This window comes from Glycine max, chromosome 16 (genome assembly GCF_000004515.6).
Source record: "Glycine max cultivar Williams 82 chromosome 16, Glycine_max_v4.0, whole genome shotgun sequence".
In the NCBI taxonomy this organism is placed as follows: Eukaryota; Viridiplantae; Streptophyta; class Magnoliopsida; order Fabales; family Fabaceae; genus Glycine; species Glycine max.
In genome coordinates this window covers 29,049,447-29,193,625 of record NC_038252.2, presented here as the reverse complement: position 1 = coordinate 29,193,625, position 144,179 = coordinate 29,049,447, and the positions used below count along the sequence as shown (strand labels likewise).

The following is a 144,179-nucleotide window of genomic DNA, read 5'->3' as shown; positions in this document are numbered from 1 at the left end:
GTTTGGTATTAGGTACCATGGGAATCGAAACAGGCTTGTAGCCTAACAAGCCAACATCGATTATTAACTCCAAGGCATATTTGCATTGAGATAGAACAATTCCAGACTTGGATTGAGCCACCTCTAAGCCAAGAAAAAAAATTAAGTTCTCCTAGATCCTTGATCTTAAATTGTTGGTCCAGAAAAATCTTGACAAAATTAATTTCTTCAAGATGGTTACCAGTCAAAACCACATCATCAACATAAATTAGGAGAATGGTAATATGAGAATTCTGATTCTTCACAAATAGAGAATAATCAAAAGAAGATTGATGGAAACCCAAAGAAATGAGGGCAACGATAAGCTTAGCATTCCATTGCCTACTTGCTTGTTTTAATCCATATAAAGATTTTTGTAACTTGCAAACTAGTTCAGAATTAAGAGTGGTAAACCCAATAGGAACTTTTATGTAAACATCTTCTATCAAATCGCCATGTAAAAACGAATTATTAACATCTAATTGATGTAAATGCCAATGTTTTGCAGTGGCTAAGGCAAGCTACTTTCACTCACAACCTTCGTTTTTTGTAGCAGATTTCTGGCCAGAAGATGATTGGCACTGCTAGAGAGTTTAAGGAACTATATTACCTGGTACAATCTGGTTATGCTGATTCTAATTCTATTCCTAAAATTCATTTTACTAGTACCTACACACAGTCTTTCTTGAGAGATTCTCGTTAGGGTGAACATAATAGGGATTGAAGATGTCTTGAGGAAAAGAATTGGTTGAGGAGGAGGTGACTATAACAGAAGAGTCAGAGGTCTCGAGAGTAGAAGCCGTGAAAAAGGAAAGAAAGAGATCACCGATCAATACAAAGAAGGTAGAGAATGCAGAAGCAAGAGGAAAAGAATTCTCTAACAAACTGATACCATGTTAACAACAAATTATAGTGAATGAAATATATTATCAAACAAAGCATATTTTCAACTTTTAAAAATTAAATAATATAAGAAAAAAATTATATTTAATAACATCATTTTCTTAAACAAATAAAACTATTTTAATAAAAAATTACTTTTAAAATCAATTAAAAATATTTTTTATATAATATAATATTTAAAATAAAAAAGTACGGAAGTTTAAATTTAAAATATTTTTAATAATTTAAACTAAAACATAAGTTTAAAATTAAAAATAAAATTTAAATTAGAAAAAAAAACTAAAGCTCAATTTAGAAGTCGGATTGGCAAATCCCGACTTCTCAATCTCAATGTTACATACAGATGGTGGACTTTGGAAAATAAGAGTCAGTAGCATATATTGAGAATTTTTTGGAGAGAGAGTGTATATATTGGTAAAAATTCCGATAAAAGGCACTTTAACATCACCATACACGAGTCTCAATCATGAGGAAACAACAACTATATTCAACTATGCAAACAACAACCAAAAGAGAGAAAACACAAGTTAATGTTGGAAATCCTGGAGGTGAGTTGGTATCTTCACATTCCTTTTGAGCCTTCCTTCTTTATTGGGCTTCTGCTAAACTACGGACCTATCAGGTGAATAGTTAAATGTTGTATGTTTTGGGTGATAGTGTTTGAAGTACTACTTTCTTGAGAGTCTTATGTCAGTTATGTGGTTTGTTTTTAAGCTAATTTAATTTTCTTTGAAGAGTTATGTTATGCATAATTATTATGCCAACAACAACATATTTGTGTAATCAAGCATGTACTATGATACCTGCATGAATTGCTTGCTCAAGAGAAAGCACAAGAATCAAGTTCAATACATGAGGAGGTTGACCTTGACGAGTTAATGGATGTATGATTTATATGTATGTGGTTATCCCCTCATTCTTTATAACTAGTCTACACAATGTTGGTGTTAGGATCTTGAGTTGAAAAAACTGCATGCCGATAGGATTGCAACTCTTAAGGTGGCAATCTCCATATGTACTAAGATTCAAATGATATTCAATTTTTTGTTTTTACTTTTGTTATTTGTAAATTGTCTTGCTATTTGCAATTGGATTTGTCTTTAATAGAAAGTAGAGAAACGAGAGGAATGGAGAATTCAAGGAAGTGACTCGTTATCTTTCTCTGTCTCTTAATTTCTGACATGCACGATTACATGTGCATGTTGTTGTATCAATAAATGTTTCCAGGATAATGTATAAGCATTTAAAATCTTTTGCACCAAAGCATATTGATACCAAGTTCATCAAGCTTGATGCAAAGGACGACATGAACCATTCTATAGAGATGATTTTGGAGTTTGCTTAGGGATTGAGTCAATATAACTGTAACATTGGAAAAATTATCTTAATGCAACTATTTGTCTTGGTAAAGGAATTGAATGAAGTTCATTATTGAAAATGAAATACAGAATGCATCGTTCTTTGTTACAAAACTGGCTATCAAGACTTCGGCTTGTGTCATATTATTTAGGTGAGGCCTAAATCTGTACTTGGTAAATTAAGTGTATTAATGTTTCTGTTAGGTCTAAAAAAATGTAAATGTAATAACTACTCCTACATAAAAAAGGTGGATATAGGAGCTAACAAATGCTTGGTCGTAGAAGCTATCCTGGATGAAATAAAATTATGTTGTACTGAATTAAACTAACAAGGAGTTGCAGAAGATAGATTGGCTAAGGACAATAGATAAAATCTATCTACTAATCCTACCAATTTATTATATATATTGTCAGTTTATTAAAGATAGATTGGTAGAAGATAACTTAGCCAATCCATATACCAATTTATTGTATATGCTGTCCTTAGCAATATATTGAAATAAAATGTAGATAAAATTTATTTGTTATGTCAGTATATTGGATAAGGAGGATAACCTTGGTGATAAGGAGTTACTGAACTAAACTGGCAGTATATATAATAGTTATGTTGAAATAAAATGTGTATAAAATTTATTTGTATATCAGTATATTGGTTAAGGACAAGGTGTTTCTTTCTTCAAACAAGGAGTAGCAATAGACAGATTGGTAGGATTGCAAGAAGTGGGAGGTAAAAATGATTTTACCAAAAGAACGTTGAAGGCTCTGCTAATAAAGAAAGGTAATGCTTTTATTTGTCCCTTTCATATCTTAGTGGCCAAAAAGTTTTTTAACTATCATTTGATAGGTATAATTGATAAAGATGATGAATATCAAGACAGTACACGTAAAGTCGTTAGATCCTCCACAATTGTTGGTTCTGATTTTGAATAAAATTAATCAGCTGATGGCATCAAAAGAAGAATTTGTTGTTTATCATCTTCATATCCTTTTGGATTTCGGGCTTGTATAATCTTTGTCGCACTTTTGATTTGTTTGCTTTTAGGAAGTGTTTTGAATCCATAGCAATCATACAAAAGCTATATCGCGCTACAACTGTTGTATGAACCTGTCCCTATAGGATCCATCCAAGGGGGCCTTTTGACCAAAAAGAGGGTTATTTCATTTGAAATTTACAAAATATGGGTGATTTTTGAATTAATTCCCAAATGAGATAAGTGATAGGGACCCTTACAACAACTTGGGAGCAAGAAGTGTAAAAAAATTGTGACTTTTAGCTTTTTTTTCATTAAATACCTTTAAAGATTTTTTAAATTATTAATATTAAGTCTTAAATTTCTTACCACTTCAAAGTCGTGCAACATTTTTTTTTTAAATTTTCAACTAAATTTTGAACTACTCTAAAGTTGTTTTTAATTATACGACTTCTCTATTTTTTTAATAGTTTTTGTTTTAATGTTTCTTATATTTTTGTTACTCATATTAACAAAATTTATCAAATAATATTAAAGTTGTTTTTAATATTTTTTAAATTATTTTTTACATTTATCAATTAAGTAAACTAATAATTTTGTGTGATTTGATAGTATTATTAATTAATTTTATTTAATAAAATTATTTTAACATTAACAATAGAAAATAATTTAGTAATAAAAATAGTTGTTAAAATGAAATCAACATAATACATTAATATGAATTGAACAATACAAATTAAGCACAAACATAAAATTAAAAATTAGACACAATATTTGGTGTCAACTTACATGTATGCACAATTACTACGATTATGTCCTTCAGTTCTACACAATGAACATTTCTTAGGTTTATTTGGAATTAGTTCGTTCATCTCATTATGTATATGACCAGTGGTTGGCCTTCCCGATGTGTCTCGTCGATTCGAGGGACCAGACATAAAATATGGACCCAAATATTTAGGCCATTTTTCTTTGCTTCCAAAGGAATGAAACTGATGCTGATAAACTTTGTAAATGTTTTCCAACTTTTATATAGGCTCAACAAAATCATCACATTCTAAATTTCAAGAGGCACATGTTGCAATTGCATGCGAGCAAGAAATTCAAAGTGCCTAAAATTCCCCACGATCACATCGTCATTCGTTCAATTTGGCAGTGCATGCCATTGCTCATCACCCAAGTTGTGTATTTGTAATCTCTTGAACCTCAAACTCCTTTGCCTCCCAAATGTACATCTGATAGTAATACGTGCTAGCAATGCGTCGGTTCTCTTGGATCGTGACATATACCTCTTCGGAGTACCTATGTCTTGTCTTTATCATATTCATGATTTTCATCCCATTAGTAACAAACAAGTCATTTATTTTATTGAATGTTTGCTTGACTAAGGTAGTAATAGGCAATGCTCAAGCTTCTTTCAAAATAGAATTCATACACTCAGCAAGATTAGTAGTCATATGCCTATAGCATTTTCCTTCATCATTGGCCTGAGTCCATTTACTCTTGGGAATTTGATCCAACCAATCTGTTGCTCATCAAAACTCTAATTGCATTGCTAGCAACTTGGCCTCAAATCACGGTTTCCTCATCGCATATTCTATGATAAAAGACAAAGCATAATGAGTAATAAATATGTTGAACACGTAATAAATAAATTATTTAAGGCATGAAGTGCTTAGAAGTTTGTCCATATTGATGACTTGTTTTTTTTAGGTCAACATTTTTAAACTCTTTATTAAAATTTGATGCAATATGGCAAATCTAGTATGTAGAAGTTACACATGACCCAATCCACCTAACTCGTTCTGATCGCAAAGTTGCTAGCAAACTTGTTCCCCTATCTGATATAATGCACAAATTTGGTTGAGGTGTGGCATATCTCCTCAAATAATGCAAGAACAACGTCCAAAGTTCTTTGCTCCCACTCTTAACAATTGCAAAAGCGAGTGGAAAAATGTTTCGATTACCATCTTGTGCAATGGAAATCAATAAAGTATCACAATATTTTCCTGTTAAATATGTGTCATCTACTTGCACAATCGACTTGCAATATTGATAGTCTTTGATGCATGGCTTAAAAACCCACAACACACGATTAAGAATCACCTTAGAAGAGTCATCCTCACCATCCTCCATTGAATTGGATGTTTTGTATCTAACAATTATACCTAGTACAAAGTGTTGGAAAACTCTCATCCATATAGGTAGATAATTATATGATTCTTCCCAACCTCCAAATGCAATTTCAAGTGCTTTTTGTTTAGTTGTTCATGCCTTTTTGTATGTCATAGTATAACCAAAGTGTTGTAGCATGTTTGTAATCAAGGTTTTGATTAGGATACTAGGATTTACCTTTACTAAGTCAACAATATTATGATCAATTAAAGATAAGTCTAACCTAACATGATCTTGAGATATGAGTGAAGTTGTGCAAGTGTGAATACCATTTATTTTCTTTATCTATCACCTCCTGTGTATTTTGCTAAAGGATGCTATCACCCTCCAATGACATCCATTATCATATTGTATACACTTGAGAACATACTTGTCACTCTTGTTCTCTTCTGCATCATAATTAAATGAATGTAGAAAATCAAATTGCTTAATGTCATTGACAATTGCTTGTTTTGATTCAAACATCATGCCTTCATAAAAATCATAGGAGACATTCATATTATCATTCCCTTTATTCTAATAAGGATTTGAGAATTGTAGATCTTCTAAGAGTTGGATATTAATGGTTTCACAATGAAGATGATGTGAATTGACTTTGATTGCTTGGTTCTACACTTTCATAAATCTCGTGGTCCTGATCCTCATAACTAAATTCATTAACATTATCTCTTATTATGGGTTCTTCACCAGACATCTGTGAACAAATAAAAGTGTAATTTAGTAGACATCTATGAACAAATAAAAGTGTAATTTAGTAGTAAAAATATGAATAATTTATGGACATATAATGTTAAATAAAGAACCCTTGATGAATCTATAGATATCATATTTGGATGTCTTGCACCTTGATGAATCTTCCTTCATTCAATGGTGAAGTTTATGAAAAACTTACCATGTTAAACTTACAACCTTGAAGAACCTTAAACCTACACATTCAACAAAGACCAAACCTACACATTCAACTTACCATGTGACACGATATTCTTTATATGAAGTCCAATCAAGTGCAACACTAAAGGCATGAGATTCTTTCTCACATGAACAACAAAGGCATGAGAAGGCATGAGATTCCCTCTCATGAAATAACAAATGCATGAGATATTTGCCTTTATGTTAACAAATCACTTCACTAAAAAAAGGCTATGTATTTCACGTTGGACCTTCATTCTCACATTCCACCTCTTTCATCCTTCTTGCAATCTCTTGTGTTTAATTTGTGAAGTAATGACACATGCACAACCTAGACCTATTGATGGCTCGTTGTTGCACTTACAACACAATCATATTTCCAATAAAGTGTGGAAAGGCGAAAAGAGAATGATTCATCCAAGGTGTAATTTTGCCTGGGCTTTTACACATTTGGACTAGATAGATAATCACATGCAAAACCTAATAAATGAAGCTGGTTTTGGTCGTGTTATAATTGTTGGGAAAATTGATATTAACCAGAATTTGGTCGGTACATTGGTTGAATTTTGGAGGCCCGAAACACACACATAGCATTTTCCACATGGGGAGACAAACAATAACTTTAGAAGATTTGGCTTTATGGCTAGGACTCAAGATTGACGGGCTACTTGTAACTGCTGGCAGTACTAATGATGTACGTCTTGTTTGTCAAGCCTTATTGGTGGGCATTCCACATGATAAGTATATCAAAGGAAAAATTATTTATTTAAGGTGATCGTGGCAAAATTTTCAAGAACTTCCTGTTGATGTTGATGATGTTGTGATTACTTAATATGTTAAAGCTTATATCATGATGCTCATAAGCAGATGTTTGATGTTAGATACTTCAAGAACAAGAGTTTGTTTTATGTATTTCCTTTGTTAGAAAATTTTACAAAAGCAAGTCATTATAGTTGGGGTGCAGGAGTATTAGCTTCCTTTTTTTAAGCTCTAGATTGGACTATAAAGCCTTTACAAATTGATATCAGAGGATGTTTTTTGATACTACAATTATGGGCGTGAGTCCGCTTTAAATGCATTGCTCTGTGCATAGATAACTTATCTGACGAAAAAGTACAATAAGAACTTGGATTTCCTTTTGCACGAAAGTGATCTTGGTCGATGAGCCAAACAAACATTTCCACCTATGTAGTTAGACTTATATGCATCATATTTGATAGATTACATACGAATGAGGTCCATTTTTTTATTTTTTTAAGTATTTTTTTGTTTTTCTTGTTCATTAATAAATATGTCACAATAATAATATATATCTTGTAATTCTTGTGGATACCTTCTTCTGAGGCACATAAAATAAGGTGATTGATTAATAATGTCGAGGTATCTATGACATGCAGTAGATAGGATCATGAGATAATTTGGACTGCGACAAAATATTTGAGATAACCCCCCAAACCTAGATGAACTACATGACATAGATATGAGAAGGAGGAAAAATATTTTTTGAGCTTACCATCATCGCCATTGGATTGACAAATGAAATCATTGGAATGATTATATTATTTAAGGTGAAGTTCACCAAGGTATTTTGCATGAAAATTCAAAATACATGCAATGGTATATATGTCGAACTAGACGATATATATCTCATGAAGGGACACCATTAATGAGGTTGTAAGTTTACCTAATAATTTTCATAAATTATTGTTATTATTATTCATTATTATTTATAACTTGATAATTCTTAATTTTTAGTATTATCCTATCTATCACCACCATCAATCACATGTTAAACCTAGTGTATCTCTAGTGCATGTTTTTGGATATATGCCCCAACACCATCAATCACATGCATAACCTATTGATCAATCAATAGGCTTCTCTAGATATATGTCTCAAGGATGTGAACAAAGTTTTCAAACACCATGAGTCTTATTATATATGCTTCAATACTCATTTTAAGTTTCTTCTACCTCAAATGTTGTTGAAGGACACTCACAAATATTTGCTACCACTTTCAACACTTTGTGATCTACATACAACCCATCACCATCGAGCTCTTGTTATCGTTCATCATTACCTACTCAAATGCATGACATGAGTCATGAGGATGAAGAGGAAGAAGATAATAACAACAATAACGATAATAGTGTTGATGATCAGGGTGGTGATGATGTTCATCAACAATAACAAATTATTACATGTGATCAATGATCATCCTAGAACAAGAGGAGGAAGAAATCGTAGAATAAGAAAACAGCGACCATCAACAAATCAAGTGTAACAAGATGAAAAACCATGACACATATTTAAAAAAATTCGTTGTGGGACATTATCTCACTATTAATATTTTTCTTAAACAAACCTATGTGTAGTACTTTTTATTTAAATTGAAGTCTTTTATTTACATTATTTTTTCTAATTTACAAAAGAAATAATAATTATTAACATTAGTAACAAAAATATTGAAAATATTAAATAAAACAGTAATAGAGAAGTCATAGAAATTAAAATGGCTTTAGAGTCATTCAAAATTAATTTAAAAAGAAAAAAATGTAACACAACTTTGAGGTCGTGAAAAATTTATGACTTTACATAAATAACTTTAAAAAAAAAATCCTAAAGTCATTCCATTATTTAGGACTTCACTAAAAAAAGGTTGAAGTTATTAATTTTTTTACGACTTCATATCCCAAAATCGTGAGAATCCTACGACTTACCCCATTTGAAAATTAATTCAAAAAATACTCCCATTTAATAAATTCCAAATGAAACTACCCTTTTATTCAAAAGGCCATCCAAGGGTGTCAAAAGTTAGAACTTCATTCGTAAAAGAAGAAATTGATATTTATTATCTAAAATGTATTTAATTATGGTTCATTAATGTGAGTTCATTAGAACTTTAGAAGTCACTACAATTGGGCCAGGGCTTGAATAGTATGCATGGAATAGTAGCACCAAATTTCATTACCACTGATATACCAAGAACAAAATTGTGAGTACGACTATCATATTTCATTTCTACTTCAAAATATATGATTACACAATTTTAAATGAAGTGTCAATATATAAAAGATCTTCTCACGGTAAATTTTCACATGATATTGTTATGTGAAAATTGTGTATATTTCTCTCTTAATAGATATTTAAAAGGTGGGATTTTATATTATGTGAACATTGTGTTTATCTTTTTCTTCACAAGTATTAAATAGGATTTATTCGGAGTATGTTTGGCAAAAATAATTTGTAAGCTAGTTGAGAATAGTTAGTTAAAATTTGAAAAAATAAGTTTTAGCTGAAAATTACAAAGTTAATTTACTAAATTCAATTATTTGGTAAAACCAATTGTTGAATTAGCTAATAAATATAAAATAACATAAGATGATACACATTATTTTTAGGTAATTAATTTAATTTTTGAAATCTTGTATTTATTTATATTAAAAGTAAAATGTTTTATTAAAAAATAAATGTAGTGTAATAAGTAAATAAATAATGTAATATTAAAGGAAACAATAAATGAGAAATGAAGAACTAAAGAATAAAGTTAAAAAGTCTCTTTAGGCAGCATTTGAAAAAGAAAAAAAAAATCTACTAACAATATAAATTAATTTTACATTATCATTAATTATAAATCGTTATTATGGTCAGTTGGTTAACTTTTAGACTAAAATACATATGTGATATTTTACATATTAAAAGTTTCATTTTAATCTTTAATATTTTTAAATAGCTTCAAATTAATTATTATTGTTAATTGTTAAACGTGACGTAACGAAAATAAATACAAATTATGAACCCAATTAAAAACATCAAGAATTGAATTAAACTTTTCTAAAAAATATTAAGGACAAAATGATCCCTTTTAAAATCATCAAGAAAAATCTTATTTCATGAAGACAACAAAATCCAATTCATGTAACTGTAGGATTGAATAATTCATGGACAATAGCAAACATGTTTTTCTTTATCATTCAACTAGAATTTGTGAAATTAATTTGTAATTAGGCTAATTAACATCTAGTCATGGGTGGATATGCTAAGGCTTTAGATGACCTTAGGGAGACATTTTTTTAGGACCATAGAAAGACAACACTGCGACGACATTGCCTAGTCTCTTTAATCTGATTTTCATTTCTTTCCACTTTTGATGATTTTGTGTGAAACTTCCATGAAAGGCTAAACGCTTTGAATTAATTTATTGGTTTAAGGTTTCTTTTCCACTTTTGATGATTTTGTGTGAAGCCTTCATGAAAGGCTGAACGCTTTTAATTGATTTATTGGTTTAAGATTTCTTTAATGGATCTTGATATTTGTTTTAAATTGTTTTTTTCATTCTTGGTTTGCTTTTTTTTCTCTCTCTTCATTATCTCTTCTTGAATTCTTTTGAGTTGGTGCATAATTTGAATTTACATTAGTGATAAATTTAAAAATTTTGACATATTATAATTGGGGTTCATAACCAACAATTCATTGATCACAAAGTAGTATGTGACTCAATTCATTTAAGTAAGATCTCTCGATTAAAAGAAAAAATTTCATGACTAATTATATTTTTCAAAAAGAAATTAACCAACAATCCTTTATAAGTGTTTAAATTTTATAAATGAAAAAAACCTAGTAAATTAAAATTTAATTTGGATTAGTGTGTATAAATCAACATTAGAGGTGAGGCAAAACGGGAAGAGAGACATCAACATGGGAAAGAGATGGATGCAATATGTAACATGAATGGAACAGCCTTACGTTTCGCCAAACCCCTTCTTCAATATCTATCTTTCTCTACTATATCTATCTCTTCTCCAATTAGAGAACTGTGACTTGGTCAATGCCCCATCGTGAAACCCTCACTGTCTCTGAAACAAGAAAACCTATTTTCAGGGTTATCTCTCTCTTATAACTTCTCTCTCTCCTCCATTTCTCCTCGTCCCCTTCGCTTTCACGAGGTGATCATATTCTATTTTACCCCTTTTTTTATTTCTTCCTTTTTTCTTTTCTTTTTTTGCAAAAACCCATTTGATACTCGTACACCTCTTTAGAGTTTCAATTCTCGATCTCTCGGCGTTCAGTTCCGTTTCTTTTTTTTTTTTTTAACTTTAAAATCTCGTGTGTTTGCATGCATGCATGCCATGCACGTTGGTGTTGTTATTAATTTCATTATTTTGTGTTTAATGGAATATTGTTACTGATTGGTTATTTGTTTGCATGCATGCAGGGCATTTGGTAGTGCTATGTTTTTTTTCTGCTTTCGTATGACAAGTGTATAATTCTCCTGAATACCCAGCAGAAGCTATCAACAAAAGCCACACCATGTCTGGACCCCTGTCTCCAAAGACATGTCAGTTTCCATCTCTCTCTCTCTTTTTTTTTTCTTTCTTGCCAGAATTAATCTTAAATTGCTGGTTACATGTTTGGTTGAGATTATTTTTGGATAAAAACAACTTACATTTTAAAAAGTACAAAACTTAAGTGCAATTTCTTATTTACTTTTAGTGTTGTTCTCTGATTAGAATTGGAGATTCTACTCATTATTCGTGTAATAAAGGTTTAACATATGTTACTTAATTGAAATTCCAAATCTGATTAGAAAATAGCGTATGTTTCTCTTATCAAAATCATAGAAAGTTACTACTAGCTAGGATCTGCTCAGTAGTAGAGAGTTTGAGTACTATATTGAGGTTGTCGGTTCTAATCTCAGTGTGACCATTGGTAAAAATACCACAGAAATTTGGTAAAAAAAAAAAAAAAAAACTGAACCAACTGTGGTGATGGTTTGCAGCTCTTGAAAAGAGTGACCGTGTTGGTTCATTGAAGAAAATGCTGAGGAATTCTCTAACAAGGAGTAAGAGGCGAAGCAGCAGCAAGGTCATGTCGGTTGAAATCGAGGATATCCGCGATGCTGAAGAGTCCAAAGCTGTTGATGAGTTCCGTCAAGCTCTTGTCTTGGACGAGCTACTCCCTGAGAAGCACGATGACTATCACATGTTGCTTAGGTGATCACCTTAATTATCTTGCTTAACTCCTACTAATGAGGCACAAGATTTTGATATAATTTAGAATTCACCTAAAGATTGAACAAGGTTGGTCATCTATTTATCAGATTGGTTGAGGCTATTCATCTTTGTAAGAGTGAATAACAATGCTACCTAATTTTAAAATCTGCATTAATGAGTCCATTCTAACTATCTGTTGTTTTTCCATTCAAATTTGCATTCATGGGTTATTCCTACAAATAATTGTTATGGAGTAAATATATAATTTGGACCCCAATTATGTTACTTGTTATTTTGATCCTTGAATGTTTTTGTCTTTACAAGTTGGTGACTGGAGGGATGAATTTGTTAGCTCCTTGATAAATTTAGAAATCAATTCGTATTGGCAGAGATTTTTAGAGAGGAAAGCAATAGAAAAAACATTTTAAGGGACCAAATATTATATTGATTCAATTGGTTATGAGTAGGAACTTGACACATTTCCTGCATTACTTGCATTTTGTTGAACAGATTCTTGAAGGCCAGGAAATTTGACCTTGAGAAATCTAAGCAAATGTGGTCTGACATGCTTCAATGGAGGAAGGAATTTGGTGCTGACACCATCACTGAGGTATTTTTGTTTTATATATAACAATGATATTTGTGAGAAATGAGGGGATTTATTACTAGTTTTATCATATACTTGACCCTTTTCCCCACTTGTTTATAGTATTGCTCCTCCTTCTGTTTACTAATTTTGTGCCTTTTATACTAGGATTTTGAATTCAAGGAACTCGATGAAGTCCTGCAATATTATCCTCAAGGACATCATGGAGTTGATAAAGATGGACGACCAATTTACATTGAGAGATTGGGCCAAGTAGATGCCACCAAGTTGATGCAAGTCACAACCATGGATCGCTATATCAAATACCATGTCAAGGAGTTCGAGAGGACATTTGATGTGAAATTCGCGGCTTGCACCATTGCTGCAAAGAAACACATCGATCAAAGCACAACCATCCTTGATGTGCAAGGAGTGGTACGTAACAGAAATAGTTTATCTATTAGCCATTCCAATATTGAAGTTAAAAAACCAGCATGACAAATTGAACTTACTATCTTTATTCAGTTCACACTTCAAAATGAACCTTGATATCTATGAGAATGAAAAAGAAATGTGTAAAATATGAAAAATATGATGAAAACTTGCTATGTTTTATCTCACAGGGGCTTAAGAACTTCAACAAGCATGCCAGGGAGCTCATCACCCGCCTTCAGAAGATTGACGGTGACAACTACCCTGAAGTATGTTTTTTCTTGTATTTTGCTTAAGGTTTACATAAAAGTTTAGTTGCAAATAAATATTGTGGATTGCTGAGTTGTAATATCATAAAATTGGTGGCTTCACTGCAGACCTTGAACCGCATGTTCATCATCAATGCAGGTTCTGGATTCAGAATGTTGTGGAACACCGTTAAATCCTTCCTTGACCCAAAGACCACATCAAAAATCCATGTGAGAACAAAGACCTTATCCTAAATATCTACATCTTTTTGTCAAGAAAATAGGATTTTATCTAATTGAGCTTATAATTCATCAGGTTCTTGGCAACAAGTATCAAAGCAAATTGCTTGAGATAATTGATGAGAGGTGAGTTCATGTTAACAAATACTGTAACATTGCAGTACCTGATTTTCCTTGTGTCACAAGTAATTCCAGTCCTGTTTCTGCCCCATAGTTGTCATTCTAGTATTCAAAATCTTTATCAACATTCATTGACTTAAGGTTTTGTTGACAATCTTCTTATCTATTGGTTTTTGCTTTGCCAGTGAGTTGCCAGAGTTTTTGGGAGGTGCTTGCACCTGTGCTGATCAAGGAGGCTGCATGCGCTCTGATAAGGGCCCTTGGAAGGATGCAGATATAATGAAGGTGGGGTTGCAATCCCTTTTTGTTTTCCTCTTTTATGTTTTCAGCGAATTAACGTTATGGATTTGCAAGTTTATGTACTTAATATATATCTATATGGACTAACAGATGGTTCAAAATGGTGAGCACAAATGTTCAAGGAAATGTGAGGTTCCTGTCATGGAAGAGAAGACAACTTCTGAGGTGAGATAATTTATTTGAATGTTTTTGTTGAACTTAGATAACTCGAAAAACAGCTTTCATTTGGCATTTCCATTTTATATAGTACATAAGTTTTCTCTATTCAAAATCCTTTGTTGTTTTTTAATTTTACCCTTGATTCCTTCTCTTATTGATTAACGTCCAAACTAATCAATAAGCATGTTTAGGAACACGAGACTCCCAAGTTGGAGGCAAATCTCGCCGCACAATTGTCTTCTGTCTTTGCCGAGGTATGTTATTAGTATCTTTCACATTATCCATGCTTGATATGGTTAACAGCAGAAACCTTTCATATTAGTGTTACTTCTTTATCACAGCGCATATAGTTTTAGCTGCAATCTTTCATATCACAAAATATAGCTAGTGAGGGTACTATAGAAGGAAAAATCAAACATGCTAGACTAGTTAATTCAACTATGATGTAGTGAAGTAAATTTTGGTTGTTTCATGTAGACATTGTTTTATACAGAAGATTGCATATTTTGGAAGTCTCATGTGACCTTTATTTTTTTATTAAAAGAATTAAATAAATAGTGCCCCCATTAGCTTTAAGTACTAAACCTTGAAAAAATATTACAGGTTCCTGCTTCTAAGGCTTACAACTACGAGGACTTTGTCCCCGAGGCTGATAAGACTGCTTGGAATAAAAAGATGGAAGAAAATGAGAAATTTGCAGTATCCAAAGGTAGAATGGTATTTCTTTTTCTAACTCTTTTATAATGCATATTCTTACCACCAAGTATGTAGATCAAATGACGTGAGATTGTTCCAGCTTAACCAGTGGTCTTGGTTTAAGTCCAAACTGAAAAAAATAATGCATATTCGATCCTAAATGACTAAAACTTTATAAAGTCACCTTGTGTGGTGTCTATAACAAATTAAAACACAGAAATGTCACTCCCTGAATCTAAATCCTTAACTCATGACAACATGTGAAGTGAAATGAATGATGTGTTTTTGTGCAACTCATGGCAGCTGGAGCAGTCGATGCATACGCCATGGTTGATTCGTTCAAGATTCATGAAAAAGTGAACTCTCAAATCTTCACTGGTGTGATGGCCTTTGTGATGGGCATAGTGACAATGGTGAGGATGACTAAGAACATGCCAAAGAAGCTCACAGACGCCAACTTCTACTCCAACTTTGGTGGCGAATATAAAGGGCAGGCTCCAAATACAGAGGAAATGACTACTATGCCTAACATCTCTGCTCAAGAGTTCATGACTGTGATGAAACGCATGGCTGAGTTGGAAGACAGAATGGTCAACATGAACAACCAGACCACCTGCATGCCACCTGAGAAGGAGGAAATGCTCAATGCTGCTATCAGCAGAGCAGATGCTTTGGAGCAAGAACTCTTGGCAACCAAGAAGGTAAAAAAACAAAGCTATGTTTGATCTTCTGTTGGGGGAGCTCCAAACTCAGTTTGGAGCATAAACTCATTTTGGTTACATGTTTGATACTTTGATTAATTATCCCCCCAAAGTACGTTTGTACTGTGCACATGAAAATTTTGCTTGAAAACTCAGTTTTATGACAAGAAGACTCGTGTTGCTTTTGCAAACTCAATTGTCAAACTACACCAATTTGAGTTGCAAATTTTAATCTAAAAATGCACTAAATATGATTTTAACTTAATTTGTACACTTTAAATATAAGATGAGTTGAATAGTTAAAAAAAAATAAGACAAAAAAGTTATGAATTTGATTCTTTTTGTTAATAAAAACTAATAATCTAACAAACTAGTATTTTTTTATGAAAAAAAAAACTTGATCTATAAACATTGCGAGCTTAAAACGTTTTTAGACAGAATATAATATTTGACTACTTTACAATGTCATTTATCTATCTACTATGGTAAATTAGATAGAAACTCTCAGATTTTATGAGATTACACAAATTTTCTGTTTAGTAGAAAATTACACAAGTTTAAATTTTTGTAGAAATAAGCCATGTGCATAATCTTAATTAGGGATATGATTTTGCATTTTTTTTTCTCACCATTTTTTATTGCTGCACAAATTTTTATAAAAAGTTTACACCAAAAAAATAATGGTTCGGCCTTTTTTAGGCTTTGGAGGATTCCCTTTCCAAGCAAGAGGAGCTTTCTGCTTACATTGAGAAGAAGAAAAAGAAGAAGAAGTTGGTAAGTACACTATGCCCAAACATATATATATATATATATAATAGAACTTTTTTTCTTGTGTTTAATATTTTGTTTTTATAATGCAGTTCGCTTGGTAATCTCTCAATTTATCTGGGGTTTAATTCTTCGTTCGGCTTTCCGAAGACTTCCCAAATGAATCTTATTACATTAAATGTTCACAATGTGAACTCTAATATACCACAAATGTCATCTTATAGCATTCTAGGATTGGACTTGCTCTCCATGTATATAAAAAATGTATGCAAAAGCCAGTCCTATTTTGGACGTACAGAGCCGGAATGAATATATTGAGGGGATTTCTAAATATATATGAAAATCGAACACTCACAAAATAACACTTCATAAAAAAAATTAATATGCTTGAAATAACATTTTCTTTACAATTAATAAAAAAAAAAGTATTTTCAATGAAATGTCAACATATTGCTTGCGGGTAACGAAGAATAAAACGAAATTGATTTATTTGTCAAAATATATATAGTGAGGTGAAAATCATTTTTTTTTAATCATCATTTTCACTCCTCTATACACTTTACATTACAACATTGTCATCGCTCACAAACTAAAACCAAGCACACCATAAAATTTTTTGATTCAATATTTGGGTTATCTCAGGCATCTGTTACTAATAACAATATAAGAAAATGTCTAAACACAACGATGAATGAATGATGCGTAAGAAAGGGGCACAAGACACAAGCCTCTGCTTCTAAGGTCGGGCTTGAATTCTCTTCTATCTACCTTATTTGAATCCTGCATGTAGCAAGAAAACAAAAAGTAATTTATATCACGTATCGAATGACTATATATGACGAGTTTCTAATTAATTAGCTAGTTTTTCGATGTCATAATCATTTTTTTATTTCTTTCTACTTATTTTTTCCTTTTCTTTTTACTGCTGTGCGTTTAAACTTCGCATGACTGAATGCATACTAGAGCAAAAATAGTCTCATGCATTAATTATTACGTACAATCTCAACTATTATAATTATCAAACAGAAATTATTACGTACAATCTCAACTATTATAATTATCAAATATGAATAATGATACGCAAATTACCTTCTATTTTAAATTAAATATCATCATCGATATTTCTTATTTTTTTAATTTTTTTATCACATTATAAATCTTATTATGTTTATATATTTTTTTCTTTTTTTTTTTCTTTAGGTGTTGGATAGCGTTTGTGTTGTCTTGTTTATCAAACATTTTCCATCTCTTAATTACCAAATATACTATAACTAAATATATTTTGGAAAAAATTTTATGGACAACCAAAAATCTATTCAACACCTATAGAGAAGCAAAAATATAGGTATAATAGGATGATTTGATAGAAAGAGATAGAGAAAAATGAAAAGTATTGATAGAGTATTTAAAATAAATAGTGATTCATGTATCATTTTTCATATTTTTTAAAGTATTTTTTTAGGTAATTTTAAAGTATATCTTCTTCACTTCAAAAAACTAAATTCTCTAATTAACGACTACACATCTACAGTATAATCTAAAAAACTATGCATTAAAAACTAAATTCTCTAATTAATGACTACCCATCTAATTAAAGACTCCAGTCTTCGCCTAGGAGTTAAATTCTGCACAGAAATATAGTTTATGCATTTCTTACCAGCTGCACCACTCTAGAGGGCTTGCTTTGCGCGGATTTCATGTAAGGAATGCTCAAAGTCTGCAATGAACAACGAGAATGATTTTTTTTTTATCAGTAAGAATTAAAGGCATGTATTAAAACTTTTATTTATTTCAACGTAATTTTTGTGAATTTATTTATTTTCATATTTCTATATAGTTTAACGGCCTTTAGTTAACTAGCCTTAGGTTTGTAAGTACACTTAAAATTTTGCAGCTTAATTACCAACTACTTCATATTAAAAACGATTGATCTAATAATGTCTAAATATCCACCTGGATTTGTTGGTGAAGGAAATGGATGTAGCCAATTGCTTCACTCAAGACAGAGGCGGTGCTGGTCTGCGAATTAAAGAACATAATTTAAAGTAACAAATTAATCAATAAAAGCAAAAAACAATAATAATAATAATAATAATAATAATAATAATAATAATAATAGGAAATCAATTATATAATATGACCGAAAACTATTGACATTATTTATTTTGAATATATATTCCCCCCGTTCCACTTTAAATATCACATTTTAGAGGGAAAAAATTATTCTAAATTAATTATCATTTTACAAAACCAATAATTCATTAGATATTTTGTTCAAAACTACCCTTTATCAATACTCCATGTATTAAAATTATTCTTTCAATGTTTATTAGGAGTAAATGAATAATTAAAGGATATATATTAAAAGGTTAAATAATATTTTCTATATGAAATTTAAAATATTAATTACATTTTTTTAATACTCATGTTAAAATCTTAAAATTTATATATATAAAGTGAAACAAACAAAATATAGACACACACAAATTAATAAGTGGCCTATGGCCAGAGATCAGATATGATGTACCTTTCCGAAAGGTGCCACTAGTCTCTGAAGAGTTTGGATCCTATCCCCTAATTTCTCCTTTCTTACCTGCTTTAAACTTAGTCCACATCGATCAGCCCTTTTTGATTAAACATGAAAGTGACCCAAAACTTCAATTTAAACAACTTTTTATCATAAAATATTACCTTCAGGGGCGGGCATGATGGCCTTGACTTCTTAGCTTTTGCTTCAGATTCTTTTGGTGGAGAGCAATTGCTTGGCCTTTTCGTCGTTGCAACTTCACTTACAAATGATGAAATCTATAATTTACTGGAAAAAGGTTAATTAATCCAATCAAATTGGACCGAAGAGACTTAATTATTTTCTTTATAAGAATGTAAAAACGAAATTCGTGTTTCAAATATTACTCAAATTTAGTTACTATATAACTAGTTTTAGCCCTTATGCTTACAAAAATGCCAAGTTCAAAAGGAAGAAGAACAATGAGAAGAGATCATGGATTTGAATTTTCTCACTATAAAAAACTAACACATGTTAATAATTAATATTTATTGATAAAAAATACACACAAAATATAAGACATCCTTATTGAGACGGTATGAAATACATACACACTCACACAGATCAATTATTACAATGAATGCATAAATATGTAAAAAAAATATAAAAAAAAATTGACAAACAGCCAAACATTCACAAGAAAAAGAAAATAACATGAGCTATAAAAAATTGCCTAAATTAAAATTAACATATAAAAATGTCAGATGAGAGTTTAAGAAAAAAAGTTATGTATATATATAAATTGATTTTAAAGTCATAAGAAAAGTTTAATTCATTATATTTTATGCATATGTATCTATTGCATATGAGAAAAGATGTAGAGAAAATATAGTACTCACTTTACTTGTGCTGTTTGATGGACTGTTTTCACGGCCATGCTCATAGCTGTGACTCAAAGATATGCTCTCGTTAATACCAAAAGTATCATAGCCAGGTTGGATTCCACAACTCCCACCATAACTTGTATGCAGATCAAACATTTTAGGGTTTAATCCCAAAGAACATGAAACTAAGGAAGAGGCCATATCTAGGGTTGGTAAATTTGAAATTAAGGCAACATCGCCAAAGCTATTATTATATCTCTTGCTTGGGGTCCCTCCATCTATAGGCTTGTCATTAGGATAAAACTCTTCACCAACAGTTACACCAATACTAGATAAGAAACTAGGAGAAGAATATCGTGGTTCATGATGAATTGGAACTAGTGATGATTCCTCCATAGCCTTCATGAAGGTGTTGTCGATCATTTCACCTTTGAATATTCTTGCAGGAAAGAGACTATTATTATCACCAACTGGATGCTGAGTTATGAGGCTTTTTCCATTGTTAAAACCAAAGGCTTGCCTTGTTGAAATTCTAAGTGAATCAGTCATGGCGTGCTTGTGTTGTAGTTCTCTTGAATTTGTGAAGCTCTGATCAGTTAGAAACCCACTGTTATAACCATTGCTGCAAACAAACTCACACACGTGTAAGTTATATGGCTGCTATCACTGTTTCAAAGATGAAACAACTAGAAAGCAATCAAAGTAAAGCATTGTAGAATATAATCATGAAATGGTCAAATGTGAAATCAAGATAAATATTATTATTTGAAGACATACTACTACTACAGCTAGCAGACTTTAATAATTAAAAGATTTGTAGTGGAGAGTTCTTGCAAACTGATGTACACTCTTTTTTCTACTATATATGTCCATATCTTGATATTTTCAAAAGAAAATGTTCATATCTTTTCCATAAGAAGTTATTTTTTGTTGAATAACATTCACAGGGAACCCCACAAGCCCGAGAAAATAGAGATATAAGAAGCTATCCTCTTTAATATTTAATTAAGGGGGGGTTCAAAGAATTCAAATATCATAACACCTGCTTCAAAGAATTCATTAGTTTCAGCTGAGACACAGATGATTGGTTACAATTCTAAGGGGATCATATTGTGGTATATGTGTTACAAATCAAGATTCAAGAGTTAAGTTCTGCTTAAAGGGGTGAAGTGAAGGCACTTACTACATGTTGCTTGGGATCCATGATTGATTAGTGATAGTAGTGGAAGGTTTAGAGTCAGGTGGTGGGGTTGTTGAAATTATACTAAACTGAGCAGATTCTTCTTGGAGCTGATGCTGCTGAAGATGGAAACTGGCAAACTCCATAATTTTTCCAACTTCAAGATCCCAAAACAAAAGATAATCGATCTAATTAGCTAGCTACCCTATATATCAACCTTGAGAGACCCTTTCACTTTTTACAATTAATGTAATAAGATTGGATATATATCCTTGATATTTGATACCATATGCATGTACAAGTTGCAGCCCTTTTTCTCCTTGTTGCTTGATCTCTTCCCTCGTTAATAAGTCTTTTTGAGTTCACTATGCTCACTCCAAAAGAAGTCTAGTAATTATACGGTGAAATTCCCAAAGCAAAACTGCATAGAGCTTTGAAAAAGGGTCCTGAAAGAACGGTTATGGTGCTAGACAGCAAGGTTATTATATATATACTGGTCCTCTCGGATCAACAAATTGATCACTGTGTTTATGCTTTTAGGATAGACATAGATATGACACCTTCGGGGAATATGCATGAATATAAGTAAATTCTTCCTAAAGTTGTGCTAGTGGTATGGACTTTTTTCCTCGGTAAAAGGGTAGTGGACCTTTTGTTTTGCCTACAATAATACTATATTTCAAAACAATATACTACTCTCTGTGAGTCATACGGCAAAGTGTGATTGAGTTAATTATTTGAGCCATCTCTTAATTTGTTGGGGAACTTGTATTTGTATTGTCAAACCAGATTTTTATTTTTTAGCCACCATCATTATTTAAAGTGAGTGGCGATTGTGTTTAATTAGAGCCATCTCTTAGTTAGGGAAATTGTAGTTGTATTAATTGCCAGACGTTTTTTCAGCCACCATCATCATTGATTGTTATTTTTGTGATGACTAGGGTTTAGGGGTTTAGGTTGTATACAGATTACGTGTGCATGGGTTAAGGTTGAGAGAAAAAAATTATTTAATTATGGGTTGAGTTAGGTTAATTTTAGTAATGTTTTTAATTAACATAATAACTTATAGAAATATTTTATGAAAATAAAAAAATATTAGTTTTAAAAATTTTAAAAGTGAATTTTCCATGTTAAAAATATCATTTAAATATTCTTTATTTTGAAAAATAATTCTTTTATACTTATAGGAACCTTTTAAGAGATTTGTTTGATACTTTTTAGGAGACTCTCTAAATTTTTTCCTACATTGTGAGAATCAGGAAAAAAAAATGACTAACAACAAATTAATAAGATAAAATGCACAATTATTATTCTATTGCTATATATTAATTAATTAAGTGGAAAAAGAGAATGATGAGTTCCAATACATTCAAGTGTAATTTTAGAAAATAATACAAATATAAATTGTTAATAAATATAATGTTACTAATCAATTTTCTAAATTATTGCAATTAGTTAAAGAGTACTATATATAGAATGAATATATATAGTATATTGATTAAAATTAAAATAAAATAATGAGAAAAATTAGAGTAGGTTTAATCCGTTTTAAAATATGCAAATCGATCTAATATTTGACCCGATTGAAAGTTTCTTTGATTAAAGACCTAGTTATGTCTTTTTTTAATATAAATATAAACTTATATTTAAGTATATATATAAATAATATATTATGTTGTTTTTGTAATTATTATTATTATTATTATTATTATTATTATTATTATTATTATATTATAAATGATCTTAACGTAGCAAATTTATTAGGTTATTTAAAAACTTAGACTTACTATATATAATAATAATATCTTTAGGAATTAATACATTACATATCTATCGATCTATTGGTATGTTAAAAAAAGTTGCTGATAAGATAAATAAGTAAAATCGAATCCTTAATTTTTTTAAAAAAGAAAAAAAGCGAGGCCAAACAAAAGAAAGGAGTTGGTGGAAAAAGGATCAATGAATTGGATATTAAAGATGAAGAAGGAGGATTGGAGGAAGAGGAAATAGAAAGGAGAAGGATTTTCTAGATTTTTGTAGGAACAAAAATTGAGGATCAAGTGGCTCAAAGAAGAGATGGCAATGCCAAGCTTTTTCATTCCATGCATGGCTAAATAGAGAAGAAAGCTAGCTTAGTGCACTGAAGGGGTTGGAGATAGGAGGTTCTTGGGAGCAAGATCCCACCTATACCTTGAAGTCAAAACCTTATACCACAAGCCCTCTTGATTTGTTTGTAACTGTCACCTTCCTTTTCCAAGGAAAACATAATTGAAACTCTTTGGTTTTTTTTATGCCAGCCCACCCTAGCTTGTCTTTTGCCATGCACACGTCCTCCCATTAATTTAACCCATGCAACCTTTCCTTTTCTCCTCATCACCTTCCCATAAGAAATTTCTTTGAGTTCAAATAATCTTCTTCGCCACAGAAGGAGAAATCTTATAAAAGGATGAAAAAAATAACAGTAAAGAGACTAAGACCGAGTTAATAAGTGTAACCTTCCCACCAAAAGAGAGTTTTTTGTTTTCACATAGCTAACTTTCCCTTCAATTTACGCATAACCAGATCCATGTGATTTCCCTCCTTGAATTTGCACCTATCGAAATGTCTAAATAAACAAAAGGAATGCTCGTCATGTTACAATTAAGGATCAAAGCATACCTAAAAAGAGAAGATTCATCTGCCTCGATTCCAATCAACTTGCTTTTGAAGAAGTTAACTTTTAACCCATAGGCAAGTTCAAAACACCTAAAAAAAGTCTTCAAACACAATATTGCAAGAAGATGCCTTAGCAAAGAAAAGTATATCATTCGCAAATTGTAAAAATTAAGTTTGGAAACTTCCACTTGATCTTTCCCCCACCACATAACAAGCTTGTTGACACCAAGAGGAACAAGAAAGGTAACCAAAACCAAGATCGATGAAGAGACTAGCCCACCTTTTGCCCAACTAATCCACATTTCACAAAATATCATCATCCTCATCATATAAAAGAGAAATTTTCAACACACAAGAGTCATAAGCCTTCTCAAAATCAACTTTAAAAATCAATCAATTCTTCCTCCTCATGTTTGTCCCATCACCACTTCATTAGCAACAAGTATACCATCCAACACACACCTTCTTCCCAAGAAGGCACATTGTCTTTCATCAATGATTTTATCCAAAGAAGAGTGCTAGTAATACACTCTTTAACACAATCTTCCATACGCACTCTCTCTTATTGGTTAAAATATATTAAAAACTATAAAATCAGGAGAGACAATCATTAAATAAGATGTGAAACACACTTAATTTTGTGATTTCTCATAAATTTTAACCAATAAGAGATAATATGTTCAAAAGAGTATTTTAGAGAGTATGATCCTAATTAACATTTCTTTTATCTAAAACACCCATCAACCTTTTTGTCAAGACTTTCGCAATAATTTTATACAAGTATCCAATGAGCAAAATAGATCTATAATCTCCCAACCCTTGGGGTTATATACCATTCTTGGAAATCAATATCAAGATGATAAGAGAAGGATTTTCACCCCTCGAAATGGGTCCATTTTCTAAAAGCTCTCTCATCATGCTTAAAAACTCACTACTCCTAAATTCCCAACACTTCTTAATAAAATGGAAATTCAAGTCATCCGGCTCGGAACTTTTATCCCCCCCTCCCCATCCCATACCTGTCTCCTTAACCTCCTCTCACTAAATGTTGTACATTAGGTCCAATATACATGAGTCATATATACATGTATTTATTACAATAATTTTCATAATACATATTAAGATGGATTTAGCTTGTTCGAAACTAGTATGATAATTTTGTTGAATGTTTTTTTAGTTTGGACCTGCCTGATTTTGAACCAATCAACGTTGACTTCTTTAAAATGAACAGCATTTATAAACTTAGACTTTAATGTATAGAGGTTAGAGTAGTTAATACTTTTATAAAGTAGAAAATTAAAATTAAAGAATGTTGTGCAATAAAAAATTTGAAACAAATTATATCAATACAAAAACAATATTCTTATGTTTGCATTAGCAATAGTTTAGATGTCTTATAATTTATTAGTTAATAATCTTCGATTAATATTTTTATGAATTATGTGCCGTTGAGTTAACGAGACAAATGCAACCACTTTATATATAATTTCTAGAATCCATAATTTAGCATAATTAACTACAAGTCAGAACAAATGGAAAAAGAGATAGTCTTAAACACCTTTTAACTTTCCACTGTGTGATTCATAAACACACTTTACTATCTTTTAGTATAAAACCCAATCCATAATTTATGCTACAGTACCTCACGTGTGTTTTGACTTGGCTTTATGGTTGGCCATTTAATCAAAAGCAAGCAATTAAGTAGCTTCAACGTACTTGATACATTGCTTATATGTATACTTGCTGATGTTCAAAAGCATAGAATTCCCTTTACTATGTCTTTCTCTCGTGTTAAGTTGTCATAAAGGTTACTCTCATTTTCCAGAAATTTTATTGTTCGGAAAAGCCTGTTATATTCCCTTTTTACAGTCACATTCTATGTATTTGCACGAGGTACAGAATATTGCTGCCAATAAGACAAAAATGGTCAGTCATGGGATCAAAATTATAATATTTTTTTGGTATAGTGGTGATATTTAATTAATATTAAGGGCAATATTTATAACACAGCGGTACGGAAAAAAGGGGCCTATATATATATGTTATATATTTTCAAATTAATATGAGGACTGGTGCTGTAGATTTAAAATAATATTTTGTATAGTGCAAACTCATTCCATAGAATATTGTGGGTTCGATATGAAGATGCCATTATTACCATGCTGTACGGTCACATTTAGGTATACTTTAATCCTAGGAGTCCCTAATCTCTGTCTATGCCAATTCATTTGTCGGCATCAAATGGAAATCCATGCTGGATGCTTAATAGATTAATATCAATGAAAATTATAAATAAATTATCTAATAGCTATTATCTAGAGTAATGTACGGTTTTCTTTTAAGTGTTAATGGTATATAATTACAATTTAAAGATTTAACGGTTTTCAATATATCATGATTTAAAAAAATGTTTATATATATATATATATAAACATTTTTTATTACAATTTGGACTTGAAAAAAGATGATCATAGTCTTTAATAACTATTAAGACATGAAACTTTTAATTAATTAATTAAAAAAAACATATTATATTTCTCTCTTGATAGTGTAATCAAACAATAAAGAATCATAAAATAAAAATTCTTCATAGCCTGAATTAATGGTATATATACATGTTTATATATTATTTGATGATCCGTGTTGTCTTTAATTTCCCGTCAAATTAAATTGATCAAAATAAAAAGTATTACATGCTTCTACTTGATGCAGCTCAATAGTTGAATAATGCATACTAGACACATGATAAGCAAGGGTGTTAGCGGGTTGTGTGGTGCCTAAGCAGAGTCTAATCTAACTTAATTTAATTATATTTTTTTGGGTTGAATTTTGTTTGATGCATTCAATTATAATTGGATTTTAAACTTGATCAAGTTCAACTCAAAAGGAAGAAGGTTACTCAAACAATCATATGATTTAACGAGATATTTATAAGAAAAATATAATTAGAAAGAAATTATATTCTTAAGAAATTAATAATACTTTTGTAAAAAAACTTAATAATACTTTTTTCACCTTTTTTTCTTAACACTTGACAAAATTTTACATAATTTTATTAGGAAAAGTTGATATTTGATTAGCCAATAAATAAGAAATATATAGCTAAATAAAAAAATTGAGAGGAAATTTGGTTAGGTAAATTAACAAACATTTGATTGAGTAAATAAATATGAAAAAAAAAATATTTTTCTTATTTTGTAATAATAAAAAGAAAAATAAATAGAACGAATTGAATTGATAGAAGTAAATAAAAATATAATTTATAAGGTTAAAAAAAGGCATGTAATTTTAAATGAAGGAGTTATAATCAATGAAAAGATAAAATGTGAAAAATTTATTTTATTTTCTAGAGTGAGAATATATGACAAGAATGAAACTATTTTTCACAATAAGTATGTATTAATAATTATTATTAAGTTAATTATTTCAAATTATCGACTGATTTTATTATAGTGACCAAATTATTAGTAAATTTAATTTTAATTAAAATCTCTAAAAGATAAAATATTATTCTTTTGGTTACAGATAAAATATTATATAATTCAACCCATGTTAAAGTTTCATATATTATATTATCAATCAATCAAGTAGAGACAAAAAAGAATTATATGGTTCATATTGCCTAAATGTGAATGATCCATATAACTTATGATTGCCTACTGCCTACTGCCTACTGATATATGGTGTTCAATTATTGTTCGCTAGTTAACTATAACTGTACTTATACTAATCTGTGGTGGTAGTTCTCTTTTTTTTTTCTGTAAAATACGTATGCAAATATTAAATTTATGGTTTAATTATTTTTTTTGTTATCCTTATAGTTGTACCAATTTTCTTTTTTAATTTTTAGAGTTTAAAACATTCATTCTAATTCATATATACTGCAATTTTTCAGCCTTTTTTTTTCTCGTGTAAAATTATTTGACATCATTACATTCATATGTTTTAGAACTATTATGAAGGTATCTTGGACCTGGCATGTGGCACATGGTCCACGATAGTTACATTCTTATATTCTTTCATTTTGACATCAGAGTGTTTGTGCAAGTGTGTACAGGTCTTATTGCTCACTGGAAATCACCAGTGCTGCCATGGAAGTCACATGCATCGTCCTAAGGGTTTGGAATCTTTCATACATTTATTGTTGTCGCCGGAGGCACCTAGATCGTCCACCCCATTTGGAGCCTTTCGAACAAAAACCATTACGAAATTGAAACTGTCCAATTTTATTTTCACAATTTTTCACTCTCAATTTCAATTTTGTAGTAATTTTGAAGGATTTGATGTAATGGCGCTAGGAAAGTTTAATTTAATTAGTAAAATCTCTAGTTTTAATCCTAAATATACAATTATATTAAATATTTAGACAAAAATTTATCACTCACGTTGATCTTTCTAAATTTGAACATGATTTTCTACCATAAAAAATATGTAAAATCTATACCAAAAAAATCATATATTTAAGTTAGACTTGAACCAAACTAACAATATCCTTGGTTCAGGAACATGTTGATGTCACTTACATCAATTTTTTAAAAAGAATAAAATATATTTTTTGTCTTTTAATTTTTTTTTAAATTAAGTTCTAGTAATATTCTAAAAGATTTTTGTTTTGTCTTTTTCTATTAAATTTAGAAACACTCCACTTTTAGTCCTCAGAGGTATTGTTATTAACATTTAATAAAGATGATAAAGAGTAAGAAAATACACTTATGAGGATCAAAAGTATAGTATAGAGAGATGAAAATATGATTTTTTTTAAAACTAAAACTGAATTCAAAAAAATTTAGGGATATGAAAATCATACTTTACTTTTTTTAAATTCTAAATATATTTTTAGTTTTTTATGTTTTCGATTATGTTAAGTTTTTTAAAGTAAGTCAAAATTATCCTTCCAAAATAATAATTATCTTTTATTTTAGAACATAATTTTGAACCTTTTTTATTATAGTTTGATATGTGAAACTTGTCCCATTAGATTATTAGATTTATTTATATACCAAACAAGTATTCGGCTAGGTCGAATATCCCAATACACCCCTCATATAATAACACCTTTAAAATATTGAAACATCTATAATAATAACAAACTCTTAGGTATTCGGCTAGGCTGAATACCCATATACCTTTAAACTCTTTTATGTGAAGACTCTTAGGTGTTTGTCTGGGTCAAATATTTGTCTGCTTCCAAATTCCTAAGGAAACTCTATCCTCGATTCCTAGGTATTCAAATAACTTAGTACTCTCCATCATCTGACACAAAAGAGTCATCCTACCATTGGTATTCGGCTAGGCCTAATACCCTCCACCACCTGACTTACAAGTTACAAGGATCATCCTAATGACAGTCACTAAAACCATATTAATTCTATTATGATGATTAAGGACACATTACCTCATAAGGTAATGAGATATAGGGGCCCATGGATCTAAGTTCCACTAAGGTATTTATAAATAGTCACTAGAAATTTGAGGTAAGGACATTGTTCATATTCATTTAATACTCCCATTTATTACTCTCTACCACAATCTTATTTGAGTATCAAAGTGTCTTTTGCAAATACTCTATCCTTCAGCTTGTCAAATAGTGGATTATGAAGAAGGAGGACAGTCAAAGTACAAGATACAAGAAGAAAAGTTACATATCCATTCTCATGCAGGTACAATTTACATGAAAATTATGAAACTCAACTAATGTTCAAACCAAAAAGAGTCATAAATATAATTAAGATCACGAAAAAATAAGTTTTATGAGCAACCAGAAAATGATATTTTTAGTCTAAAATAGTTTAGAGAGGTATTTTTTTGGTTAATTGCAAAAGTATTGTGTGAAAATGCATCTCTCAAAAGATTGTCAAAAATACCTAATTAAATGGGGGAGGGCTATGATGAGTCAAACTCCTACTCTTCATGTCAAAAAAGTATTGTGTGGATATCATTACTGATTTTTTTGAATTACTATACCAATTGAGAATAACACTATTTACGAACTCAATTTTAGCACTTATTTTATTTACTAAGATTATCATCTCATTAGAAGGGTTATTTTTTCACAAAACAATAAAAAAGTTGTTGAAATTGAAGAGGCTTCAAAACATAGTTTTCTTAATTACATTTACTTTATCTTGACTAATATTTCAGAATAAGATGTCAGGTATGACTACTTATGTTATATTTTAGCATTTTATAGTTTAGATGCTCATATTTAAGAATAATGTTTCTATTTATGTATAAACTCATTCATTTGGCTTTATTTTTTATATATACATGAGGTATTTTTGGACTACTATGATTTTGAGATTTTATAATTTTTTTTGGTATATTTTCTAACCGGACTTGTTTGATAAAAGTGTCTTTTAAAAGGATCACTTTTTTTTAATATGAAGCATCCATGGATACCCATGGCTATAAAAAGAATTTGCGGGTAATATTCAAACATATACCGACAGATAATGGACAAGTATTGAGCATGGGTTTTCCTGAGGTGAGTTAGCAGGATGCCATTACTCCATTACTCGTTACAAGTAACACCCTAAAGAATGTTAAAAATGTTACCTTTTGTCAGCATATATTATTGATTTTTGAAAACTTATAATATAACAATATTAGAGTTAATCTATATCTTGTATAGACTATATGTAAAAGAAACTTGAACTTTCTTGATCTGTTAAATTAAATTTCTAATTTATCAAGAATCATTGATTTGACATGTGTGTAAAGGAAGGTTCAACTTTTGTGAACCGACTAAATAAATATTTAATTTGTTGAGAATCATTAATTTGGTGTATGTGTGTGTGAATGAAAATTTGATGTAATATATATAAAGAAAGCTCGAAGCTTTGCTAGTTGTTGGATCAAAATCCTACTATATGTATGAACATATATAATAATTTATTATTTAATTTCTATCTAAAATATAAATTTTAAAAATTTATATAAAATAAAATATTACTACTTAATATTATTATGACTGGTTCCCCATGTGAACATATTTTTTTTATATTTCTTATAATTTACTTTAGATGTAATATTAATATAATCACAACAAAGAAAAATAATTTTAAATTATATACTAATTCATCGTTGGATAAGTGTAAAACTAAGAACATTTACATTATTAGTATACAATAATTAAATCCACATTTTATTTAAAGTTGTTTAAAGGGAAAAAATCTTATTATTTTTAACGAAAATGTTATTTATTTTATTTGATGAATTCGTTAGTTATTAAGTATTTTATTTCCACTTTTTGGACATAGTAAAATAAATAAATCATCAAATAAATATAATAATGAAAAAGTAATTTTATTTCTTTAAATCCAATCATCCGAGTTGTCATTACATAAAGTAACATTCCTAAAGATATTATTGGAGAAGAAGGTCTAACACTTAACATTGTCAACAACATATGCATTGGCTGGCTTTCTTTCCATATTTCCTAGGGCAATTAATGAAATAATCTGTTTCACAAAAGTAATAAAATTTTATGTCACAATTTTTACCTCCATATTTCATAGGACCTTCATTTTCTATGCCACACACATACGCACACAATATTCAATACTAAATCATATATTAATCTCTAGCTCATATTCTTATCAAAATAAAAAATTTAAAATATTTCTATTCCTAATTAAGTGACTAATTTACTTGAAACCAATTATTAGTAACATGAGTTGACTTTCCATGTTTGTTCCATTTTCTTTTCTTTTTTATTCATTTGTAGAGGAATAAAAAAATGCACCAAACCCTTTCCTCTTCTGTATAAATAAGAAATGCGCATTTAAGATTAAAAAAAATGTTATGGAATCTAAATAGAACGAATGATTGTGGTAAGTATTTTTGTTTTGAAACAGTCTTTAAATATAATTGATTTAAATGTCAACTAAAGAATTTTAAAAAGGAATTTGCCTTAACTTTATGACCGATTTACATCCTTTCCTTTCAAGACATTCAATTTCAATAAATTTGTTTCTAATTATTTTATTAGTTTTAATTTCTCTTGTTTTAACCTAATTTGTTATGATAATTTTTAAAATATTTTTATTTTATTTTTAAGTTTCCTTTACATGTAGAAATAGATATATAGATAGATTCTAAAACATTTTCTAAAATTAAAAAATTATTAAAAATATATTAATAATTTGTAATATAAAAATGTTTTGTATTATAAACTTAACTGAGTCATTACTCTCCGTTTAGATACAAGTAACATGATAATTAAAATTAAATGATTAATATCATAATACAAATTCAAATATAAGCTTAGAAAAACAATTTAAAAATGAAAAGTGTTATTTGTATAATAATTTTTCAATAATTTTTACAACAACATATTTGTATCTATCTTTTTCCAACACACCATTTATTACATGTAATAATAATACAGAAAAATAAACACATAAATAATATTATATAAATTATTATACCAATTGTCATATTTTTATCACAACTTTTTGAGTTTTGGATAGGCAATTTTATTAAATAAGTAGAAAAATAATTTTGTCACCCATAATGATTTTATCTTATTGAAATAAAATTATTTCTAATAAAAAATACATATGGTATAGACAATTTTTTTATATTTTAGAAAAGGTTGTTTTTTGTGTTATTATTATTATTACGATAAATAGTCATATTTATTCCTAAAAGTATGAGACACTCATAAATTGGTCCCTAAAAGATAAAAATATAAATTTAGTTCTTGAATATGTAAAAAATACAACAAATTAGTCTAGTAGACAATCTAATAATAAATTGACCCCTAAACTTTATAACTTAATGTCAAACTGGTCTTCAAAAAATTCAACTTATTATCAAATTAGTTCATAAATATTATAACTTAATGATAAAATGATCTCATAAATTAATGATAGAATTAATTTATCATACCTTTTACATATTTACAGACTAAAATTATATTTTTCATCTTTTAATTAAGAATTAATTTATTATCACATCACACTCGAAAGTAGTGTTATGAAACCCACTTTGGCCGGTTTTATTATTGGAATAATTACGCAATTAACTCGAAATGATCTAACCAAACTTGACTGATTATGTCACTGAATCTCCGTTGGATCGATTTGACCCGACTGGTTTTACAAAAAAAATGGATCACCTCTATGACGCCGATTTAATGTTTGATTATTATTAAGTGTTATTTTGAATTTTGAAATATGAATAAATTTTTCTTAATCAAATAATGTTAATTATATACTTATATATAATAAATACATATATAATTTAAAAATTTTAATATATATTGAATCAAATTAAACCAATTAATAACCCACTAATTAAATCAATCAACTAGTGACGTACTATCTTGACGAAATCAATTACTAAACTGGATTTGATAATAGTACTTGAAAGTGCTTTCAACTTTGAAGGACACAATTATTATTATTAGTATTATTAGCAGGCTCGTTACAATTCTAAACAAATGATGCCAATGGAAGTTAATAAAGCACAAGAAATAAAAAACAAGTTTGTACTAACAAATGTGGCTGTAGTTTAGTGGTAAGAATTCCACGTTGTGGCCGTGGAGACCTGGGCTCGAATCCCAGCAGCCACACTTCAACTAGTTTTAAACCAAACGATTTTTTCTTACGCTTTTATTCATGCCCAATGGCGCTTCCAAATTTTCACCGGACAAGCAGAAAAGAGCTCTTCCCCAACGACAAAACCCTAAACCCTTCTCTCCTATGCAACGACCTTGACGTCAACCTTCACTCCTCGCACTCCTCCCTCTCCCTTAGGGTTCCGCTCCCCGTCGACCACTCCGTCCTCTCCGCCCTCGACACCTCCCAAACCCCGCCGCCGGATCCTCTCGTTTCGCAACCTGGTATTGCTTCTAATTATTCTTTTTAGGACAAAACTTAGATTCAAGGTGCTGTTTTTGCTGTTTTCCAATCAAAATTTAGGTTTTACGTCGGTAATTGAAGTTATAAGATTGCCTTGGTGATTAAGAGAGAAGCAGGGGAGAGAGAGGTGGTGGGTTCAAATCCTTCTCACTAACAAATTAACCACCAACATTGGGTGGACTTTTAGAAAAAAAAAGTTTGTACTAAAAAAATTTGCGGATAACCATTGACATTTTAATCTTCTGCTGTCAGTTGTTTCACATACCCAAGCCTTCCTTTAATATTACAAATATGTTATGCTTGTTCTTTACAGCTTTCATACAGGGCAAACTCGGGTAGTCCTGTCTATGACTGCAGTTGCTTCACTTTCTTCCCTGGTTCAAAAGCCTAGTTCAAAGGTACATTTTTTATTGGTTTTGTCTCTGGGGAACTGTTTTTGGCTTTCCTTAAGATACTGGGGACTTGTCCATTGTTGACTGCTGCTAATTAGGTACTTCCAGATAAAGGCCTGGAAGTTGGATTGTCTGGGTCTGCTGGCGAAGGGAAGCTTCCTACAACGTTGTCACCATCAATGTTGATTGTTGATTGGAGATGTATGGTCCCACTTATATTACAATCATCAGTGTTCTGCTGAGTTTTCTTTGTTAAAGTTTAATGTTTCAACTCTTTTCCAGGTGAGGTGGCCCGTAATACCCCATATGAAGTTAATATCACAATCCCAGTTGAGGGGTATGAGCCAATTGAATTTGTGCTTACAAAGATATGTGGTGAATGATACCAACTCACCTAGAAAATTCAGATTCTACTATTATTCCTCTTGTTCTTTATATGTATTTAATTAATAGGAAGACTGAACAAGTATGGTGATTATGCCAATGGTATTATAACATTTTTCTTTTAACTACCATTTCTGTTGAATGAATGCCTAGCTCTGTTTATTTATTGTTGCAGACTATAAACAGGATCCAGGGGGAGGTCGTACAAGAGGATGGGCAATATTTGGAGTGCTGTCTTGCATGTATAGAAACTCTCTTATATTTAATTTGTATTTGATTATGCCAAGTAAAAGAATTACCTAGAGCTAGGGGCTGAATACTATATATAGTCATAAAATAAGACTTAAAACAATTTCTTGTTGTCATCATATACACATCTCAATGTTTTCTTATTTTTCCTATGCATGTTCAATATATGGGAACATGTTATTGGGCAGATTTTTTGTTTCTTCGACACTTTTTTGTTGTGGAGGGTTCATTTACAAGACAAAAGTGGAACGCCAGGTCAGGATTTTTCTCAGTCACTTGCAAGTTGCACGCATAAGATAGTCACTATGTCTGTTCTGTTATATCATATACATCTTAAATATCTGTATTTTTAACCTTTTACAGCGTGGAATTGATGCATTGCCTGGCATGACAATTCTTTCTGCGTGCTTAGAGACAGTGAGTTCCAAGCTCCTTACTAATTTTTATTGGAACTTTTGACTATTAATGGTTTAATTCTGAACCTCATAATAATATATAAGGTCTTTCTAATAGTCAACAAATTAGTCTTGATAGGTCTGAGCTTGATTTAACTAAATATTGGACATCACTTCTCTGTGGCTGAGTATACAAGCCAATCTTTATTAAAAAAAATATTAATTGGGCATCACTTTATTAAACATCTATACCATGAATTTGAGAAATTTTAAGCATATTCTTAACATGAGAAATTTTTTATTATAATTTTTATATTTATATTTATCCAACGGGCAAAGAGTTGGGGAGAAAATTGGATCAGACAAAAAAACTTGTGTAGAGAAATAAGAATATATGATAAGTGGAGCGTGAATATTGGTTTAGATTCTTAAATTAATTTTAATTTTTATATTTATATTTATTGGTCAAATTGAAAAGGCATATCAATAGAATAATACTCCCGTTTCTCTTCATTAATGGCAGAATTATGTTTAGTTAAATTTAGATTTATGTTTTGAAAATATTTAAATATGCAGAAGTGCAGTATTGCATGCATCACCAACGGCATTAAATATAAATAAAGAGTAATGCTAAAACCATAAGCTTTCACCACATTTTATTATTGGGTAAATTTCTTCTGGGCCACACCGTAAAACTTAGATTTACTGTTTTTAGTAGGACCCACATAAAATTCACCAAATTATAGAGAATGTGTAGTAAAGAGTGTGTTGTCAGCATTGCTATTGATATAATTTTAGATGCATCATGGGTTTGTTATTTTGTTCCTAAATTTTGTGCTCTCCTTTTTCCTTTTATCAAAATATTAAAAAAAATGAAATTTCTTGGGACTTTGCACAGAAAAATCAATATTGCTGTTTGTAAGTTTGTTTAGTAGGATTGCCTACACTTCATTTGCTATCTGGTTGGAAGCGCACTTCCGCGTTCTTTTATTTTATTATTTTTGAAAAATTAGTTATTTTGAATCTGATCCATTTTTCATCCACATTCAACCCATATCTTTGCAATATATTTGCAACCATCTTCAGTAACAAATTACGTATCCATCCTTTATCTCACATTCTGGTGATGGACAGTCTATAAATAGGATCGGGTGCTCTCAATTTTGTATCACCAAACCTACTTTTCTATTAAAAAAAAAATACACCATCTATTCCGAGTGAGTAAGGGTCTGGAAGAACAAAACTGTCTTTCAGGTTCGTGTGTGCCCCGTTTTGCGTTCAATTTGCAATGGCTGGAAGTACGCTCGTAATATTTTTAATTTCCGCTGTTTGATCTGAATATGTTGTTTAAATTGATTTGCATGTTTAGATCAGTATATGTATATTTTTACATTTGGTATCAGAGCCTATTTGTACCTCTGTCTTGCTTATTGGGTCGTTCCTATTATGTGGAGTTTATTTTCTGAGTACATGGGTGTTATGTTTTAAGCCTCCTTAATTCAAAATAACATCAAAATTAGAAATGATATGAGTTTTCTAATTTTTCTATGATTTAAAACGTATTTTTGGGTGTCTAAAATACATATAATGATGTGGTTTTTTCGAAATTAAGGTAATAATTTTTTATTTTTTTTTACCCACTGCTGGAGGTTGAAGACGAAGTTTTGCGGGTTTTGTTTACTGTCTTGGAATTGTTAATCTACATTTTAAACTAACAACATTAAACAAAGCACGACTTGGTCCAGTGGTAGATGTGATATATATTAGTTTTGTCGTTAAGCTACTACAATTTAATTGTTTATTAGTTGCAGTTCATGTGTATTTATAACTTCTGAAGGATAAATCATTTATGCACAAACTGTTTAAAATTGTGTGTCTCTTAAGTTATGCTGAACATGCAATATTATGTTAAATACTGGTATGCATTGGATTTAATCCTTTAAAGTTTATTACATGTTGAATAAATATACGTGTAATGTTATTTTGAATTGGTATACATGTAATTTTTATGATTCAATATTGAGCACATTTGCATTATTAAGTATGTTTATGCAAGGATTATTTTTGAATGTTAAGTGATTAATATAATTTTATTAAATTAGAGAATAGCCACAACATCTTTAATTGAGTAAAATTATATGCTAAATTTATAATCACATTAGAAATATTAATTGTGATTAATCATATGTAATGTGATGAAATCTATCCACAGGAATTTTGTTATATTTGTATGATTAATTAGGATAAAATATTAAATTATATTTCTTAATTTACCCACAGGAATTAAGGAAAAGAGCATGATTTAATAATTTTATCATAAAGTTGCATGATGAATCTAATTGAGTAGGACTTTAGTCCACAAGCAAGTTTTGTGTCACTAGATTCATATATTGAGACATGATTTGCATTGGCAAAACATGACATTTGTTTAGTCTCAAATTTTCTTAATGAGCATGTGTGTTTGTTTGCAGTTTCACAATCTATGAATATTTCTTATGACCTTCCCATTTTGAAAGGTGATAATTATAAGGTTTGGAAGGAAAGAGTTCTCCTTCATTTGGGTTGGATGGAAATTGACTATGCTATAAGGAAGGATGAGCCATCGGTTATTAATGAAACTAGTGAACCTGATATTGTTGATCTTTATGAAAAGTGGGAGAGATCTAATCGTCTCTCCGTTATGTTCATAAAAACCAACATATTAGCTAGTATCTGGGGTTCAGTTGACCAGCATGATAAGGTCAGAAATCTGTTGAAAGCCATTGATGAACAGTTTACGACCTCTGAGAAGTCGCTTGTTAGCACACTCATTATGCAATTCTCTTCCATTAAGCTTACTGAAACGAGAGGTGTGCGTGAACATATCATGCGCTTAAGGGACATAGTGGCTCAGTTGAAAACCCTGAAAGTTATCATGTCTGAATCCTTCCTGGTACATTTCATTTTGTGCACCCTACCTCAACAATATACACCCTTCAAAATCTCCTACAACACACATAAGGATAAATGATCTATTAATGAATTGATGATCATGTGTGTTCAAGAAGAGGAGAGATTGATAATGGAAGAGGGTGAGAAGGTAAATTTGACTACTTCTATTTCTGGAAAGGATAGGAAGAAGTCTGTAGGCACCAATAAAGGAAATATTCTGACTCAACCAACAATTAAAAAGGAGTCAAAGTGTTTCTTCTGTAAAAAGAAAGGACACATGAAGAAGGACTGCCCCAAATTTAAAAGTTGGTTTGAGAAGAAAAGTACACCATTCACTTTCGTTTGTTATGAATCTAATATGATTAATGTGAATCATAATACATGGTGGATTGACTCTGGTTCTACAATCCATGTTTCTAATGCCTTGCATGGTATGGAAAGCCTAAGGAAGCCAGTGGGAAGTGAACAGTGCATCTACTCAGGGAGTAGGATGAATTCGCATGTAGAGGCCATTGGAACGTGCGTCTTAGTTTTAAGTAGTGGCTTTAAATTACATTTGGAGAAAGCTTTTTATGTTCCTAGTTTCTGTAAAAACTTAATTTCTGTTTCTAAACTTGCACCTTTGGGATTTATTTTAATTTTACAGACTTTGGTTTTAATTTACTAAATAAATTTGAAATTATTGGTTGTGGTCAATTGGTTGATGGTCTTTATTCGATTGAATTGAAAAATGACGCTACTTCTATGCATGTTTCTGTTGGGTTAAAACGATGTATTGTGAATGAAAAATCCTCTATGTTGTGGCACCAGAGATTAGGACATATCTCTATTGAAAGAATCAAGCGATTAGTAAATGAAGGAGTACTTAGTATTTTGGATTTCGCTGATTTTGAGACTTGTGTAGATTGCATTAAGGGTAAGTAAACTAACAAGTCTAAAAAGGGTGCAAAGAGGAGTTCTAATTTATTAGAAATCATACATACAGACATATGTTGTCCAGACATGGATGCAAATAGTCCGAAATACTTCATAACCTTTATAGGTGATTATTCACGATATATGTATCTCTACTTACTTCATTCTAATAATGAAGCTTTAGATGCCTTTAAAGTTTTTAAGGCTGAAGTTGAGAAACAATGTGGAAAACAAATTAAGATCGTGAGATCAGATAGAGGTGGGGAGTACTATGGTAGATACACAGAGGATGGATAAGCACCAGTTTCATTTGCAAAATTTCTTCAAGAACATGAGATTGTTGCCTAATACACCATGTCTGGTTCTCCGGATCAGAATGGTGTGGCAGAATGAAGAAATCGAACCTTATTAGACGTGAGAAGCATGAGGAGTAATGTAAAGCTTCCTCAATTTTTGTGGATTGATGCTCTTAAGACGGCTGCGTATATATTAAATCGAGTTCCAACCAAGGCTGTCTCAAAGATACCTTTTGAGTTATTCAAGGGTTGGAAACCAAGTTTGCGACATATACGCGTTTGGGGATGCCCGTCTGAAGTAAGAATTTATAATCCACAAGAGAAGAAACTAGACCCTAAGACTATTACTGGGTATTTCATTGGATATGCTGAAAGGTCTAAAGGGTATAGGTTCTATTGTCCATCCCACAACACTAGGATTGTGGAATCAAGGAATGCAAAGTTTCTTGAAAATGACTTGATCAGTGGGAGTGATCAATTTCAGAACATTTCTTCTGAAAGAGATCACTATGAAGCTGAACCTTCTGGGACAAGTAATAGGTTGGTAGTTATTTTCACCCCTCAAGTTAAAATGGGTGTTAGACAACCAGTGATTGAAGTTTCACAAGCTGTTGAAAGTGATCATGTAGATCAAGTTGTTTGTGAGGAACAACATGATGATATTGAACAAACTGGTGAAGAACCAGTTGAACAAGTTCCTCAGCAAGATGACCAAACAACATTAAGAAGATCTACTAGAGTAAAAAAGACAGCAATTCCTAGTGATTATGTAGTGTACTTACAAGAATCAGACTACAACATTGGAGCCAAAAATGATCCTGAGACATTTTCACAAGCCATGAGTTCTAAGGAATCAGATTTGTGGTATAATGCTATGAGGGATGAGATGGATTCTATGGCATCTAACCAAGTTTGGGATCTCGTTGAGTTGCCTGTTGGTGTAAAAGCCATCGGATGTAGATGGGTCTTTAAAACAAAGAAAGACTCAGAAGGCAACATTGAGACACATAAGGCAAGACTTGTTGCTAAAGGATTCATTCAAAGAGAAGGAATCGATTACAGAGAGACCTTTTCCCCTGTATCTAAGAAAGACTCTCTTTGAGTAATTTTGGCATTAGTAGCTCATTTTGATCTTGAGTTGCATCAAATGGATGTGAAAACGGTGTTCCTGAATGGTGATTTAGAAGAAGAGGTTTACATGAAACAACCTGAGGGATTCTTATCTAGTGTTGGTGAGCACTTAGTCTGCAAGCTTAATAAGTCCATCTATGGATTGAAACAAGCTTCCCGCCAATGGTATTTAAAATTTCATGAGGTCATTTCTTCATTTAGCTTTGAAGAGAATGTCATGGATCACTGTATATACCAGAAGGCCAGTGGGAGTAAGATCTGTTTCCTTGTATTATACGTAGATGATATTCTGCTTGCGATTATTGATAAGGGTATGCTATATGAGGTGAAACAATTTCTCTCAAAGAACTTTGATATGAAGGATATGAGAGAGACATCTTATGTCATAGGCATAAAGATTCATAGAGAAAGATCTCGAGGCATTTTAGGCTTGTCTTAAGAAACCTATATCAACAAAGTTTAGAGAGATTTAATATGAAAGATTGTTCACCAAGTATAATTCCCATTGTGAAGGGTGACAAACTTGCTTTGAGTCAATGCCCCAAAAATGATTTTGAGCGGGAACACATGAAAAATATTCCATATGTTTCAGCAGTTGGAAGCCTTATGTATGCTCAGGTTTGCACTAGACCTGATATTGCATTCGCTGTTGGAGTCTTGGGAAGATATCAAAGTAATCCAGGTATTGACCACTAGAAAGCTGCAAAGAAAGTGATGAGATATCTTCAAGGAACAAAAGATTACATGCTCATGTACAGAAAAACTGATTGTCTGGAAGTGATTGGCTACTCCGACTCAGACTTTGTTGGTTGCGTTGATTCACGAAGATCAACATCTGGTTATATTTTTATGTTAGCCAGTGGAGGTGTATCTTGGAGAAGTGTCAAACAAACCTTGACTGCTACTTCCACTATGGAGGCTGAGTTCGTTTCTTGTTTTGAGGCTACCTCGCATGGTGTATGGTTGAAGAGTTTCATGTCTGGCCTGAGAGTTGTGGACTCTATTTCTAGGCCATTAAAGTTGTATTGTGACAACTTTGCTGCTATGTTTATGGCTAAAAACAACAAAAGTCGAAGTCGAAGTAAGCACATTGACATCAAGTACTTAGCCATAAGAGAACGTGTTAAAAAAAAGAAAGTGGTCATTGAACACGTCAACATTGAGTTAATGATTGTTGATCCTTTAACTAAAGGCATGCCACCAAAGAATTTTAAGGATCATGTAGTACGAATGAGACTTGGTTCCATGATGTAATTTCATTGTACGTACATTTGTTATTTTCAATGACACTCTTATTCAGTTAGATATTTTCTCATATGATTTTGTGCACATATTTATTTATTTTGAGAAAAATCATTCGGTTTAGATATAGAATAAACATATGGTTTATTCATTAAGTATCTCACGTTCTGATAACAAGTTGAGAGCTTTGTGGTGGACAGACTCTATAAATAGGATGAGGTGCTCTCAGTTTTGTATTACCAAACTCACTTCTCTATTCAGAAAAAAATACACCATCTATTCAGAGTGAGTAAGGGTCTGGAAGAACAAAACTGTCTTTCAGGTTCGTGTGTGTCCCGCTTCGCGTTCAATTTGCAATGGCTGGAGATACGCTCGTAATATTTTTAATTTCCGCTGTTTGATCTAAATATGCTATTTAAATTGATTTGCATGTTTAGATTAGTATATGTATATTTTTACATATCTAACATTTGTTGAGTGTGTCATGAAAATAGGTTAGTGGAGTTGAACAAGGCTACTCACGGCCAGAAGACATCAATAGTGCATTTGGCAGTTAAACCTCTATGGGAACGTCCTCCTGGTCCTTCTCAAGGTGCTGCCTAGTGAGAAGATTTTTTTTTTAATCCATTTGAATCGAATTCAAGGATTTATAATAATTCATGCCCGATACTTAATCAATTGAATTAGATATTTTGCTTAGTGGGATCATGTTTGATTGTGGTTAATGATTTTTGTTGATGTGTTAATCATGTTGCTCAAAGAAAAAGAAATGTGTTGCTTCAAATTAGTAGCAATGTTGATTTATCATCCAAATGTGCTTGATTATTGAACTTTGGATGTGGCTTTCAAGGCCGTAAGATTCAGAGATTCTTTCCTCAAGGTTCTGATGCTTTACCATCTAACTATGGTCTTTCAAGTCTTACTGTTATTAACATGAAATGATTTTATCAAGTGTATTGTACATGCCATATAGTGTGGTACATCATATAGTTCAAATCTTACTTTTTCAGTTGAGACAATACCCTTCTTCATTTTAGCACGAGTTAGCACACCCAGTGAGCAAGTCAACCTTACTTAACTGATGGGAAAGTTGGGTTATAAAACAAACTTTCTAGGTATCTTGGAGTTATTTTTACCTGATTTGCCTAACTCATAGTTAGGTTCGATCAATTTGAATTGAATGAGATTAGCTCACATGTTCATATATATTGTAAATTTTTAAGTATTTTTCTGATTTTTACAGTGTCACACATCAACTAGCCTTTTCTGTTCATTTTGAATCACAAAACTCAAACAGAACTCTTAGTACATCCTTGATTTGCCCTTATCACATTGTCATTGACCTGGTGACCAGTGTTGTTGAAGGTTTTGAAGTAAATAAGTATTCCCATCTTATTTGATAGGTAGAGTGGGGCAGTTGCCAAATATATCGTGTGGGGTTACGAATTTCTTTTTTTAGTAAGTATCATTGAATATTACTTACTAAGAAATTACTTACTAGAAGTTGAAATCTGATAAACTATATTATTGAATTGTATGTAAAACGAAAAAAATGAATATGTATATGATTTCTTTATATAAATTTTATTTTTATTTTGTTGATAAAAATATATTTTAAGATATTTTTAGTTTTTAGTTTTTTAATTAACTTTAAATTCCTGTAATTTTTATTTATATATCAATTATTTCAATTTTATTTTAAGTTCCATTTTTTTACATTGTGCATTCTAATATTAATCTTGTATTTATCTTAATATTATATATATATATATATATATATATATATATATATATATATATATATATATATATATATATAGGTGTTGTTGGTAATAATATTTTCACAAATAAAATTATTCACACCCACAAAGGATCGTGAGAATGCAATAAAGATTACACTGTAAGAAAAATAATAACAAATACAAAAATTTAACATAGTAGTTCAACATCTTTTGCCTACGTTCACGTCTCGAAAATATTTTATTATCACAAAAATGATTATAAGATTGTAACACTCCAAATAGTGTATTATCCTACAAATTTGATTATCTCAATCAATGGTTATAAGAAATGATCACACTTTCACACAAAAACATTTTTCTCTCAATAAAGTGACTTTGTTTCACAATCTCTTTTTTTACACACTCTTTCTTTATGTGTTGTTTTTCCACTGATCCTCTTATCTATTTATAGTGAATATTGTTACCAACTATAATAGATAAGTTCTCTAGAAAATTGAAATAAAATTAACTTTTAACACATCAATTCAAATAAATTTTATCTAGTAAAATATAATATTTCACTTTACATTTAAGTCACTTGATCCTTAGTGATAAAAAAATTTAATTCTCATTATACATTGCATCTTATCTTTTAGCTTTTGGCTTAAAACTTTATCCTTGTGTATCTTTCTCACATTGTAAGAAGGAAAAGTTAAAGGTACACCCTAATTTTTTAGTGTACAGGTAGAAAGGAGCAAGAGATGGAAAGAAAAAAAATAAAGAAAAAGGGAGAAATCAAGAAATATAATATATAATATAATAAAAAATTCAGATGGAAATAAGAATATAAAAAATTGAGTGTAGTAATATGATAACTCCGATAAGAAAAAAAACATGAAATAAACTAATGAGAAAGTAAAATGAGTTGGTGAGTCAACTTTTAACCTTTATATAAGTATATGGACTTCCTCTAATAAGATGCAGATCTTAGTAAAATGAGTACTTTCTAATTAAAAAAAAGTTAATTTAAAAAAATGTAATAAGGTTTGATGTTAGTTGTCTAATGTAAAATATTGAGTATATGAAATAAAAAAGAAATGCTTAATTGAAATTTTGGTAAATACCGATATAGAAAACCTTAAATCATCTTTTCTGTTATATAGTTTAAGACTCAATATGTTTTTATGGTTACTAATTAATATGTTTTTATGGTTAATAATTATTGTTGACTTTTAAGTATTTTGAGTTATAAAATAATATTGTATTTTATGAATTGTGAGTTGTTAAATAGGTGATGAGTTTTTTTATTTTATTATCATTATGAATGAGTTACTTAAATTGATTATATGTTTATGGTTTGTTTTTCTTTTCTATTCAAAGAATAATTACAAAACTGATTTTTAAAAATATTGCTTATTTGAGTTTGAGGATTTTTTTTATAGATATAAAGATGTGAATTTTTTTAGTGGTCCTTATGACTAACTCAATCCAATCCAGTTATTGGATTAAATTAAAATAAATAAATTCAATTCAATTTAATTTAATTTAATTAAAAAATAAATAAATCTCGATTCAATTTGAGTCGCTTATACCCCTATTGAAAACTGAACGATAGGATTGATTCTATGCCAAGTTAAGTTCAAGTAATTATTAAGCATGTCAACTGCAAGGGAAAAAAAATATCTTATTTACTTTTTACAATACTGCATTAATCTAATACGAACGTGTATACGCATCTAGCAGCACGTAATGATCCCCCAAGTTTCCATACACTGACCTATTTTCTATATGAGGAGTATTACGCACATACTTTCCAATATATTTTTTTAATGAATTAAAATTTATTAAAAATTATAAAAAAGAATAATTAAATATGATATGAGACTCATAAAATTATTTTTAATTAATAAGAGTGTGTTAAAAACATAATAAATTATGCTCTTATCATTCTTTTTATTTTAATATTTTATTTACTTAGATAAGCGGCCAAACTATTAATTTTCAACGCCTTAACTCCACCCTAGCTAATAGCCACATGCCATACTCTGCATACCCTCAGATTGAAGTTATAACTTTTAATATTATAAATTTTGACAATAGTTTGGATTTGAAAATTGGTCAGCTCTCAACTTTTTCTTTCGTTCCTTCCTCCCAGTTCTTTCTTTGTAATGCAATAGTTTTCTGCCATGTTCTTCCCTATAAATTAATACCATTCCCCACTACAGTACTCATGCAACCAAGTTTGGAAACTTCTCTTCAACCTTATTTTTTGTACTTTGAAGTGATACTGAAAGAAGCAACCATAATGGTCAATTCCATGAGCTTTCTCCTGCTTCTTTCTTTACTAGCCTTTGCTCCCTTGTGCCTCTGTAACCTCAACCCTCAGTTTTATGACAATTCATGCCCTCAAGCTCAGCAAATTGCCAAGTCCATTCTTACCTCGTATTTTGTAATTCAACCCGGATATGCGGCTCAAATTCTCAGGCTTCATTTCCATGATTGTTTTGTCATGGTCTCTCCCTATGACTTGCCAACAGAATTAGTGGTTTATTGCACAACAACATCACATTATTAACATTGTAGTATCATAAATAATTATATGATGTTAGTACTTAGTTTTATTGGTAACATAGTTGTATTATCATGTGATTGATCGATGTTAATACTTAGTACTTAGTCTTATTGGTAAACATATAATAGTTAATTATGTTATATCCAGTAGTTGTTTATTCAAATGCTTAATTCCAAGTTGATGTTGTAGGGATGTGATGGTTCATTGTTGTTAGATAGCAGTGAAAGCATCGTCAGTGAGAAGGAATCAGATCCCAACCGTGATTCAGCTAGAGGATTTATAGTCATTGATGCAATTAAACTGGCGATAGAGAGAGCATGCCCTTCTACAGTGTCTTGTGCTGACATCTTGACTATAGCTGCAAGAGATTCAGTTGTTCTTGTAAGTATCTTATTATGAGAGATTCAGTTAATTGGTTTGAAAAAATGTTTTATATTTTTTTTTTAATTACAAAAATACTATAAAAGTTTGTGCATCAAATAGTAAAATAAGTTTAATTTTTTTTTCCAGTTTTCCATACAAACATAAAATAAAGTAAAACAAAATGATATTTTTGTAATTAAAAGTGGAAATAAAAAATAAAAAAACAGAAAATGTTTTTTCAAATTAAACTGTTTCTAATTAACCTTTCATTATCAAGACTTTGTCATTTTTATCAAGCCTGAATCACTATATATCTCTTTTATGTATAGACTGGTGGACCAAGCTGGGAAGTACCCTTAGGCAGAAGGGACTCTCGAGATGCAAGCATAAGTGGCTCCAACAACAACATTCCAGCCCCAAATAGCATATTTCCGACCCTCCAAACAAAATTCGAGCAACAGGGGCTTAACCTTACTGATCTAGTTACTCTATCGGGTATTCTCCTAAAATTTGTCTGTTTCAAATTCTTTTTAGATAAATTTTTCTAAAAATACATATAAAAGAAAAAGAATGAGAAACAAATAAAAGAAAAAGTTCTCCCTAAGTTATAATTAACTCATGCAAAATCTAACTTCTAGAAGTTTTTTTTGTTTATTTATCCAAAAGTTGATTTTTAACCTTTAACATAAGCTAAAAAAAAAATTATCTCAAATTTTGTATTTTCTTTTTCTATAGGTGTTTCGTGAAAAGTTTACTCTAGTATGCCTCCTAGTTTTAGTGTTCAGATTGGTTTGTGGTGAATTTTGATTAGCATAATCCAATTACATACTAATATTATCCTCATGTTGCATGTCATGCATAAACTTGAGTCAAAATTATTTCAATGTCATTTTCTAAACAATTTTGGTACAAATGTTACATATAGGGGCCCATACTCTAGGAGTCGCCAGGTGCACCAACTTCAGGCAAAGACTCTACAACCAAAGTGGAAATGGCCAGCCAGATCCCACTCTTGACCAAAACTATGCTGCTTTTTTGCGTGTTACGTGTCCAAGGACGACTTTGGGTGACCAGAATCCGTTCTTCCTAGACTACGCCACACCACTTAAATTTGACAACAGCTACTTCAAGAACCTGATGGAAAACAAGGGTCTCTTAAATTCTGATCAAATTCTCTTCACAATGAACCAAGAATCAGCTGAGTTAGTGAGGTTGTATGCTGAAAGAAACGACCTTTTCTTTGAACAATTCTCCAAGTCCATGATCAAGATGGGAAACATTTCTCCTTTGACGAATTCAAGTGGAGAGATCAGACAGAACTGCCGGAGGGTTAACGCTTGAACAAGCAACATCGATCATTCGCATATATAATTAATATATTGTACAATAAATGATGTGATCACATCATAGAATAAACAATCTATGTTTCTTATGTTTACCCTCAAGCCATTGCCACTGCATGCATTGAAGGAGTTTAGGCTTTTGATAGCACTTTTTTTCTAGCGTGTTTCAGGAGGTTTTGTCTATTTTCTTATATTCATAACGTCTCATGCATAATAAATGCAGTATAAGAAAAGAATTAAGTCTTACAATATGTGTCAGTTTAACTTTTCGACCTAATATTAATTTTTATTTATATTTCTAGTAATATTAATATTAGCCAACAAAAATTATATATAAAATTCATCATAATAATAATATTTAACTTTATAAAATTGTTACACCCTTTCATTTATTTATCAACTGTGTTTGGTATGTGTAAAAAAAACTTAAGACAAAACCTATTATGGAACCAATGGAATAGATAAATAAATAGATACATGGGAGAGATCAAATTATATTAATATAACTTTAATAATTATTACATTATTTTTATAACTTGATATATAATATGATTTTTATTAGTTCAAACGTTAAATTATATCTACATATTGTCTGTGCCAAATTTTGTTAAAATTAAATAATAACAAAAAACAATCAAATAACTCATATTTTAATATATTTTGAAATGTTTATATTACGTCAATTTTAATTTATATGAATAAGGTAAAAAAATAATTTTAGATTAATATAAAATTTTGCATTTATAATCTATATGAAAAAAAATTAAATTAAAAAATAAGTTTTAAAAAAATATTATCCATTTGAAAGTTATAAAATAATATAATAATGATTAAAGCTAGAATAATCTAATATGATTCTTTCTCGTATATAAAAGTGATTATTTGTGTATACTTCACTTCGCTCTTTGAGAAGCAAACAAACCCGTGTGTAACTTTTGTATTTAAAATAGGTTGAGTTGATTATTATTAGATCAATACAATTTCATTATATTTTTATTGATGCAATGGGATACAAAGAGGAAACATCAACATAAAGTACGAAGGACGTTGAGGTATTAATAACACGAGAGCGAATAAAATTTTATGTATTGATGTAAATGGTGTTAACTATGTGAAGGATGAGTTATTGAGTACTTTTGGGTAATGCTACTGTTCTCGGCTCTAACCCACATATACATAGTCAACCCACTAACCCACAATCATTAGACCAGTTCAAGTCTATTACTCAATAGGTTTTATATTTGAACCGATGAAAATCAATCTAGCGATGTAATTTGATGATAAATGCCTGAAAAATAAAAATATATAATTTAATTTTTGAAAATATAAAAAATGCAATAAATATATTTAGTTGTCATCTTCCTGTCACTATTACTCTAATTACTCACATATGTCAACGAAAGGACATATTTCCATTTGATGATTATTTACCCTTAATATTGTTTTCTAAAAAAAAAGATTAATACCATGGAGGAAAAATAGAATGAAATTGATGTTGAGAGTGGTTTTCCAAGCCTGTTGGGACAAGAACCTTAATATGTCATCTTAGACCAACTCTGAAATCTCAATGTTGATGTTAGTTATGGCTTTCTTTTATCAATGCAATTTTTTTTTTCTTTTTCTATTGGAAAATCGATTTTAAATTATTATTGAAAATAGAGTAAGTCGTAACAATTGCTATCACTAATAAGTTAGGATTTGTAATATTTATTACAACTTATTCTTTTTTTATTTTTTAAATTGAGATCATAAAACTTTTTATGATTTTAGTTTAATTTTTTTTTATTTATGACTTCAATAATAAAAAATTTAAGACTTTCAGTAAAATTATTTTTTTTATCTTACGTATTTGAAGTAACAAGTTTATTTTTTGTATTTTACAACTTTGAAATCGTACTTTTTGATGTTTAAAGATTTTTGTTTTAGAATTTTTTTATAATGTTATAATTTTCTTTTGTTTTGCTTTCAATTCTTTAAATAATTTTATTTGTTTCACTATTAAATAAATATTTTAAATTTTATTAGTTTTATTTAATATCTTATATATATATTTTATATGATTTAATTTAATATGATATATATTTTTTAATATTATTTTATTTAACATATTTTGTGTATTTAAAATTTAGATAATTTTTTAAATTTTTTTAAATGAAATAAATAATATAAAATACTTAAATTTTAAGAAACTTAAATTTAATTTAAAAATACATGACATTTAAATGAAAAATACATAATTTTTTAACATAATATTAGCAACTGTCCATATAAATAAGTAGACAACTCATATAATTTCTATTTATTATATTTATATTTAATTTGTATTATTCATTTTATATTAATTTTATGTTTTTTTAATTTAACACCTATTTTTATTATTAAATTATTAGATGTTGTTAATAGTAAATTTCTTTATACAAAATAAATAATATTATTTCATAAATTAGTTAATATTAGAAAAAAAATATTTTCATATTTATTTTAAAATTTTAGTTTTTTAAATTTAAGTATTTAAAATAAAAAAATATTCACAAAAAATATATATTAAGGAACATTATGTTAGTTTTTTTTATTTCATTTGCAAAACACATCAAATTCAATAACATTATTAAAAAGTTATCTAAATTTTAAATATACAAAATATATTAAACAAAACAATATTCAAAAACTACATAAAATATTTTAAATAAAAAATATATAAAATGTTAAATAAAACCATATAAAAAATATATATAAGTTATTAAATAAAACTAATAATATGTAAAAATAAAAATATTTATTTAATAAATAAATAAAATTATTTACAATTTCTTAAAAAAATTGAAAGCAAAAAAAAAAAAATACAACTCCAAACTTCAAAGTCTTAGAATATAAAAAAGTATTAAACTTAAGACTTAAAAATGGTAAGATAAAAAAAAAACATGTACGACTTATAACTTACAAGTCGTAAACAAAAAAAATACTAAATTTGTAAAAAAAATTATGATTTCATTTAAAAAAAAGTAAAAAAATTCACTTCTAACCTAAAAGTTATAATATTTATTATGACTTATCCTAGTAATAATTTAAAATCGATCCTCATGGAAAATATAAATTTTTTTTGCCCCATTTGGTAAAAAAAAAAAGCCGTTTGTTACCCCTAATGGTTATATATTGTTTTCTACGAATTGATTATTATAAAATTCCATTTTATTTTTTGAGTTAAAAAAAATAGACATGGTTTTGATATTTTTATGTTATGTAAAGAACTGCTTTGATTGTTTGAATGATTAGGACGGAGAGTCATCTTGATAAATTTTGTTGTATATATATATATGAATTAATACAAAGAACTACTAAAAAAAACTCAATCACATATAGACTCCCTGACTTGGCTCAGTGCTTCAATTTGTTAATGAGAGTAATTTTAATTAGCTTATTTTAGAGTATTATTATGTGGTATTTTTTATTTGTATTGAAAGACATTTTTGTTGCACCGTCATTTAGATAGAATTTGGGTTCATTTTCTTATTTGGATAAATTGGGTTATTTGTGTTCATTTGGAATGTGAATTATAGCTTCCACCTCCATTGATTTCCACCTCCAACATATATCCTTCCTTTAGAATCAATTTGCTTCTAGTAGTTTAGGCAACCCTTTCTTTGCACGTCAAGCATAATATTTATACATGTCTTCTTTACATGTCCAAACTTACTGCAAAACAAATCGTTGTCACCTTGATTTTGTTTTTTTTTGTTTGTGTTGAACCCTTAGCAGCTTCAGTCTTAGGCTCCTCGGTATTTTTTCTTTTGCCCTTGTCTTTAGAGGTACTTACAACATGAGCACTTCTAGTCCTTTATTGCTTCTGCCTTTCCTCTTCCTACACACATAATGAAATGAGCTCATTAAGAGATCATTTCTCCTTTCTGACCGTTATAATAGATCTTAAACTAACTAAAATATGATGGTAGATAAATTAGAACTAAATGAATAAGCAAGTTTTTTGATAGCTCAAGTTTTAGTGTCCTTAATGTTGAAGCAATATTTGACATTCCCATAATATATTCCCTGTCATTTCCTTTGCCTTAATACTTCATGGATAATCTGTGGATAATTTGAAGAAGAGTACTTGTTTTTCAATCCTTAATGCAAGGTCTAAATACATGCGGCCAAGAACAATTTGCATGTTCTCTTTTCCTGTACTTAAAATATGTACCGTTAAGAATCGAAACCGAATTCAGATTAGCAAATATAGAAGCAACTTGAAAGATCAAAACAAATAATGCAATAAGCTCTCATCAATGCATTTAAAACATATAATGGTATAACCCATCTCAAGACATCTAATGCACCATTAATATCAAGTCTTTGGATAGTGGTATTAATTGCTATCGAAATCCTTGTTGTAATGTTCAAACATTGATAATAAAAGCATATCAAATAACAAATCCATATTTTGATGTGATTCACATGAAAAACCTCATAATTATCATATGTTTAACATCACATGTACATGTAAATGAGTTAAATGATAACTTTCATTTGGGTCAATCACCACTCATATATACATATATAATCACACATATTAACATTTTTATGAACAATCTACACAAGAGATGTCACTTTGGTGATATTTTGATTCAATTAGCTAATTTAAATGCTAAACAATTAAAATGATAGACCGTAGCTAAATTTTGAACATTCATGTATCAAATCCAAAAATAAAACATTTTTAGAGTAAATTATTTTAACTTTATTTATTTATTTTAAATTGCAGAAGCTCATGATTGTTATTTCAATGTACTGTAATAAAAGGTAAGATCAAGCAACACTATGTAAAATATCGAAATTCATTTAAAATTTAGAATATGTCAGTCGCGTGAATAAATAAAATTTCCAAAATCATACATGAACCAAACATGGGTGGCTCTGATACCAATTTGTAGATATTCAATCAATCTACCTAATTTGATTCTAACACTCGATCATCAATCTTAACCACATGCGTTTTATCACTTCTCTCTACAAATAGGGATCATAACCTTTGTAATGGTAATTATCATCGCTTTCCCCAAATTTGATACTTATAATTTGACCATTCATCAACTTATAATATCACTAATGATATCTACACAATCATTAAATCACTTTAATATTTTGCCTAATAAAACAATGTTTCTAACCCATTCAATTGAGATCCAAAATTACTAACAAATCTGAATTTAAGAGTAATTTTAACTAGTCTACTTTGATAATAATAATAATAATAATAATAATAATAATAAAACAACACGTGATTTAGCAGAAGAAGGAATCAGGTAATGCAGTTAAATAGGTTCTTGCACCACTACATAAAAAAAATGATGATAAAACAGAGTATTATTATATTATATTATATTCTATACTATCGGACGAACCTAAAGAAACAATGTTCAATCTCAATACATTTGAATATTATGAATAACAATGTTTAAGGGGGGAAGAGTAAGATAAAGATCAAATTTACAACAAGAGAAATAACTTGCAGATGCCATCATCACCGAGAGTATATTACTCCCATTTCATCTGCACACAAAGGGGCCCAAATGAACGGTGGAGGAAACTCAAAAAGTTCTACCCCACTAGACAATGACAATCCATGTTTGGCGAGACCATCAGCTGTCGAATTAGTTTCTCTGAAGACATGATTCCAAACTATATGATTGGCCTTGTTACCAATCTCAAGTATGGAAGAGACAAGATCATAAAAAATGTGACCTTGTGGAACTCCCATGTTAATGAGTTGGATACTTGCATACGAATCACTCTCCACAATCAAATTACCGTATACCCTGGATACTGCGGTTTCTACTCCAATCTTAATTGCCCATAACTCAGCCTCTAGCGCCGTGCAGCACTTACCCAATCTACTAGAGAAAGCATAGACAAAATTCGCTTTCCAATCCCTCACAATCCCTCCGGCAGCAGCTTTATTTCCACAGCGGGTAAAAGCCCCATCGCAATTTATCTTCACAAACATTATAGGAGGTGCTGTCCACCAAACCAACCTTTTGGGTCTTGGACTATCTTTCTTGATAACATTAACAAACGAATGTCTATTCCAGCACTGATCACCGTATGCACAGTTGCCATCTATCCAGTATTTGCATATTCTTGATGATTTCTTTGAAGCCTTCACAGCAACAACACTGGTGTCATACTCGTGGAGGCAACAAGGTAAGGGTGTTTCTATTCCCAAGAATCTCCAAGAACTCCCACCAATTTGTTGGGCAATGTTTAAATCCATCATGGTCATGATTTATGGAACTAGTCGATCGAACGCAAAGAAACTAGGAGACACAAAACACTGTTAGTTTTCCCTCCAGAAAGATTATACGATTATACATGTACACACGATGTTTTTAGTTTTTATAAGAAATTAAGAGTACATGAGGTAAACTAACTTGATAAACAACCCGTTATAATTCACAACGGCTTGATTTTTAGTTAAACAACGCTCTGTAGTTAATATAAAATATTTTAGTATAAAAGTGTGAAAGATTTTGACAGTTGAGATAGATTTTGACTCGGTCAAAAAATTTCAAAATTTTCCACTAAAATCTTTTTTGTTAAAATGCATGTTTATTAATTAAACTTTTTTTTATCCAAATGCCTTAAATATCTTAAAAGTATGTGTTTATTGTCTATAAAATATATTTACACTATTTTTATATCGTTATAACAATAAATTTATTATACATAATTTATTGCACAAAATCAGAATGAATGTTACAAATAAAATTAAGAACGGCAATTCAGTTGCAATCTATAGTTTGATATATAACTTTATCCTTTATTTGCAATTGAACAAATTGTAACTTTTATATAAGAGCGGCAACTATACTTTTTTAAAAATAAAAAAAGTATTTAGTTATTTTCTTGTGCTACACGTAAATAATTAAAGGACTAAAATCTTATGCAATGACATATTTTAACGGGTCAGCCTAGTCAAAGCCCAAGAAGAAATGAAATATCATGTGATGACATACATTAATAATGTAATATTAGGATAAATAGTAATTTTTGTCCAACAAAAAATTATTGACATTAACGTTCAAAAATTATATCTTAGTGATATTTTCATTCAATCTAGTCATCATAATCAAATTGATCATCATTTCAGTGACACATTCGTCTATATGCTATTTTATTAACAGTAAGAACAAACCTTTATATGTCATCTTACACCAACTCAGCAATCTCAATGCTCATGTTAATTATGACTTTTTTTTATCAATGCAATATTTTTAATTTTTCTATTGAAAAATTGATTTTAAATAATTATAAAAATAGACTTATGAGTTAGAAGTTGTAACATCTATTACGACTTTTTATTATTTTATTTAATTAAAATCCTAAAAAATTTTACAATTTTAGTTTTTTTTATTTATGACTTCAATAATAAAAAAAATTTAAGACTTGAGTAAAATTATTTTTTTATCTTATGAATTTGAAGTAATAAGTTTATTTTTTTTATATTTTACAACTTTGAAGTCATACTTTTTTATGTTTTAGAATTTTTTTATAATGTTATATTTTCTTTTGTTTTGCTTTCAATTTTTAAAACATTTTTTATTATTAAAAATATATTTTTAATTCTACTTTCTTCTATATATTTTTTATATGGTTTAATTTAATATGTTATATTTTTTAATATTTTTTATTTACAATATTGGGTATAATTTTTTAATATTGTTTTTTTAATATATTTGTGTATTTAAAATTTTGATAATTTTTTAATAATGTTTTTGAATTTGATTTTTTTTAATGAAATAAATAATATAAAAATTATAAATCCATCATGGTCATGATTTATGGAACTGATCGATCGATCACAGAGAAACTAGGAGACAAGACACTGATATTCTTTCCCTCGAGAGATATTATAAAGGTACACAGGATGTTTTTTGTTTTTGTTTTTATAAGAAATTAAGGGTACACGAGGTAAACTAATAAACACGCGTGAGACTTCACAACGGCTTGATCTTTTTAGTTAAACGACGCTCTGTAATATAAAAGAAACAAATCTATTATATATATATATATATATATATATATATATATATATATATATATATATATATATATATATATATATATAATAGATTAGTTAATATAAAAGATTTTAGTACAAAAGTTTGAAAGATTTTGACACTTGAGATAGATTTTGACTCGGTCAAAAAATTTCAAAATTTCCCCCTAAAATCCTTTATTGTTAAAATGCAAGTTTATTAATTAAACTTTTTTTATCCAAATACCTTAAATATGTTAAAGGTAATAATTATTTTGACATAATTAAGCTAAATAAACTTCTCAATCTACCCCTTCCTAGATAGGATAGATTTAGATTTAATTCATTCTAACCTATTTTGTTAATTATTTTTTATGCAAGTGACTTAAATATCTTAACAATGAATTTTTATTAGTTGAAAAAAATTAGTATATAAAAATAAAAGTCAAAATTCAGTCACCCAACTTGTTTAAAGTTTGGAGTCAATTTCATTTTGAATATGTGGACCTATGATATTGTATTTTAAGCTTCTCCGTTAAATGTGTCTGTTTATACTCAGAGTCCGTTTGGATGTGACCCAAAAGATATTTTATTGTCTTATCTACTAAAAAAAGATCTTTTTTTATTTTTTAAGAGTTTTTGATTATTATTATTTTTTTAGCTTTTACAAAAGCAAAAGCTCTCAGCAGATCTTTCTTTTAAGCTTAGATTCCCAACTTCTCAAATCTCCTTTTCAGGAATCTGATCCCAAAATAAGGCTTGGACAATAATGTCCTCAAGAAAATTTCAAAATGACAAGCATACCTTCCTCATTTTCTAAACCCTAAAATTTTCTCTCCTTCCTCACAACTTGTTATGTTGTGCCTTCCTCGGAATTTTTCTCCCATGCTTTCGATCTCCTTTGCCATCTCTTCCGATCATCCTTCGTCATTTTTTCTTCTTCCTTTGTTAGCATCACAAGTTAACCAATTCTTCATTAATTTCTTTTTCTTCTCAATATTGTTATGGATTAGGGTTATGCTTTTGTTTGTTTCATTAAGCTTGTGAAATGTCTCTCAATCAGGTTCCTGTGAAAAGAAAGAAAGCAGAATGGTGTGATAAAAATACTGAGATTATGTTGAAAGTGTGCATAGAAGAGGTGAATGCTAGAAATAAACCTCACAACCACTTCACTAAGCTTGGTTGGGCAAATATTGCAGAAAGGTTCAATAAGGCAACAAATTTGAGATATGAATATAAACAATTCAAAAATAGGTGGGATTCTTTGAAAAAGGAATGACAATTATGGGCTAAGCTTATTGGGAAGGACACAGGTCTTGGCTAGGATGGGGAGAAGAAAACCATTGCAGCTAGTGATGAATGGTGGAAAGCCAAAATTCAGGTATGTGTTATTTAACGAAAATAGAGTTTTTGTGCATGCAACTCTTTTGTTCTTTTGTTTTTTATGTGATTCTTGATTTTGGGGCCAAAATTGCAGTTGCAGACTATTTTTTATAAGCTTGCATTTGAAATTTTAGTTGATAATTTTAGTACCCTGAGACTGAAACAGTACCCCTTTATATACCTTCAAATCTATTGACATGTTCATCCGTGGAGGAAAGCATTTTTATTCTTTTGTAGTGAACAATTTGGTATATAAGTAAAAAAAACAGCAATGCTATTTAATACACTTTTCGTAAAAGAAAGTGTTAAGAACGACTTTATCAACCAAAAGAGGGGTATATATATGAATGGAGAGAGAAAAATATTGTTTAGAGAGAATGTTGTTTCAAAGAGTTTCATACCTTTTAGCATTTTCTGTAAAAGAAAATGTACCTATTGTGAATTGTGAAGGGCCATAATCAAATAATCAAACATCAAATTAACTTATGTAAAAGTAACTTTTTAGATAAGAGCTTCTTGGATAAGTTCTTTCTCTATAAGATCTTTTACAACAGGCCCTCAACACAAAATAACAACTTAAATGCTTTCATCTCTTCCAGAAATTGTTTATTTATCAGTTTTTATTTTATTTTAAAGATTTCAACTATCCAACCTCGATAAAATGATACTATACATTTATTGTCAACTATGCAATGCTTTACACTGAATAAAATACTTGGATTTGCAAGGTAGAGCGCTGATTTTTTTTTATAAGTTTAATAGGTATGTGTTTATTGTCTATAAAATATATTTATACTATTTTTATATTGTTATTATAACAATAAATTTATTATGCATAATTTATTGCACAAAATCAAAATGAATGTTATAAATAAAATTAAAAACAGCAATTCAGTTGCAATCTATATTTTCTAACATTCATTTTGATATATAACTTTATCCTTTATTTGCAATTGAACAAATTGCAACTTTTACATAAGAGCAGCAACTTTACTTTTTTTAAAATAAAAACAAGTATTTAGTTATTTTCTTGTGCTACACGTAAATAATTAAAAGAATCCTATGTAATGGCATATCTTAATGGGTCAGCCTAGCCAAAGCCCAAGAAGAAATTAAATGTGATGGCATATATCAATAATATATTATAATACATAGTTATTTTTATCTCTGAATATGTAATTAGTTGATAAATACATCCTTAAAAAATAAAAATATAAAATTTAATCCTGAAAATATAAAAAGTATGATAAATATATTTGACCGTCAACTTTTATTTGTCACTGTATATGGTTTAATTTAATGTTATATATATATATTTTTTATTTAGAATATTTGATATAATCTTTTAATATTGTTTTTTAATATATTTTTGTATTTAAGATTTAGTTAATTTTTTAATAATGTTTTTGAATTTGATTTTTTTAAATGAAATAAATAATATAAAATTTTTAAATTTTAAGAAACTAGAATTTTAAAACACCATATATATATATTAATGATGCACAATAACCTTTAAATGAGCGGTCCATTTAAATATTATTGGAAGTTACTCTTTAGTAAAAGGTAAGATCAAGCAACAATATGTAAAATATCTAAATTCATTTAAAATTCAGAATATACCAGCAGCATGAAAAAATGAAATTTCCAAAATCATACATGAATCAAGTATGGGTGACTCTGTTACCAATTTGTAGGAATTTAATTAATCAACCTAATTTGATTCTAATAGTCGATCATCAATTCAGTTGCAATATATCTATATTTTCTAACATTCATTTTGATATATAACTTTATCCTTTATTTGCAATTGAACAAACTGCAACTTTTACATAAGAACGACAACTTTACTTTTTTTAAAATAAAAATGAGTATTTAGTTATTTTCTTGTGCTAAACGTAAATAATTAAAGGACTAAAATCCTATGTGATGGCATATCCTAATGGGTCAACATAGCCAAAGCCCAAGAAAAAAGGAAATATCATGTGATGTCATATATCAATAATTTAATATTATGATAAATAGTCACTTTTGTAATTAGCTGACAAATGCGTCCTTGAAAGATGAAAATATAAAATTTAATTTCAAAAGTATAAAAAGTACGACAAATATATTCGGCCGTCAACTTTGATCCGTCACTGTATATGGTTTAATTTAATATGTTATATTTTTTAATTTTTTATTTACAATATTTGATATAATTTTTTAATATTGTTTTTAAATATATTTGTGTATTTAAAATTTAGTTAATTTTTTAATAATGTTTTTGAATTTGATTTTTTTAAATGAAATAAATAATATAAAATTTTTAAATTTTAAGAAACTAGATTTTTAAAACACTTTATATATATATATATATATATATATATATATAAATATATATATATATATATATATTAATGATGCAGAGTAACCTTTAAATGAGTGGTCCATTTAAATATTATTGGAAGTTACTCTTTAGTAAAAGGTAAGATCAAACAACAATATGTAAAATATCTAAATTCATTTGAAATTCAGAATATGCCAGCAGCCTGAAAAAATGAAATTTCCAAAATCATACTTGAATCAAGTATGGGTGACTCTGTTACCAATTTGTAAGAATTTAGTTAATCAATCTAATTTGATTCTAACAGTCGATCATCAATTCAGTTGCAATCTATCTATATATTCTAACATTCATTTTGATATATAACTTTATCCTTTATTTGCAATTGAACAAATTGCAACTTTTATATAAGAGCGGCAACTTTACTTTTTTAAAAATAAAAACAAGTATTTAGTTATTTTCTTGTGCTACACCGTAAATAATTAAAGGACTAAAATCCTATGTGATGGCATATCCTACCGGGTCAGCCTAGTCAAAGCCCAAGAAGAAATAAAATATCATGTGATGGCATATATCAATAATTAAATATTAGGATAAATAACTACTTTTGTCCTTGAATGTGTAGTTTGCTGAAAAATATGTCCTTAAAAGATGAAAATACAAAATTTAGTCTCAAAAGTATAAAAAGTACAACGAATATATTCGACCATTAACTTTCATCCGTCACCGTTAATAAAATAGTCTATGTGTGTGGCACAGAGGGACGAATTTATCACTAAACAGTCCATTCGGCCCGTGGGATGAGGGCGGACCAATATTTTAAATTCGTGTAAGAGTGTGAGGCGGGCTGACCTTGTCCGCTGCTAATGCGAGCTTACGCGAGAGGGCCTTACGTGGGATGAACCGACCCGCTAATCCACCCCTACTTGGGGCTATGAGAGTTCTAAGGGTCCATGATGACGACAACTTTGGATTTATTAAAGAATTCAGAGAGGATATTAAGGTCAACTTTATAGCATTTATATCAAAATTTCACGCTAATGGGAGATTAGTGAGAGGATCTAATTGTTTCTTCATTGTGTTGATATTGAAAAAGGAGAAATAAAAGATTGGTGAGTACAAGCCAAATTTGCTATATTGGTTATATTTATGAAGTTTTGTCTAAGCTACATGAAAATAGGTTATGGTTGGTTTGCCCATCATGTGATCTTAGAGCATGATATTCGCTTTCATTAAAGACATAAATTTTGGATGAAATTTTATGTTACTATTACATGAGAGTCATTCTACAATCTACATTGTTATTCTACATAAGTTGTTAAATAACCAATGTAAAAAATGGTATGAGACATTTACTCTTTGCAATTAAAGTAACGTCATTATATTGGTTATTTATTAATTGATGTTGAAGATAACATTTTACAACATTCTTAATCTGAACTGATGTAGAATGATATTGCTTTCATTGGTTCAATAGAATCGATGCATAATTGTTTTCTAAACCTACAAATTTGATACCCATGTCACTCTTGCCTTTGCCTCAAACACTTAGTCTAAGTTCAAATTGTTTCTTTTCTCATGAAACCCTCCTTGCTGCCATCACAAATCCTCAACCTATTCTCCCTCCATCGCATGGTTGCAACATCACCACCACAATGAAAATGCGACGCCACCACCTCCTCGCAACCACTCTTAAAACCTTGCTATCGTTGTCATGAATCCTTACCCTCTTCTCCCTCCATTGCATCGTTGTGCCACCACCACCACATCACAATCACTCGTGACACCATTATTGTAGATTGTGCTGCCATCTTGCGAGTCCTACCCGGAAGAGTGTCATTGCAGTAACCTCTCAAAGTCGCACCCAGTCAAACTACCATTGCACTCACTCTTTCTCTTTCTCACACGAATTGGTATCTCACCTCAACAACAAACAATTTTGTGTTTGAATTCTAATTATTTGATAGGTTAATTTTGTGCTATTTAAGTTTTTGATTGTATGATTTCAAGGTTGCTTAAAATTGTTGAAGTAGTTTTTTATTTTTTATTTTTACTCCATGAATTATTTTGTCGTTGTGTTCAAATTTGTGTAAATTGATTGGGTCTAATTGTGGTAATTCAAGGCATGGGGCAATGTTAATAAGATCTTGTTGTAGGGAGGGTGCTTTTTTTGTTATGTTTTTTCATTGTGTTCAATTTTATTTATATTAACATTTGTCTTTCTTTCTCTGATTTAGTTTTTTTTTCATTGCTATGCAATATTGCTATGCAATGTTATCAATGTAGTCAACATGGTACTACATGGTATTATTAATTATTATTTTCTTGGGCTATATTTTGATTTTACTTTGAATTGGGAGACATCTATCTTATTAAAAAAAGAGTTTTATTATAATAAATATAATTAAAGTTTTTCATATTATTATTAGATGATTCAATTTGATAAATATTTAAAACTTTTGATAAAAATATCACATTAATATTTTATTTCCAAAAACCTTATATAAATATGTTTACAAATATTTATGACATTAAATAATTTTTAATCATTTCTAAGAATTATGATTCCAAAGATTTATAGTTCTCAGAAATTATGATTCCAAGATTTCCAAAAATTATAATTTTCAGATTAAAAAAAAAAAGTCATTGTATCAAACACACATGAATTAAGTTGTGTTGATAATTTTCTATCTTACCAAAAAGTTGGACTAAGTTGGTTAGCTTGCTAATAATTCATGTCATAATTTTAGATTGATTTGATTTGACAACTCTAGCAAGTTATTATATGACAAAAGACAATGGGCAATAGCTATGACTGGATTGGAGCTAACACAGTTTATAATCCAAGTCTACTATTATACATTTACGGGTAAATATCCATTTTAAATTTTAAAAAATTGATGTCTAAAAAATAAAAATTTCAAAATTTATTTTAAAATATATTAAAAGTGCGATGAATTAGTTTTATAGATGAATTATTATCAAATTAATTCTTAAATATTATAATTTGATAATAAAATAATCTAATAAATTTAACAATATAATTAAACTGTCGCATTTTTATATATTTAAAAACTAAATTTAAATTTTATATCTTTTAAAAATTAATTTATTTTCATCTCACATTTACATAACAAAAAATATGAATATTTATCACACTATTATCTTCTATGGTCATACCATATACTATATGATAGGCAAAATATAATTATAAATTTGTCCATATAAGGCTATATTATCTTCCATGGTCATACCATCTACTATATAATAGGAAAAATTTAATTATGGTAAGTAAAGCTATCCATATAATGCTAAACCAAAAGAAGACAACCCCAGTCGAAGATTAGACTTATTCTGGAAAAATAGTTGGTATCCAACCATACCTATTCCGTTCCGCACATTGCATCACAAAATTATCTAATATTCCCTTAATAATTTTGTTTAGTTTCTCGTACACCCTAACACAAACAGATAATAATTGAACTATTAATTGTTATTAAGGTTTTGAAGTCAAAAGGCATTCCCATATTTAATTTGATTAGGTTGAGCTGGACAGCTGCGAAATAGTATATCCTTTTGGGATTGTGGGGTTTACCATGTCAAAAGGTGATTATGTCTGTATATAACCGCGTAAACATTGGTTGTACAAACGAATGGGAAAATCAACCGAAGGAACTATATAAAAATACTTATGTAAGATTCATTGTTAATCCAACCACCGAATAATTTATAAGGACAATCTAGTTTGCAAATTTTTTCTCTACTACTATTATTATTATTATAATTATTATTATTATTACATAATGATAATAAGATTTGAACTTTAATGTTGGATAATTAACGGTTCCACAAATAAAATTACACACATTCACAAAGGATCATGAGAAAATAATAACAAATATCACGATTTAACATGATTCGATATTTCTTGTATAGAGTATATCACTATATACAAACTCGGTATCTAACTCAATTATTAAAATAAATGATAACGTTCTCACACAAAAAAAATTTTCTCTCGATAAATTAAGTGACTTTATTTTACCATCTTTCTTCTCACACACTTTCTCTTCATGTGTATCTTCTCTACTAATTTTCTTCTCTCTATTTATAGTAAAGATTGTCAACAACTATAATAAATAAGTTCTTTTGTAAGTTGAAACAAAAATAACTTTTAATGCATCCATTCAAATAAGTTTTATCTATTAAAATGTAATATTTCACTTTACATTTAAATCATCTAAACCTTAATGATAAAATTCAATTTCCACTATACATTAAATGCATTTTTTTTTTTACTTAAAACTCTAAATTTAAGACTTTCTATAAATTTTCTAAACTCTTCCCTACTTGGTTAATTTTAATGGGCTATTTTTAATTTTTTTTATTATGTCTCTGCTTTATTTTTGTTTTTAAAAAATTATAACAAAAATGAACTTATTTTTTAGATATACTAACAACACATTTTTTAAAGATATTCTTTTAAGAATTTAAAGGTTACGCATCACTATAAAAAGCTTATAAACTAATTTACTTTTAAAATAATTAGTGTAAAAGTTGATAAATATGTGAAATCATTTTACATGCACTATCAATGTATAATGATAATGTAAAATCATTTTACACTATCAATATATAAATTATCTTCTCTTACATGCACTATTTATTATTTTTGCTAAAATTGATTAAAAATTACATAATTTTGTGAGATTCCCTTCTTCACCCGTTAACCACACCCAACTTGGGGTTGAATTGATAGGTCTGGGTTTTAAAATTAGACATGATGTATTTGAGGATGCACATGGGTTATGCTTTGTGTTGCCTTCACCCAATTTAGAGTCCTATTTTCTTTTAAACAATTACGTGTCAATAATATTTTTTAATTTAATAAATAATATTTTGTATAACACGATATTATATTTATAATGATAATATTTATTTTAAAATATATCTTAATTTAAGTTATATATTTTAATGCTATAATTAAACTATACATAATGTTAAAATTAATATATATTACATTAGAAAGTTAGGTTGATCCAGCCTTGTCCCATGTATTTTAGGTCTAGGTTAAATAAATCTTCCGATCAGAATTTATGGTCGATCAGATAAGAATGAAGCAAAACCATCGTGCTCACTCTACATCTTATTTAGTAACCTCTTTTTATAATTTTTCTACAAATTTTAGTCTCGCTACTTTTTGTTTTTATTTTAATTTGAATATGCCTTGTGTACCCTTCTCACATTGCAGAATCATTATGCAAGAACAATAACTCTGATAAGAACGAAAACTCAAAATAAATTGTATAACAAAGTCAACTGAGCAGGTGAGTCAACTTTAACTTTTGTAGCCTCCCTTTAATAAGACGCAAATTATAACCTGCAGATTGACCGAGTGGCCTTTGATGTTGTCGTATTTAATTATCTGGAAGCATTACAGGACTCAGCTATGTGTTCGTGAAGCATCAAAACTTTAATTGAGTTGTTGATTAAGAAGCAATTAGTCTTTGACCTTAAAAATGACTAATTTTTATTGAAAAATCTGATTAATTATTTTTAATGAAATCTCTGGTTTCAATATTTTTTTTTCAACGAAACTTATACCTGAGCCCTTATTAAAAAAACCAAGTCTAATACAAGTCAAAACCAGCTAGTATCTTCTAATAAATAAAAAAATCTAAAAACTGTAATTAGGTTTCATCTTAAACTGTTAGTTGTCTAATGTAAAGCAAAAGGCTATATGAAATATATAACAAAGCAAAGAATTGTTACGGGTCTTGAAATAAGATACCAACAGTTAGGTATACTCGAAACATGACTTTAACTGCAAGAATACGATAACATTTCCGAAGGAACAGGGTCCAATACTTCGGCCATTTCTATGTCAAGCATGTATGCTTTATGCTATAATTCTGTTAGCTTAGATATTAAGCTTCAAACTATTTGCTTACACAACTAAAGGTTCAAGTGATTTTTTTTTTATATGAGGTTCGAGTGATTATTAAGCATGCCAACAACAACTTGGAAAAATTCTCATGTGCTTCTTACAATTCTACATTAATTCAACAAAAACGTGATATGTAGCAGCACATAATGATGCTTTCGCGCCTTCTCCTTATTACTAAGTTTCCAAACCCCTTACATTTTTTTATTTATTTTTTAAGTATGAAACCTCTTACATATTTGGAGATGCCCCTAAACTATCATTTTCAAAGGGTCTAATTCTATTCTAATAATTGAGAAATTATTAGATGATTCAGGATTATCATAATTTCAATTGATTTTCATATAACTACGTAAGTGAATGTTATTATTATTTTTTAAATTGAAAATTTTAATTATATATATGTTGCATAAAAATTGATTGGAATTATAAATATTACAAGTGATTTTAGATCATATAAAATAACTTGTCAGATTACATAAATGCATACCCTCCTATCAAAAGGATATAACTCAATTGGTTGAAGTTATACATTTTGTTACTTATCTTCTATTTCTGATTTCTACACGTACAAATTACAAAATACTCTCATGTTTAAGTTATAATATAAATTTTGACAATATTTGAATCGTTCATACCAGTTAAATTTATTTTATAAGAAAGCTACTAACTCCTTCCCTTCCTTCCTTATGAATGAGGATTTGAAAATTGGTTAGCTACCAACTCCAACTTTTATCGTTCCTTCCTCCCAGCTCTTTTTTGTAATGCAATTATTTTCTGCCCTGTTCCTCTATAAATACCATTCCTCATCACAGCACTCATGCAACCGAGTTCGAGAACTTCTGTTTAAACACTCTTCTATATTCCTAGTACTTTGAACTGATATTGAAATAAACAACAATGGCCAATTCCATGAGCTTTTTCCTGCTTCTTTCTTTACTAGCTTTTGCTCCCTTGTGCCTCTGTCACTATAACCAAGAGGGTTACCTCTACCCTCAGTTTTATGACTATTCATGCCCACAAGTTCAGCATATTGTCAAGTCTGTCCTTGCCAAGTATGTTGCAGAGCAACCTCGATTGGCGGCTTCAATTCTCAGGCTTCATTTCCATGATTGTTTTGTCAAGGTCTCTCCCCATGACTTACTCATTTATTGCACAAAAACATCACATTATTAGCATTATAGTATCATAAATAATTATATGATGTTAGTACTTAGTCTTAATGGTAAACATAGTTATATTATGCAATGTGATGTTAGTACTTAGTATTAGTCTTATTGGTAAACATATATAGTTATGTTATATCCGGTTGCTTTTTCAAATGCATAATTCCAAGTTGATGTTGCAATGCAGGGTTGTGATGCTTCATTGTTGTTAGATAGCAGTGTAAACATCATCAGTGAGAAGGGATCAAATCCCAACCGTAATTCAGCTAGAGGATTTGAAGTCGTTGATGCAATTAAAGCCGAATTAGAGAGAAAATGCCCTTCTACTGTGTCTTGTGCTGACATCTTGACTCTAGCTGCAAGAGATTCAGTTGTTCTTGTAAGTGTCTCCTTTTGCTTTATACTTCAGGACTCTCCTTTATGGTGGATTTGATAACTTTGGTTTGAAAAAATGTTTATCTTTACACTTTGATTTTTAATTACAAAAATACCACTTTGTTTTCATGTTATTTTCTATAAAAATAAAAATAGAAAATAAGAATAAAAACTATTTTCTCAAATTAAACCATCTCTTAACCTTTCACTATCAAGCCTGATTCACTTTCCCTTTTTTGTATACAGACTGGTGGACCAAGCTGGGAAGTACCCTTAGGCAGAAGGGACTCACTAGGTGCAAGCATAAGTGGCTCCAACAACAACATCCCAGCCCCAAACAACACATTCCAGACCATTCTAACTAAATTCAACCTTCAGGGGCTTGATCTTGTTGATCTAGTTGCTCTATCAGGTATACACTCTAAACTTTTCTGTTTCTAGACTTTTGTGTTCAGGTTGAGTTATGGTTAAAAAAATTTATTGGTATGATCATCTAATCATATCATTGCAATGATGTGGTGTGATTCATGTAGTCGATCTTACTCAGAAAGATAAGGCTTTGTTGTTATTGCTTTGTTGTATAATCATCCAATCATATATTGATATTATCACCATGTTGCCATGCACCAACTTGAATCAAAGTTAACTCAATTTCATATTCTAAAAAAATTTTGTGCAATTGCTCTAGGGGGACACACTATAGGAAATGCCAGGTGCACCACCTTCAAGCAAAGACTCTATAACCAAAGTGGCAATGGCGAGCCAGATTCTACTCTTGACCAATACTATGCTGCTACATTGCGTAATAGGTGTCCAAGCTCTGGGGGTGACCAGAATCTGTTCTTCCTAGACTATGCCACCCCATACAAATTTGACAACAGCTACTTCACGAACCTTTTGGCTTACAAGGGTCTCTTGAGTTCTGATCAAGTCCTCTTCACAATGAACCAAGAATCAGCTGAACTAGTGAAGTTGTATGCTGAAAGAAACGACATTTTCTTTGAGCAATTCGCGAAGTCCATGATCAAGATGGGAAACATATCTCCTTTGACGAATTCAAAGGGAGAGATCAGAGAGAATTGCAGGAGGATTAACGCTTGAAGAAGCAATAATCATTGCCATATTAATATTTTATACACCAAGTCATGTGACCACATTTTATTTTTGTTTCTTTTGTTTGTGCCCCAAATAATAAAAGGCTGAGTTCATCATAAAGCCATTGCCACTTGCCAGTTTGTCCAGTGGAAGCATTTAGGCTTTAGATAACACTTTTGTCTGTGTCATGAAATTTGTGTATTCCCATTTATTTATAAAGAAATGATTATTTGTTTGTACTCTTCTGTTTGAGAAGCCAAATCAAACTACTACGTTATAATCAGACCAACCTGTGTTACTTTTTTTGTATTGAAAAATAGGTTAAATGGATTTTTAGTTGAATGTAATTTCATTATATTTTTAATTAAGGCTTTTTAGATTAAAAGCATATAACTTCGTTTGGGTGATTTTTAGGGTCAAATTTAAAAATAAAAAATAGCAACCATTTTTTAGTTTTATAAGATTAAAAAAATTTAAAATTAAGTTTTTTTTCTCTGATTTTTAGTTTCATTATAAATTTATTGTGAAAGTTTCTTATCCTACTAAAAATTAGTTTAAGGGTGTAGGTGTTGATGGAGGTGGTGTTGGTGATGTCAGTCCTAGTGGAGGCAACAATAATGTCAATATCGATAACGGTAATTGATAATGTTGGTGGCAACATGGTTCAAATGGTGGAGGTGTTAAGAATGATGATGGTAGTGATTGTAATGTCGATGACAGTGATAATAGTGGTGGTGGTGATGATATTGATGACGGCAATTTTAATGGTGGTGGTAATGATAGGGATAGTGTTAATTACAATGATGGGGCTGACGCTGCTGAAAGTGATGGACATGGTGGAGGTGATGCGCGAGAAGTGCGGCGTCAACGAGCTTCCGATCGCGATGGTCATGGTGCCCGGAATGGGCGTGCCGAGGGGTGTTCCGAAGGGTGGCGGCGGAGGCACTGTCGGGGTAGCAGAGGTGAAGGCGGCGGAGAAGACGGCGTTCGATGTGAAGCTCGAGGGTTTTGATGTGGCGGCGAAGATCAAGGTGATCAAGGAGGTGAGGATGTTTACGAGCTTGGGGTTGAAGGAGGCCAAGGATTTGGTGGAGAAGGTCCCTGCGGTGTTGAAGAAAGGGGTCACAAAAGAAGAGGTTGAAAGTATCATTGCCAAGATGAAGGAGGTTGGTGCTAAGGTTTCCATGGAGTAATAAGGTACGGAATTGTTGTTCTTGTAAGATGATGTGTTTTTATGTTTAATAATTTGCTCAAGGTTTTAAATATCGGTCGTTGTCTTGTTGTGGATTCATTGCAATTTGTAATACCCTCGTGAATAGTTAAAAAAACCTTGATGTTGCAGCCCAGATCATGGTCGCAGACCTTTTTTAAAACCTCCAATGGTTTCAAATTGTTGTCCGCAACTACAGTTTTGGACGTTCTCACATCATTATGGAGGCCACATTTTCCTGTAATTATGTGATTTTGGTCATGGCTGCTCGTACTGGATGTTAGTTAGTTGTGGTAGTTGAGATTAGTTAGTTTGTTAGTTGTTAGTTACTAGTTCAATAAGCTCTAGATAGAGCATGTATCACAGTATTAATATCACATCCATTTGTATCATTTTCATTTCAATCAATACAATGAGTTGGGGTCACACATATGTTCTATTAAGATTCTGATAGTCACAACTGCTCATGTAGCTTAAAACATTTTAATGTTTGATCTAAAGGAAAAGGGATTCCAAAACATAATAAGAAATTAGACTGGCATTATGCAAGTCTCAAACTCATAACTTTTGAGTTATTAATAGGACGTTTTAATCATCTTACTTAATAGACCAATTATGTTAAAAATAAAGTTGGTATATATAACAATAAAATTTATAATATATATTAATACATATATAAGTTTACATAATAAATTTTACAATAAATTTTATAAAACATATGAATTGTTAGTCAGTAAGCCTGTTAGTTATATAGAATCTATATGAGACTTAGGGATCCATATGGGACTATATGTAAGTAAGGGTATTTTGATTTTTTTTCTCTCACTACTACTTGGTGTATCGGAAAAATGCTGGGTGCAGAAAGAAAATCTCATTTCACCGTGAAGGGAGGGGCAAAACTGTAAAACACACCGGCGTCGTCTTCGTGTAGTAGGGTTTATGCCTTAGACCCAGAGCGTGACATCACTCTCATCACATTCACTGACATCGTTACGCTCTAACCGGTTATTCAACTCCGCATCCAATTCAATGCGATGCTGAGAAAGAAAACTCACCACTAGCTTCGTCAACAACCACCAACAATGAGGTATTATTCCCAATTCAAACACTTATCCCATTTCCTCAAAACCCTAACCCGACCCCAAAACCCTACCTTTGTTTCCCCGCGGATCTCACAGAACCCTCGACCTCTTCCGTTCCACGCGCGCGAGTGCAGCAGCAGCAGCGCGTCGCAGTCGCAGGGTTCGGAGAAGGTGGCGGCGATCGTGGACGAGTTGATGGGGCTGACGCTGCTGGAAGTGATGGATCTGGTGGAGGTGATGCGCGAGAAGCGCGGCGTCAACGAGCTTCCGATCGCGATGCTCATGGTGCCCGGAATGGGCGTGCCGAGGGGTGTTCCGAATGGTGGCGGCGGAGGCGCTGCCGGGGTAGCGGAGGTGAAGGCGGTGGAGAAGACGGTGTTCGATGTGAAGCTCGAGGGTTTCGATGCGGCGACGAAGATCAAGGTGATCAAGGAGGTGAGGACGTTTACGAGCTTGGGGTTGAAGGAGGCCAAGGATTTGGTGGAAAAGGTCCCTGCGATGTTGAAGAAAGGGGTCACAAAAGAAGAGGCTGAGAGTATCATTGCCAAGATGAAGGAGGTTGGCGCTAAGGTTTCCATGGAGTAATAAGGTACGGAATTGTTGTTCTTGTAAGATGATGTGTTTTATGTTTAATATGTTGCTCAAGGTTTTAAATATCGGTCGTTGTCTTGTTGCGGATTCATCGCAATTGTTAATACTGTGGAGTAATGCGGCCGGTACCATTTGTTGATATAGTGGACAAATGCGACCAAATCGCTGTCGTGAATAGTTAAAAAAACCTTGATGTTGCAGCCCAAATCATGGTTTCAGACCTTTTTAAAACCTCCAATGGTTTAGAATTGCTGTCCGCAACTGCTGTTTTGGACGTTCTCAGTTCTCACATCATTATGGAGGCCACATTTTCCTATAATTGTGTGATTTTGGTCATGGCTGCTCGTACTGGATGTTAGTTAGTTGTGGTAGTTGAGATTAGTTAGTTTGTTGGTTGTTAGTTACTAGTTCAATAAGCTCTAGATGGAGCATGTATCACCGAATCAGTATCACATTCATTTGTATCATTTTCATTTCAATCAATACAATGAGTTGGGGTCACACATATGTCCTATTAAGATTCTGATAGTCACAACTGCTCATGCAGCTTAAAACATTTTAATGTTTGATCTAAAGGAAATGCGATTCCAAAACATAATAAGAAATTAGACTGTCTTTGGCTTGTGAAATTATAATAGACTAATACATGAGTGTATGTGTGCGTCTTATGATGTAGAGAACATGTTGTTTGTGCAAACTGGGTTATCTGCCTGGCCGTTTGTCACCTACCATTGCTAGCTTAAGTGGAATATCTGTGTTTAATTGAATAGTCAGACCATGAGAAGGGAGATCTTACTTGAGCTGTATAAGTTAACCAGCATCCATTGATTGAAGTTTAGGCTACTCATGTTCTATTATTTACCGGCATCCATTGGCTGAAGTGTAGGATTCTCATTTTGCTTCTGATGGTGTGTTTGTTTCAAGCCCTGTAACATTATTCCTTGAAATGTGTTCTTGAGAATATGACATTCCTGTGTTTGTTATTAGCTTTAGTGTTTTTTTTTTGGAGGGATTATTGTTTCTCATGAAAGTGTCATTCTCTTGATTTACTTTATTTTCATTCACATGGTGAGGGGTGGGTGGGAATGTTACTTTACCATGGGAATTTGGGAAGTTATCATATAAACCAACCAATAACATCTAGTAACCTCCATTCCTACTCTCGCATTTATCATTTGAATTCCCATTAATATTAAATTCTATCCAAACATGTTTTATAATTACATATGCTGAAACAAATGCCACCTGAATAGAAATAAATAATAATTTGAAAGTAAAATAGCAAGCTGTTGTCCATTTTCTGGCTGAGATTTGATGTAGTGAGTTATACTTGTAACCCTTTGTAGTGGAGGAAAGGAAAAGATATTGTGCGAACAGCGGTTCTAACAACGTTTGAAGCTCTTAATGACAGCACCATTTCTAATGTTAAATGGATTCTTGTTAATGGTGTGGATTTACTTTAAAGCCGAAGTGTTGGATGCTTGGACTTCCATGAAATTATTATGACAATTATTATTATTGCCTAGCAAATTAGCAATGAATTCTATATGGAAGACTGCTGCAGCATAAAGTGAGATGTGAAGTTGGATCCATATGCATGTCCTGATAATTGTGAATAGTGTTATACTATGTATATTTTAATGTGAATGCTACCATTAGAGATTTTTTAAAATCTCATTTTCTAATTAGTATTCTAATATTTGGACTTGCCTAGGAAAAGACAGGATGACAAACAAAACATGGCGTAGAGTTTTTTCTTCTTTGATCAAGTGTAGCAGCTTATTCCTCACACTCAAGTTATCTGCAGGTGATGGAAGTCAAGGAATGCCTTGTCATAATGCAAAGTTGTTATCCTTTCTTGTATTTGAAAACTTTGCTGAGCACACTTGCTCCTACCTCACTTCATTTTTTATTGTTATTTCTCCCTTACATAAGGATCTTTTTGCCTTGGAATTTTCTTGATCATTTCTTAACCAATGTTGTAGAATTGGTTTTTAACAGTGGAATCATTTTTGAACTAACATACATACACATGCTACTAGCTGGTAAAGTTATAGATCCAATTGGTTGTCCACTTAACCACTATGACCACACATTCATGTGCCATGGACAACTAGAATTGAAGTTACGCCCTAAATACAGTCTCCTCACTTTACCTTCTCTTGGATGTGTACAGTTTGTGGTATTGACTTTATTTTCTTACTCTGGTTTATCTCCTTTTATGAGGTTTTGATATATCCCTTCCAACAGTTTCCTCGTGTGCAAATGTGCACACATGCTGTGGATCACAAGATAACGAGAATTTTTCTATGTGCATACTCCACTTCATTTCTGTTTAAGGAGACGTAGAAATTTGTTAGAAAAGGATAACGAAACACGTTGTTAGTCAATAATGTCACACTTGCATCCCAAGAGCTCGAGGTCCTTGTGCTACAAACATGAAAAATTCTTTTAGCTTTGATGGTAAATAATATATATATATATATATATATATATATATATATATATATATATATATATATATATATATATATATAAATTCAATTGGTTGTGAAAGGTGAATGAATTGTTATAAATCATTTAATATCTATCTTCGATTCTTATAGATAAAAAAAAAGGTTATATTTTGATAAAATATATCAACATTTAATACAAGCATTTATTTTGCAAATTATTAAGGTGAGACTTTAATTTTAATTGAAAAAATTGCCAAAATTAAAATATCAACAGATAAGTCAAGATAAGTCAATAAAGGCTTCTAGATGAATTTGACATAATTTATGGAGTACTAGTGTATAAAAATCTCCAATGCTATACGATTTAGGGAATAAATAGGCATTTTGGTCCCTGACTTTTGATCTTTTCTGCAAACTAGTCTCTATCTTTTTGAAATGTTAAAAATAGTCTATTTTTACATAAGTTTTATAAAATAGTCTTTGCCATTATATTTGAAAGTAACCCCATTAGTGAGGTGTATTATTGGCAATTTTAGTGCTACATAGACTATCTAACATGGCAAATTGTCCCAGATTGTGACGCGCAGACTAGATTTTGATGCAAAATTTAAAAAGTTGTCAAATATTTTCTTCTTCACTTGCTTCTTCTTCCTCAAATTAGGGTTTCTAAAACTTCTCTCATCTCAATTCCAACATGGTGGAGTCTTAAGTGTGTGTGTTTCTCCCTGGTCTTATTTGTCCCCCTCACTCCAGGTTCACATATTGTACGTTATCATTTTCATTTGCAGTCGTTTACGTTGTCATTTTTGTTTTCGTGTTCATTGCCTTATTGCGCGAAGGGTTTTGTTTCGTGGTTGTTGTGCGTTTTCGCATTTTTGTTTTTCGTTTTGATCTTTATTTTGGTGAACCAGTTCGTCATTTTGCTCTTCATTCATATAAATCGTTGTGATGTGTTGATTAAGGTTTGATGAAGAACGATTTATATTCTCTTGTATTTTTGGGCTTTTATATGTTGAAGGATTTTGATATAACATGGATTCATTGTTACTCTGTTTTATGGTCCTTTATTATTTTGATTTATGATGCTCTGTTTTTATACATGACATTGCATTTTGTTGTGTGATGTGCCTATGTTTGAGTTAGGTTTTTTATTTCTTAATATATGACATTGTTTGTGGTTTCTGATTGTGTAGAACAGATGTCAAGATAACTTTAATATTGCACCATGGATGAAGATTCACTCCACGTGAGTGATGGAAAGGTTGAATATATAGGCTGAGAATTTGACGTTTGGGAGGATATATCTGCATATTACATGAACACATTTATCCTATGTGATCTGGTGCAAGCATGTAAGAAGTATGGCAGGATAGGAGATTGTTTTTGGTTGATTGATAAGGACTTAGATTTTAATCATGGGTTAAGGAGTTGTACAACAGATGGAGATATATTATACTTAGTGAAGGATGCTTTGGAAAATGAGAATGAGATAAACGTTTATTTTCATCATGAAGTAGATCCAATTCCAGAAGAAGTCCCACTGATGTTGGACTTGAAATGTCATCCAATTCCAGAAGCTAGTAATGAGGATGATTTAGATGATGTACCTGTTGTTGACCATGAGGAAGGTAAATTTTAATTGATCTCTACTTGGTCCAACATGGTTAGCATAATTTTGAATAATTTTGGAATTTAATGTTTATAATTGATTAATATAATTTATTTGTATTTAGTCACCATTGATGCAAATGTTGGTGGTGGAGAGAAAGGTATTAATGTGGATGTTGGTGGTGGTGAAGAGAAAGATGTTGGTAATCCTGATGATGAAGATGACAATGATGAGTGATATATTTTGTTCATGGTACATATTTTGTTTCTCCTGAGACTAACCAATTCATTTTTTTTTTATATATTACAAGTGTTATTCATGTTTGGCATTTGCATGTAGGTCCTTGCACCTATTGTTGATGTTCCACCAATAGCAAGGTATAAGCTAAACATGAGAAGACCTAAACAAAAGAACATTCCAGACACTTTAATAGTAGACGTGCCTGTTGTGGATGACCCACCATCAACATCCTTACTTTTCATGCCAACACCAAGGTTCACTAGAAGGAAGGCTGCTGATAAAGATCCAGTATAAAAATGAAGAAAAGTGAAGACCCATTTCTTGTTTTATTTTGTTATTAGGATGTGTAGTTGGATATGACTAATTTATATTCAGTAGGTACTAGTTTATGTTATGTACTTTGGTACTTTAAATTTGAAAGCTTGAACGATATAAACATTATGGTACTTATCTATGAAAGCTTGAGTTATCTATTTTGGTTTATGGTGTGAAAGCTTACCCTGCTGAAGGATTGCTTGCGCATCATATGCTTTGGTCTGTGAAATGAAATTATATTTTCCCTTCTGTCTGTTATTGTTATTGATGTGATTTCTGATATGCAAGTGAAGGAGCCATATCACATGCAACCATATATCACACCTTCAATAATAGTGTTTAGTATTTACAGAAAAATAAATATGATATGACTAGTTACTTCATGCAAAATCTGCATGATTGAAAACAGAATCAGAAATAATGATGTAAATTCTGAAGAGAAATTTTCCAATTTGGAATAAAAAATAATGTTAAATTCATTTTAATTACATCACAATTCACAACTAATCTAACATAGGAAATTATTTAAAAATGCTCTTATTGCTCACTCCCAATATGGTAGTCACTAGAAATAACATACTTAAACATAGGGTTTAGCTAGGCCTTCTCTCACTGTTAGATGTATCACTAAAATTCTCTAATTGAGATGCACAGAGCCAGAGGTACTTGTGCACTGGATACTAAATCAAAAGCCTGTAAAGTACTCATAATCATAGCAGTGGGAAAAGGTAGGTAGATGAGTAAGACATATCATATTTTTCATGAAGCCAAAGGACTAGGGAACAACAACAAGAAAAATGCTAATGAAGCCAAATTAACTCAAATTTCTACTAGTTGTCAATAAAAAATGCCAAGAAGCATGATAAGCAGAAAATATGGCAATTACTCTGTTGTACCACATCTGACAATAGTAGACACCAACAATTAACAGTTTAATAGAATATCACTGGTCTTAATCCTAACTTAATCTTTACATTTTTCTGTCAATGCATAGCAGGCCAATGAGACACACATAACTTATCAACACACACATAACACATAAGAGCAGAGGCAAGGAGGCAAGGTGAAGAGGTGGCAGAAAGCCAGAAGCAATAGAAGTTGTGCTTATAACACATAAATGAATATGTTTAGATAATGATAAATAAATAAAAATAAAATTATATTTAATTGAAGTGGGTTTAGGTGAATTGATTAAAATTCATTTTTCCCCTTTAATTAGCAAACATAAATGCAATCAACACAAGAAAAGTATAACCAATTATATGATACTTGATCAAGTTGAACATCATTCTATTGTTCTGCAAAGTAATTGACAGTAGATAGACCCAAATCAAATTTCAAATGAAAAACTTGAGGAACTGCAAAGTAACTAACAGTAGCAACAAAAACTTGAGGAACTTCATTCACAATATTTCTTCAACAAAACAACACTTATAATATTAGAAGATGCTACTACAAATTTTTCCTAAAATATATTGCCCCTAAAACTAACATTATAATTAAAACTAAAAAACATAACAACACAATGTTTGTTAAATTTCGCATTTTCTTTTGTAATGTTTCAATTTGTAGGTTCAAATCAGCCACTATCATTGATTCTCTTATGACAGAAGAAGGATTAGAAACTTGGTTTTCATCTTCAACCCATTGAAAAAATTGACAGTTATCTGGGTCTGTTTGGGATAATGCACAAGTATAGAATAACCTTCTTGGGTTCTTCCTTGTTCTTGTAGTTCGAATAACTGCACATCTTCCATGGTGGAATTGGCGAATGGTTCTACCAGAAAATGCAGAAGAACTGCCACTTGTAGACTTGGAGAAATCAAAGCCCACTAGGAAGAAGATGGAGTGAGGGGAGGAAAAAGATGGAGCGAGGGGGACAAATAAGACCAGGGAGAAACACACACACTTAAGACTCCACCATGTTGGAATTGAGAGGAGAGAAACTTTAGAAACCCTAATTTGAGGAAGAAGAAACAATTGAAGAAGATATATTTGACAACTTTTTAAATTTTGCATCAAAATCCAGTCTACGTGTCACAATCTGGGACAATTTTCCATGTTGGATAGTCTATGTGGCACTAAAATTGCCAACAATGTACCTCACTAACAACGTTACTTTCAAATTTAACGGCAAGGACTATTTTGCAAAACTTATGCAAAGATATAGACTATTTTTAACATTTCAAAAAGATAGGGATTCATTTGCAAAAGAGGTCAAAAGTCAGGGACCAAAATGCCTATTTACTCACGATTCAGGTCTAATTTGATATGGAATAGAATAACCTTCAAATCATTTGTGCTATCAAATTATCAAAACATGTAATCGTCGAGTATTTTGAGAATAATTTGTTCAACTGTGTCAACATATATGATGATATATAACATAGCATGCACAATAAAAATTGCCATTAACAAATTCAAACCGGTAGTACATCGGTATTTGAGTATTGATTGGCTTGGTTTGTAGATCATTGAAAGGTGCAAGTACATTGATTGAAGTGCAAAGATACAATTATTTAGGGTGCATATATTTAGAAACAATGCAGTTCAGAGAAATGATCCAAAACAAAATCAAATAGGCCAATCAGAAATTGGATATTAATCACCAAACAATCAAATGCTAAGAGCATTTAACCGAACAAATCAAAAGTTAGAAAAGAACTCAAGACACATCAGAACTATTCCCGTGTTCCATAGATTCAAAGCTAACCTCAGGAGTTACGAGAAAGAAGAGAGAAAAAGAGGTCATGGATTTAAATTCACTGCTAATAAAAAAACTAATAATTAATCATTAAGATTTGTCTATTAAAAAAATTAACCTCAGACAAATTATAAAGTTTCATCTTTAGGTCAAAACTTTAGATAGCCAAATAAACTCGTAATATCACTTTCACTATCCCCAGGGCATCAAACTTGATGCAAGGAAAATAAACTACAGACTGGATTTAATAAGAATAAAAAAGAGTTGGTAATCTCTTTGTTACACTTAATTCCTATTTGTAATCCATATTTTTTTAAAAGTTTGAGATCACTGATCACCAATAGGAAAATAGGGTATCTTGATCGTGTATAATCAAAATATAAAAACTAAAACATATTTTTTATTTAACAATTACTAAAACATGTTGAAAAAACAATGTTCACTAAACATATACCACTGCATATTTAAGGAAAATGTTGGAAGTATCTTGTTTGATACAAAAGTTTATAATAATTCAAAAACATCAGTCAACTAATTGAGAATAAAATGTTAGTAATATCTAACATTATTTTTTAATAAACCATATTACTCAAGGGACTAGTAGTTTATATTAAATTAAACTTAATAAACTACACTTGGTTGTATATTAATTTATTTTTTGCTCAATCTATAATATTATTTTATTGAGAATGCTAACTAGTGCCCTAGTCCTAAATCCCAAGGGCATTCTTTAATGAACTTAAAAGTACAAAGCTTTTTATCGAGAGGTGAAAAATTATGTTAACCATAATTTTTTTATGTTATCCTATCATTTTCACATTAAATACTTTCTCATTTTAATTTCTTAAACAATTTCCTAAAGTCACATTAGTAAAACCCTTATTTTAATTGGGTAAATATTATGTGTTTAATGTAAAAAATTTAAGTATACTGGTCTAAACCATTAGCAACACATTTAGGCCAAACAATGGAAGCAGAGAAGAAAAATCATTTTCAAAGGTACCTACCTCCAGCCATTGCTATCAACCTTTCTTCAGCCATCACAGTTTTAGCTTTCCAGACCCTTACTCGCTCAAACTCGATGGTGTGTTTTATCTGAAGAAAAGGTAAGTTTGGTGATTAAAACTGAGAGCATCTGATTCTATTTATAGAGCTCTATCCATCACAAAGCTCAACAGAACGTGGGTATTATTTTTTAAGATCATGGGTTGTTGTTGAATGTTGCACAAATGGGTTGAATGAGGACAGAAAATAGACTATGTACAAAAACTCACTTCTCATAAAAATCGCAACAAAAAACAATTCGGGAAAATAGGAACTGAAAAACTGAAAATTCCAACATTCTCCCACTTGATCCATTTAACCCAACATAACAAGAAACAAAATATATGAGTCATGGCGATAAGTCCTCTAATAACGAGTATTATATTCCATGTCCCACAACATATCAAGTATATAAATGTCAGCTTTCAACTTTATCAATAAACCATATATTTATTCCAGATCTAAACTTAATGATATTTGTCAAAATAAATAAATGAATATGTGCACAAAACCATATGAGAAAATATCAAACTAAATAAGAGTTTCAAAAACAACAATTTTACTACAATGAAATCACTTCATGGAACCAAGTCTCATTCGTACTACATGATCTTTAAAATTCTTTGGTGGCAGGCCTTTAATCAAATGGTCAACAATCATCAACTCAGTCCTAATGTGTTCAAAGACCACTTTCTTTTCTTTAACACATTCTTTTATGGCTAAGTACTTGATGTCGATATGCTTACTTTTACTTCCACTTTTGATGTTCTTAGCCACGAATATCGTAGCAAAGTTGTCACAGACTCACAGTACAACTTCAATGGCCTAGAAATAAAGTCCATAACTCTAAGTCCAAACACGAAACTCTTCAACCATACACCATGTAAGGTAGCCTCAAAACAGGAAATGAACTCAGCTTCCAATCAAGGTTTGCTTGGATTTTCTCCAAGATATAGCTCCACTAGCTAGCATAAAAATACAACTAGATGTTGATTTTCATGAATCAACGCAACCAACATAGTCTGAATCTGAGTAGCCAACCACCTCTAGACAATCATTTTGTTTATACATGAGCATGTAATCCATTATTCCTTGAAGATATCTCATCACTTTCTTTGCAACTTTCCAACGGTTAATATTTGGATTACTCTGATATCTTCCCAAAACTCCAACAACATATGTAATGTCAGGTCTGGTGCAAACTTGAGCATACATAAGGCTTCCAACAATTGAAGCATATGGAATATTCTTCATGTGTTCTCACTCTAAATCATTTTTCGGGCACTGACTCAAATCAAGTTTGTTATCCTTTACAATGGGAGCTACACTTAGTGAACAATCTTTCATGTTAAATCTCTCTAAAACTTTGTTAATATAGGTCTCTTGAGACAAACCTAAAAATTCCTTGAGACCTTTTCCTATGGATCTTAATGTCAATGACATAATATGCCTCTCTCATATCCTTCATATCATAGTTCTTCGAGAGAAATTGTTTCACCTCATATAACAAATTCTTATCATTAGTTGCAATCAAAATATCATCCACGCATAACACAAGAAAACAAATCTTACTCCCATTGACTTTCTGGTATATGCATTGATCCATGATGTTCTCTTCAAAACCAAATGAAGTGATGACCTCATGAAATTTTAGATACCATTGGTGGAAGGCTTGTTTCAATCCATAAATGGATTTATTAAGCTTGTAGACTGAGTGCTCACTATTACCAGAGGAGAATCCTTTAGGTTGTTTCATGTAAACCTCTTCCTCTAGATGACCATTAAGAAATATTGTTTTCACATCCATCTGATGTAACTCAAAGTCAAAATGAGCTAATAATGTCATAATTACTCGAAAAGAATCTTTCTTAGATATAAGAGAAAATGTCTTTGTATAGTCGAATTCTTCTTTTTGAGTGAACCCTTTGGCAACAAGTCTTGCCTTATGTCTCTCAATATTGCCTTGTGAGTCTTTCTTTGTTTTAAAGACCCATCTACATCCAATGGCTTTTACACCATTAGGCGACTCGATGAGATCCCAAACTTGGTTAGATGCCATAGAATCCATTTCATCTTTCATAGCATTGTACCATAAGTTTGATTCCTTTGAACTCATAGCCTGTGTAAATGATTTAGGATCATTCGTGGCTCCAATGTTGTAGTCTGACTTTCTAGTAGATCTTCTTAATGTTGCTTCATGATCTTCTTGAGGAACTTGTTGTTCCTCATCAACAACTTGATCTATAGGATCATTTTCAACAGTTTGTGGAATTTGAATCATTGGTTGTCTAACACCCGTTTATACTTGAGGGGTGTGAATGAAAATCAATATATCATTTGAATCAGAGGGTTGACCTTCATAGTGATCATTTTTAGAAGTAATGTCCTGAAATTGGTCACTCCCACTGATCAAGTTATTCTCAAGAAATTTTGCATTTCTGAATTCCACAATCCTAGTGCTATGTGATGGATAATAAAATCTATACCCTTTGGACCTTTCTGCATATCCAATAAAATACCCACTGATGGTCCTTGGGTCTAGTTTCTTTTCTTGTGGGTTTTAAATTCTCACTTCAGACGGGCATCCCCAAACACGTATATGTCACAAACCCAGTTTTCAACATTTGAATAACTCAAAAGTCGTATTTGAGACAGCCTTGGTTGGTACTCGATTTAATATATACACAGTCATCTTTAGTGCTTCAATCCATAAGAATTGACGGAGTTATTTTATTACTCCTCATACTCCTCACCGTGTCCATTAAAATTCGGTTTTTTCTTTCTGCCACACCATTTTGATCCGGAGACCCAGGCATAGTGTGTTGGGCAACAATCTTATGTTCTTGAAGGAACTTCGCAAATAAACCAGGTGCTTGTCCATTCTTCATGTATCTACCATGGTACTTTCTACCTCTATCAGATCACACGATCTTAATTTGCCTTCCACATTGTTTCTCCACTTCGGCCTTAAAAAGTTTAAAGGAATCTAAGGCTTCATCTTTAGAATGAAGTATGTAGAGATACATAGATCGTGAATAATTGTCTATAAAAGTGATAAAGTATTTTGGGCCACTTGAGTCCATGTCTGGACAAAAAATATCAGTGTGTATGATTTATAATAGGTTTAAGCTCCTTTTTGCATCCTTCTTATGTTGGATCGAGTGGCCTCAGAATAATTAAGAAGGGGGGGTTGAATTAATTATTCCTAAACCTTTACTAATTAAAACTTACTCTTTTAAGACTTTTACTAAATTGTTAAGAGAATGTGGAGTAGAAGAGAAACTTAACAGAAAGTAAAAATAGAAATTAAATGCACAGCGGAAAGTAAAAGAGTAGGGAAGAAGGAGACAAACACACAAGAGTTTTTATACTGGTTCGGCAACAACTCGTGCCTACATCCAGTCCCCAAGCGACCTGCGGTCCTTGAGATTTCTTTCAACCTTGTAAAAATCCTTTTACAAGCAAAGATCCACAAGGGATGTACCCTCCCTTGTTATCTTTGAAACCCTAGTGGATGTACCCTCCACTAGAACTGATCCACAAGAGATGTACCCTCTCTTGTTCTTAGTCAAACCCAAGTAGATGTACCCTCTACTTGTACCACAAAGGATGTACCCTCCAATGTGTTAAGATAAAGATCTCAGGCTGTTAAACCTTTGATACTTTGTGAATGGGGATACAAAAGAATTCTTAGGCGGTTAGTCCTTTGAAAACTTTTGTATTAGGGAATGGGAAGAATCAAAAGAATTCTCAGACTGTGTCATTTTGAATTCTTTGACAAGGGAGAAGGGAGACACAAAAGAATTCAGGCGGTTAGTCCTTCGTTCTTTTGGAAAAGGGAGAAGAGAGACATAAAAAGAATTCAGGCGGTTAGTCCTTGGCGAATTCTTTTTGGCAAAGGGAGAAGAGAATGAAAAGATGAATAGCACAAGTTTTCAAGGTTTGGAAAACCATAAAACTTTAGAAAGCTTTTGGTACAAAGAAGAAGAAGAAGATCAAAGAGATTCAAGGCTTGTAAAGGATTGTAATGAAATGATTGGAAAAGTATTCAAGATTGAATGAATGAATTAATTGAATTGAAAATGCAAAACAAAACCTTGCTTTTATAGATTCTTCATGTCTGGTCAAGAAGACCATTTAGAAGAGTTATAACTTTTTAGAAAAACTTAAAACCAATTTGAAAAAGTCAAAAAACCTTTTGAAGAGTTACATCTTTTGATTACCAAATTAGTGTAATCGATTACACAAGGCTTTTAAGTGAAAGGATGTGACTCTTTACATTTGAATTTGAATTTCAACGTTCAAAGGCACTGGTAATATATTACCAAAACATTGTAATCAATTACAGCTTTTTGAAAATAATTGGAACGTTGCAAATTCAATTTGAAAACTTTTTCAAAACAATTTTGCTACTGGTAATCGATTACCAGAGAGTAAAAACTCTTTGGTAAAGGGTTTTGTCAAAAACTCATGTGCTATTCAAAGTTTTGAAAAACTTTTTAATACTTATCTTGATTGAGTCTTCTCTTCATTCTTGAATCTTGAGTCTTGAATCTTGATCTTGATTCTTGAGATCTTGAACCTTGAATCTTGATTCTTGACTCTAGACGTTCTTCTTGAGTCTTGAATTCTTCTTGATTCTTATCTTGAACTCTTGAATTATTCTTGATTCACTTGAGTTGTTCTTTGGTAAATCTTTGAGCTTTTTGTCATCACCTTTGTCATCATCTTTTGTTATCATCATTGTTATCATCAAAACACCTTTGAATCACCTTTGATTCACTATGAAGCTTTGCTTCTACATCTTAGACTTGTTAGTTTGCTTACCCTTAATGCAATCTACACAAGTTTCAAAATCAGCAAAATCCAAAGCATTAAGTACTCCTTCATTTACCAATCTCTTAATTCTCTTGATAAAGATGTGTCCTAATCTTTGGTGCCACAACATAGAGGATTCCTCATTCACAACACATCATTTTAACCTAACAATAACATGCACAAAATTATAGGCAACATTATTTTGCAATTCAATAAAGTAAAGCCCATCAAGTAATGCACCGGAACCAATAATTCCATATTTATTAATTAAGGAAAAACCAGAATCCAAAAAATGAAAGGAAAAGCCCAATGGTGCAAGTCTTGATACAGAAATCAAAATTCTTAGAAAAACTAGGAACGTAAAATGTCTTTTCTAAACACAAAATAAAATCGTTGCTTAAATCTAAGCTGCATGCCCCAATGGCTTTCACATGTGAGCTCATCCTGCCTCCTAAATAGATGTATTGCTCACTTCCCATTGGTCTCCTGAGGTTTTCCATACCCTACAAGGTATTAGAAACATTGATTGTAGAACCAGAATCTATCCACCACGTGTTATGATTATCATTAATCATATTAGATTCATAACAAACAAAAGTAAATGGAGTACCTTTCTTGTTGAGCCAGATCTTAAATTTTGAGCAATTTTTCTCATGTGCCCTTTCTTTTTGCAAAAGAAACACATTGACTCTTTCTTTACGACTGGCTGAGCAGAAATCTTGCCTTTATTCTTGGCTTGATCCCCTTTCTTCTTTCCCTGAGCAGTCAAATATACCCTTTCACCCTATTCCATCAAATTAGACTGAGATAACATGGTATTTTGCAGCGTGGAAGAAAATACACGTGTTTTGAAGGGAAAGGAATCATTGAAATCTGAGCACATAAAATGTAGTGTACTAGGAAAGAATCTAACATGGTAACTTCCAAGGCTTTCAGTTGATCCACTATATTCCTCATGCGCATGAAATGATCACGCGCTCCTCTTATCATATGGAGCTTTAAGGATGAGAATTGCATTATAAGGGTGTTGGCAAGGGCCTTATCAGATGTAACAAATTAATCATCAATGGCCTTCAAAAGATCTTTGACCTTTTCTATTGATCAATCGAGAGGTACCTACCTCCATCTATTCCTATCAACCTTTCTTTTGCCTTCACAGTTGTAGCTTTAACTTTCTAGACTCTTACTCAAACTCGATGTGTGTGTCATATGAAGAAATGAGTAGGTTTGATGATCGAAATTAAGAATACTCGATTTTATCTATAGAGCTCTATCCATCACAGATCAGCAGAACCTAAGTATTATTTTTTAAGATCATGAGTTGTTGTTGAACGTTGCATAAATAAGTTGAATATAGACACAAAATAGACCATGCATATAAACTTACTTCTCATAAAAATCATAACAAAAAATAGTCTAGGAAAATAGTAACCGAAAAATTGAAAATTCCAATATTTAACCTATAAACTTGAGAGATCTAACAAGGTTGGTTCTGTTCTTAAGAAGAAACTCATTTTAAAAAAGGACGTGAGTTTAATTTATGTTATTATATTATATGAAGAGCTTGTTTATTTATGTAAGTAGTTGTATGAACATTCTCTTTGAACCTCTCGACTTAACTCACCTTAAATTTTATTTAAGAAAAAAAAACCATAAACTTGGGGGGAGCCTTCAAACCTACTACAAATCTCTCTCCCAGAGTCCCTTGAGAGAAGCTCCTAACAAACAAAACGAAACCATACTTTTGAAGTTTCGCAGTCGCAATCTCCATATTTGAATGCATAAATCAATTCAATTCTGAATCTGAAAGTTCCCATATGTCAACGGAAGCGCCCAAGCGCGACCAATGGCAGTGGGAGAACGCCACCGCCGGCGCCGCCGCCGGATTCGCCACTGTCGCCGTCATGCATCCCCTCGATGTTGTCCGAACTAGGTTCCAAGGTTCTCTCTCACTCACTCTTCTCATATAAACCAACATTTCTTATTTTTGACGCCTTCGAATTCTTAGAAGCATTATTTGTTTCTGCAGTTAACGATGGTCGAGTCTCTCATCTTCCTATTTACAAGAACACTGCTCACGCCGTTTTCGCCATCGCTCGCTCTGAGGTTTGTGATTTCTCAATGTACCGATGCCAATGTTTTTTGTCAATTAAGGATTTAATTGTCAACGTTTTTATCTAATTAATGAAATTCCGCAATTTTCTGCTGTTTATGCTACTTGTTAGGATTTTCATGTGTCCCTTAAGAAAGGGTATTATCTTGATTGCTGAATCTTCTAGTATGGTTGATATTTAACAATGCAAACCAAATTTTGGTGACCAAATAGACATATAGGATACAGCACTGTGTCAACATGTGGATTTGACAAATGCGAAAATTATAAGACATGGAAGGGCTTAGATGATAGATACAACTACAAGTCAAGTCATACAACATATAAAAATATCCAATAATGACATGTGTCCAACACTGGTAAAACAAACCATTTTGGAGTGTTTGTGTTTGGTTGGTGTTTGACAAATTAACATCTGTTGCAAATTGCAATGGGAGAGAAAGTTTTGCTTTAGCTACTTTGCGTATGTCGCACTCTATGAATGTCCTACTTATATGCCATGCTTTATCCTGCAGGGATTAAGAGGGTTATATGCAGGCTTTCTTCCTGGGGTTCTTGGGTCAACTATTTCATGGGGTTTATATTTCTTCTTGTAAGTACTAACTTCTATCAGTGAGAATGAGAATGAGAATGAGAATTTAATTGAAGTCTACTTTTAACCTATCTTTTTCATATCTGATGCTTACTAGGAGAGAGTGATATTATATAGAATGGCTGACTCTTTGATGTTTGCATCCTGGTTTCTGTGCATATATGCATCCTGTCCAGTAAAATTTTAACTTGTTTAATGAGTTTGAAAATCTTCTCTCACTCCTACTCACTCACCCTCATGCACACAGGAGAAAATACATATCGAAATTCTTTTTCTTAGTCAGGACCAAATCAATATGTTAATATCTCCTAGTCTCCAGTACATAGTAGTTTCATTTAACACCAAACAACTACTTCAAAATCACTCTTCTTTATCATGTCAAAGGATCTCCCCCCCCTCCATATTTATTTATTTTTTCCTTCCAGACTTGACTGATTAATTATTACTGTTAGAGTAGTTACTGGTCCAGCTGCTTGCTTTTGTAGAAGACCAAACTCATCATACCGAACTTTTTTTTTTCAATTGCAGCTATGACAGAGCCAAACAGAGATATGCAAGGAACAGGGAGGAGAAGTTGAGCCCAGGTCTGCACCTTGCCTCAGCTGCTGAAGCAGGAGCTTTGGTAAGTGCGCAAAATCTCAATATTATGAATAGAAAGCCACATATATAATTCTTAGCAGTGTTGTTAAATGGTGGCACCATGTCACCATGGTGGAATGGCGTGGCAGATTTTTTGCCAACCGCCATAGGAAAAATGTGAAGGGATGCCCGCTATGGCATCACCATAGTCCACAATGATGTGTTTATATGGTAGAATTTAGGGCTTCCGCCATCTGCCATTGATATAATTGATTCTTAGTATGTTGTACAACCCTGCTGGAATTTTGTTGGAGTTGAGTTTCTGCCGCCCCTGAGGTTTTGCATTTTTAAATTTGGCACTATTGGGCTGCAGGAGAGATGAAAGGCAATAAAATGAAGGGATATGACTCATCCAAAGTGAGTGATTCACTTTAGAGGGAAAACGGTGATGTCAAGGCCATTGATTTGAAAATCAACAATTTAGATTGTGATAAATTACATGTAAATGTATAATAAAAAATAAAATAATTGAAATCTATTCCCTTTATTTTCTTTCTCATTGATGGATATAACACCGTGCTTTTCTCTCTAAAGTGAATCCCTCAGTTTAGATTCACTTTAGAGGAATCAAATGCACAACGAAGTACTTTAGGTGAGCTGTGTTGATGAATTTGCCAATGAAAATAATTGTTTGAACTGTTTGTGAGAATGGAACTAATATACTGTTTACTATTTCCTTATCTCTGTGCTTATCTTTGAGATCTTGCTTTGCTTTCATAGTTGGATGCTTAGGATTCCAAAGCCTTCCAAACATATTGTGGCACATACCTGGTCTAAATTGAACCTTCAGTTATTATGGTTTCCATTGCCTTTCATCAGGTTTCCTTCTTCACAAATCCTGTATGGCTAGTAAAGACAAGATTGCAGCTTCAAACTCCTCTTCATCAGACACGACCATACTCTGGGGTTTATGGTCTGCTCTCCATCTTAAATTAACTTTATTTTAAATTGTGTACGTTGGGATTTTACTTTTAAGCATTCATATTATTTGTGGTTTAGATCTAGATGTTAGCTATAATAGCATCGGTTAATTATTGTCTTTTACACAAGAATATTATTAATCTAAGTTACCTTGCCCTACATTGAATTTGAAATTAGTATGCAAAAGTTGAAAATAGGTCAATTTCAGCAATTGGTTCAATTTGAGTCATGGTATTTGACAGAGCATTTATTCTCTCACCCAAAATGGTTATGGGTTCATGGCAGATTATATATAACCACTATATTTGTATTCAGTGATTCATTACTAACCAGTATTAAGCACATGCATTCATCCTATTTGTTCCATTGCATTGTCTTGTTTGATGTTAATTTTCAGACTGGTTAAAAAAACTTTAATTTATATATAAATGATTTCAGTTGTTTAGAGAAAGAAATGATCAAGATGTAAGAGTTAGGTACATAAGTTGACTTTTCTTTTTCTTTTGTGATTTTGGGAGGTGGTTTTGTTTCACTCAATTACTTAAAACATGGTCACTATATCTTGTTTATCGTGGTTATCTTCATCATATGAATTGCTAACCAATCATGAAAAAATTTATCTGTAAAAATTAAATATCAGATGCATTTAGAACCATAATGAGGGAGGAAGGATTTAGTGCACTTTACAAAGGGATTGTTCCTGGTCTATTTCTGGTATGTTGCTGGTTCTTGTTATTTTACCTATCAATCTTAGCACTTAAAATTTTAATCAAATTAAATATAATGCACACAATTATGCTTTAAGATAAAAGATCTTATACACCCCCCCAAAAAAATTCTAGGTCATTCTTTTCCAATCTATAATAATGAACATTGTATCATTTGCAACTAGCCACTATGAACTCTGATCTGCCAATTAAACCCAAAGACTATCAGAAATTTCATAATTGATCCTTCCTTTTAATAACTGTTAATTGACTAACAGAATGTGTTTGCCATGTGATGTCACATGATCACTAACATATGTTGGCATTATATGTTGTAGTTTTATTCATCAATATATGATTTGCAAACTACTTGTGAAATTTTATTCTGTTAAAATATCAGATGCATTTAGGACCATAATGAGGGAAGAAGGATTTAGTGCACTTTACAGAGGGATTGTTCCTGGTCTATTTCTGGTACGTTTGCTGGCTTTTGTTATTATGCCCGTCAATTTGGCACTTAATATTTTAATTATTGATTAAATATAATGTGTGGTAGTGTGCTTGATTAAAAATAGAGGTCTTTCTTTCACAAAATTAGGGTATTAGTAAGGTTTCCTGAGTTTATATCTGAAAGTTAGTTATATTAAACCTTTAGCTTATGAATACTTTTTGCCGAAGCTTTTTAGTTATTGATGAAGCTATAGTCTAAATTTACTAAAGCCATTATTAGGTTGCTACTTTTCTCTACGGTGTGGAATGGGCAATTTTGACCTCCGATGGCTATATCAATTATCAAGTATTGGCAAAACTCACAAAATAATAGTCATCATTGCCATTCTATGCTTTATAATGAGCTTAACTAAATTGATCTTTCAGCAGGTCTCTCATGGTGCTATTCAGTTCACAGCATATGAGGAGCTACGCAAGGTTATTGTTGATTTTAAGAGTAAGGGAAGTACAGTGCATAATCAAAACCCTGATAAATTGCTGGTAAGTGAGAGGACCTTGGATCCATTGAACTCTGAAATTCACTTGTATTGGACTATTTACATTTCTCAAATGATTTTTTGATGATTGACCTTTTTGGTCAATTGTATTGTTCTGCTAGTCTTGCTCCTATAAATCATTGCTCTAGTTTGGTAGAGCCAAATGACGTATCTCAAGAATCACAACTCTGGTTGTTGCACGCATGTGGATAGTGGATGCCTATAGTTTTGACTTGATTGTATACTGGCTTGGTCTTGGTATATTTAAGTTGATATTAGTTACCTCGGATTTTATTCACTGTTTTCAAATGGCTATGTTGAATTCAGGGACTTGTCAAATGGTTGAGATGTAGCTTTATGCATATCCTACATTTTATTTGTTACAAGCTTGTAGCTTTTTAAGACATGTTAGCCTGGTACTCTTAGCTTCCCTCTATCAGATGTTAACAAATGATTTCAATTGATTTTGTGTTATAAGAAACCAATCAATCTTTATATCCAAAACTTACTGTTGTAATGTTTTCATATTGTATTCTTTTCCCCAGAATTCTGTTGATTATGCCGTTCTTGGAGCAACATCAAAACTGGCTGCAGTACTTCTAACCTATCCATTTCAGGTACAACTGTTTGTCCCCTCTCTTTTGATGGAGGATTCTAGCTTCTACAGTCATTAAGTATGATATAAATCAATCATTGAAGAAGTTGCTTTCTCATGAGGCATACTTTTCTCCCCCTTTTTCAGGTTATACGGGCTCGATTGCAGGTACGAGGATGTCATTACAAAGATAGAGACATTACATATTGCTTTTCTTTTAACTGTGCATTTTTCTCTGAGCTGGACTGAAGTTTCCTTGTCTCTGCAGCAAAGACCCAGTGGTGATGGGGTTCCAAGATATATGGACACGTTGCATGTTGTGAAAGAAACTGCACGGTACATATTAAAACCCATCCAGATTTAGTTTACATCTTTCTATTGGCAAATAATCAAAGTTGAAACTGGACAAGAATCATAAATATTATTGGTGATTAAGATTATTCAATTGCTTATACCTTTGCAAATGGCAACACAATAGGTTGACTCTTAGTGAAATGCTGCCAATGAATTATAATAGTTACTCTTGTGTGTATCCAAATTAATATTCTCTGGATCATTTCAAATTGAGATATAAGCCATTATAGATTTTGTTCTGTTCTTGCAGATTTGAAGGTATCCGAGGTTTTTACAAAGGAATTACCGCAAACCTCTTGAAGAATGCTCCCGCTTCTTCAATAACATTTATTGTTTATGAAAATGTCCTAAAATTGCTTAAACCAGCAAGAAGGAATGACTGAGTATTTCATTTTCCTTCATGATTCTTTCCTTTCTCCTTGTGTTTAATCTCCTTTCTTATTTGATATTTTTTGTAGCATTGAAAAATTGCTCATTTTTCCCATCACTTTTTAATGATGGGATTCTACACAATCTAACAACGTGGATGCAGCAATTTCTGGAGATAAAAATCATGGTTTTTTTTATATCCGTGTTCCATCTCCTTCATGCTAACCAAGTTTTCTGTTCTTTTCCTCCCAGAGTGTGTTCTAGGGCTTGAAATTACCATTTATAGCCAAAAGATCGTAGGTCTATTGAACCTTCGTAGGAGAAAATATTCCGTTTCCATTGAACAGAAACGCTTATTATTACAAAACAAAAGCAGGCATTATATACCGGTTTCCTTTAAAAGTATGCTTCTTTCACATTTCCTTCTGCTGTGATTTCAGTTTTTGTATTGTTTTATAGTGCCACCTGTATTTCTTATGCTTTTCGTGACAGGATTTTTGTACAGAATAGCTTGTGTTCATTGAATCTTTAAATTATAATATCAATAAAAGCAAATGAAGAATCACTAATTTAAATAATTTGTGAAAATCAGACTAGTAAGTAAAAACTACACTGCCTTGTCACAACCTAGACAAAGGGGTTTACATTAACAATCAACAATTCTCTATAAATAGCTAATATTATATGGAAGCATTGGGGGATAATTTACGGATGAAGGAAAGGATTTCATGTGAAACTTGTTGGGCTTTTTCTTGATGAATAAAATGGTGGCCGTCTAGTATAACCACTTCAAGGTTGGGAACTAGGCTCTTGAAAATATCACTTTCCACAAAAGCCTTTGTACCCGCTGTTTCAAAACCGATGTCTTTGTCTCCTGCTACGAACTTCGTTGGAACTGTTAGCTTTGATCCTTGCCATGGTGCAAGAAGCTCCCAGTTTCTGTATCCATTGAGCATCAACGTAAGAAAATAATTCTTTCATAGAAAACATGTCGGATTTTACGAAGTCCAATTTGCTAGCAAGTGTATAATCTTTTTTTATATATAATCACCATAATTAGGGATCGACTATGGAACTAATTCTCTGAAATCTTAATTAACATTTTCACTCATCTCTAAAGATATATTATGTGGAAATTAAACTCAAGTTTTTTCCGTTAAACTTAACATTTATTTGCCAACTGAACTTACCCATTGGGTGTACCCTACAGCCTTTGAATGTATACAACATGTCTGCCACTAAAACTTGAATTGGTTTTTCTGAGTTTGACTATAGTAGAGAATTCAAAGTTGAATTGTGCATGTACCATGCAAGAAATTGAATTGTCTTCTAAATAAAATTAAACTAGAAAAGTACTAATGAAAATACTTACAAGTCCATTGCACGGTAATAATTGAGTGGACCAGTGAAACCAGACTCTTGGAATTTGTCTGCAAAGACCATGAGTTCTTCCTCGGTTATCCATGATGGCACAACCGAAGGTGTTGGCAAGAAATCAACAAGCTCCATGCCCGGTGGAGATGCTAGAAAATCTGTCCGTGTTATCAGCAAAAACTTCTTCATCACTGTCAAATAATCATATCTAGCAAAAGCCCTCTCTGCTCTACCAGGTTCCTGCACACCCAACCCCACAAACACAGACCACATCATCACTCACATTAGTAAAACAAAATTAGGCAAGAGCAAATCTTAGATGTAGTTGATTAGGTGCTTTTAGTGGTAATCTCTACAAAAATGATTTTTGAACACCCATCAATCTACTTTACACCTAGTGAGAGAAAGATAAAAGAGAAAAAATTATAAGTATGATACGTGATATGATTTGATAAGAAGAAAAAAAAAATATTAATGAGGTATTTAGAAATATGGAGTGTCCAAAAATTACTACTTTAATCTCTGATTAAAATTGAAGTTTCATCTCTAAAAGTCACCATAACATAGGTTATTATAATACTCCAATTCTAATTAGAGATTAGTGTTGAAAGCACACCCAACCCCATAAACACAAACCACATCATATATATATTAGTAAAACCAATTTAGGCAAGGACAAAAGTTAAATGTAACTGATTAGGTGCTTTTGGTGTTAATAGAATGAGTTTCACTTCGATAGGTCAACATAACATACTTTAATAGTGAAACTCTGATTCTGACTAGAGAACAATACTAAAAACACAGGAAAAACTATATCTATGTTTTGCCATGAAAACATTTTGAAATGCATGTAAATGTCAATCCATTTAAACAAGCAGTAAGTACAAGGAACCTGGAACTGGCAAACATGACTCTCATCTCCAATTAATTTCCTGATAGTTTCAACCGTTTTAGCAGTTGGAGATCTTGGGTAGTAAGGAAAACCCAGACAAACAAATCCTTTGACTCTTTCAGGCCTAAACAGACTCAGATGCCATCCAATGACTGCTCCCCAATCAGATCCAACAATAAATGCCTATATTATTCAATGTGGTTAAAGAAAAAGAAAGAAAAAAAATAAAAAAGAAAGAAAGCACAATCATACTCAAACAAAAAAAAAATACAACAAAATATAGAGTAAAATATTTTTTTATTCTCTGTATTTTCAGTAAAAACTCCCTATGCTCTAACTTTGAACAATTTGGTTCCTGATCTTTTTAAAAGAAGTTATTTTCCTCCCTCCTCACATACGGTTTTCACTTTGAGAAGGAACAAAAATCACTGCTTTTATAAAGTTCACTTACTAAATTGATTAAAGTTGAAGTTCGGAGACTACAATCAAGTTTCACCAAAATTATAGGAACCGAAAAACATAGTTTATCCCATTAGAAAAGAGACACGAAGAAAAGAAAAAAAATGTCAAGCAAAATGAATTATAAGAAGTGTCATAAAAATTGGTGTAGGTTTATTGTTGCTCAATCAAATTCTGAGACTTGGCCACACAAAATGAACTAGAGAACAATTGTGTTACCTGATGTTGACCAAAATGATCAAGGAAACCTATGATGTCACCTACAAGGTGGTGAATAGTGTAGGAACTGGGGTCAATAGGAGAATCAGAGTCACCATATCCTCTAAGATCAGGTGCAACCACATGGTAGCCATGATGGGCCAAGAAATTGATCTGGTGGCGCCAGGCATACCATGTTTCTGGGAAGCCATGAAGCAGCAGAACTAGTGGACCTGTTCCTTTCTCTGCCACGTGTAGCCATATCCCGTTGGTTTTGATTCTTTGATGCTTCACTTCACTCACAATGTCTAAGTGCTCCATGGTTCAAATTAACCAAAGTTGAAGGTGGAAGCAGATGATGTTATGTTCCTTAAGAATGATGGACAGCGAAGATGGAACAGGTTGTAAGATTATTAATGTCAAAGGTGTATGGTCAGAGCACAACTTTGACTTGCTAACCCCGAAACATTTTTGTTTATTCTAGATAATAGGACAGGAAATTCCGTACTACTGTGCACAAAACATAACAGATGAGTAATCTACTGAACACACACCGGAAGAAATCAAATGCAACAATTATTAAAAACCTTTTCTTGTTAAGAAAGTTAGAGCTATCTACCGAACATACAGCCAAATAAATCAAATGCGACAATGGTTAACAACCTTTTCTTATTAAGTAAGTTGGACTACATGAATAAAATAATAAACTCGTTATAAATATTTAAAAGAGAAGAAATGAAAAAGTAAGATTAATTCAATTTTTTCTATAAATTAAAATCAATTTATACACTCCAACTTTTAGAGAAGTTAAATGAGAGAGATTTTATTAAAGTTTAATGCATAAGTTGATTTTAACTAAAAAAATTCATCTCATTTTTTATTTTCTATACTTATAAGTATTTGTATAAAAAAAAGTGTCCAAACATAATCTAAATGAAATCACACTCATAAATTGTGTTTGTAGACTGATACATAAAGAGAAATTTTCCGGGTAGTCATAGCTAGAGAAGTTAGTTGTGTACCATTTATTGTGAACTATTACGGTTATACAGCTATTAATATATTTTTAACAACATTTATAAGGTCAGGCTTGGTTATTCGAAATTTGATTTCAATTGATTTTGAGACTAAATTTCTAATTTATTCATAAAAATATTATAATTGCATTTGGATTGTTTGGAAAATAATATCAAATCTAAACCAATGCAATATGAACTTTTGTAATTTGGATTACGGCTGTTTGGGGGTAGTAGCAAGTTTTTATTTATTTTAGTTTTCAAATGTAATTTCTAAAATAAGACATGCTTGAAAAAAAATGGAGTTCAATCATTTTTAATTTATTTTAAAATTATTTTATATTCATTTTCAAGACTAATAAAAAAGATTGTGAATTTGATATAGTTTTAAATATCTAAGTATTTATTAGATTTGATAATAACCTTCTTGATGTCATCATCACCATTATCACCACCACAACTATTTTCACCATTGCTGTCATATTGTCACCAACCAATATGGTTATCCTCAGTGTTGTCTATGATGACTGAAAAGAAAAGATTGGAAACTAAGATAACAACAAGAAGAAGATGAAAGATTTTTGTTTACTTTTTAAAAAAAGTGTAATGTTGGTTTCAATAAAATATTCAAAAGGGTAGGTGTTGAGATTTTAATTGATTCTCGTTCCAATAAAATTTGTCAACCCCTTTTCTCGGTAAAATTTGCATGGGTCATGGATACAATTGTTAAAAGAGTCAGAGCTCACAAGTTAATCTGACCCACCACGAGTTTGGATCGAGCTGGGTTGTAATATTTTTTCTTTTTCTAGTTATATTTAAAATCAAACTCAAGCCACCTAGAGCCCCAATTCACCTGTGTTGGATCCATGGCGAGTTGGATTGGCTTGCAAGTTGAAGCACCTCTGTTAAAAAAATAACCTAACCCAATATCCCACTCCTCATATAACATTGTGTTGTTGTGTGTCTTAAATGACAACATCCCATCTTTATTTATAATGGAGAAATCAAAATCAGTATTGATTACATATCAATCAATTACTAAATAATAGGAAATGGAATATTCTTGTAATAAATATAATATCAAGAATAATATCAAAACAAAATCTCACACTCCCCCTCAAGTTGGAGCATATGTGTGATATGAACCAAGCTTGTTACAAATGTGGTAAACTCAATAGAAACTAATGGCATTTCGAGTTGTGTGGTTACACCGGATAAACATGGCTTGGTGGTAGCTAATGAAGACTTGCAAGGACGATGAAGACCAATGTGACGCTAACTGGAGATGCGTCACACGTCGTGCGTGTGAACTTCCCGCGCCAGGGCCCTATATGGGGTCGTGTGCGGTGGTATTTTGAGTTGGTTGCACATGTGGACAGTGTGGTGGTCTTCGGCGAGCGACAGTGGTTGAAGGTGAGCTCCAATGAAAAGGCATCAAGAAGTTTGACAAAAGAGGGTAGGAAAGCCATGATAAATGAAAACCAAACAAACAAAATGCAACTAAAACAAAGTGTGAAAGATAAGGCCCGACAAAAGAAATAGTCTTGGAATGGCCCTAAACTAATTGGGCTTTGTGTGCCTTAGATCAGGAATCATGCCACCGAAAATGAAGGACAAAAATATGGATGCATGGACCGCCATGCACCGAAACAGTTGGGCACTCAAATATTATTAAGGGCCCAAAGGAAAGGCACATGAGAGAGCATTGAAGTTCCAATGAGATCATCGTCACCACCATCGTGTAGATCAGTGGACGATAATGCTGATGATGAGGTCACCAGATTAAAAGGTCATTGGAGCTCCGACAGCGGGTGGACGATGACTGCTAGAAAATAATTCGGGAAAGGAGAAAAATCAACGAAAAGTGGGACAACAAGCAAAAAAGTCCATTGGGATGCGGAAACATTCATCAAAAGACGGGAGACAAATAGAAAGGTCCACAAAGACAGTAGTTCATTGAAAAAGTGATAGCGACTAATGGTGACCAAAAAAGTTGTTGGGAAAGGATAAATGATTCTTGGAATAAGTGCAACGACTAGAAAGATCATCCGAGGATAATAAGTCTCTAATGGGGATGATTTTCATTATTTCTCTATGAAGAATAATCTGTGTTCTGACATCATATAATAGTGATTTATAGTAGCATTGAGTGTCTTAGATGACCACATCTCATCTTTATTTATAATGTAGAAATTAGAATCAGTATTGATTACATACCAATCAATTATTGATTAATAGGATATAGAATATTCTCATAATAAATATAACATTAGGAATAATATTAAACATAATCTCACGCCTCACAAGTTTGAAATTCTAATAACAAATAACAACATATACACACACCGACATAATCAAAGAAGCAACAAGAAATATGTGAAGGCTATTACTTCCTTTGTTTCAAATTATATGACATTTAAGTTTTTGACACAAATATTAAGGATTACAATTAATTTGTTAAATTTTAAAAGAAAATATTTAATAACATCATAATATACATTTTATCTATCTAATTTAATGACTCATTTACTCTTTCTATATACTATTCCTAGTAAGTACTCCCTCACTTCTCTTTCATAGTAAAAAAAACACAAGTTTTTTATTCTCTTTTATAAGTAAATTTTGACTATTTTTGTTTTATTTAATGAAACCCTTCATTTAATAGGGGATTTATATTTAATATCAAGTTTAAATGAAGGAATACTTAGAAAAAATGTTTGTTTTTTAATTGAAAATAGTACATTTAATAAAATTAACTAATTTTCTTAATAAATTTAAAATCATTTTTTTTGCTTATGAAAGAAAACGGATGAAATATTGATTAAGAGTAATATTGAAAAAAAATATTTAATGCACTATTATTTTGTAAAACAACATATATTTTAAAATAATTTTTTCTCAAAAAAATATAATCCGAAATGGAGATAATATATTAGATTAACAAAATTTCCTTTTTGTTACTATGTTAGGTTATTGGTTTGCAAGACTTTTTATATTTAATTAGCCTCTTATCTTACTTTTCTATTTTTACAATATATAATAATTCCCGATTTTATTTATTAAAACAAAAAAACCAAGTCAGCACAACACAACAACATACCAACAGCGAGCGAAACGCGGTAGGGTTGTATAAAACGGCACACCATACACCTCTTGTCTTGGACTTCAAATTCAATTGATCCGTTTCCCAACCCAAAGAAAGAGAGAGAATGTGGTGGTGGCGGCGGCGGCGTAGATCTTGAGAACATCTCCTTCTTCCGATTTCATTTTCACCCAAAAGCTTCTCGCTTTCAACATCACCCTCACCAAAACCCCTCTTCAACGAGCCCTACTCTTCTTCTTTCTCCATCCCAATCGAATGGCCGAGGGTGCACGAACCGCGCATGCACCCGCCCCGCACCCGATCCAACCCAAACCCGACGATAAAACCCCGAATCCGGTGAAGGAGACTCCGCCGCCGCCGGAGAAACCGGAGCCCGGCGATTGCTGCGGCAGCGGATGCGTCCGGGACGTTTACTACGACGAACTCGAAGATACAATAAGCTATACAAACAAGACGATCCCAGCCCCAAAGCTTCTTCATAGTCTTCATCATCGCATGGGTTAGCATTATTAATGTATTTATATTATTATATTATATCTTCTGAATCTTGAAAAGCTTTCCATATTTCTCGATTTCGTGAATTGTCCTTTTATTTTTATCAAAAAGGAACGAAGTGTTACATGCCGAATTGCAAATGTAGAAACTGATTTTTTTTTTTAAATATCAGGGATAAAATGTACGATTTATATAATCCCGAAGATTAATTCGGATATTTATATAGAAACTGATTTTTTTTTTTTTTAAATTTGGCATCATGTTCTTTCTTTGTTATGCTTTCATATGATGGGAATTTGATTCAAACTTCAAACATTGCTCTTTTTTTTTAAAAAAAAATTAAAGTAATTTTTGTATTTAACAATTAGCATAAATATATTAAATTGAAATTAAAGTAAATAATAATATGGAAGAGTACGATACACTGGGGAGTCAATTAAGAAGGTTTGATAAATTTCTTTTCTAAAAGAAAAATTATTGAATCGTTTAATGTAACAAGAATTATAAATTATTATAGAAATGTTTGAAATATTATAACATTGCTAATGCTTATTTGAGATGTCATTGGCATTCTATTTTAGCATTACTTCTCTTGCTCAATACTTATGGGTAAATGGAATAACATGTTAATGCTTATATAAATATTTGGGAGTTTTAGTTCCCGGGAACTTGTGTAGTTCTTGGGGTTCGGGAACTCCTACAATTCTCTTATCTACAAAATTATAGAATACGTAGATTGACTTATTAGATTATGCCCAAACTCTGTTTAGTTCAATGGGTGTCTTCAAAGATTCTATGAAGAATTTGTTCATTCTTGAGGATTATCATAGTTTTTTGGATTTGGAAACTCTTACTATTCTCTTCCTCTTGAATATCTAAATATGATGCAAAAATATATTCAATTCACTAGACATCCCTATTTTATATGAAAGATTTAACCGAGTATCTTTAACGGAGTTTCTGCCCAATATTTTTATATACCGTTTCACATTGCAATTTCACAACTTCCATTTGGGAATTTCAATGTTGGCATCATGCTCTTTCTTTTTTATGCTTTCATATGGGAATTTGGTTCCAACTTTAACTTATATGGTTGAAATTAAGATAAATAGTAAAATATAAAAAGGTAGGATACATGGTGGAGTCAGTTAAGAAGCTTTGATAAATTTATTTTCTAAAAGAAAAATTATTTAGTTGTTTGATGTAAGAAGAATTATACATTTTAATAGAAATATGTAAAATATTATAAATTTTTAAAATTATACCTCACCTCACGTGAGTTGTTCCATTTGAGATGCCATGTAGGTGACAAAATGGGTTATCAGCCCAATGTGAGCTGAGCTGGTGTGGGTTGCAGGCCATAATGAGTTGGGCCAAAAAAGTTCGAGTTTAGTTTGAGACTACCAAATGAAGTTCAAGTCTAAGTCTGGTTTTGTGGGCTTTTAATGGATTTTTTGCAGGCTTAACCCGCATTAAGCCATGATTGAATCAAACTAAAATGTGCATCTAGTTTGGACTAAAAAATATTGGGTGATGTTAGGTGTACCAGCATTATTGTTTGTGCATCCAACAATTTTAATTAATTCCATAAATGCTTCTGTGTCTCCTTCCTTTTTAAGTTGCTTTCTCTGCTTTTTTCGTTTACGCGTGTATGGTTTTTGCTTTCTTTTCTCTCCTTCGTGTTGGTTTTTCATTGTTGAGAGCAGTTTGTCGCTTTGGTGTAGGTGGAAGTGTTATGGGTCGATGATTGTTGGGTTATTGTCGTCGTCAATACACCAGGTATGTTGTTACTGGGTGAGTGTGTTAAGTGATTCGTAAGGCAAATTTTAACATATAGATCAACTTGAATTATATGGATGAAGTTGATTCGTAAGTTGATAATAAACTAACGGATCATGTTGATTTGTATTGATTACAGATTTTGATTTTTTAAAAATTTCTTAAAATTTTATTTTTTTAATTATTAATATCTTTTTGTGTACATTTTCTTATAAAAATTATTTGTTTACATATGTATTTGAAATAATTGGTATGTAAATATAGGATTTTTGTTTGTTCATACATATGATTATAAATTGTAGTGTTTATAAAATTGTGAACACTAAAAGATTATGTAGAATTTTGTATGCAGTTAAAAGTTGTATGTTTGTCATGTGAAATTTTTTGATTTGTTGTTAAGATGAACGAAGATTAATGGATGTATGAGGCAAATTGACACAAAGGGTTTAGTTTTACAAATTAATTTTTGATATGGGTTCCTTTCCAAACAATTTATGGAGGGATCTCTTTTTACACATACATGCACGTATATTGTCAGCATGCATGGCGATATAGGGTTTGGGACGACACATGGTTAAAAACAGTGGCGTAGGGTATTAGCCCTTTGACTGGCGATACATGCAATGACGTGGAAAGGATCTCGCCAGTGTCAATGGCAAAACACCTTAGGTGGTGTCGTACAGGTGCAGCAGGCTAGGCGCGTAGAGGGGAGAGTAGGCTAGATGCAGGCATGCAGGTTAGGGAGCAACAACTTTTGACCCAAAGGTTATTGCCACTAGGAGTGGCAAAATAAGGTAAGTTTGGTATTTGGTTCCCCTTATAAAAACGCTATCCTGAACGAATGAATGAACACATTCATCTCTTCATTCTTGCTGTCACGCATGTGGTGACAAAAAGTTTTTGTGTGTGATGTTGTGTTATTTAGTCCATATTTGGTTGACTCAAACTTGGTAACTTATTTTTTGTATTCCATTTAATCAGTTGTTTCTGTTGTTGATAATTAAATTATTTATTTTAGGTATTATAAAATTAAATTATTTATTTTAGGTATTATAAAATTTGTATGTTATATTTGTTTTAGGTATTGTAAGTTATTATTCAAATATATGATATGTTAGTTTGTATTAATTTAATATATATATATATATATATTATTTAATTTTCTTTTTGCATATTAATTTATGTTATTCAAATATATATTGTGTTATTTATTTAAATTTATCTTTTCATGTATTTTAATTGATGTGTATAAAATATTTTATTTAATTTAATTTTGTTATTTGAATAATATATTTTGATATTCAAATATATATTTTTATTTATTTAAATTTGTGTTTGTATATATTTTAAATTATTTATAGAATATATTTAAATTTTTTTATTGGTAGAATATATTTTGTTATTCAAATGTATATATTTTGGTATTTATTTAAAGTTATATTTGCATGTATTTTAATTTATTTGTAGAATATATTTAAATTTTGTTATTCATATATATATATATATATATATATATTATTTGTTTAACATATTCTTTACATAGTAATTTTTGTTACATAATTTATTTTGTATATATATATATATATATATATATATTTAATTAAATTTTTATAAATTTACTTAATTTTTTTATTTTATGTACAAATAATGTATAAATGTTTTTGTTAATTTATTGTATTATATTTTATTTTGTAGTATTAATGACATCTTTCTTATCATGTTCATCAAATATAAAAATTAAGTCTGGTCTAATTAATGGTGATATTTTATGAATACAAAATAAACATGTTTCAGGACATATTTGAGATGGAGAAGAAGATAGAAAAATTACACATTAGACGAGCTGTTCTCAAGAACACCAGAGAAAGTTATTCCTCTATTTCGACAATTGAGTTTTTACTAGATAGATTGTGAAGATAGGATATTTAAAAATAAATGTGCCATTAATTAGTGCCTTTATAGAAAGATGGAGATCGAAAACATTTTACATGAGATGTAGAGAGTGCATTATTATTCTCTAAGATGTCTTTGTTTATTAGGTCTCCGTGTGGGTCACCATTAATTGCTCCAACAAACCTTAATTAGACGGTAATCTACAACAAGTCGTCATCATTAATTGCTCCAACAAACCTTAATTAGACCGTAATCTACAACAAGTCGAAAGGTTTTACCCGTGCATGAATCCTAAGATTCATTAGAGGTGTTTTATTTGTTGACAGAGGTAGTAGCAAAGTTTCCTAAGGTATCTGCAACTACGGGACTCGAGAGAGTACACCATGTATGTATGGAGATCTGCCTTGCTTGCTTATTTATAGAGAGATATGCAGGGTCGGCAATTATAAAACTAAAATTGATCGGATGTATGTGCATCTTAATACAAATGTGGACATGATAACGATATATAAGTTTGACTCCAAAGAGGACTTCTCTCTTAATAGAAAATAAACCACTCGGACACATCTTAGTCGTTTAAAAAATTAGATTTCATTTCAAAAGAATTAATAAGGTAAAATATATTATTTTTTAATGTTTTTTAGGTGGTTGTGACGTGTAAATCAACATATCGGAAATGATGATTTGATAGTTTTTCGTTGCAAATTAGATATTATGAAACGACATAAGGTAAGAACATGTTAATTTATTGGTTAAGTAATAAATAATGTCATATTTCACTAAAATCATCACAAATATGTTATTATATGCAGTTTCTGTGGGAGTCTTACACAACAAATATTATGTCGGTGTTATTTTCAATTTGTTTAGTTGAAAGTGTAGCGCGGTGCACGATTGTGCCACTAACTTTTTTTTAAGTTATTGAGTGACACCAACGAATAGAGTATTGAGACAATTTGGAATGCAACAACTAATTCTAAGATGTCATTCGCAATCCTTGAATATTCATGGTATAATACTGAAAGACAAACATGATGAAAAATGGGGGCAACTGTTTGTTGATCAATCATTGGAACAATCGAACAGATTGTAGGGTCGACGGTTCTTATTCCCAACAAGATGGCTTACTGAGCTTTAATTCTGACTATATGGTCTGGTATTAGGCGAAAAACGAAGATGTTTGTTGATCTTAAAATACAAACATAGCTACATTGATATATTTTTTTTGTTTTTTTAATATTTAACTTCATATTATTTTTTAAATTGTCACCATTAATTTGCCAACCCTAATAATTGCATGCTGAAATTGCATGGTGTCTTCACAAGGGAGGAATACATGGACAGTTGATGATCTCGTGTTGTATCTCGTGTTGTAGTGAAGAAAATAACCAATTTTATCCGAAGAGCAAGAGAGAATTATTGAGCCTGTGTCACATGTTCTAGCAACAAAGCATTAATTTGTAGCACAAAAGTTTCATATTCTTCCATTAAGTGTTGAAATTCAAGGTATAGGCAGGCAGACAAAGGGAGGTTGTTACTCACATATGGAAGAGCGTGACCATGATTGAACTACCTAAAAGTGTATGCGTGATTAATTACTGCCTTGATTGAAAGATGGAGGCCCGAAACACATACGCTTCACATGAGATGCGGAGAGTGTATGATTACTCTTTAAGATGTCTCTGTATTATTAGGTCTATGTGTTGATGGGGCACCATTAATTGGTCAAACTAATCTTGATTGGGCTGAATTATGTGAAGAATTGTTGAGAGTCAGACCACAGGAAGGTGAACTTCAAGGCAATGTGGTTAAATTAAGTTGGCTGACTCACCATTTTTCACAAATAATTAATCATGACGGTAACGTAGAACAACTATAAATGTTTACCCGTGCATGAATTCTTAGATTCATAGGAGGTGTTCTATTTGTTGACAAAAGCAGCAACAAAGTTTTCTCAAGGTACATACAATTTTTACGTGACTTTGAACAGTGCAGCATGTATGTATGGGAACATGTCGTGCTTGCTTTTTTATATAGAGAGATGTACACCGTCACCGATTACAAACTTAAATCAATCGGAGGTATGTGCATCTTAATCCAAATGTTGACATGAGAACGATGCACGACCTTGGCTCCGAGGAGGATTCCTCCCGTAATAGAAAATAAACCACTTGGACACAGGTTAGTTGTTTAAAAAATAAAATTTCATTTGAAAATAATTAATAATATAACGCGTCGCCACTGGTGATTTCATATTTTTTTATAAGTGGTTGCGACGTGGAAATCAGCATATTAGCAATGATGATCTGATAGTTTTTCGTCGCAAATTGGATATCATGAAACGATATGAGGTAAGAAGATCGTAATGTATTTAATAAATAAAATGTCATGTTTAAGTGAAAATTAACAATTGTATTATTGTATGCAATTTTTGTCGGAGCCTTACACAACAACTGTTATGTCAGCGTTGCCTCCAATTTGTTTGGTTGGTAGTGTATAATGGTGCGTGGTGGTGTCACTCATTTGTTTCCATGTTGTTGAGTGACATCAACCCGATAGAGTGTTGCGACAATTTGGAATGCAACAACCTATTCCCCAGTGTCCTTCGCAACCACTGAATATCTATTGGCTTAATGTTGAAAGGCAAACAAGATGAAAATTGGTTCCTGCTGTTGGCCTCAATGATCAGTCAATGAAACAATTGAGCTGAGTTTATGGTCAATGTTTATCCTCGACAAGAGGACCTATTAAGTTTTAACTTAGACTACATAGTCTGATATAGGCGAAAAACGAAGATGTTTGTCGACCCAAAGAATGCAAACATAGCTACATTGATATTTATTTCTTTTTTATTATTTAACTTCAATTTATTTTTTAAAGCATGAGCATTAATTTCCTGACCCTAATAATTATAGACTGAAGTTGCAGAGACATTATAGTATATGGTGTCACTATTATAAGGGAGGAACACATGGACAGTTGATGATCTCGTGTCTTATGTGAAGAAGATAATGATTTTATTCGAAAAGCAAGAGAGAATCACTGAGCTTATGGCACATGAACCAGCATGCGTTGATTCCTACCACAAGAGTTTCACATGCTTCAGTTAAGTGTTAAAACTCGGGGTTTTGACAGGCGAAGGGAGGCTGTTGAACCGCAAGAATTTTCCCAACAAATTGAGGAGCGTGGCCATGGAATGTATTACAAGCCAGCAACATTTTCTTTGTATCCTTCACAGATGTATCAATATCGGTTCGAAGGTCATCACACTGATATGTTTGCAAGCGAACATTCGTTCGGTGATGTTGCGAAAACACATCCTCATTTTTTATAGCCGACTATGACCCCTTCACAGCAACATGATGTCCTAATGGCAACACCTAACGTCTCATTAGCTCCGCAATGGAATGTACCCGTAACAATACCTTATATGAGTGACTTATTAGGTGTTGATTTACGTGAGGAGTTTTCTGCTGAGATTGAGCAAGTAGAAGCGGGGAGACATCGCGGCAGAAGAAATCCTGATCGTCAAGCGCGAAGATGAGGTCGACCATGTGACACATTCTCACGTCATCACAGACATCATAATGAATGATTTTCATGTTTATATTTAAATTAGTTGTTATATGTTTGTCATTTGAATTTGACACTTAATTTGTTCAAATTTAAACATACATACAACAAATTTAAACAGAGACATGAAAATCATTCATTATGATATCCGTGATGACGTGAGGATATGTCACATGGTCGATCCCATCTTCGCGCCTGACGATCAGAATTTATTCTGCTGCGATGTCTCCCCGCTTCTACTTGCTCAACCTCAGCGAAAAACTCCTAACGCAAATCAACACCTAATAAGTCACCCATATCAGGTATTGCTTCGGATACATTCCATTGTGGAGCTAATGGGGAGTTAGGTGTTGCCATTGGGGCATCATGTTGTTGTGAAGGGGTCATAGTCGGTCATGAAAAAATGAGGATGTGTTTTTGTAACATCACCGAATGAATGTTCGCTTGCAAACATATCAGTGTGATGACCTTCGAATGGATACTGATACATCTGTGAAGGATACTAAGAAAATGTTGGTGGCGTGTAATACATTTCATGGCCATGCTCCTCAATTTGTTGGGAAAATTCTTGCGCTTCAACAACCTCCATTCGTCTGTCAACACCCCGAGTTTCAACACTTGACTGAAGCATGTGAAACTCTTCTGGTGGAGATGCTGGACCATGTGCCACAAGCTTAGTGATTCTCTCTTGCTCTTCAGATAAAATCATTATCTTCTCTACATAAGGCACGGGATCATCAACTGTTCATGTGTTCCTCTCTTGTGGTGACACCATATACCTTGTGGTGACACCATATACTGTAATGTCTCCGCAACTTCAGCCTGCAGTTATTAGGGTCAGGAAATTAATGCACATGCTTTAAAAAATAAATTGAAGTTAAATATTTAAAAAGATATAAATACCAATGTAGTTGTGTTTGCATTCTTTGGGTCGACAAACATCTTCGTTTTTCGCCTATATCAGACCATGTAGTCGGAGTTAAAACTCAATAGGTCATCCTGTCGAGGATAAACGTCGACCCTAAACTCAGCTCGATTGGTCCATTGACTGATCATTGGGGCCAACAGCTGAAACCAATTTTCATCTTGCTTGCCTTTTAGCGTTAGACCATGGATATTCAGTGGTTGCGAATGACATTCGGGAATAGGTTGTTGCATTCCAAATTGTCGCAGCACTCTATCGGGTTGGTGCCACTCAACAACATGGAAACAAATGAGTGACACCACCACGCACCACGCTACACTACCAACCAAACAAATTGGAGACAACATTGACATAATAGTTGTTGTGTAAGGCTCCCACGGAAACTGTATACAATAACATAGTTGTTAATTTTCACTTAAACATGACATTTTATTTATTATTTAACGAATACATTACGATCTTCTTACCTCATGTCGTTTCATGATATTCAATTTGTGACGAAAAACTATCAGATCATCATTGCCAATATGTTGATTTTCACGTCGCAGCCACCTACAAAAAATATGAAATCATCAGTGGCGACACGTTACATTATTAATTATTTTTAAAAGAAATTTTATTTTTTAAACAACTAACCTGTGTCCGAGTGGTTTATTTTCTATTACGGGAGTAGTTCTCTTTGGAGCCAAAGTCGTGCATTGTTCCCATGCCCACATTTGGATTAAGATGCACATACCTCTGATTGATTTAATTTTGTAATCGGTGGCGCTGCACATCTCTCTATGTGAAAAAGCAAGCACGACAGGTCCTCATGCATACGTGTTGCACTGTTCAAAGTCACGTAAAAGTTGCAGGTACCTTAGGGAAACTTTGCTGCTGCTTTTGTCAGCAAATAGGACACCTCCTATGAAATCTAAGGATTCATGCACGGGTAAACCTTTGTAGTTGTTCTACGTTGCCGTCATGGTTATTTATTTGTGAAAAATGGTGAGCCATCCAACTTAATTTAACCACACTGCCTTGAAGTTCACCTTCCTGTGGTCTGACTCCCAACAATTCTTCACATAATTCAGCCCAATCAAGATTAGTTTGACCAATTAATGGTGTCCCATCAACACGCAGACCTAATAATACAGAGACATCTTGAAGAGTAATTGTACACTCTTCGCATCTCATCTCATGTGAAACGTATGTGTTTCGGGCCTCCATCTTTCAATCAAGACAGTCATTAATGATGCATTTATTTTTAGGTAGCCCATCTTCATTATCTAATAAAAACTACATTGTCGAAGTAGAGGAATATTTCCTCTGATATTTCTTCTTCTCCTAAGGACAGCTCGTCTTATGTGTAATTTTCGATTTTCTTCCCCATTCCAAACATGTTCTGAAACATGCTTAACTTGCATTCATAATACGTCACAATCGATCAAACCAAACTTAATTTTAATATTTGATGAACATGACGACGAAGATGCCATTGATACTACAAAATATAATACAATAAATTCACAAAATAATTTATACATTACTTGTAAAGAAAAAAAAATTAACTACATTTACAAAAAATTAATTAAATATATATACCACATAATTAAAATTTGAATAAATAACAAAAAATATATATTTAAATAACAAAATTTAAATATATTTTATAAATAAATTAAATTACACGCAAACATAAATTTAATTAAATAACATAATATATATATTTCTGGCCAAAAATTAAAACAATATATATACAAAATTACTACAAACTAAGGTGTCATATAAAATTTTAAATAATAACTTACACTACTTATAAAGTAAAACTATTTTAGACACCTGCCAATCACAAAATTTAAATATAAAAAATTATTTAAATATATAAAACATTATTTAAATATATTCAATTACATGCAAATACAAATTTAAATAAATAACATAATATATATTTGCGGCAAATAATTAATAACATATATATACAAAATTAATATAAGGTATCATATAACTAACCTAGTATAGAAAATTCAAATATTTTTAACTAAAACTAAACCTAACGTACAAAATTAATATCATTAAAAACTAAACCTAAACCTACCGTAAATAACTTAAATTATCAAACTAAACCTAATTTATCATTTAAAACTACAACTAAGTAAACATAATATATATATTTATGGACAAAAATTAATATAATATATATACAAAATTAATACAATGTATCATATAACTAACCTACCATAAAAAATTTAAATATATTTGACTAAAAGTAAGTCTAACGTACAAAACTAATATCATTTTAAATTAAAACTAATATCGTTTCAAACTAAAACTAAAACTAATATTATTTAAAACTATAACTAAAATTAAACCTATCGTACAAAACTTAAATTATCAAAGTAAACTTAATTTATCATTTAAAACTAAAACTAAGGTAAGATAGAAAACTAATACACTACTAATTTACTATACCTAAAACTCTACAAATTTTATAATATCTAAAATAACTAATTTAATTATCAGAATACAGACAATTAAACAAATAAAATAAAAAATGAAACAAACTTACCAACTTTGAAAACTAGAGTGGAAGAACACGTTCTCCTTCTTGCAAAGCTTCACTCCAACACCAACAGCTCTTTCTTACGTTTAAGTGCGTTTTCATTTACGGGGAGGGGGATTTATGGAGCTCAAATCGCTACTCAAGCTAGCGATTTTCCCTGCAACCAAATCGCCAGTCAAACTGGCGGGTACGTGCAAGCTGCAGTTCTTCTTCTGTTCCCAGCGTAACCTGCAACCTAGCCTGGCTCCCCTAGCGCAACTCGCCAGTCAAATTGGCAAGCAAGTCCCATGCATGCTGAAATTGCCAGTGTCGCCATGCCAAAGTCGCTAATGGGGCTGGCAATTTGCATGCAGTTTACGTTAAAAACAACCCCATGCAGGAATAAGTTCCAAAACATTCTATAAGGGGAGGAGTCCTCTTTGGAGCCAAACTTTACATCGTTCTCATGCCCACATCTGTAATAAGATGCACATACATTCGATTGATTTAGTTTTATAATCGATGGTGCTACACATTTCTCTATATGAATAAGCAAGTACGGCAGGTCCCCATGCATATGTGTTGCACTCTCTCAAGTCACGTAAAAATTGCAGATACCTTAGGGAAACTTTGTTACTGCCGTTAACAAATAAGACACTTCCAATGAATCTTAGGATCCATACACGGGTAAACCTTTCTACTTGTTGTAGATTACCGTCATGATTATTTAATTGTGAAAAAATGGTGAGTCAATCAACTTAATTTAATCATATTACCTTGAAGTTCACCTTGTGATCTGACTTCTAACAATTCTTCGCATAAATCAGCCCAATTAAGGTTTGTTGAACCAATTAATGATGACCCATTCACACGGAAACCCAGTCACGTGTCGTCCCAAGCCCTATATCGCCATGCATGCTGGCGATATACGTGCATGTATGTGTAAAAAGAGACCCACTTCGTAAATTGTTTGGAAATGGACCCATATCAGGAATTAGTTTATAAAACTAACCCCTTTGTGTCAATTTGTTGTAAAAAGTGACCCCCTCCGTAAGTAGTTTGGAAAGGGACCCATATGGAGAATTAGTTTGTAAAACTAATCCCTTTGGGTCAATTTGTCGATGTATGACAGTATAATGTTTGAATAGGTTAATATGAATGAACAACATGTTGATTGTTCGGATGCGTTCAATACTTTTCAGGTAATAATGTTTATTATTGTTATTAATTATTAATTTTATAAAATCAGTGTCCCTTGGAAGATTAAAATTGTTTGGGTTGCATTGTAAGTGCTTGATATTCGAGATGATGTTTTATAGTGGACTCGATCAGTTGCTCATGAAAACAGATTTGTGACGGTCATTATGAGATCTGACACAAACACTGATAATAAAGGAAGAACTTCATTTGTGTTAATTGGTTGTGAAAGGAGTGTTCAGGATAGGTCTAGGAATAAAGATTCTGTTAGAAGAGATGCTAGGAGTAGGAAATGTGAGTGTCCTTTCAAGCTTCATAGGAAATTAGTGCTTAGAGGGCAAGGGTTGGATGGTGAAGTTGTTGTGTGGGAGTCATAATCATGAATTGACCAAGTCATTAGTTGAACATCCATACGTTGGACGATTGACTAAGGATGAAAAGACAATTATTGTTAATATGACCAAGAAACATTTTACTAATGTTGAAAGAGTACAATGCCAATGGTTGTACAACAATCAGACAAATATACAATGCACGTGGTAAGATGTCATTATAGTATGGATAAGTCAAACACTTGTAAAATGAACATATTAAAAATATATTTAAAAATAGTCCAAATTAACTTATTAAAAACATATTAACTTCGTGCCAATGCATGTCAACGAAGTCGTCTTGATGTTGGTGGAGTTACTTGAAGTCTCCAAAGAAGAAACTAGAGCTAAGACAACACAGTGTGATGGGGCATACATATGCTTATCGTGGCTACGAGATATTTACCAGAACAGATGTGAGGTCGAACATTGGACTGTTGCAGCTCGTGCCTATCTCTTACATCTATTAGGTTGCACTCTTTTTGCTAACAAGAGTGCAACACATGTTTATGTTATTTTCTTAGACGCTTTCCGAGACTTGAGTCAGAGTGGAAGTTATGCATGAGTAGTTGTTGCTCTAGTGCATATGTATGATCATTTGAATGATGCTTGTAAGAGCGACGATCGAAAGCTTGCTGGTTACATCATCTCGAATACAGCCACTCCCAAGAAATTGATGATATGTATCATTATCTCTAGCAGAAGTATCCCAAAAGCAAGTATTTTTTTCCAAGAAATTAAAAATGGATTCTTCTGTTCTTTTCTCTCATCTCCTGTATACATATATAGGCTTTGCTTTTCTGTTAGGCTTCACCATTTGTTAGAGGTACGTATAGGTAGAGGACTGTGTAACCTTGCTTCTTGGCAGCACGATAGATAATTAGAGAAAGAAGAGTGTAGTAACTACAACTTGCATCATGGCATCCAGGATTACCCAATCAACAGAAGGTTCGGTGCAATCTGCTGAATTGCCTTGTGATTGCAGTTTCGCTCAAACAGTTTTCACTGATATGTTATTTACTTATTAAGTTGCATATGATTTTTTTTTATCTTTGTTATGGAAGTAATATTCTATCTAAAAATGTCTAACCACACTTCCTCAATTTTTATTACTACCTAGTTAATTTATGAGATGATAATGCTTTACTTTGGCAACGACTAATGTGATGGCTTGAGTTGACATTCTATCAACACCGTATACATTGAAAGAAGCTGGGTGGATGAACATGGTGTTGATGATTCTTTTTGCCGTCATTTGTTGTCGTACAGTCACCCACCCTTATGAGATACTACTTTGAAAGCAGAGAATGAATAACTAGCTACCCAGAGATATGAGAAGCTGCATTTGAAAAAAATGTGGTCGTATTATTGTTTTTGTGAGTTTATCTATATCTTTATTTAAATTAATTGAAAATTGTTGTACCATGCTTCCTAGAGAAGTGTTTATACAAGTACTTATTTGATTTTTCTTAAAATGTTATCAAATATTTATATGTTTGAGAAGTCATTTTAGTAGTTTATAATTAGGTTTGATTTTTAACTTTTTAGTTTCTCAAATAATAAATTGATATTTTGTGACAATTTTAAAATATAAATTTTAATGACTAAAAATCAATTTTGAATATTTTAATTTTAATAGTTTATTGTTTTTAATCTTAATATGCTAGTTGTTCTCAGATTCTCACCTAAAATAATATTCACTTGTAAATCATATTATATATGTTATAAGTGAACACATAACCTCAAATTTCAATCATTCTCAAATATAATTGGGTGAGACAAATTAATAACTCAAAAATAATCATTTCAGACGTATGCCTCCACACATGAACAGTTTTGTGTGTGTTTCTCATATATATTATCTATCATGTGAAACTTAATTAATATGTTTACCTTTATCTTCCATACGTGAAAAACTTTCGTGCATAGATTTATTTTTCCCTAACTTGTTCTCTTAGCTCACAATAATATTTTGAGGCCCCCACTAAATTTTTAAATTTTACCTATACTTACATTTTAAAAATAATTTTATCTTCACAAGACTCTAATTCTTATAAAGTTACTTTTAAAATATCATTTACAAATAAAATACATATTAAATTTGTAACTTGAATTCCTTCAACACCCAAGTCTTTCAAATTTAATTCAAAATCTAAATCAAAGGAATTCCAATTTGACTCAAAGTTTCTTTGATGCTTCTAATTCAATTATTTATTTAGTTATCACTAGTCATAGCTCATTTGCAACAGTTTTAGATTTTAGATTTTACAGTGTGCATTAGTGAATAAATGTACCAATGTTTTTTTTAATAGCTCAGTACCAACGTGAAATGGGCTGGTCAAGATCTGTTTAACCCATAGGTTCCTTCTCTCCTTGGGTGCTGCCCAGTGGCTTCGCCACCGACGGAGTGGATCTTTGTTCTCTACAAACGCTAGGGTTCCTTCTTCGATCCTTGGGAGTTCTGACTGCCTCGGTCTCCAAAGCTTTTCCTTATTTTTTCCAATCGCGTGCCCTATCACTTTTTCTCATCTTGGGCTATAAAGTAGTTTGTTACTACCTGCAATAACCAGCTTGAACTACTCCTGATGGGGAAGAACAATGCTCCCACATACCAATACAGGAGGCCCCTCCGATAATCCAAAGACTGTTCAGGCTAATTTGTCTGTCTCTCCTCATAGAAAACATGTCTTGATTGCAAATCATGTTCCTGTCCTTCATAATTCTTCTGACCTCAAAGAAACAGGGAACACTGAGTTTGGTGATCCTATAGAAGAGGGGTTTGTTCAGGTGAAAACAAAACACCAGAAAAAAGGTAAAAAAGTGCAACTCATAAAGACAACCCGTACTGAGGATATGCACGCTAATGTCCAAAGAGGAAGAAATCATAAAGCTATAACTAGGGTCAGGGAGGCTTCCTCCCGTTCGAATCCATGATCATTGCCTCTTGGAACATTAGAGGCTTTAATTTGCCTCTGAAGCATCATGTGATGCAGAGCTTCCTTCGCTGCAAGGAAGTTAACGTCATGGCTGTGTTGGAAACTAAGTTGAATAAGGTTTCAGTTGAGGAAATCATGAGAAGAAAGTTTGGTGACTGGCACTTCACCTATAACTTCGATTCTCATAATGCTAGCAGAATTCTTATCCTCTGGTAGCAGGATAAGATCCATTTTTCTGTTTTAGAGTCAAATGCCCAATTGATTCACTGTGCTATTGATTGTAAAACCACTGCTAAGCGCTTTCAGGTTTCATTCATCTACGGTCTTCACTCCATTGTGGCAAGAAGATCTCTTTGGATAAATCTAAATAGTATCAATGCTAATATGAATTGCCTCTGGCTCCTCATTGGTGACTTCAACTCCATTTTGTCTCCCACCGATCGTTTCAATGGAGCTGAGCCCAATGCTTATGAGTTGCAAGATTTTGTTGATTGTTGTTCTGACCTGGGGCTGGGGAGCATCAACTCTCATGGCCCCTTGTACACGTGGACTAATGGCAAGATGTGGAGCAAACTGGACAGAGCTTTATGTAATCAGTCCTGGTTCAATTCCTTTGGAAATTCTGCTTGTGAAGTTATGGAGTTTATTTCTATTTCAGACCATACTCCTCTAGTTGTCACCACTGAGTTGGTAGTGCCTAGAGGTAATTCTCCATTTAAATTCAACAATGCTATTGTGGATCATCCAAATTTCTCAAGAATCATTGCAGATGGCTGGAAGCAAAATATTCAAGGCTGGAAGCAAAACATCTCCAACCGAGTGGAGCTAGCTTAGGCTGAATATAACAGTGTGCTTAATTCTCTAAAGCAAAATCCTTAGGACCATTCCCTTCTTGCTCTGGCAAACTGCATTAGAGGGCAGACCATTATGCTTAGAAAAGCGGAGTCTATGAAGTTCGCTCAGCTCATCAAAAACAGATATCTCCTACAGGCTGATAAATGCTCCAAATTTTTTCATGCTTTAATCAAGCGCAATAGACACAGCCGGTTTATTGCTGCCATAAGGCTAGAGGATGTGCATAACACTTCCTCCCAAGATGAAATTGCCCTTGCTTTTGTGAATCACTTTAGGAATTTGTTTAGTACTCATGAGCTGACCCAAACTCCTTCCATTTCGATTTGCAACAGGGGTCCTAAGGTTCCCACCGATTGCTTTGCTGCCTTACTTTGTCCTACTTCTAAGCAAGAGGTTTGGAACGTTATTTCTGTGATGGATAACAATAAAGCTCCAGGGTCAGATGGTTTCAATGCTTTATTCTTCAAGAAGGCTTGGAATATCATTGGTGATGATATCTATCTTTGAGGCGGTTAATGAATTCTTTACAACTGGAAAAATTTTAAAGTTGATCAACCATGTTATTTTTGCGCTTATTCATAAGCATGATCAGGCCTCTCAGGTTAACCATTTCAGACCTATATCTTGCTGTAATTTGTTATACAAGATTATGTCTAAAATTTTGGCCAACCGCATAGCCCCAGTGCTTGAGACTATTATTGGGGAAACTCAAACTGCCTTCATTAAGAACAAAAAGATGATGGACAACATCTTCTTAGTTCAAGAGATTTTGCGTAAATATGCACAGAAAAGATCCTCTTTGAGATGCCTCCTGAAAATTGACTTGCATAAAGCTTATGATTCCATTTCCTAGGAATTCTTGGATAGGATGCTTAAGTCCATTGGCTTCCCAGCCCAGTTCTGTACTTGGATCATGGAATGTTTCTTCCACTTTCTTTAGTGTGGCAGTCAATGGATCCATTTATGGCCACTTCAAAGGGCAGCAGGGTCTTAGACAAGGGGATCCTCTCTCCCTTTATCTGTTTGTGCTTTGTTTGGAGTACTTTTCCAGAGATATGAGCAGCCTCAAGGATGATGTCAATTTTAAATTTCATCCCAACTGTGCAAGTATTCAATCTCATTTGGCTTTTGCAGATGATATTATGCATCTATCTAGAGGAGATATCCCTTCTGGATCAACTATGTTTGCCAAGCTTCAGCACTTCTGTAGGGTTTTAGGGCTTTCCATCAGCTTTGATAAATCTGTCATATACTCAGTCCGTATTAGGCCTCATGAGCTTTCTCATATTCAGCAGCTTACTGAATTTAGCTTGGGTGTTCCCCTTTTATCATCTAGATTAAATGTATGCCACTATGCTCCCTTGCTTTCCAAGATTACTGGCCTGATTCAGGGATGGAGTAGGAAGTTTTTATCTTATGCAGGTAAGCTAGAGTTGATCAGAGCAGTTATTCAAGGAATTGTGAATTTTTGGATGGGGATTTTTCCTTTGCCTCAATCTGTTCTGGATCGGATCAACGCTTCGTGCCGTAATTTTCTGTGGGGCAAAACAGATATTGGCAAAAACAAGCCCTTGGTTGCTTGGTCAGTAGTTTGTTCTCCGAAAAAAGAAGGGGGTTTAGGCCTTTTTAATCTCAAGGACTAGAACCTTGTGCTTCTTTCTCGTATTCTGTGGGACTTTCATTATAAGAAATATTCTCTATGGGTTCGGTGGGTTCGCCATTACTATTTCAGAGGGAGCAATGTGTGGAATTACAATACTTCTTCATCATATTCAGTTTTGATAAAGAAAATCATTCAAATAAGGGACTTTATTATCTCCAAAGAGCTAAGTACGGAAGAGGCCAAAAAGAGGATTCAATCTTGGAGCACCAATGAACAATTGCTTGTTGGCAAAGTCTATGAATACATTAGAGGTGTCAAGCCTACTGTTAGTTGGTGTTCTGTTATATGGAACCCAACAATCCCCCATAAGATGTCTTTCATTCTATGACTTGCTAAAAGGAACCGACTGCTTACTCTTGACAAAGCTGCTTTTTTTAACAAGGGTTCCCTCTGCCCTTTATGTTCAAATGAGGTCGAGTCAAATGCTCATTTGTTCTTTTCTTGGAGGAAATCTCTCAAAGTTTGGGCTCACATTCGTGATTTAGCTCCTTTTCGCAGGCGTTTCACTTCTTTGCAGTGCATTACTGACTATTAAATTAGGGGCAGATCCACATCAGGTGTTCAAGGATAATTTCGTTGTCTGGCTATAGCAATTACAGTCTACTACATCTGGTTGTCTAGGAACAAGCTAATTTTTGAAGATTATCAATTTTCTGTAATAGAGGTTATTAGCAAGATTACGTTTCTTATGTATAGACAAACACACATGTTGCATTTCTTTTAAAATCTTAATATAGGCCTTCTTGTATTAGGGAGGCTTTTGATTTTCTCTAGCTGCGGGGCATGCCCTGTTTATTGTTGTATCATTTTGGGTTTAATATAATTTACATTTTTCCCCAAAAAAGATTTGTTTAGCCCATCTCCCTTCAGTAGCTAGCCCATTATTCTTGGGTTTAATGTTATTATATATATATACCCTTTATTAGGGCACATATATTGATATCAGAGCCCATGTATTGATATCAGAGTCAGATGAGATCAGCGGAGAGGGATCAAACATCAAGGGTAGATCATACGTCATACATCCCTCTCCTTCAAGGATAGTGATCCAGAGAGTCATGAAAGTGCCCTTGATCTCTGGTATCAGAGCCTGATGGGGAAGTAGGAATAAGGTTCGTAAGGACATATGTAAACTGATTTCATGGATCTGAAACCTTGTACAGTATGCGTAATGTTTTATTTTGATTTGTACAGTATATGTTTGAACAATACTTTCTAGAAGTACAGCAGTCTAATATTTTAGTTGAATAGTATTGTAGCAGTAAGACCTGTGATGGATAAAGGGCAATAAGGCTAAGATGTATTGTTGAACTAAAGTATCAGGACATAATAAGCTAGTGGCTATAGAAATACCGTTCAAACTGTACATGTGAAAAAAAGAAAAAAAAAGTTTTTCTTTAAAAAAAATTTCAGATCCAAGAAATTTTGCTACATATTTACTTACGAAAATATTTCTATGGAACCAGATGAAGGAAAAGATATTAGAGAATGTTATAATCATGTCTAGACTTTTACGCTCTTTTTCCCGTATCTCTTTTCAATCCAATTCTTTCTCATTATCTTCTTCAAGAAATACAAACTTATTAAATGAACAAGAAAACCATACCCACGAGGTCGCCCCCAAACACAATCTCTTCAATGAGGAAGTCCGATTTGAGGATATCAATCAAAACATGAATGACTGGAACATTCAAGAAATCCCTTAAGATCAACTATACGTTCCTGAAACAATTAAAGATAAACACAACTTTGATTACATAATCAAAACAGTAGAGAATAATATTCCTCTAGGACAGGATATAGGGGAAGAATTTCATTTACTTTCAAAAAATTCAATTTATGAACATAGCCGTAAGTTTCAATATCTATACATCGGTTGTGTACAAGTAGCCATCAAGCCCTTAATTGACATGGGCATAGATGCAGCAATTTTAATGTGTCTAAGAGATATTAGGCATAATAAATTTGAAGACTCCTTAATTGGAACGGTCGAAACCAGTTTAGGACAAGGTCCAGTATATTTTAATTGTTATCCAAATAAGACAATGAGTTTAATGGACAGAAATATTCTTGACTCTCTGTTCTTAAATATGCACTTTCATGGCCTTGACATGAAAGAAGGATCAATCCCAACAGCTTTGATTTATAGGATCTAGTACAAGGTCATGAATACTTGTGCGTCTAGAGTCCTATTGCAACCACAAAAGGGAGAAACAACCTTATTTATCACTGATATAACAAAAGTCAATGTTTCTTTACCAAGAGTAATAAAATGGGATGAAGTAACTCTCCCTGAAAAAAGGGGTCATGGAGAAGGTCACACCGTCTGATCCCCGACCTGCTCCAATTATTGAAAAAATTAAACATGATAACTCCAGAAAGGTAGAAATAACCTTCAATAGAAGAAATTCATTTTCATCAAGGATAGAAGCCTCTAGGTCTGAATATGAATCGGCTAGAAGGTCTTTTTCAGTAAGAACTCGTTCAATCCCTGTAGGATTAACTAGATCTGAGTCACATAACCAGTTCCCTACGGTTAATCTCCAAGGTCTAGATACTACTTCTAGTATACCTAGAGCAACCTACAATCAAGAACAGGAGGATGACCAAAAGTCTATCCAATCCCCAACTTACTCTTCTATGGAACTTTATGATGTTATCTGACAACTTTAGCATTGATAAGGAACCACAACAGAGATGGTTTTTCCAAAATTTTAAGGGAACAAATAGACAACAGATCCAAGACAAGTTCTATGAATTTGTCGAAAGAGTAAAAATCAATATTCTTTTCTTTGATTGGTTCCATGCTTACACCATCATAGAAGATATAGATTACCCATGGAAACAAGATATCATAGGTGATCCAACAACAAATGTCATAACAAACTGGCAATTGAAAGACGACGAGTTAATCCAAGCAGATTTACCCCCTGCAACTCAGTATCAACTTCCCAATATCAAAGATAGTAGTAATAAACCTGTCATGGCAATTCCATTCAAAATGAAAGACATCAATGAGGAAGTAACCTATAGGGATATTAGGAGCCTAATGGAACAGGCTAACTATACAAACAAGTACTTACAAGTCCTAGGAAAAACTCTCAAGACAAAAATTTCTAAACAAAAAACAATTGAAGAAGCTTCAACAAGTATTCCCATTGAAAAACCATTATTCAAACCTTTCAAAATTAGCGACAAAGCTAAAAAAAAAATAAGAGAGCTTAGGAAAAACAAATCACTAATTGAAGGAGTAGGAGACAATAATAGTGAAATACTACACAAAATTAGTAGTTTACTTAAGGTCATCCCAGAAACTCCCCAAACCTCAGATAATACATCAAAAATAGTAACAAGAAGTTCATCAAGATTAGTCAATGTTATTAATGAGGATAGTGATCAAAATTCTAATAATACAACTGAAACAGAAAATTCAAAGAAGGCCATCTAAATTATACTATCAACGTCCAACTGCCCCTGACCTTCAACTTGAAGAAAGAGGAGAAAATAATTTCAAGAGTTTTTCTGCAAATAACATCTATGAGTCGAATATAGATGCTCAAACATAATACAATATCATGAATACACTCCAACATATGACAATGGTAGCCACAGTTTACCAAACCTCCCATGAATGTTCGGAAGAAACCATTATAGACATTTTAGTGACAGGATTTTCCGGACAACTAAAAGGTTGGTGGGATAATTATCTTACTAACGAAGAAAAGTAAAAAATTTACAGCGCAGTCAAGACTAATCTCAATGGTAAAGTCATTACTAATGACGATGATAAAGAGATTCCTGACGCTGTTAACACCTTAATCTTTACAATAGCACAACATTTTATTGGAGACCCATCTTTATAGAAAAATAGGTCTACAGAATTATTATCAAATCTTAAGTGTAAAACCTTAGCAGATTTTACATGGTACAAGGATACTTTCTTGACTAAGGTCTATACCAGAAAAGATAGTCAACAACCTTTCTGGAAAGAAAAATTTCTAGCCAGTCTTCCAAGATCTTTAGGAAGGGGGGTTGAATTAAGATAACAAGAACTATTCCCCAATTAAAATTCCGCTCTCTCTTTTTAGATTAACATTACACCCTTAACATGAATTACTCAAAAGACAATTCAGAATAAAATTCTTTAAAGCAAAAGATAAATGACAATAAATAAAAGAGGTTTAAGGGAAGAGAGAAATGTAAACTGATTTATATTAGTTCGGCCACTTCCCGTGCCTACGTCCAGTCCTCAAGCAACCTACTTGAGATTTTCCACTCTCTTATAAAATCCTTTTACAAGTTCTGAACACACAAGGACAATCCTTTCTTTGTGTTCAGAATTCTTTTACAACAAGAGACCCTCGGTCTCTTAATGCCTTTTCAGAAGTAAGAAGAAGAGAAGAAGAAATCTCTCTTGAAAGAGATAGATTGTAAAATGAAGATCAATCACAATTCCTTATTGAATATGCAAGTGTTTGACCAAGGAATCTTTGAGAGGATAAGACATTTCAATTCAGAAAAACTCTCTTAATCTTTTGAGAGGATAAAACTTTTTGGGCAATGTAAACTCTATCACAATTCGTGTTTCCAAGTCACATATAAATAGCCCTTTGATGGCCATTCATAAACCATTTGAATAGATGTGACTCTTGGAAGTTATTTTCTGAAAACCTTCTATGGTAATCGATTACAGGATTTGTGTAATTGATTACAGCTTTTATAATTTGAATTAGAACGCTTATTAAGTGTTGGTAATCGATTACCAATATGGTGTAATCGATTACACAATCTAAAATTTGAATTCAAATATTTAGTAGTTGTTGTAAATCATTTTTTGCCACTGGTAATCGATTACATCCTTTGGTAATCGATTACCAGAGAGTAAATCTCTTGAAAAACAATTTTTAACATGCATTACTTGGCCAAACCTTTTGTTATATCAATTAGGAATTCCCTTCCTAAAATACTAGTGATCATCTTAATGTTGTGGCTTGTATTCTTGAATCATTGTCTTGAATTTAAACTTGAAAAAACCCATTTGCATCAAATCATCATGATCATCATCAAAACACCAAAGTCATTTGCTTCTTCAATCTCCCCCTTTTTTATGATGACAATATAAGTCCTGAAATCAAGATACAAGCAAACAATGTATATGTATAAGATTGGGGTTCACTCCCCCTATGTTTTGGAATTGATGATCACTTGATTTCTAAGCTTTTTCTAAGCCTTTCTACACCCTATTAAGCCTTTCTACACCCCATTTTTCTCCCCCTTTGGCAACATCAAAAAGCCAAAGTACTTGGGAATCAAAACAGATATAATAATGAAGTGAAAACAGATCAATTACAAAGTATAAGTCATAACCAACCAAAATCATAAATAAGACATAACCAAACCAGAATCCAAACAGTTCAAAATTCAAAAACACATAGTATCAAAGCATAAAAGTCTGAAATCCAAATACTACAAGATAAATAAAGTACTGAAAATAATAATCTAAGTAGCATAGCCAAAATACACGGCTTATAAGAGACATAGAATTAGAAACTAAATTCTAAGAAGGTAGAGCTGGTGGTGGAAGATCGAAACTCTAACGAATGTAACACACATCCTCTTCAAGCTGTGTGAGACGAATATCCATTCCGGCAAAACGTGTATCCAGTGAGTCGAAACGTTCACCAACATAAGAACGAAGACCCCGTAATTCGGAAAGAACTTTAGTCATGAGTGCTAAATCATCTCGTTGTGGAGGAGGTGAAGGAGTACGCTCATCTTGAGGAGGGAGTGCGTCTTTCTTCAGCCATTGACCATTCCGATCCTTACGGTATCCAAAGGAAGTCATTGCACCAGCACCAATTGCAAAGGAACGCTTGACTTGAACAAATGGTTCATCATCAAGCGGAATTTGAAAATGATGCAGAAACAAAGTTATCAATTGAGGGTAAGGGAGAGGTGCATTGGCCCGTAATGCCTTAAGCATTCGGTACCGAACCAAGTGAGCCCAGTCGATCTGACGACCGGTAAGGAAAGCCCACATCAGAATCAAATCCTCCTCAGAGGCTTGGGCCAAATTTGAAGACCGGGGAAGCAAAATTCTAACAATTATATAGTGCATGATGCGATTATCAAATGTTAATGACCCGGCCAGCAATCTACCGATCATTTCTGTCTGGTCATTGCAGACCATACGGCGAGCATCATGACTAGAATAATCAAATTACCAGTCATCAACAATGGTGTCCTCAAAAGGTGCACCTTGACTGGGTAAATGAGTTAAAGAAAAGAACAATGACTGATCAATGATCATAGGAATACCATGCACCTCAGAAGAAATAATGTCATCCTGAATTTTTAAATTGCAGTAGAAGACCTTTACATGTTCAGGATAATGTGGCAATTTTAAGGACATGAAATCAACCAGGCCAGAATTTTGAAACGCTTGATAGCAATCAAACGTTTCATCATTAAAGAAATCTACGTCTAGGTACTTAGGGTCTAAGATGATCCTAGAAGAAAATTGAGAAAGGTATCGTAGACGCTGATCATCGGATGAAAACAACGTGGATGATCTTGGAGATGACAAAGAGGGATGAATAGGTGCTATGGGTGCTTCGGATGGTTCGTGGCGGCGATGGGCAGCAGCAGTGGCGGTGGAGGATGATCCCTTTCTCTCCTTCAATGGTTCTGCCATTTGATGAAGTTTTAGTGAATTTCAATCGGTGGAAGTGAAAGAGGAGTGAAAAAGAGGAAGATTGGGCTTTACGGGACGTATTTTGGTGAAGATTTGAGGAAGATATGAAGGTTTGAAGATTTAGGGATGAAGGAGGCACGAGGAGAAGCTTTGGCTACGCAGCAACACTGGTTTCGTAGGTATTTATAGACGAGGACGAGTTGTAATCGATTACAATGATTGGTAATCGATTACAGGAGTAATAAGCCTTCTGGTAATCGATTACAAGATGTTGTAATCGATTACAGGCTACCTGTTCTTGTGTAATCGATTACACTGAGTAGTAATCGATTACCAGAGCACAAACTAGGCTAGTTCCTCTAAAATAACCTATGTTTATGCTAAATACATCTAACACTATCAATCATCATCACTAATATATATTTAATTCATTCACTGACATGGTACCACATTGCATATAGGTTTGAGTCTTAGCATAACTGTCTCATGCGTTTGCTAATTGTTTATTATGAAATTGATGTGTTATTATGTCTTGATCAGAGTGTGTGATTCTTGTGTAATGTGATTGATGATTGAAAAGTGAACTTTGAATGACAAAGTGGTGGAATTACATGAATTACGTGTAACTAAGTTTTATTTGGTTTTTATGATATGTATATCTAGTTGTTTTGTTTCTCTATTAGTTAGGAATGTGATAACTCACTCCCCGTGTGTTGTTTGTGTTTGGATCCTGTGATGATCTTGAACTTTGTGTTCGGGGGAGCAGATGACTAGGTGAATTGCTTTAAGGAACCATGTGCTAAAGGATGTCGGGACACAACGCTCTGATAGGATGTTACATTGGGGTATAGGGTTTTATAGACGGCCTTGTTGGAGCCGAAGTGAATTTATTATTTATTTAGAAAAGTTTTATGATGATGTTAGAAAGGTGAATGTGAGCCTGCTACCCTCTTGAAAGGCTTGTATTTAATTATGTTTTAAAAACTTGAATTAAGTTTAATTTTTTTTAATTATTTCTTTTATTATTAGTACATATATGTGTGGGGTAGAGGGTGTTACAGACTCTACTAGTTCTACTACTTTATTGCCCAATTTTTTCTGAGCTATACCTAAAACAATGTCTCTAAAGTCCCACTGTTTGTTTTCTTTAACAAATTTACATGTCTATGATGGTTCCAAAAAATCCATGGGCACTTGCACCTATAACTTGTTGATTAAGTCAAGTCTGCAACCTCAGGCAAATATAAAATGAAAACATAGCAGATTAGTAAAATGAGGCTTACTATATAGAAGAAGATTGAATATCTTGTCCAAAAAGAAGCAAGAGCTCTCACAAATGATGTTTCATGTGTAAGCCGGAATCTTGAAGGATTTGCAGGCATAGTAAATTCCCAATATTGGAAAAAATTTGTCTGCCACACCGACAGGAATGCGTATTCTAACAATGTAACTCTGCCTAAAAGTCAGAAGCAGTGAAAGGAAACCAAGAACCATCAACTCTGCAAAAACAAAATTAACAACATAAAACGTGCAAGAAATAATTAATATAACTATTATTTATTATTATTATTATTATTGACATACATTACAATAAAAAATAAATTTTAGTCAAGAAGAAGAGTCGAACTGATTTGGCTCCACCAGATAAGCATGAGTTCATAACAACTAATGACTTTAATGAAGAACCCCTACCAGCTTTGACCTTTTCCAAAGCCTCAAGCAAAGCCTTCTTGTGTTTTTCCCTTAGCCACTGATAAAAAATTAATCAGGTCAGCAAACAAGAAAATCGCAACACTGATCACGCAATCAAAACAACCCCGCAACTTCTATGATTTCAAAAATTATGGCACAATGTCAACAAATACAAGAGTTCAAGTTAAGAAAACTACTAGGGAATATGAGGGCAAGAGTTCCTTAATAATGAAAAAACAAAAATGGTGACTAACATTTAACTTAATAATTCAGAAACTTAATAAATGTAAAAAGGGGCTATGCACTAAGAGGTAATCCACAAGTAACAAGTAACTTAATAATTCAATAACTTAATAAATTCTAATACTTCCTTCTGCTGTACTTTTTTTGTGTGGTTGAGACTTTTCAAGTTACTAAACTGTTGATTTCTACAAAAGAAATGACTGCAACTGTGACACACCAAACAAAACTAAGCTACGCCAATATCATAAAAATAATAAACACTTGTGACATCAAAGTACCAACATACCATTTTGTGTATGATGCACAATGAAAGTAAAAATAACAAAACTATATGAAATTTTAGAACACTGGTCTCCCTACAAAGAATTAGCCCAAGGAATTCTCAAATAATTCATAGAACAAGCTCCAAACTTTTCCATAATAATTTCTTATAAATAGCAACATGAAATCCTTGCAGCAAATTAGCTTTGGATATACAAGTCACAAAAGGACTTGTTACAAAATCACACACAGCTGCAGTAGAAAAAAAAATTAACTTAGATCAATAGTCTTTCAATTTCCTTGATGATAAACTCCTTTTCCTCCTAAAATTGTTCATCTTCTGAACCTGAAAAAAAGGTGAAAGAGCTCATACCCATGACTTATAGGAGAACACTTTTATTTAAGGGTTCAGAAACTAAATGGAAATTCAGAACAACATTATGTAATCGTAGGCTTCAAATTAAGTAATTACTAAACGTGTTATAACCTTTTCCTGGGGACAGATTATGAAGCAAATCTAGTAGCTTCTCCTGGTTCTTCAACAAAATAATTTTTACTTCTCGAGGCTTATTAGGATTAGCAACGAAAACCTAAATAAATACGTGAGAAAAGATCAAAACAAATATATGATCATCTCCACAACAAAATGCTATGTTGTAGGGTATATTTCTTCAGAAAATAAAAACCTTTGTCAATTAGATTAAATGCATTAAAACAATTTGTATATGTAATCTGCCATTAACCAAATTCCCAAGTCATTGCTACTAACATGGTAAATACAAGACTTCTCCAGTTCTCAACGGATGCCAAACTTTACAAAGAGGATTGGATACCCCTGTTTACAAAATATTAGCACGCACGATCTGGTTCGAATCTTACATCCACAAAAGGATAAGCTCATTGTATAACTTAAAAGCATGAAGAAGGAAAATTCACCTTGAAAATGTGGAAAGCTGATAACTGAAAAGGCCTTTTTGAGGAGTAAGGCACTGGAGTGAGTGAAGAGGGCTCGGACATCGGTGCTGAGAGCGAAGGTGGTGTCGTTCTTGTCGTCGAGCGAAGGGACGGACTGCGGAGTAATGCAAAGCATGTCGCGGTCATTGTCGGAGTAACCGAGGATGCGGAAGGAGGGCTCGTCGACGGCGATCATGGAGCCAAAGGGCTGGATGAAGCCGCCGCGCTGGATTTTGACAAGGTAAGCCATTATCTGCTACTCGGGGACAGATTCCAATGTGATGCAGAAGGACCTCCCAGACTCGACCGACTGCTCGAAGACGGCATGGAGCCACACATCCTCCGTGTACTGCACGATGGGCTTGCTCCCGGACTCTTTGTCCTCTGTTTCTCTAGCATAAACCCTAAATATTGCAGCTTCTCTCTACTCTCTAATAAGAAACGAGAATGCAGAAGGTCAAGACTTATTTGGTTTTTTTTGTTTACAATTATGACGGTTTTTAATAAAAACCGGCATAAATGTTATAGCACATAACATTCTAAGGCGGTTATTAATAACCGCCTTAGATTACGCGTCATAAAATGCGATTTACCTTACAATAATTACAAAAATGCCATCATTCCACTTTCTAAAGTGGTCCCTGTACAACCGTCGTAGATTCAGTGTCATAAAAAGCCTTTTTTTTAGTAGTGAGATGGGTCTCCAATAAAATGTTGTGCTATTGTAAAGATTAAGGTGTTAACAGCGTCAAGAATCTCTTTATCATCGTCATTAGTAATGACTTTACCATTGAGATCAGTCTTGACTGCGCTGTAAATTTTTTACTTTTCTTCGTTAGTGAGATAATTATCCCACCAACCTTTTAGTTGTCCAGAAAATCCTGTCACTAAAATGTCTATAATGATTTCTTCCGAACATTCATGGGAGGTTTGGTAAGTTGTGGCTACCATTGTCATATGTTGGAGTGTATTCATGATATTGTATTTTGTTTGAGCATCTATATTCCACTCATAGATGTTATTTGCAGAAAAACTCTTGAAATTATTTTCTCCTCTTTCTTCTAGTAGAAGGTCAAGGGAAGTTGGACGTTGATAGTATAATTTAGATGGGGTTTTCCAGTGTTTAGAATTAATTGGGTTTATAATTGCTTCTGGAACTGTATTTGAATTTTCTGTTTCAGTTGTATTATCAGAATTTTGATCACTATCCTCATTAATAACATTGACTAATCTTGATGAACTTCTTGTTACTATTTTTGATGTATTATTTGAGGTTTGGGGAGTTTCTGGGACGACCTTAAGTAAACTACTAATTTTGTGTAGTATTTCACTATTATTGTCTCCTACTCCTTCAATTAGTGATTTGTTTTTCCTAAGCTCTCTTATTTTTTTTAGCTTTGTCGCTAATTTTGAAAGGTTTGAATAATGGGTTTTCAATGGGAATACTTGTTGAAGCTTCTTCAATTGTTTTTTGTTTAGAAATTTTTGTTTTGAGAGTTTCTCCTAGGACTTGTAAGTATTTGTTTGTATAGTTAGCCTGTTCCATTAGGCTCCTAATATCCCTAGAGGTTACTTCCTCATTGATGTCTTTCGTTTTGAAAGGAATTGCCATGACAGGTTTATTACTACTATCTTTGATATTGGGGAGTTGATACTGAGTTGCAGGGGGTAAATCTGATTGGATTAACTCGCCATCTTTCAATTGCCAGTTTGTTATGACATTTGTTGTTGGGTCACCTATGATATCTTGTTTCCATGGGTAATCTATATCTTCTATGATGGTGTAAGCATGGAACCAATCAAAGAAAAGGATATTGATTTTTACTCTTTCGACACATTCATAGAACTTGTCTTGGATCTGTTGTCTATTTGTTCCCTTAAAATTTTGGAAAAACCATCTCCGTTGTGGTTCATTATCTGGAGAATAAAAGTCTTTCCTAAGGGTTTCCTTATCAATGCTAAAGTTGTCAGATAACATCATAAGGTTCCATAGAAGAGTAAGTTGGGGATTGGATAGGCTTTTGGTCATCCTCCTGCTCTTGATTGTAGGTTGTTCTAGGTTATCTAGAAGTAGTATCTAGACCATGGAGATTAACCGTAGGGAACTGGTTATGTGACTCAGATCTAGTTAATCCTACAGGGATTGAACGAGTTCTTACTGAAAAAGACCTTCTAGCCTATTCATACTCAGACCTAGAGGCTTCTATCTTTGATGAAAATGAATTTCTTCTATTAAAGGTTATTTCTACCTTTCCGGAGTTATCTTGTTTAATTTTTTCAATAATTGGAGCAGGTCGGGGATCAGACAGTGTGGCCTTCTCCATGACCCATTTTTTCAGGGAGAGTTACTTCATCCCATTTTATTACTCTTGGTAAAGAAACATTGGCTTTTGTCATATCAGTGATAAATAAGGTTGTTTCTCCCTTTTGTGGTTGCAATAGGACTCTAGACACACAAGTAGTGATGACCCTGTACTGGATCCTATAAATCAAAGCTGCTGGGATTGATCTTTCTTTCATGTTAAGGCCATGAAAGTGGATATTTAAGAACAGAGAGTCAAGAATATTTTTGTCCATTAAACTCACTGTCTTATTTGGATAACAATTAAAATATATTGGACCTTGTCCTAAACTGGTTTCGACCGTTCCAATTAAGAAGTCTTCAATTTTATTATGCCTAATATCTCTTAGACACATTAAAACTGCTGCATCTATGCCCATGTCAATTAAGGGCTTGATAGCTACTTGTACACAACCGATGTGTAGATATTTATACTTACGGCTATGTTCATAAATTGAATTTTTTGAAAGTAAATGAAATTCTTCCCCTATATCCTGTTCTAGAGGAATATTGTTATCTACTGTTTTGATTATGTAATCAAAGTTGTGTTTATCTTTAATTGTTTCAGGAACGTATAGTTGATCTTGAGGGATTTCTGGAATGTTCCAGTCATCCATGTTTTGATTGATATCCTCGAATCGGACTTCCTCATCGAAGAGATTGTGTTTGGGGGCGACCTCGTGGGTCTGGTTTTCTTGTTCATTTAATAAGTTTGTATTTCTTGAAGAAGATGATGAGAAAGAATTGGATCGAAAAGAGATACGGGAAAAAGAGCGTAAAAGTCTAGACATGATTATAACATTCTCTAATATCTTTGCCTTCATATGGTTCCATAGAAATATTTCCGTAAGTAAATATGTAGCAAAATTTCTTGGATCTGAAATTTTTTTAAAAGAAAAACACGTTTTTTTTTCACATGTATAGTTTGAACGGTATATCTATAGCCACCAGTTTGTTATGTCCTAATATTTTAGTTCAACAATACACCTTAGCCTTACTGTCCTTTATCCATCACGGGTCTTACTGCTACAGTGATATTCAACTAAAATATTAGACTATTGTACTTCCAGAAAGTACTGTTCAAACATATACTGTACAAATCAAAATAAAACATTACGCATACTGTACAAGGTTTCAGATCCATAAAATCAGTTTACATATGTCCTTACGGACCTTATTCCTACTTCCCCATCAGGCTCTGATACCAGAGATTCAAGAAAAATAAAGGGCACTGAAGGGAAAAATATTACCAGCAACTTTGATTTATAGGAGAGGGATAAGGTCCATTATTCTTGGGTTTAATGTTATTATATATATATATATAAAAGGAATAATAGGAAGTAAGAATGCAGTATGATCTCATCTGACTCTGATATCAATATATGGACCCAAGTAGCTTTGATTTATAGGAGAGGGATAAGGTCCATATATTGATATCAGAGCCAAATCTCATCTGGCTCTAATCCCTCTCCGCTGATCTCATCTGGCTCTGATATCAGAGATCTACCCTTGATGTTTGATCCCTTATTCCTACTTCCCCATCAAAGCTACTTCCCCTTGATGTAAAAAGTATCCACAAACTTCATATAATATATATATATTATACAATTGATGTTGAATGTTAAGCTTTTGTATTTTTATCACTTAACAACTTTTTCTAATAAATTAATCCTTTGAACTGTTTTAATATTTAATTTCACATAATTTAAACATTTCTTGGTATTTTATCTAATAATGGATAATTATGACGTTGATGTAAAAAGTATCCACAAACTTTACAGATAATTAATCTTTATTGAAAAATTTAATATTATTTTTTTTTTAATTACGTTATTTTCATCTATAAATCTCAAATTTAAAACCTTATTGGAAAAGACTGAATCCAATCCTACTCGAACTAACAACTTCTTAGTAGTGGATACATAATTTGAGCTTGAGTTGTTTGTTTATAAAAAAAACATGGATATAAGATTGGGTATTTTACTATTCAACCTATCTCATGCTCATATTTAATATTTTAATTTTTTAAATAAAAATTAATACTACAATTTTCAAATTTTATTTAAATATTAAATTTTTTATGTTAAAAATTAAAAATTCTAATTTCTTAATGTTGCAATACTATTGCAAAGTTTATTTTTTATAAGTTTGTTAGTTGAGAAACATTGCTAGTCATTAGTAGAAATACTTTTGTTCAAAGTGGAAAAAATAAAACAAGTGGCACTAGTTGAGACTGACTAGTTACTTGATTATATCTCAACAGGAGGTGAGAGAAAAAAGCAGAAGAACCCGTATTCAATTTCTTGGGAAAAACTACTAGAGATAATGATACGTATCAATATTTTGGGGAAAACTACTAGAGATAATGACACGTATCAATTTCTTGGGGAAAACTGCTAGAGATAATGATACATATCAATTTCTTGAGGATGGTTGTATTCCGAAATTGGATGTTTAAAAAGAGTGAACTCTTTTTACTAAGCTGTAACGTCTATATATATATATATATATATATATATATATATATGCTGCAGGCCAAGGACTACCTTGAAATGTCACGTGTGGTGGATCTGAACTGAAAATTTTTAGATATGAAGACCTCAGGAGAGCAGAATTGACACATAAGTAAGCGTCGAGCTCAAGTCATCATCTTTGGCTTGGGCTGAACTTGCACTTTTATCTTAATATAGTCAAAACTCAAAATTAATAGATCTACACTAAAGCAGTTAAACCTTTTTTGATTACTTTCTTCTCTTTAACCGTGGTAAAAAGTAATTTGGTGTGTTATTGTGTGTGTGTTAACTGTTAAGAGTTAAGACTTTCATCACATTGAAAGTGTTATTACATGATTTTTTTCGATGTGTTATTGCGTTATTATATGTTGGTTTAGCTATTCTCACGACGGACAGATTTGCTATTTATATTTGCTCACATGTTTTAAAAAATCCTCAATGAAATCACGTCTCTCTTCCATAACAAGGAGTACAAAATAATATACAATAAAAACATAATTTTGTTATATATTTTCTCAACAAAATTATATTTTTGTTGTGTAATTTTTCTTTCACTCCCTTTTACTCAATGAAAACATATTTATATTTTGTTAAATTTTTATGGAAAAATATAATTAATTTAGATATAAGTTACTTCCTTCATTCCATTATAATTGTCATCATTGATTATTTTATACAAACTACTACAAACTAATAAATAGATGAATAAGAGAATAATAATTTTATAAAATCAATCTTAAAATCATCATTAAATTATTTTTTATTTTGTAACCCATATCATTAATATATAAGAGATATAAGTGGAAAAAATAATTATTACATTAAAAAGTTAAAATGAAAATTTTCTTTTCTTACATGATTATTTTGAAAGTTAGGGAGTACCTTTTTTATTTGAATTAATTATGATATAAATTATATTAATGATGACACACATTATCTTTTCTAATAGTAATTGAATTAATTTAATTACTATTAATAAAAGTAATTCATATTTCATATAAATCAATTACCTTTAAAAATGGCAAATTTTATCTAATTAATTCAATTTTAATTAAAAGATACTAACTACTATTAAAAATGATAAATTTTCTCTTAATTAATTTAATTTCAATTTTTTTAAAAAGATGATTATATCATAATTAATTTGATTGCTTTTTTTTAAAAAAAAAGAAACTTGCATTTATAATTAATTAAAAAACATAAAAAGTAGCTGACAAAAACATATTTTTGTTATATAAAGGGAGTGTAAAAAAAAATACACAATGAAAACATGATTTCGTTGGCAAAATACACAATGAAATCACGTTTTTATTTTGTATTTTTTTGCACTCCCTCTTACATGATTACATGATGAAAATATAATTTGATTGTATATTTTATCAACAAAATCATGTTTATATGAAAAGAACTTTTTCAAAAGAAAAAAGAATTTAAAGCATACATGAGTAACAAATATGGTAGTGAAAATAGTTATTTCCTTTTATGTTTCTCATTATTTAACTTTACACAATTTGTATTTCATTTCTTGTGTGCTTGGTTTACATGATAAAAATAGAGACGATAAAAATACATGAAGAAAATTTAAAATTAAAGTACGATGTAAAAGACGTGAATCTCTCTAAAAAGTACCAAAAAAATTTTCCAAAATTATTTTCCTTTTCTTTCGAACACACTCTTCAAGGTCCAATAAGAGGGAGGCGGGTGAACTAATAAAACGAAGTTACTTTATGCACCAAAATTCTCTAACTGATCCCCTCTTTTTCTTTTCATTTTTTATTCCAACAGTGCCCTTGTAAACTTGTTTGGTTTCATCGTTTTGGTCTTTTGGAAATTCAGTTCTAAAATTATGAAAATTTTACTTACTTCTGGAATGTAATTTCTGAAATGTTGATTCCAGCCTTGTACCCTTGTAACTTTACTTATTTGGGATATTTCTGAAGGAGAAAACAAAACAAAAGATGCGAGGGGCGTAGTTAAAAGGAAAATAGACAAAAAAGAAAACCCCCTATTAAAGTAATAATATAGTGCAGGCCCATAAGCAATTTGTTACATCTTAATGGACTGAAATAATATACCGTAAAGGCCTGATTAACATTTATGGATAGGAAGCTAGAGAAATATCACAACTTTATTGACAAATGTTCATACAGAGAAATAATAATAATTTTACCAAAAAATTAGACAAGTAGTAGTAAGAAAAACATGATAATTAACACTGACATTTAAATTATTGCAGACTTGGATGATGGGTATACTTCACTCCAAAAGGTGGCTTCAAGGACACATTATTCTTATTATTAGAAGTAGTTAATAGAATCAAATGAGGTGTGACAAAATTTCAAAATGCATTGAGTGTTGTTGATATTTCTAAAAGGGATTGTACGTCTGGCTATTAACAACGAAAGGACCTTAATTAATCAGATACCAAACGAAATTTTCAAGCAATGGACAAACTGAATCTGGAATACTGAAGTGAGGACACAAGGATGTGCACAAAAAGAGACAAAGATGATCAAATATGTTCCAGACAAGAATATGATTAATGACGACTCTTAGCTATACTAGTTAATTCACAAAACAAAATGGCAAACAAGTGATCTTTCTTAATCTAACTTTTCAGGTGCCGTTGAATAATAAATACAAGCCATTCCCAAGTTTCTGTTACCAAACCAACAAGGTTCATGTCATGGTTGGTTGTCCATCTTTCATATTATATGGAAGGAAGGTAGTACTTTAAAAATCATACTTATAGGAGTAATAATTTTATATTGATTAATAGTGTGAAAATCTTTGTATTGACCTAAACATTTAATAAGATTAGACTATTTTATCATGTTATTTTGATTATCACTATGAATTTTCTGACTAATTTAATTAAAATGTACTCATAGAGTAAACCTTTTTTTTTTTATCGTCATTCAATTATAAAATTGATGGTATGCATGGTATAATTTTTAATTTTTGTAATAGTTACTTCAAAAATTATATTTAAGATATGTTTTATTAGTTGATAGTGGAAAAATCTTTAATGTAAGTGTATGAAAATTAAAATCTTAGTAAAAAATTTTTTTTATCTAAACTAAATACAATATTGATTTCTTAAAAGGATTAAACGCAATATTGTTAAGACATACTAAATTATGCACAGTAGTTTCATACATGATGCATTCAATTATAATGTCAGAAATCATGGAATCATTAAATAACAAGGATCCGAAACGATGTACTAGATCTTGCAGTCTCACATGCATTAGCTTCTTCCCCCTTCCTTTTAATGGGCCGTATTTTAGAAAGCAGTGTCATATGTTTGTACAATATTTTGATTTTTTAATATTCTCTAAAAAGAAGCTTAAATAAATATAAATATATTTAATATCTTAAATATATATATATATATATATATATATATATATATATATATATATATATATATATATATATATTATACACTCTTTTAGTAAAATAAGCAAATACTAATCAATATCCGAAGGATATTGTTTAAGGAAAAACTAATAAGAAAATTTTATAAAATGAAATGAAAGTAATGGAAGATAAATGTTTTGAATTAAAGTCGAGTGTAAAGTCGTGTCCCATTTTATTTTACTGTTTATTTGACTCATTTTTAACTCTCTTTCTGTGCAAACAAACAGGGTACAAACTCAATAAAAAGAAAGTACTCATTATATTTAAAATAATAAAAAAATACATATTTTCTAATTAATTAAAAATATTTAGTAAGTAAATTTAATGTTTCTCAACTATCACCTAATAAATTAATATACACTTATATCAATTTTTATATTATATATTAAAATACATAAATTAGAAATTGAAGCTCAGCTCTCACTTTCATTATTTTCTCAATTAAATATTATTAATATTTTTTCTTTTCTCTACATTGACGATGTATTATTCTCACAATTAGTTATAAAATGCTCTTTAACTGCCTAACTCTCCCAACTTATCATATTTTATCTCTACCTTAAATTGATTTTCAATTATTTTTTTAAATATTATCAAAGGTTAAAAATAACTTTATACAATAATTTAAATTGTTCTTTATAAATAAAAAAATATAATTTATACATTCAATAATATTTATTTATTATAAATTGTAATTATATAAATAAACATTTTTTCATGCGATGCACAAATTAAAATACTAGTTGTAAATTTAAAATGCTCAATCTCTCTGTTAAAAAATTTCCATAATATTCTCTTCTTTTTTCTTTTCTTTGAAAGTGCATTTCACACATTCACAAATTAATTTTAATCTTATAAATTCAGTTGACAATACATGTTGAATTTGTAGGAAAAAATCTAAGTTCAATTTTCACAAAATACACTCTTAGAAAAAAGAGATGAATTTTAAGTGTAACTAAATCTTAAATAAAAAGATTAATTTTATAATTGACTCAAAGGATGGAAGCTTGTAGGAACACCTTGAAGATCCACAGAAGAACTAAAGATCCTAATTATGGTGGTTCAAAAAAACTACCATCCTTTTCAAAAAGTATATTATATATTAAATTAACTTTATTTAACGAGGTATCAAATAAGAGATTTATAATATTCATAAAAATTTGTAAACCGAATTTACTCAATAAGAGCTTTTAATTAATAGTTAGATTAATAAAATTTAATTTATAAAGAGTTATTCCTGAATAATTTAATATTTTCTATAATAAAAACTTTATAGTGTTCACATTTGTTTTGTAACCTTTATTTTAAAGTTGATGCTTTTGATTCTTGTGTTTATCATAGATTTTTGTTAAGAACAATGATGCTTCGCTTTTACAACAAGACATTGTTACTTTTATCCGAAATTTTTATTCAAAAGTTATTTTGATATCTGATAAATTAAAACTGAAATGAGTAGACTTACTTAAAGTGGTAAATTAAGCGTGCCAATTTTTATTCACAATACTTTTGAATCCAATATTTTATTCAAAGAATACTAAATTTTTTACCACTTAAAATAGACAATTCATTTTATATATTATACTTCAGAATCAAACAAAATTCTGATTCATTCTTAAGAATAAAAAATACAAATCAAAACTCAAACTTCACTGAGTTAGAACCTAAATTCAATATATATTTTTTAAAAAAAGAAGCGTATTAAAACCCCAAAATTATTTGCAAGAGCTGACTGCATTCGCTGTACTCTTACTAACTATTGCGTTAATTGTTTTGTTTTTAATATTATATATTCAGTCACATCAACAAGATATGCCCAAATATACTGTAAGTAATATTTATGAAATTTAATATTTAAAGTTTTTTTTTCATTTTTTAAGTTACTTATATTTTAAATACTTATATAAGAGATGGATAAAAAAATATTTTATTATTTTACTATTTTTCTGTAAGAGAGTTTGATTAAAAAAATCATTAATAAGATAATGTGAAATTTTATGTAATTGTGGAGAAATAAAAAGTTTTTTTAATTACACATACGTTGACATTTCACATTTCAGTTTTAAATTTTGTTATTTTGGTCTGCATTTTTTGTTTTAAATTAAAAGAGTTGAACTTTCAATTGAATGGGTGGGCATATATAAAGGCCTTGTTGGTGAGGTCACTATTCATTTCATGGGTCATTTCCTATGATTAATGAAAAGAAAGGTTCCTGTCTTATGGCCCACATCCAATATAGAGGGAGATTAATTCACTGTGGTGTTGTGAATTTGTGACACAGCCATGTCTAATTTAATGGTCTTTGGTGCATTGGTTTCCAACCTAGCTTGATCCAATGAAAAAGTTGATTAGATTCTTCTCTAACATCTTTGCTTTCTTTGTTTTTTGTCTAGCATATAATAATAGGAGCTGATGGTAATCAAGGGAGACCTACATAAGACATTAGCTGGGGACATTACTCGTCACAGAAACTGAAAGGTTACTGTGAAAATAAAGTATTTACTGGGAGCACAACTTAAGAAAGCATCTTCTTTTAAATGTGTTCGAATCCCCATATTACTTTAGTGTAGGTCAAACATTTTGAAAGAAGAAAAAGGATAACTAATAATAGAAATACATAGCTACACTAATTCTTAATATCATCATAGATCAGTTATCAACTTATTATTATTAGGTTTTCTGTGGCTAGCCTCTATTTCTCTATTCAGGCAGTTGATACCAGTCCAAAGAAGCAATTAGTGGGATATATATAGCTTAACTTTGATCCATATCTGAACATGTACAATTGTGTACTCATCATATATATGTAGGTTTAGGTTTAGGGACAATTAAAGTTTAGAATATGCATATAAATTTTTTAAAAAGTGTCTAGTTGAGAATAAGCAACTATCATTGATGGAGACAAAGAAATTCATATTGGCATTGACGAACTTGCACAAAAATAAAATAATCAAAAGAAGGGTGAGGTGGTTCATGCAAAAGTTGATGTTGCCATCTTACTATTTTGGGCGGTGCATCACTTTCAGCATTTACTGAGACCATAGTATATATGGATGGTACTAATTAGCTGCCTGTCCAATCGAAGCAGTTTCAAATCAATGGAAATTCCAATGCTACTCATAATAAAATAAAATGTAATACATATAGTCGTTTCTAACGTAATGTACTGAACTTTTTTTATTTCTCATTATTTAATTAAGCCTTTTATTTAAAAAAAAAAAAAAAAGAGAAGAAAAAGATACTTGTGTGAGCAACGTAATCAACTTCATGATTGGAGGGTTTGGAATTTCTTTGTTGGGGACAAGCTCGTGTGGCGACATGCATGCTGCTGATTCTAGATATAAAAGAGACCCTACATTAAGTTTGGAGATAATCATTAACACATTTGATAACAAAAATGATACCATATACTTTTGAAAACCACAACAATCAGTTTGAAGACCTAGAAAGATTCTCTCCCCCTTAGTGCATAGGATATGGACATGTTACTATTACAACATATAAATACCTACTTAATTAAATTAAATGAAGTATGTGTATTGTTCCTAAACAGGTTTAGGTACTGAATATATATAGATCAGGAACTTGATCAAAATTATATGCATATGATTCAATTAGTGTATTCTTCCTTACACACACAACCTGACCATGGCTTCACAAATCTGCAAGTCGTGGGGAAGGACACTAGGAATGGTATGTATGGGACACAACCATAGGTCATACATATGTTCTTTTTGGAAACCTCTTTTTTAAGGGTTTGGTTCGATTGCAGTTCTAATCTTAACAAACATTGGGCCCGGAGATTGTCACAACTTGTTTATTCCAACTTCTTTTTCTGTTGTTGATTTTATATCTTTTTTATAATCATCTTACCCTTGATCAATTAGATTACACAAGCTAGGAGATGGTTCATGCTTACTCATTTAATTGGTGCATTATTGTACTTCACAGAATGATCCAAACTAACTGGGGCATTATTGTACCTCACGCATGACCTACAAGTTTTGTGGTGAGAAAAATTAAATTACATTATTATGGAATGAATGTGGATGACAAGAGTAGCAGGACAACACTATATCAGAGAGTGTATATAGGTATGACACAAATATATATTCATTACACAGCATTTGTACTGTTCATTAATGTCGATAAAATGCATTTGAATAAGGTTTATATATCTATATTTATAGTCTGGCCTCCTAAACTTATTCGTTATAAAATGTTTTCAGGAAACATGGTCACAGGCAACATTAATTTATTTGACTTTTTTTTTTGTGTGTGTGGGGGGAGATTCAAATGCTGTTGAAGATTTTCTAGGTTATATTGGAGTTGAAGTTCAGATAACAACTTCCCATCAGTATTTTTTGGGGCACCTTTGGAAGATTATCATAGGGAAACAGCGTTTCAAAGTAAGAAGAACTATGGATATTAAGGCATGAGTTCAAGTTCTTCTCTTTGTTTTATCCACATATATGATTAGTCATGTAATAAGCTGGATTTCATAAAATAATAGTATATAAGAGTATACTAAAGTATGGTGTTTTTATATACGTCTTAGATCGTTCTTTTCTCTTTATACCTAAGTGTTATAATTTCTAATTTTTTTAACAAAAGTAATAGCTGAACAATTTCTATATTTTTAACCAAATACTTTTTACTCTACTTTTCTAACGAGTATCCTTGAGTACTCGTTATCAAGCGACCCTTAACTTTAAAGAAGAGATTACAGACTAAATAACTAATCGACAAGGCACTAACTAATTAGTTGTATTTTAGTTAAGTTGGCATAAACTTTAGCAAGTCAAAGTTCCGAACAGAGGCCTTTAAGCTTGATTTATAATGGGGGCATTGACAAATGACTAACCCACCACACCAGTATTTAATTATGACGTTTTATGACACTACCAGTCATGCATGCATAATGTAATTGCAATTTTCAAAACCAGCCATTAAAGTTGTAGAATTTTAGGTAAGCTTTCAATACAAAGGTGCTGATAATTGGTCTTGAAATGAAAGTTAATTACTAGAACTACCTGTAAGATTCTCGAGTGCGCTATTGTTTTCACAAAGTTTTCTTCCTTCATTAGTTTGTGTTATTAACTATACTTATTGGTATTAATTTCCTTTGAATAGAAAGAATTATCTTCTATTTTCTCTTTGGTTATATATCCATTATTAGAAGACAAAGTCAAGTGGTATCTGTTGCTTTAGGCATTTGGATTTGGTCTTTACCTAGCTAGATAGAGAAGTGAAGTCAGCAAAAAGGGCCACTTTCTGGTTCCTAAAGCATTCTGATGATGGCAAAGCTTGGTTAATTAACATCATATACAGGAACCCTACAGTCAAGGAAATTTCTGTAGCACACATGGCGTCCTTTGACTAGTCACCTTTCAATATATACAGAACACATGGAAAAGCTTGTCACTTGTGCCTACCCAAAATATATATTATTTCATTCATTCATCAGGTTTTATATAAATTTATAATATACATGAAACTACATACTACAAAATCCACCATAATTAATAAATGACTGAATTTTTTAATCATACTGATTGAGATTTGATTTCTTGGTCATACACGCATACAAAAAAAATTCGTTGAAAAAAATAAAATCTACTTATACAAGTTTATTTCTTTTGAAGGTTTGTCTTGTAACTTCAAAGTTCTGACTATGGAAATATTTGTTTTCAGAAATATATATGAAACTTGCATTAACAAGTTTAGATGAAGGAATTACTCTATGCTAACATGATATACCAAGATGTAAGTTTAATGTTTAATCATGTCTCAGATAGAATTCTATTTGAAAGAAAATACCTGTGAAAAACCAAATAAAAATATGAAACTCATTTTTTTTAATATATTGGGATTATGATTGATTGATACACCATATGAGCAGTACACTTGAAATTAAATAAGCGTAATAGTTTTATATGAATAATGCATTCTCGGTTTGAAAATTAACCACCTTATTATCATAAGTTTTTTGCAAAGTATATTATAACATTTGTTTGATGAAAATCTAGTACTTCCACTCTTCTCAACAAATAGATCCAGGAAAGATAAGTGATGCTCCTTCACCCCACGCTACACATACGATCATGGACCAGTCTGAGCAAAGTAATGAAGTAAATCAAATCAGTCCCATATTTAGGTGAAATTAATATTCCCGGGGTCCTACGTTCGGTTATTCTGACTATGTATTTAACATTTATAACTTGGAGTTGTTGAATCAAAAAAGAGATTACCACAAATGTGTGTGTGTGCAATTTTCTCAATTTGGTTTAATTCGAAAATTAATTATAAGGCCATCTAAACTCTATATTATATTCCTTTTATAACAAGATAGGACTAATTCTCTTCACACTTTAATTTTTTTTCAGACAAAAATTCATACTCAAGCATTTGCTTAATGAAAATCTTACATGTATAACATGACCTAAGTAACCGACCATTAATTACTTAAAATATTGTACTGTTTGAATCTCAATAATATATGTATTAATTACACAAGGTGAATTTCTATAAGAAGGATACTGACCTCAATATTCAATCGGAGCAGTACACACAGACATGCCACTGGTAAAATCTAAGCAACTCTAGAAATGTTACTTGCTCAGACATGTGCAAACTTCACAGATCTGAGATCACAGGAGTTAACTCTAAAATCATATATATACGGGAAAAGTTAGAGAAATAAAAGATAAAAACTAATTTTTATTATTCATAAAAGATAAACGTAAATGGTATAACGACAACACATAAAATTTGTGAAAAATAATTTGTTATATATATATATATATAAATTGCTTTAGCATTTCGTTATATGATGTATATTGCAATCCTAACTTTTAACAGATCACAGAAAATGCCAGGGTCGGACAGATAACTTTTTACTGTATCAAAAGCTGTAATGCACATTAATGCAGCTTCAGGTTTGGTTCTTAAAAACTACTTTTGAACTCATAATTATCTTGTAGTGTAGTTTTTACCATACCATGAAGAGAGGTCAAATTGTATTTGAATTAATTAAAATTTGACACATTTGTAGGAAAAAAAATATTATTGTGGCAGCAAATTTAAAACGAAGAAAAATGGGACGTACTATAAAATTAATTTTAATTAACGGAAAAAAATAATTTGATGGGGACTTTAGAATGGTACAAATTGAGATGTGAGACTAACTTCGGTTACGTCCTACAAATTGACTGGATATTTAATGGGTATATGCTCATCTAAAATCACAATAGCAAATTAGCATAACTAAAACAGACATCCAGCAGTATTGATTGCGTATATAAACCTATAAAAATATTAAAGTTAAATAAAATTGATTTTGGTATAATTAATTTTGAATTATTAAATATAATTGAAATATGTGACTATATTTATCTTAACTATAAATTTTGTCACAATAAATTAATTTTAAATATAAGGGTGATTAAATATCCTAAATAAAAATGAGATTAAACAATCTAATAATAAATTGGTGTAAAAAAAATTGCACTAATCATTATTAAGTACATAGAGAATTACACCAATCATCTATTAGGAATTGTTTAATTTCATTTTTATCTGGACTAAGTTAGATAATTCTTTAAATATAAAACATAAACATAAGTGCATGTTTGATTTTATGATGGATTCTATATAATCACGCTAAAATATCACTTAACCTAATTTTAGGTAATTTTTCACATCTTTGATAAATTGATTTTAAGTCTAAAATCAACTTTGAGTTGAAACAACTTTATTTAATTTTTATGTTAAATAAAAAAAATTATATTCAATTTTACTATTAACTTGCTTTTATAATAAAAAATTTCAATCATTAATCAATTCAAAATTAGTTTAACCAAAGAATAATGATGTATGTATATATAGAGAATAGATCAAATTACACCATTATAGTTTAATAACTATTATATCATTCTATAACTTTCAACTGAATGTTTTTTTAAAATCCACCGTTAAATTGAAAATTTCTTTTCCATAAATTTCACATACAAAATTTCATATTAATTCAAATTCATTTGTTACCTTGTTTATATAAATTAAAATCGATATAATATAAATATTTTAAAATATACTAAAATTTGAATCATTTAATTATTTTCTTGTTGTTTTTAATTTTGACAAAATTTGATATATACTATCTTGATAATATGTAAATATAATTCAATGGTTAGATTAATAAAAATCACATTATATATTAATTTATAAAAATAATATAATAATTTTTTCTTTTTTTTATCACTCAATCAATCTTATATCTCAAAAAAGTAATGATACATAGACACTCATGTTTAATTAATACCCTTTCCTTTTTTTTTCTATCTCTTTTTCACTAAATCATATTATCTATCATATCTATATCTATAATCCTCTTTCTTTTTCTAAGATGTCTAATAGATAGAGATGTCCATGCATTATTATCCTTTTGTGCTCACACACCTAATTTGGTTTTAGATAGCATTCGGACATTTTGAAAATCTCTAAACATAGAAATAATTTTTAAATGATAAAACGCGCGTGGATTTTCCTGGCAACATCGGTTGCATATAATATGCAAAAAAAAAATTTCATCTTTTTGGAAGCAATAACTTAAGTAGTAAGTAATTAAGTGAAACCATCAGTGGAGTTATTACGTGACAAACTAACGAAACTTGAGAGATGAGGCAGGGAATAAAGGAAAAAAGTTAAAGCTTAATTAAGAATTTAAGACGAAAAACACTTGTGAAGATTAATACCACTAACATTGCTTCACATTACTTTTATCACGAGGCTGCTAATAACACGGATAATGGGGCTACTTTAAAGAAATGAATGAGTTTGTTTATAATACAAGTAACCTTAAATGGTTAAATTTGAGCGAATCAATTAAATTAAATCGTGAACGTAAGGTTAACGTAACGAATTTTAAAATAAAAATGATTTTAAACACGTTATCCGTAATATTACTGTCAATGAATGAACAAAGTTAGTTTAATTGGTAAAAAACAACTCATATATCAAAAGAACAAGAATTTGATAATAACCTATAAGTATCAATTAAAACATTTTTTGATCTTTGAGATGGATTCTAACTCTTACGAAATTTAATTTACTTAAATTTTTTATTAATAAAAAAAATAATATTACTGAAAATGGGAAGTTGAAAAGTGAGGAAGGATGGGGCCCAGAGGCAGAGTGGCATGTGATGGTTGTTACTGAGGAGCAGGCTTTGGATTACTTGTCCGAGTTGGGTTTAATCAGAATTTCAGGCACCCAAAAAAGGGGGCATTCTGCTCCGAATTGCAGAATCGAATTGGAAGGGAATGTGGTAAATTTTTGTTTGTTTTTTGAAAGAAAAAAGAAGCATTCATTCAATTTTGATGGGACTGAGTGGTAGAGTGAGAAAGTGACCAGAGAAAGAGAGTGGGAAGAAGGAACCAAATCTTTTGGGCACATTATTATTATTATTATTATTGACTTGTTTGTTACCATTTCACGTGCCTGTTGGTTCTGTTCCAATGAAAAGCTAGCAAAGCCAAAGCCACCCTCCCT

The 144,179-nt window shown here is 31.5% G+C and overlaps 9 protein-coding genes, 1 long non-coding RNA gene, 1 other non-coding gene and 2 pseudogenes across 27 annotated transcripts; 11 read left to right on the top strand and 2 right to left on the bottom strand.

The window, feature by feature from the left end:
• Positions 1 to 11,014: 11,014 nt before the first annotated feature.
• Positions 11,015 to 16,914, top strand: LOC100785716 (phosphatidylinositol/phosphatidylcholine transfer protein SFH12). Its single transcript, XM_041010492.1, has 14 exons — positions 11,015 to 11,672; positions 12,114 to 12,327; positions 12,838 to 12,937; positions 13,082 to 13,348; positions 13,537 to 13,614; positions 13,723 to 13,824; positions 13,910 to 13,959; positions 14,139 to 14,238; positions 14,344 to 14,418; positions 14,604 to 14,666; positions 15,016 to 15,121; positions 15,412 to 15,809; positions 16,509 to 16,583; positions 16,670 to 16,914. Exons 1-14 carry the CDS (start codon positions 11,645 to 11,647, stop codon positions 16,679 to 16,681), a joined length of 1,668 nt encoding a protein of 555 aa, XP_040866426.1. The 5' UTR covers positions 11,015 to 11,644; the 3' UTR covers positions 16,682 to 16,914.
• A 32-nt stretch (positions 16,915 to 16,946) lies between these two features.
• Positions 16,947 to 21,705, bottom strand: LOC100785177 (uncharacterized). The gene is made up of 7 exons (XM_014768525.3): positions 21,151 to 21,705; positions 19,983 to 20,589; positions 19,269 to 19,382; positions 19,105 to 19,170; positions 18,531 to 18,596; positions 18,235 to 18,294; positions 16,947 to 17,357 (listed from the first exon to the last, which is right to left on the bottom strand). Exons 1-7 carry the CDS (start codon positions 21,291 to 21,293, stop codon positions 17,253 to 17,255), a joined length of 1,161 nt encoding a protein of 386 aa, XP_014624011.1. The 5' UTR covers positions 21,294 to 21,705; the 3' UTR covers positions 16,947 to 17,252.
• Positions 21,706 to 33,307: 11,602 nt separating this feature from the next.
• Positions 33,308 to 33,379, top strand: TRNAH-GUG (transfer RNA histidin (anticodon GUG)). Its single transcript has one exon. It is a non-coding gene; the product is annotated as a tRNA-His (tRNA).
• Positions 33,364 to 42,410, top strand: LOC100784653 (uncharacterized; annotated as a pseudogene).
• Positions 42,411 to 45,456: 3,046 nt separating this feature from the next.
• On the top strand, positions 45,457 to 47,848 carry LOC100811204 (peroxidase 72). The gene is made up of 4 exons (XM_003547912.5): positions 45,457 to 45,836; positions 46,086 to 46,277; positions 46,589 to 46,754; positions 47,185 to 47,848. The coding sequence occupies exons 1-4, from the start codon at positions 45,555 to 45,557 to the stop codon at positions 47,598 to 47,600; spliced, it is 1,056 nt and encodes a 351-aa protein (XP_003547960.2). The 5' UTR covers positions 45,457 to 45,554; the 3' UTR covers positions 47,601 to 47,848.
• An 18,241-nt stretch (positions 47,849 to 66,089) lies between these two features.
• LOC100810663 (peroxidase 72) lies at positions 66,090 to 68,156 on the top strand. The gene is made up of 4 exons (XM_003547911.4): positions 66,090 to 66,406; positions 66,635 to 66,826; positions 67,069 to 67,234; positions 67,511 to 68,156. Exons 1-4 carry the CDS (start codon positions 66,182 to 66,184, stop codon positions 67,921 to 67,923), a joined length of 996 nt encoding a protein of 331 aa, XP_003547959.1. The 5' UTR covers positions 66,090 to 66,181; the 3' UTR covers positions 67,924 to 68,156.
• Positions 68,157 to 68,724: 568 nt separating this feature from the next.
• On the top strand, positions 68,725 to 69,249 carry LOC100784123 (50S ribosomal protein L7/L12). Its single transcript, XM_026126001.2, has one exon. The coding sequence runs from the start codon at positions 68,745 to 68,747 to the stop codon at positions 69,108 to 69,110; it is 366 nt and encodes a 121-aa protein (XP_025981786.2). The 5' UTR covers positions 68,725 to 68,744; the 3' UTR covers positions 69,111 to 69,249.
• Positions 69,250 to 69,974: 725 nt separating this feature from the next.
• Positions 69,975 to 72,821, top strand: LOC100783589 (50S ribosomal protein L7/L12). Of its 2 annotated transcripts, none has more exons than XM_041010491.1 (2): positions 69,975 to 70,798; positions 72,521 to 72,821. In XM_041010491.1, exon 1 carries the CDS (start codon positions 70,210 to 70,212, stop codon positions 70,792 to 70,794), a length of 585 nt encoding a protein of 194 aa, XP_040866425.1. In that variant the 5' UTR covers positions 69,975 to 70,209; the 3' UTR covers positions 70,795 to 70,798; positions 72,521 to 72,821. The 2 variants fall into 2 exon arrangements, with proteins under 2 accessions (XP_040866425.1, XP_003548867.1); XM_003548819.4 differs by having other exon boundaries at positions 69,976 to 70,798; positions 72,515 to 72,821.
• A 12,761-nt stretch (positions 72,822 to 85,582) lies between these two features.
• Positions 85,583 to 91,294, top strand: LOC100809599 (folate transporter 1, chloroplastic). 15 transcript variants are annotated; one of them, XR_005889037.1, is made up of 12 exons: positions 85,583 to 85,927; positions 86,016 to 86,092; positions 86,615 to 86,691; positions 87,220 to 87,313; positions 88,150 to 88,243; positions 89,359 to 89,432; positions 89,689 to 89,754; positions 89,838 to 89,948; positions 90,272 to 90,360; positions 90,490 to 90,561; positions 90,687 to 90,707; positions 90,808 to 90,856. XR_005889037.1 is itself a non-coding variant. In XM_006599289.4 (12 exons), the coding sequence occupies exons 1-12, from the start codon at positions 85,804 to 85,806 to the stop codon at positions 91,274 to 91,276; spliced, it is 1,011 nt and encodes a 336-aa protein (XP_006599352.1). In that variant the 5' UTR covers positions 85,583 to 85,803; the 3' UTR covers positions 91,277 to 91,294. The 15 variants fall into 15 exon arrangements, 13 of the variants coding, with proteins under 13 accessions (XP_006599352.1, XP_006599351.1, XP_014624698.1 ...); XR_001385570.3 differs by having other exon boundaries at positions 89,835 to 89,948; XM_006599289.4 differs by lacking the exon at positions 90,272 to 90,360 and adding an exon at positions 91,144 to 91,294 and having other exon boundaries at positions 90,808 to 90,875.
• A 513-nt stretch (positions 91,295 to 91,807) lies between these two features.
• On the bottom strand, positions 91,808 to 94,680 carry LOC100809053 (epoxide hydrolase 2-like). 2 transcript variants are annotated; one of them, NM_001253205.2, is given in 4 exon segments: positions 91,832 to 92,201; positions 92,635 to 92,876; positions 93,529 to 93,711; positions 94,207 to 94,557. In NM_001253205.2, coding segments are annotated over 4 exon segments (984 nt in total). In that variant the 5' UTR covers positions 94,507 to 94,557; the 3' UTR covers positions 91,832 to 91,942.
• A 1,778-nt stretch (positions 94,681 to 96,458) lies between these two features.
• LOC100782514 (uncharacterized) lies at positions 96,459 to 124,285 on the top strand (annotated as a pseudogene).
• On the top strand, positions 115,499 to 116,492 carry LOC121173692 (uncharacterized). The gene is made up of 2 exons (XM_041010371.1): positions 115,499 to 115,622; positions 115,717 to 116,492. The coding sequence occupies exons 1-2, from the start codon at positions 115,499 to 115,501 to the stop codon at positions 116,490 to 116,492; spliced, it is 900 nt and encodes a 299-aa protein (XP_040866305.1).
• Positions 124,286 to 138,247: 13,962 nt separating the features above from the next.
• On the top strand, positions 138,248 to 139,116 carry LOC102665733 (uncharacterized). The gene is made up of 3 exons (XR_418845.3): positions 138,248 to 138,323; positions 138,582 to 138,724; positions 138,860 to 139,116. It is a non-coding gene; the product is annotated as an uncharacterized lncRNA (long non-coding RNA).
• Positions 139,117 to 144,179: the final 5,063 nt, after the last annotated feature.

Bases quoted from the DNA above. Each gene is read 5' to 3' on its own strand.
- LOC100811204 (XM_003547912.5), top strand. From the start codon at position 45,555: ATGCAACCAAGTTTGGAAACTTCTCTTCAACCTTATTTTTTGTACTTT. The intron at 45,837-46,085 runs GTCTCTCCCTAT...TTGATGTTGTAG, and splicing joins TCCATGATTGTTTTGTCATG to GGATGTGATGGTTCATTGTT. The intron at 46,755-47,184 runs GTATTCTCCTAA...TGTTACATATAG, and splicing joins TGATCTAGTTACTCTATCGG to GGGCCCATACTCTAGGAGTC.
- LOC100810663 (XM_003547911.4), top strand. From the start codon at position 66,182: ATGGCCAATTCCATGAGCTTTTTCCTGCTTCTTTCTTTACTAGCTTTT. The intron at 66,407-66,634 runs GTCTCTCCCCAT...GTTGCAATGCAG, and splicing joins TCCATGATTGTTTTGTCAAG to GGTTGTGATGCTTCATTGTT. The intron at 66,827-67,068 runs GTAAGTGTCTCC...TTTTGTATACAG, and splicing joins CAAGAGATTCAGTTGTTCTT to ACTGGTGGACCAAGCTGGGA.
- LOC100785716 (XM_041010492.1), top strand. From the start codon at position 11,645: ATGTCTGGACCCCTGTCTCCAAAGACAT. The intron at 13,615-13,722 runs GTATGTTTTTTC...GCTTCACTGCAG, and splicing joins ACGGTGACAACTACCCTGAA to ACCTTGAACCGCATGTTCAT. The intron at 13,825-13,909 runs GTGAGAACAAAG...ATAATTCATCAG, and splicing joins AGACCACATCAAAAATCCAT to GTTCTTGGCAACAAGTATCA.
- LOC100783589 (XM_041010491.1), top strand. From the start codon at position 70,210: ATGAGGTATTATTCCCAATTCAAACACTTATCCCATTTCCTCAAAACC.
- LOC100809599 (XM_006599288.4), top strand. From the start codon at position 85,804: ATGTCAACGGAAGCGCCCAAGCGCGACCAATGGCAGTGGGAGAACGCC. The intron at 89,949-90,489 runs GTAAGTGAGAGG...TCTTTTCCCCAG, and splicing joins AAAACCCTGATAAATTGCTG to AATTCTGTTGATTATGCCGT. The intron at 90,562-90,686 runs GTACAACTGTTT...CCCCTTTTTCAG, and splicing joins TTCTAACCTATCCATTTCAG to GTTATACGGGCTCGATTGCA.
- LOC100784123 (XM_026126001.2), top strand. From the start codon at position 68,745: ATGGACATGGTGGAGGTGATGCGCGAGAAGTGCGGCGTCAACGAGCTT.
- LOC100785177 (XM_014768525.3), bottom strand. From the start codon at position 21,293: ATGGAGTTTGCCAGTTTCCATCTTCAGCAGCATCAGCTCCAAGAAGAA. The intron at 20,590-21,150 runs GTAAGTGCCTTC...GTTTGTTTGCAG, and splicing joins TGGATCCCAAGCAACATGTA to CAATGGTTATAACAGTGGGT. The intron at 19,383-19,982 runs GTGAGTACTATA...AGTAAATTATAG, and splicing joins CATCAAACAGCACAAGTAAA to ATTTCATCATTTGTAAGTGA.
- LOC121173692 (XM_041010371.1), top strand. From the start codon at position 115,499: ATGTCTAAAATTTTGGCCAACCGCATAGCCCCAGTGCTTGAGACTATT. The intron at 115,623-115,716 runs GTAAATATGCAC...ATTCTTGGATAG, and splicing joins CTTAGTTCAAGAGATTTTGC to GATGCTTAAGTCCATTGGCT.
- LOC100809053 (XM_006598693.4), bottom strand. From the start codon at position 94,506: ATGGAGCACTTAGACATTGTGAGTGAAGTGAAGCATCAAAGAATCAAA. The intron at 92,877-94,206 runs GTAACACAATTG...TTGGGTGTGCAG, and splicing joins ATCATTTTGGTCAACATCAG to GAACCTGGTAGAGCAGAGAG. The intron at 92,202-92,634 runs GTAAGTATTTTC...CAATGGATACAG, and splicing joins TATTACCGTGCAATGGACTT to AAACTGGGAGCTTCTTGCAC.